We start from the raw sequence: 144179 nt of genomic DNA, 5'->3' as shown, positions 1-144179 counted from the left end.
CCAATGTTGAGCTACTAATGTAGTGCCACAGAAGAGAGAAAAGATGTAAAGTAAGGCATTGCTAGGTAGCATTTCTATGTGGTGAATAAAACTTAAAAGAATGTTATGTTTCAGGTATAGCTATAAAGTTTAGTCAGACATACAAACCCTGGGCAAGGCCCTATTTATAATACCAAATACCAGTCTAAGTAAGACCTGATCAAATAATGATGTAAGGGCCTGGGCCTCAAGAGAAGTGGACGGTGAGATGGGGAAGAGGGGAAGTCCTGGAAAAACAGGCAGAATCCCAGTGGGTATAGGTCAGTCATCAGCAACCTATAACAGACAGCAACCTAGCAACCCAGTTGCAGTATGGAGAGTTCCTGTCTCTCCCTAAACCAATAGCTAGAATAAAGTAATGGTTTTAGTATTAAAGAATAGCAATGTTCAAGTGCCTAAAGAAGGAATCTTGTATGAGGCAGCAGTCCAAGTAGTATATCAGTGCCACTTGATGGCAGACTTTCCAGGAAAGTAAAGAACTTAGTAATGTAGCCTGGTGTCCAAGGTCAGAGGTACACCAGCAAGGATATGAACACTGAGTTGTATAAATATGGGGATAATTAAAGCCCTGGATGGTGATCGATCCTGGGATCTAAGATATATAGGAGAGAGTTATATATCCCCAGTGAAGATAAAGGAGGGTTTTAGGGGCTGGGAATAATAAGAGTATGATAATTATACAACTCTTATTTGCACAAGTCCCTTTCAATTAGCCTGCAGAGCATTTCCTCATGAATTGTCACTGTTCGTGGGCAGATAGATTTTATTCCAAGATAGAAAAGAGAGGTGTTGGGTTGGGGATGTGGCTCAAGCGGTAGCGCGCTCACCTAGCATGCGTGCGGCCCGGGTTCGATCCTCAGCACCATATACCAACAAGGATGTTGTGTCCGCCGAGAACTAAGAAAAAATAAATAAATGTTAAAATTCTCTCTCTCTCTCTCTCTCTCTCTCTCTGTCCCCCTCTCTCTCACTCTCTCTTAAAAAAAAAAAAAGAAAAAGAAAAGAGAGGTGCTTTCTTAAAATGTACCTCTTACATGTATTGCTTATGCTCACTAGCTAATAGATTTCACATAAATTTAAAATGTAGTGAAATACAGCCTCCATCATCTCCTAAATACAAAGGGAAAGCACGAGTGCCCTAATGATAAATATGCTTTTTGAAATCACTGATTGGAGTGGTTAGACATGATGTCTACTTTGTAGATCATATAGTAACTAAATTAAATGAAAACAGTTGCAAATGTTCTGAATTCATTAAGATTTGGGGAGGAAAAGACAAAGCAATTTTATTTTCTAAATCCAGCACTACACTGAAATCACAACCAAAAACCATGAAAAATACCCTCATCTGTCTCTTGTATTGAAACAAGTTATTTCAGCTTCCCACTTCTATATTTATTGCATTTACTACAATATAAATTAATTTAATCTGTTTTAAACCAATGGGATATTTAAAAAGATAACTGGAGTATATTTCTAAGAAAAAATAAGCTATCCAAAAGAAATTTTAAAGGCACAAAGGTTTTAGAATACTCTAATAAGGAGAAAAAAATAGGTTTTATTTTCCTTATCAATTTTTTCCTAGCATTCTTTGTTATTTTTACCTGATTTTGAGACTGTTTCTTTAAATAAAGAAAAAAAATCAGTCACTTCATTTGGTTTCTATAGTAACAAAAACTAATTTCTGGGTTTCTTCATGAGCTATGATCATGTTGTAACCAAAGAGGACTCATGGGTCTTGCAAAATTCATAAAGTCCTGATCAAATAGGACTGCCATCTTCTGGCATTTGTTTGAAATGACAGATAATTGTAACACTTCTGCATTCCAACCACAGATTTCCCCATCCACCTCATAGTTCCACCTGCTATTTCTATCTGATACATATAACATGACACATGCTCAGACAGTTCCTGGGTGACCTCATCGAGTTGCAAATAAGCCATTTTTCCCAAAGGGAACACAAAGAAGTGAGGATATCTTTGCTCTAGAAAGTTGGAAGATAAACACACTGTGTAATAAAATCTTTCTGCTTCTTTCAAGAGGTTATTTAATCATTTTAGAATCAAACAATTCAAAAGATAAGCCATACGCTTCAAGGGGAAATTTCACCAGTGATTACTATGACAGAGTTGCTCTCTTCTAGGAAAGAATGGAAAAGGGACTAATGGAAGAGGGCATAGAGGATCCAGAGACTTCCTCCCTCCCCCTCAGCTGACAGCAGTGAGTTATGAGGTGTTACAGAGTAAAACAGAGTTACCGTAAGAGCTGTCCAAATAACTTATGGCACTGAATCACAACACCATCTTCAGGAGATAATTCATGTCACCAGTGCATGTTCAGTAATATGGATTTTCTCCAAAACACCATATTTAACAGGCAACACCATTGAAAGGTGAATTTAATGGCAAAGTGAATTATTTAATAGAATTGAACAGCACTCCAATATGGAACAAGAGCTGATTAAAATGTATGCATAGATGATAAAGTCATTTAAATTAAATATTGGATGTGAGCAGCAAATAATGATCAGTCCAAAATGTTAAGATTCCAGCCAAATCAAGAGATGAAAGAGAGTAGAGATAATGTAATTAGTGTTTGTATATATTTCAACACTGCCATTTTATCATTATAGACATTAAGAGTAAATTAAATTTTAAATGTATAAGGCAGATATTTATTTTATCAGAATAGTTTATCATTGAAATATCTATTTATTACAAAACTCAGCACATAATTACTTGAATAAATGAAAGGGTCTGTGAAATCTTTAATTTAAGAATTCAAGGATTATGTGTAGACTGTCCTCAAATGTGACCTAAAATCTGCTTGCCAATAATGGATTGACTGAGATAACTATGAACATTATAATAAGCAATGATAGAAGTAACATTTCATTGCTGATTTCATTTTAATATTACTACTACTTGCTTCAAGTCTGAAAAAGACCAGAATGGGATCTAAAAGCCCTTAAACCCAGCTTGAGGCTTTTTGGAAAGAACTGGATAATTTGATTAGCTTTGGTCTTGGCTCTATGATCAGTGTGACATTCTGTCCTAGTATGAATTCACAACTATGATGCATTACCAAGTGCATCTACTCAGTTTATCCTGCAGGACTAGAGACGTTTCTCTGCAATTGGCAATGCTAGCATATCTCTCAGCACTATGTTGACTTCAAGTTGCTCTTTCTGAAATTTGGAATCAATCACGCATGATGCTCTAGCTCTCCTTCCAGATCAAGTAATTTTCCACCCTACAGATTCTTTCAATAAAATAGCCAATTGTATCTGCCAGAAGTTATATATACAGGCAAGTACCAAAGTAAAAAAAAAAAAAAGTTAAAAAAAATGAAATGGAGGGAAGGAATACAGACATCTGATTTAGAGCTCCAAAGTGTTTAAACAAAGTTAACTGACTAGAACTACATAACCAGCTGAATTGTCTTTTAAGAACAAGGGCAAAACAAAAACATTGTCAGGTAAATAGAAACTAATGGAATTTCTAAAGAATACTGCAAGAAGAAAGAAAATTATTACAGAAGAGAGATGTCAGATGAAAAAACAAGTGGGGAATAAAAATATTTAAGCATGTTGTTAAATCAAAATAAATATTTACCATGTAAACCAACAGAGTATATAGTACAATTCTATACACTCTGTTAAATAATCTGTGTGCTCACATTATTTCCAAATTATTTCTCAGTTCTCACTTCTTTTTTCAATTCCCACTTCAACACATTAGCCTGAGTCTTCACAGCTTTTCACAGTACTGATCCACGCAATATTCTCTAACTTGTTTTTCTAACAACCTTACCCCTCTATGAACCACCCTACATGATACTTTTATATCGGTCACTTCAAGGGAAAACTCTACTCAAGCCATACCTTTGATCAAAGTCACCAGCTGCCCTTAACTTGCAACACAAAATCCAGTCATAACATGTCTTTTGAACTGCACAATCTGAAATCAACTAGACTTCCTAACTTTTGCTTCCATAATTCCCTCTGAGAAGTGTAAACTTCTGTCAAAATAAACCCATAGAGATTTGCCTACCAATATTGCTTCCACCTGAAATTACCTCAAGTCCCTGCTTAAATGAAACCAGCTCTTCAAGCCTTTTTTGACAATCTAGCATAAGCATCCGGGAACTCTCAGTCCTTCAACCCCCATTATTTGCGTATTTCTTAGGGTTTCTAATGCATTTCTCAAAATATTATAATTTTCTGCATTTATTTTCAGGTCTATCCAAAGGAGATTAATTCCTCAAATCAGTCAAAAAATTGATTTCATTTTGACCCTTTTTATTCACACATTCAATAAACATTGGTTGAGTACCTACTAAATCCCAATTCCCATCATAGGCACTGGGGATGGAGCTGTGTACCTGACCAAAAAGACTTTGGATCTCATGGAATTCTCATTCCAGGGGAAAATAGACCATAGGGACTCGTGGCACATGTTTAGCATTTATGAGGTGAGGCCCTGAGTTTGATCCCTAGCACCACAAACACAACAGACCATAGTCAAGGTAATAGATAAACAAGAAGCCTAGATTCTGAGATAAACTTTATAAAGGAAATAAATGTGGAGATTCAAATGTGAGAGTTCATTTTATCTGGGCTAGCAGCTGAGACTTAAAGAGTGAGGAATGAAAGAAGCAGGTCCTGGCTCTGAATGGGATGTTCTCAGGGAGCAAGGGACATTCTGTGATTGACAATCTTCGTAAACTATACCCAGACAAACACTTTAAAGAGGGAGCAAAACACTCCCCTTACCAAGGGAGTTTTAGGGTAAGTTTTGTGGCTTGAACAATACGCATGATCTACGTTCAGACATGACTACACAGTGGTATTGCTTTTCCTCAATCCATTGTGCTTACAGCATGGCTTGATCTGATATTAATGTTCTGCAAACTTGTTCATGTTCAATAGTTGAACAGCAAGCTCAAGCTTGGGACCAAGCCAGTTGCAGGATGCCAGATGGGACATTTTTTTTTTTTTTTTTTACTTTTTCATAGGCTGTTCTATGTAGTTGTGGTGGATTGTCATGGATTTGTTTGCTTACTTGCTAGCTTGTTTGTTTTATTAAGTGTAGTTAGACCCACACACACACCTCTGTTAAGAGGAAGAAGTAGGAATATGTTCCAGGCTTTAGACCCAATGCTTAGCCACTACAGCAGCTCCACACCTAAGAGATCCCTGAGTCATTCTAGAGACCCCACATGTAGGTGAGGAATTTCTGATTCCTCCCATGTTTTTAAACTAGGGCTACCTGTATCATGTTGCCTGATGTTTGAAGAAAGATAATAGTGTACTTTTTAAATAGGTCAGAAACAGAGAGATGAGGCTGATATAAAATTCACAAACCATCTATGTGCCTGGATACAGTTTTTACCTACAACTCTAATTCACCTTTCCCTATTATATAGGCCAATAAATTCATTTTAATCTAATTTTAACTTCTATCACTGACATTTAAAACAGTATGGAAATATATATATATTATCACACATTAGAAAAACTTCCCAATTCAAGAACTGAAGTCCCCTCTATTAGAAATAGTCCATAATCCATCAACAATTCTTCATGTGTGTACTCCCGTTTTTATCTTACATTTGAGCATCTCTCTCTGATCTGTGTGGCCACCACACTGATGGAAGACATCACCATCATGCATACAATGGCAATTTCAACTCAAATTTAAGTTCAAAAATCCAGAATAACTGGCCACAACCAAGTTCCCAAATATCGTTTCATTGTACCCTACTCTTCACTCACTCTTCCTCAGTCACACTGTCCTGTTTTGGGCCTACCAAGCTAACCCAATTTTTTTTCTGCCATCAAGATGTGCTATTTCTTCTGCATAAAACATTCCTCTAACTACCATCACTCTCATTCCTATCCCTAACCCTATAGGAGTCAAGTAAGATCCTTTCAGGTACAAGTGGTACAACAGAACAATATTGGTAATAAAATTTTCCAAAAAAATATCAGAAGGGCCCTTTTCAACCTCCTCTCAGCTTTAACGTCAGAAGTCCTTTCACTGTATTTATTTTAAAGGACCAGGATTACACTATAATTATAAATGATTTTTTGTGTTGTTTTCTTGGTCATTTTATTTCTCCCACAATTGTCTAGGAGGCCTGGATACTTTACTTGTTTGACTGTCCTGCATAAATATTGGTTCTTATTCCCATTTCTTGCCCATCTTTCCATTTTCCATTTAGTCTCAATTCTCAATATCCTTGCCCAAGAATTTCCTTCTGCTTGAGTTAGTTAGAAATTTCTGACAGCTAAGAATTTTCTGACCATGTCTGTTTATATGCTGTCTACTCAACATACTGGAGCACCCATTACATACTTGTTATTCCATAAATATTTGTTAAATAAAATTTTGTTCTATTTTATGTAGGAAGCATAAGTCTAAGACCTATTGCTATGAAACTCCACAAAAATCTAGAAAACTAATCAAATTAACACAGTTGAAGATTCTCTCCTCACTCAAGTTCAGGCAAAGTAGGCCATTATAAGAAAAAGAAGTGGGCTATCAAGAAAAATGTTGTATTAGAGTGGTACACAAGAAAGCTGCACAGTTGTTTCCATGGAGACTTAAAGATGAGATGCCACCATTCTCTTCCTGGTCGTGTAGATGTCCTCTCATACTTAGATAAATCTTTGGCACAGATTATAATTCTAGTGAACTGTGGTTGTTGACAAGCTAATGCAATGAATCTGTAAAAAATAACCACGCTCAAAATTGCTCATCAAATCTGAAACTTGATGACCTTTATTTTGCAAGAGTTAGGATAAGAACAGGATGAGAACCTACATTGATCCAAAAAGAGCTATCCTTATTAACACTCAACTTTATCCCAAGGTTGACTATTTTACCCAGCTACTTTTGTTTTAGCAGTGTCTATATCTAAGCAACTTATTTTTGTTTTTGTTAGTAAGCATATGAAGATTAAAAAAATAAAGAAGCCATCCATGCTTTATCTTTACTTACATTTTCTGTGAGCTAATGAAATAATCTGTCCAGTCTAAGAACACATATAGGAGCCATCTGAAGAAATGTTAAAAGCTACAATTCTGGCCTTGCTTGGGGCTCTTACTGCATCATTCCCCCTCCTTTTGGGCCATGCACATCCTGGAGTCTAAAAGAATCAAACTTCAGTGATAAGAGGGTGGCAATTCATACAAAGTCAGAAATTTATAGTATACAGGATTTTAGGATTCTCAATACAAAGAACTAGATCAAATAACTGAAAGTTCACAGAAGCAAATGCCACAGCTGACCTAGCTTCTGATTTGTATATTCTAATAAGTAAACTATATCCAACCACTAAAGCACATTCATTTGGAAAATATTTGACATAGCTGGGCATGGTGGCACACACTTATAATTCCAGCAACTCAGGAGGCTGTGGCAGGAGGAGATCAAGTTTGAGGCCAGCTTCCTTGTCTCAAAACAAAATTAAATTTTAAAAGTCTAGGGATGTAACTCAGTGGTAAAGTAGAGAACCCTGGGTTCAATCTCCATACCAAAAAAATAAAATTAAGTTTTATACATATCTTAAAAAACCGATTGGTCTGTTTTATCAGTAACTTAATACTGTCTCAGATTATATTAAACTATGACTTTTTTCCTTTTTTGAACTTAATGGAACCATATAGAACATCATATAGAACAATTTTTAATTGTAAGCCCACAAAAAGGAAAGAAAGTTATTATGGTTTGAATATGGTATGGTGTTCCCTCTTTCCCCAAACTCATGCAGGAGTTTTGTCCCCAAAGTCATATGTTTATAGTATTAAGATAGTAAAAACTTAATTGAGCTTTGATTCTTAGAAGTAGGGTCTTTAGGATGCGATCAGATTAGATCATGAGGGTGGAGCGCCATGATTGAATCCTGTTGGCTGCATGAAAGTGAGAGAGACCAAACAGACACAGCTGCCTCTCCCTGTCTCTTGCTATGTGATATCCTGCACTGCCTCGGGACTCTGCCACCAAGAAGGCCATCATCAGATGTGGCTCCTAGGCCTTGCACCTCCAGAACTGTGAGCCAAAATAAAGCTTCTTTCTTCAAAAGTTGTCATTATAGTAATGATGAGCTGCCTCATACAGAAGATTTCATGCAGACCTAATGGAAATCAGTGATTAACTTGTAGCTAGAGAAGAGTCCTTGTTCCACATCACATGGTGACTCTTAACCTAAAAAAATGATTCTCAAGGGTGTTGATTCCTGATGAGTGACTATGAGCGAGCTCTAATCTCACCTCAAACCACAAGGTATTTAAGAACAAAGCAAATCTAAGGGCATAAACATCTCATGTGGCTTTTTGGACAAAGGTTCCAGTTTTGCTTTATGCCCATGTCATTTCTTTAAAAATATCCACCAAAATTATATTTTACAGAACTTCATGCTTCGGGAGGCCAAAGATAAAAATTCATCAAATTCTGGGGTTATCTCTCCTGGAAAAATATGTGTTGATCTCTGCATAGCAAGGTAGATTATAAAAGCACAGTATAAAATAATGATAAATTAAATATTTCATAGATTGGATTAATTATAAAGTAGATCCTGTTCACATTCATTTCCAATAAGAAAGAGGAATATAGGATGGTCCCTTTAGACACCGCACAAAATGCTTCCATCGTTTATTCTTAGGTACCCTTTTTATCTGCCAATCCTGCACATTTCAACTTTCATCTAGTCAGTCTACAATTACTTAGTGAGCATCGACTACATTAAAATACAATGTAGGAACCATTTGAAGTCACAGGATATACTATACATCAACACAGACAAGTCCCTTCTTTTATAGGATTTATATTCAAGATGAAGGAGCAACACCATGCAAGCAAGTCAATAAAGAGACAAGATAGACACTATAAGAGCATAAATCAAGACAACGCCATATGATAGAATGATGGAATGGATAGGTTGATCACAGAGAGCCTATCTGACAAGAAAGAGACAGCCATGTGAATATCTGAGAAAAGAAAATTCTACACACAAGACTCAAGCACAAAGGCATTAAAGTGGGAACTTGTTTATGTGCTAAAGGATCAAAAGAGAGGCAGTGAGGCTGAAAGCCAGTGAGTCAGAGTTAGGTAGAAAACGAAAAGTCTATAAGTCAGGGGCTATATCTTGTAAAATAAGCAAATCATTTTTATTTTATCCTATGTATATTAGTAAAATATGATCTCATCTAGTTTTACCATGATTTTTGTTTTTAGTGTAGAATATGAACTAAAGTGAAAGCAGGGAGGTTGTTTAAGAGTTAATTACATTGACCTAGGCAAAAGAAGTGGTTGCTTAAGAGTCCATGGTAATAATTGAAATGAAGAGGCACAGATTTGAGATATAACCTTTGAAGTAGGACTTGATGATAGAATAGAGTGAAGAGTCAGAGAAAGATGAATTAAGGATGGTACTTTTGCCCTTATTTTCCTTCAGTAAAGACTGAAAGGTATAACACTTACTAATATACAGAAGGAGTAAGCAGATTGGGGAACAAGGAGTCAGCTATAGACACAATTATGAGATGCTTGTGAAATGCTCACAGTGAATGTCCACAAAGACAGGATTTACAGATCTGGACCACAGATGACATCCTCTTCAAGGCTCCACCCAGCTCTCAAGACCCTTCTTGAGAAATCAGCCTGAGCTAAAACTTGAAAATCACTATTATAGTGCCATAGCATCCTCCCATACTTTTCTTCTCTTTTGTTTTCTCACCCTTATGAGGAAATCTTCCTTTCCTCATTCCCAAAGAGTTAGACTGCTCAGCCCAGGAATGAGAGCGTATTTCAGCATGACTTTGGAACTTCCAATGATTCTGTATTTGGTCTTAAATATATGAGTTCTACCAAAAGTAATTCCTTCCTACCTCTGCTGTCTTAGCAATGGCTGATAGAGTAATTTCCTTTGTGACCTCCTTATGCACCAACTTTGACAGTCACTTGCAAACCAAACCCATGAAAACCCCATCTCTAGTTTAGTTGGATAATTCTGCTCAAGTCTCAAGTTTCTCTTCAAAGTCATTACTACAAATGAAAATAGCAAACAACAACCCCTTCACTTGTTTCTTAAGTTGTGAGGCTTTTTAATGGAATAATTTGACTGCAATGATAAAGAGCAGTTTCTAAAGTTTTCTTAGAACCTTCACTAAAGAATTAATTAAAGATGGCTAAAAGACCATACTAAAACCAGAGAATGCTCTTTGAAATATGCAAATATTTTGTCTTATATATAACATTTTGACTATATTTCCTTGATAAGGTAAAATATCCAGTAAAATAAGCTCTCATTAATTATATTTCTGATTTTTTTCTTACTCTATGAGTATTTACAGTTTCAATAAGAACCAGTTTCTGCCTTTCCACAGTAAGTCAAATGTGGGAGGGGGGTAATTCCTTTTCTGTACCACTTCTCCTTACTATTTCCTATCTTCTATATCCAATAAGAAGATTCACAAAGCTTTCCCTGATTAGTATTTGCAATGGTTGTTAATATTCCCAAAAGCTAAGGACAAAATTGACCCTTACTTACCTAAACATCTTATGTACTCATTAATTGTATTTAATGATGATTAGTAATAGGTGGAAACATTAAGAAAAATGTTGATTTAATATGCTTTGAGGTAACTGATTTAATCTAAGAAAAGCACAAGAAGCTTAAACTAATTACATAATTTATTTGTAATTAAAATAGCCAGTAGAATCTAATAGGAGAATTTAACCTGTATCAATACTAAGATATTGAGATAAGGTGAAAAGTTCACATAATCACACAGATACTTTGTCTAAACACCAAAGTATAAAAGTAGATGACTGTGTGGATGCTTTATTTTCCTCCCGAAGTTTGGTACTGTCAATATATTGTTGTTTTGTAAGTCTCTAGAGGCTAAGAATGTTATCCTGGCATAAAGGATGTGTGCTAAAAGAGTGAAAGATTTTCTCTTTGAAGACCTGTCAAGTGCAGCCGTTGGCTTCAGGATTCCATACCATCTCTCCGGCACTATCTTATGAAAATAATTTGAGTCAAGACATTCTCATTTGTCACCACTTTTGCAATCTATTAGAATAAATTGAGAATACTAATATGAATATACATTAAATCGCCAAATACAGTTCTGAAGAATACCCATCAAGAAATACCTTCTCTAACAACAGTTCAGTCATTACAGAAGACAGGTACAACAACAAAAATCCAAGCAAGTCATTTATATGTTCAAAAAATAACATGATGCATCAGCCAATTAAATCCTGAAAGCAGAAGAAACTTCTCACATATTTAATATTCAAGTAAAAAAATCTCACAGAAAAAGAATATTGGAAAATGGAGATTTTCTATTTCCTTAGAATATACAATTGAAACCAAACTGAAGGGGGTCTTTTAGCCAAAGTATTTGTGTCTGAAATGTGCAAATTCAACTTTTTCTTCTTTTCCTTATAGATGTCAAGGTTTTGAAACAGAGCTTTTTTAAGCAACTATAAATTTTGTACTTTGTTCTTTGTGTGCTTTTCTCCACTAACACCTTCCAAGATCTACTTTATTATATTATTACAAAGAAACAAAACATAATTCATAATACAATAAAAATTATTTATTAAATCAAGGAATATAAAGAATAATTGCATGCTTTATAGAATATAAATTTCAGTCAATGAATAAAAAACACACTGCAGTCATTGAAGTCTACTATATCTCTATTGTATCAGTGAGCACTCACTGAAAGGCATAATATTCAAAATATATCCAAGAAGAATTTTCCACAGATTCTGAGAGGGAAAATAAAACAAAGCCTCATGTTGGGACTGATTCTGATTTGGTCTGAATTAAGTTCATTATGCATTTAAAATAAGAGGAGAAAGCTATACTAATATATCAAATGTATTATTAATGATGCCATCCTGCACATTCCCACAATTCATATGTTGCCAAATTATCATTCAGGGATTTAAAGAAAATTACTATCAGATCTCTTACTCATGACAAGTCTTTTAGACCTTAGATAATAAAACGAATGTTAATTTAAAGCAAAATATTTTAATCAGGTTAGTTGTAACATGAGTATGATCATTATTTATGGTATTGTTTTTCCTTATAAATATTTTAGGTTGGCATTCATCTCCAACCATCAATACAAACACACACACACACACACACACACACACACACACACACACACACACACCAAAAAAAAAATAGAAGAAGAGATTCTGTCTTAGAGTTAAAGGTCTGATACATTATAGGTAACTTTCTCTAATATGCACCTTTGAAATTTGATTATGAAAATCCAACACCAATGTCTTGAATAATTCTGGCATAGACTGACATGCCACTAATTGGAATATACATAATTTTGTGAGCTTCCAAATTTCTATTGTTTTCTTTTTTTAAAAAAGAGAGAGTGGGAGAGAGAGGGGGACAGAGAGAGAGAGATAGAATTTTAATATTTATTTATTTTATCTTAGTTCTTGGCGGACACAACATCTTCATTTGTATGTGGTGCTGAGGATTGAACCCCGGCCCCACGCACGCTAGGCGATTGCACTACCACTTGAGCCACATCCCCAGCCCTCTATTGTTTTCTAATAAAAGAAAAAATATTATTTGAAGCTAAGAAAGAGAGAGGTGTTCGGCTTCAGGGCTATCTGCAAATTTTTGGTTATCTGGTAATTTGAATTATTGCAGAGAAGATAAGATATTTGCCACAATCATTTAGTAAGATTTCCAGTTTTGACTAAAAATTATATATATGCTTTCACCAGAAAATTATATTTATAATTTTAATAATATAATATAATATAATTTATAACTTTCACCAGAAATTATATTTATAATGATATTTAGATTTTTATATGATCTAAGGAAATGTTAGTAAAGGGTATGATTATGAGATAATTTAAAATAGACGCGTCCCCACTCAACACCTGGATCATGATTTTAAAAGACTGTAGAACATGCATCTAGAATTTGGTTATTTTTATTTTCAAATGTGAAAATTTTATACTCTGACTTTATTAAATAGTATCTTATTGATTAAAAATAAGACAACCTAATAATTCAAAACTGAGGTTATTATAAAATAAGGAACTAAAAAGCAATAAAAGTGTTCAAATATTTATCTTTGTTTTTGGATTCTTGAATTTGTTCTCAAATGACAAATTCTTCTGAAATAAATGTATTCTCTTGTCCTGTGCGATGAGATATGACAAACCATTTTATTCAACAGTGCTTCATTTCATTAATATCTTTCTTGGCAGACTGCCAGAGAGGAGAACCAAGTTCCAATTTTTTAAATACCCTAGACAGCTTATTATAGCTTAGGCTGAAATACGAAAGCAGACAGATTAAACATACCTGAATTCCAGCGTATGCTTTTATAAGGTCTTTGTTAATTACAAGAGATGTGTTTTATGAAACAAGCAGAAATCATACTGCTGTTGGTAATTTGTTATTGAAATAAATTTCTGTTTTTCGAATGAGTTAGAAGAGCACACTCAATTCAATTTACCATTGAATTTTATTAAGTATCAAAAGATATTTTATAGCTGTTTGACCATGCTCTTTCTGCTTTTCCATGAGGAGACTTTGTCTGCCAAAAATTATAAACGTAGGTCTGGGATTGTGGTTCAAGGGTAGGGCACTTGCCTTGCACATGTGAGGCACTAGGTTCAAACCTCAGCACCACATAAAAATAAATAAATAAAATAAAGGTATCGTGTCTATCTACAACTAAAAATTTGTTTTTAAAATCATGAATATATAAGGATGACACTGTCTAACAAAGACAACAGGGTCATATAAAATCATCTATGGGATATTTTTCCTCCTACTTCTTCACTCTCATAGGAACATTATCCTGAGGAAGGAAAGAAAGATTTCTCCTTTCTTTTACACATACACATGAATATGTATGCAAAAGAGTAAAAAAATGGACTATACTGTTGAGAACTTGCTTACAATTTTTGGCTAGAAGGAAGCAGCAGATTATTACGTACTAAAAGCAAACAGATTCCTAATATTCAGCAGAAAATTAAAAATTTTTAGAATAGAGCTAAGTTCCAGATAAAAATTTTTGCAATATATGAAAATAATAATCTGAACATTCTAATAGTTCATTTCGAGATTTGATTATCCACAGTGCCAAGTTACCTCAAATGATTATAGGTTTCCCATTCCAAATAGTTCTGCTGAGTATCATTCGATATTTTGTAAAATTCTTTTTAAGTTCTTAAGTGGGTTAAATTTATATTATTCTTCTACTATGAGGAATAATGGGTAAGTATTATCTGTTTATTGCCCATGAGTTAGTTCCCAGAAATGAAATCTTGGTTAAGTTTTGCTGCATACCACTTCAAGAACAAATTGCCCATACAGATTAAGACTTGGGCAAATAAAATTTCCTGCTCCAAATTTTGTGGTGAGATGCAACATATGGAAAAAATAGAGCACTTGGAAGAATTTGGCATCATAATTTAGAGAATGAAATGGTATAAAATGCTTTAACCACAACATATAATTAACACATCCTCTTAATGATCATTTAAAATGCAGCTTTAACCAGACATTGTTAGCTATCTTCTTTTTATTCTTTTTTTAATCTTACAAAAATGGCTTTTTGCACCAAAACTGACATTATTTTCTCACATTTCCTCTTGGGTTAGAAAATTCTGAGGAAAATATACAAATGTGATAATTTATCTAAAGTTGAAATATATATTCTTCCACTATTTTAAGAGTGATCTAGTGGTTGAAACATTTTATGTCTTAGAAACATTTCATGAGTGAGCAATGAGGCTAGTAATAAAATGTTGTAAGTGGAACATTATACTTATTTAAAATCTATTAACCATTTTATAGCTCTGTAGTATTGTATAAACATTTAAGGTAGGTTCTAACAAATAGTCAAATTAAATATATGTTTGGGTAAAAAAAATTCCATTAATTTTTATTTCTCTTCCTTTTTTATATAGCATATACAATATTAAGAAAGAAATTCAGGGCAAAATTATGACCCCACATTTTTTCATATAAAATTTATTTTTGCAAAGGTTTTCACATGGGTGACCCAGAATTTCATCTGTTTTTCTTATGTTAGGAACAATAAAGGTAAATTTAAAAGAAAAAAATTTTTCATCCTCCACCCTCGGGTAACCTCTACATTTAAGGAAGGAAACTATTGACATAAATACTTCTATCTTTCAATGAATTATCTGAATACTAGATTCCTAGAAGTCCCGGATGGATCAAATACATTCATGTGTTGCTTACAAATGCCAATACAGTTACATATTACCAGAAATGTATTGTTAGCTGTTTTCATAATTGTGTTAACATCACAAAGTGTACTTACACAAATTTAGATGACCACACTGTCGGTAACAAGCATAATCTTTGGACACCTTAATATATGCAGTGTATCATAGCCAAAATGCCATCATGCAATGAAGGACTATATAAGAATTTAAAGACAGATAAGAGTTTACCAGTAAGTTCTTCCTTCTATATCTGATATGTTTATTAATCCTAAATTTCTTCATCCATAGGATGAGAATTAGAAAAATACCTACCTTAGAGACTGATATAATGATTCTTTTAAAGGGTATAATATAGGATCTGGCACATAGTAAATGTTCAATAAATTTTATTATTATTCTATGTTAAATATAGTGATAGAAGCTGCCTTCACTAAACACTGAAAATTATGCAAAGCACTGTGTAAATAGTTTACACTCATGACATAACTTAACCCTTACAATGTTATTAACCCACTTTACAAATGACACAATTGAGGGGGAATAGTCTGTGGTTTCAAGTAGTCAAAGAATCCTCTTTTTGTATTTTTTTTAACAATTCCTGGTTCAAAGGAAGAGATTCACACAAAAGGATATAGTCTACGTGAATACCAAAACAAGAATTTGATGAAATTTCTCTTCATTATGGCATATATTGCCCCATTGAACATATTTTTCAGAAATATTTCCTTGAATTATGATACTACTAGATGAAATTGTATAAAACAGTAATAGATTACCTTTGTATGGGTCTATTGCAAGCCATGTATTAATCTGTGCTCATTTCAACAGATTTAGAGTTTAGCATTTTTATTTTACTTCTAATATGCATTACTCAATTGGTTTACTTCCGTAGTGTGCATTTCATAGATAAATTTGGAATTAATTTATTTTGACATCAGTGTTTGGTAGCAAGAACCATCTTAGGTTGCTTTCTGCTGCTGTAACAGAATACTATTGTAAGGAACGACATGATTAAACAATAGAGGTTTATTTGGCTCACAGTTCTGGAGGCAGGTGCTGTGGTTTGGATGTGAGGTGTCCTCTAAAAGCTCACATGTGAGACAGTGCAAAAAGTTTCAGAGAAGAAATGATTGAGTTATGAAAGCCTTAAACCCAATCAGTGAACTAATCACATGATGTTATTAATTGAGTGGGAAATGAAGGCAAGTAGGGTGTCGCTGGAGGAAGTTGGACTTTGGTGGGGCAAGTATATACAAATACATATATTTGTATTTGGCAAGTGGAGATCTCTCTCTCTCTCTCTCTCTCTCTCTCTCTCTCTCTGTGTGTGTGTGTATGTGTGTGTGTGAGTGTGTGTGTGTGTCTACTTACTGATCATCATGTGAACTGCTTCCCAACACCACACTCTTCCACCACGATGTTCAGCCTCATCTTGAGCCCAGAGGAATGGAGCTGGCTACCTAAGGACTGAGGCCTTTGAAACCATGAGCCCCCAAATAAACTTTTCCTCCTCTACAATTATTCTGAAGCAGACTAGGTACCCCCACCCAAAAGACCCTTGCCATAATTAAGCTTCTCCTCTTGTCAGATCAGCAGGGTGTCTGCAGAGGTTATTGTGGTGGTTGTTAGTTTCCTCTTTCTTGTAAATACCAGGTTTGCACACAAAAGGTGTGACAGAGTTAGTTCCAAAGCTTGTTGTACAAAAAGATATTATCTCTATTTTCTTGGTAAAATCTTGTGAAAGCAGTGTCTGGCCTAGAGGAGAGATGGGACAGAAAGCACCTGTCATGTGAACCTCCAAGTGCCCTCTGCCACCACCACATCTGCTGAGAATAAAATTCAAAGAATTTTCAAAATCTTTGTTCAGAGAATCTTAGGCAAGAACCACCTGTGAACCCTGAAGTCAATAACCCTGCTTCCTGAAAATTCCTCAGGTGTCCAGCTTTTTCTGTCCTACTTCAGTTCTGGTTGGGTCTTTCCAATGAAAAAGCTAACTAAAATGGGTGGGAAGTTCAAGTCTAAGAGACCACATCTGGCAAGAGCCTTCTTCCTGCATTATAACATGGCAGAACACATCACAAAGAGTGTGCATGAGAGAAAGGGAGAGAAGACAAACTTATCCTTTACATGCTTGCTATTCTTGCAATATTGAATCTATTCCCTTGATTGTGGCACATGAATCTATTCTTAAGGGCAGAAACTTCGTGCCCTAATAACATCCTGAAAGTCCAATCTCTCGACATTTTTGCATTGGGGATTAAATTTTAACCACATAAACTTGGGGGCACACATTTCAACCAGAGTAGCCGGAGGTGGTAGCACATGTCTGTAATGTAACCCCAGCAACTCTGAAGGCTGAGACAGGAGAATTGCAAGTTCAAGGCCAGCCTCAATAACTTAGTGAGGTCCTAAGCAACTTAGTGAGATCCTGTCTCAAAAACATTTTTTTTAAAAGGGTTGGAAATGTAGGTCAGTAGTAGAGTGCCCCTGGGTTCAATCCTCAGTACCAAAAAAAAAAGAAAAAGAAAACAAAGAAAAACAAACAAAACAAACAATAGGAAGAGCAGTGAAATCTTCAAATGTTCACAAACAAATATAGATAATCTCAATCTACAATACAGTTAGCACCAAAAAAACACATTGATAAACCCATTGTAAATTGAAAATATCACAAGTTATCAATGAATTTAAAACACCTAACCAACCAAACATCATATTTTATGCCTACACTAAGCTCAGAACACTTATATTAACCTAAAATGAGGTAAAATCATTAAATAGAAGGCCTATGTTATAATAAAGTATTGACTATCTCACACTTTTTTTTAGTATAACTCCCTATAGATTACAAAATCAGCTGTTTACCCTCATAGTCAAGACTTAGTGGCCCACTGCAGCTGCCCAGCTTCACAAGAGTATTGTACCATAACTAACCAACTCAGGAGAGGATCACGACCAAAAATCTAAAGTGCAGTTTCTACTGAATGCATATCACTTTTGAACAATTGTAAAATGGAAAAAAAAATCATATGTCTGACCATCTTATAAAAATATTTCTACAAGTAAATATGTAAAACAGATATGTATGATTTAAACATGTGAAACTCAATAAATGCCAAAGTAAAAACTGTAATTTTATTATGATCCCAATCTTGTGTGTGGTATGAATGTGGAAGTTTTGTTTGACTTGGAAAGTGTAAGATAATTGCAACCATTAAAGACTCATTTTCATCATAAAATATGTTTTTTAAATATATAAAATATACTTTATGCTGAGAAAGAGAGATAAATGTGATTATGCATCAGAAAATATATTGCAATGTAGTAATTCTCAGGACTCTATTTCAAAGAAAGGACATATTTGAGAAAATGATGTGATTCACAGAACTTTTTGAAAATAAGAAATCCTAACAGGAAGTGAGTGGATTAACATTATAACCCAACAGTAAGGTACAATAGTCAAATTTTTAAAAAAGCCTCCATAGATAATCTTTAACCTGCTTAATTTGCAAACAGAGTTGTAAGAGTATTGACTGAGTCTCTAGAAAGCAGGATTAACACTAAAAGAAACTCTGACTTTCAATATCTACTTAAAACAGCCAGAAGGAAAATTTTATAAGAAGACAAAAATTGATAATATTATATGCTCTGATATGTGACTATTGTTAAGATTATTCTTTCTAAAAACAGAAAAATAGAAACATGCCATTTCAATCATTTGTCATTACAGAAAAATATTTTTTAATAAAATAGGTGTTAAGTAAAAATTTTCTAAAATATTTTATAAACAATTGTTTTTTTATTCTTGTGAAACAAATTTGATTTTTAGGTTATATAACAACATTATTCTTTTAAACTAAATTATTAGGGATTTACTATTAATATGCACACATATACCTTAGTTTCATATATAAAAATATAGTTTCATATGCATATTTATCTTGAAAGATATGTGTTCATCTATATTGCAGTGTTTTCATCTGTATACACAATAGATATGTATGTATATATTAAACTAGGAGGATTATTCAAGATGTATGCTTATGTATCTTGAGATTTTCACCTGTATCTACCATCATCTTACACCATCCAGAAGAAAAGTTCTGCATTGAGCAACATTTTTTACTCTGAGGCTCTGACTCCTTAGGTTTCAATGGATGGCCCTTGGAAGATTTAAAAATCAATATAAATCCTGTGCATGCTATTTGTGTGACTTTATAATGGGAGGATCTACAGTTTGTCTACAGATGAAGAACAACTCTTCAAGGTAATGGGAAGCCACCGGTTATTGGCAGTGGAATAGTGAGATGCACACATCACGCCATGGTATCTGCTATAATAGCCCAGCTCTTCCACACAGCTGATTAATCTTCTTCAAGTTATTTAATATCTCTGGGCTTCAATTTCTTAATGTATAAAGTAAAGATAGTAAAAAGACCTACTTCAGAGGTGAATGTACCATGTAGTTAATGAAGCCTAATGGGATCCTGATAAAGTGTTCACAACACCAGATGTTTTAATCTAATTTGCAAAACTGTATACTTTTTTTGAAAAACAAAAAAGATGCCCCCAAAATGGATAAGTTTATACCCTGCCAAAACTGGATCCTAGTCTCTTTCACCTCAGTGATTATATTGAGGACTGAGTTAAATAATACATGTATATCTTTGGGAGTATTCTTATTACACAGAAAATATTTTATTTGTGCTTGTTGTCCTAATTAGTATCAAATGGCATAGGCAATTTTCTTGTGTTTATTTTTCCAATTGCTATATGCAATTGAAAATTTCATATGTTAAATGGGATGGATTAGCAGTATTTAAGGAAGAGCTTAAACATAAATATTTAAACAGTTATCTCAGCAAATTGGGAAAAAGCAATAGTATGAAATACATTGTTTCAAGTATTAAGTTTATTGATACATGCTTAAGAAGGGGCTAGCTTTTAGGATTTTATTGAGATCATGGTTTTATTTTACTGAAAAAAAATCAAGATATTCATTCAGAGAAAACTGTGATATCATGCATAGAAAAATTGCTTAAGTGAGATTTCACATACTTGTCAGCTGGCTATTGCCAAGGAGGATGAGAACTCACCAGAATTACACAAATCTTATCACATTTACACAGAATCAACAGAACTGTCAAGAATTTAGCAATGTATACAAAGACATGCAAATTTCTGAGTCATAATTTTACAATTTGGGCCACATGAAACCAATTTAACGTTCATAAGATAAACCATACTGATATGACACCTATTTATAATTCATAATGCAAGTGTCATCATACCTTCACATTACATTCCTAGAAGTTACAGATATTGGCTACTTTTATAAGCTATGATTTATCACACAAGGAATCACAATAAACATTGATTTGTGATTAAGCTCCACTTTTTTATTTTCCATTATTTTACTAATACGTATGTGTGTGTGTGCACGTGTGTGTACTAGTTATGAATAAAATGTACTCACCAGGAAAATATAACTTGTATTCCTAATAATAGGAATTCAATATTCTCCCTGTTGAATCATTGACTCAATATACTAATTTATTTTATGCTTCAAGAGAAAACAAATTTAAGTTAAATATGCTAGAGTTGGCTCTAGCCACAGCCTAAATCTTGAAGCAATTTTCATTTATACACATATTAAATTGGGTTTTGAATCACTTTTAATATGAGATACGTGTGTAGCATATGGGTGTCTGTAATGCAATTTAAAGTTTCATTCAGAGTAAACTGTATCTTGCCTTTTCTGAGTCAATCATTAAAATGTCTAACGAATTAACTGAGCAACAGTGAGAATGGAGAAATTACTTAAGAGTTCTTCTCTGCTCAGTAGGAATAGGAAAGTTAGAAAATTCTTCTGAAGAAGTATGTTGAATGGCCATAATCACAGCGCCATTTCCTGTTTCACACTGTGCCCATTTAGTAGCGCAGAATTGGTCACCACGTTCTTTGCATTGCTTTTCAGAGATGTCATACGCACAGCTGAAGAGCTAAGGAGGTAGCTGGTGTTTCTCTCTGGATAGGACTTCCTCCCACAACACAACTGGCTATTAAAATGTTTCCTGAAGCTTTCACTGAGGAGATAAAGCGCAAATGGATTGACACAGGAATTACAAAAACTCAGCACTCTGGCAACTAAGGTGACAATCATGTGACCTAGAGATGGGTCAATCTCCTTATAGTTGAAGGACCGGTAAAGGTAGAGAATGTGATTTGGAAACCAACAGAAGACAAAGCATCCCACAAAGACCAGCACAATTTTAGCCAGGCGTTTCCGTGTTTCCATCTGTAAAAGCAGAAGGAAATAGTCCCATTGGTTAAAATGAAAACAGAGTTGTCACATTAAAAATTTACACAAGAAGAGTGAAGCTTATGACAGCATGACAATACCTCCATAAACATAAAACATGTATTCTTTTTTCAACAAAATGATTATTTTAACAGCTTGGTAAGGTACATTTTGATCACTACACTATTTTCATTGAGTTTACATAAGACTAGATGGTAAATTATTACCAAATGGCTACGTATTCATGTTAAAACTGTGATCTGAAAACATTCTTATTTTCCAACTACTTTCCTTTTCTTAAATTTTCATTGTGTTCAGTATAAATATGTCGTTTCTGTTTGTATTAAGTACACCAAATTAAAGAATACAAGGAATATATTCAAATTTAGATATTCTTCTAAAATCTGGGCATTTTAGAAAAAAATGATATATGAAAAATGATTTTTTTAAGTCTGACTACACATAAAAAGAAAAGGAACTCGAAATTTAAATCAAAGCATCTGGAACACTATAAACGTTAATCTTAGATCACTTTTACAAATGAAAATACATTTTCTTTTTTTCATCAAATTTATGTTATATATACTGTTTTATAAGATATCTTTAGAGATGTGATGCTAGACAAAATTCAAATATCAAACATTAGTATTTTTATTTGTTCTGTTTAGTTATACATGACAGTAGAGTCTATTTTGATTTGTTTAAATAATCATGGATTATATCTAACATCAAAAGTCCAAGTTTGAACAGATATTTGTCCATTTTGCCTGAATATTTATATAAATCAGTATAATGGGGAAACATAACTTATCAAAAGACAATGATGGTAGACATCACGTTTTTTTAGGTAGAACTATTCTTCATCAACTGGAATATTCCAGAGAAGACTGGAAAGTTTTAGGATTAAAACAGAGCTGACCTTGGGAAGCAACATGTGTGATCCAGATGTATCCCTGTGGCCTAATTTAGATGACTCAGCAATGTCCAATGTTAAATCTAGGTTTTCCAGCAGTGTCCTTCCCAGCAGGTGGAATATGGGTACCAGAATTCCATGGCAATCTATACCAGGAGATTTAGAGTAGAGTAGGCTGGGGGCCTTGAGATGACTTCTTGACAGATGACCCAGTTACCTCTGCCAGAGTTTATAGATGCCAATAGGCAAATTCACAAAGACAAGGTAGAACAAAAAACCAATGGGGCTGGGGTTGTGGCTCAGTGGTAGAGCGCTTTCTATCTCTTTGTGAGTCAACACAGTTTTACCTGAAATTAATACTGCATATTCTTTAAGAAAAGAAAAGCATATAGACACATATTATAATTTTTTAAATAGTATGTAATTTTTAGGGAAGTTTATGTATTTGCATTAGACAAGTATTTTCAGCCCACTCTGGATTGATACTTATTCCCTCTCTGCTGCTCTGATGTTATCAGAGCCTCACATTCCAGCATCCCACTGAAGCTCTATCCTCATATCCCAGGCAGTGCCTATAGTCTTTTCTGATTCATCCTCTTCCCAGATCCCTGTCAGCCTTAGTAGAATGATAAAAGAGACATAAACTAGGTAAATTTGTATTAAATATGTGAAATTTGGGGCTTTATAATGTTGCTGTCTGCATAAACATTTGTATGTAAATAAAAATCTTCAAAGATATTAATTTCTAATGCAGGAAATACAAGTCATAGTCACAGACCCATGTAGACTGTATCCAGTGGACCTTTGCAGGGCTATGACACAAACACACCCTAGAGATAACCAACATCCCTTCTAGGTAAAGCCAGTGCAGGTCCTATGGTCTCCTCACCATTTATGGAACAGAGAGCCACGAAATACAACACAAATGGCAGTTGCTTATTCCGACCAACTCATTCCCAGCACACACATCCACCAAGCTTACCTGCTTTTTCGTATGCTCGTTGTACTCTCCAGGAAGATTATGTGCACTTTTAATTAAAGTTTTTGCAATGTGGTAATAATAAATGCTAATAATAGTAAGTGGTATGAGGAAATAGACCAAAAATATGAGCACCGAATGAATCTTTGGATGTAATTCATCTGTCTGAGGGTAAGGTATACATGCTGCGAAGCTGCTATTATCCAAGCTGTCAATGCGTGCCACTTCTGAAAATACAGCTTCAGGAACTGCCAACAACACGGAGATCACCCAGATGCCCACGGCCTTCACACAGGTCCACAGCAAAGCCCCCGATGCCTGCACGTCCATGGGATTTACTATGGCTCTGTACCTAGAAAGACAATTCATCTCGAATTATTTCCTTTAAAAAAAAAAAAAAAAAAGAAAAGAAAGAAGGAAATATCACTTGGAAAGAGGTACCAGTGCTTCTCTTGCTGCCTGGCTCTTTGGTAGAGTATGGAAGAACTAAGTTCCCTGATGTTTCTGTCTCAAGTCTTTCCACTGATAATGAGTATGCAAGACAAAAAAAGAGAAAAATATTTTAAATTGGTATTTCTCTAATTATCTTCTGTTTACCTATTTCACAATTTTTTCTTCATCTATACATACTACTACATGTCTCACCTTTCATTGAGTATCATCATTTATTGAATTTTCTTGTTTAAATTCTTTCATTTTCAAAATTTTATTACTGTCATTGTTATAGAAAGGCTACATCCATAAGACATTAAATGTCCATAGTATAATACAATTATATTCTACCTTGATATTGTATAGCTTCTGAGCCTCAGACCTCCAACTTTCTTCCTAAAGACAAAATAAATCTTAGCTACTAATCCAAATTGGAACTTTCTATGATCCAATCATAAGAATTGAAAATAGGGCTGAGGATATAGCTCAGTTGATAGAGTACTCGCCTTGTATGTACAAGGCCCTGGGTTCAATCTATAGCACCACACACACAAAAAAAATAGAATTGAAAATGGAATAGTATTTTTCTTTATAGCTCATATCAGCAATTCCTAAAAGTCTCTCTCATCCCACCAAAAGTACTACTGGTGGTCACACATCAATCATAACTAGTGATAAAGGATTCATACTCCAGGACACAACTTAGTTCAAAACTTTCTACAGCAAAGTCATTCACGTACATTATTGAAGTAATGATGGTGCAAACAAATCAAAATTGTATTCAGGCTTCAATTTATTTATTTTTGTATTCAGAAGCATTCTAGGTTGCAATCTGTCTAGGAGATAAGAAGATGCAGTAAAAAGTGATTTTAGTCAGACAAATCTAAATTATCATCACATCTCTGATATCCTTTGGGAAAATCACTTGAGATCTGAATTTTCTTCATTTGTAAAGTGGAGATAAGAATACTTTGCTCATTTTGTGTATATGTGTGGTGGTGGGGGAGATATTAGGAAAAAAGTAAAAAACACCTGTTAAGAGCCAGACAAGTAGCAGATCCTAACCATGTCAAGACTGTGTACCTTCTCCTTATTTAAACTTGAATTTTTCTGATGCTCATAAAGGTCAGCATATTCCAAGACTCATGACAACCAGTTAGGTCTCCTTCTCTGGTCTGTTAAGATCCTACTCTCCTCTAGAGATGAATAGCTCACAGCTTCAACATCACCCCCAGGCAGCCCCTCCCACATCCTGACTCATCCAAGAGATCTTTCCAGACCCTCCATGAGGAAGGGTACAATTCATATTTTAACCTAGAGGAACTTCCCATATGAAACAAAATGCAGAGAAATTAAAGGAGAGCAACAGTATAGCAATCACACTGAATTACATGTAGTATGTACAGTGCACATTCCCCAGGTTTCCAACATGGGAGAAAGTGTTACCTTCCCTTATTCTTAATTGCATATTCTTAAAGAAATGAAAGAAGAATTAAAATGAGCTATTTTTCTCTATTTTTTAAGATCAGATGAATACATTCAGAGGTTTTACTTTTTAAATTAGAGAGCACTGAGTCCTAGAAATAAAAATAGAAATGCCGGTTTCATCCCACTAGTGGATTAAAACAAATTCCATATCATTACTGCCCTATTTCTAAACAATATACTGTTTTTATTTATATTTATAAACATTTATAAATATGTTTATAAGCAATATAAACATATTTATAAATATATTTATAAACAATATACTTACTTATTACTTGAATTAAGTATTAATATCAGTTCTCAACATTCTTTTATGGAAGTTCAAGATTTTTCCTCTTATATTATGTTTACTCCACTCCAAGCCCAATGTCCTGATTTAGTCATTTGCATGGTGTTTATTAAATATGTGATACAAAATTATTGTTATGAAATCATTTGTTCACTTCAGAATAAAGTACTATACTAAGATCATATATTAGGATGTTCTTTCTTATTAGCATTTCTGATTATCCTAGAGTTAATACTTGTTCATTTTTTCATTTGCATAATTTCCCATGTACCTGGATTTAGTTTTTTTTTATATGTTTCTTTACCATCTTCCTGTATAATTGGAAGCACAGTTCTTTCATTTCAGTGCTTCTTCTTTCTTAGTTTCCAATTCATCAAGAATATTTCTACCTTTTTATGGTTTTACTTTCTAAGATACTTTACTAGTTTTAGTTTTCATCCTTTATTATAAAGTTTTTATTTCTACTATAATACTTGTGTTTTATAAAAGTTCTTTCTTGTTTTCAAATCATTCTTTTTTTCATAGTGTCATATCGCTGTTATACACGTATTTTCTTATATTATTTATGAAATTCAAACAGAAAAAAATTAATCTTCACCTTCCTGCATAGTTCTACTTTTTGTTTGTTTTATCTCTTTGTGCTGGAATCTCTTCCCAAAAGTTAGATAATTACTGATTGATAAATCATATTTAAGAAACAAGTACAAAACAAGATTATAAATTATTTTTATGCAGAGGAAGATTTTAAAAAGGCAGATAGGTGATCTCTTCAATTAGATCAAGCCTTCTTTTTAGACTATCAAAAATCACAAATGGCATTCTGAACGAACTCTGTGTATTTATAAAGTAGAAGAAAAATGTCACTTCTCTCCACAGCATGTAAGCACATGCTATTGCAGAAGCACTATCTTAGTTAATTGGGGCTACTATAACAGAATACCCAAGACTGAGTAGCTCATGAACACCACAGATATGTTTTTCAGGTTCTGGAGACCAGCAAGTCTAAGATCAAAATGCTTGCAGATTCCATGCTCTTCCTAGTACATGCACGGTGACTTTTTGATTCTTCTTCACATGATGGAAGGAACAAGGGTCTTTCCAGAGTAATTTATATAAGGGCACTATTTTTTTTTTCTTGAGGGCCCTGCTTTCATGACCTGATCACCTCCCAAAATCCACACACTCAACACTATCATTTTGAGGGTTGGGATGTAATCAAATTAATTTGGGGAAGACATAAACATTCATACCATAGCAGGTATGAATAATATATGCTGGGACACTTCAAATAAGAATTGAAACGGTAAATCATTCAATCTGATAAGATTGTTTGCAACAGATACAAAATTATTCACTTAAGAAAAGCAAGACGCTTTCATGCAAGATTGGGACAAGGGTAAGACAATCTTTTCAAAAGGGAAGATGTTGAGTTACTTCTTGTGAGATAAGGAGCTCAAACCCAGGAATCCTCTCTAAAGGACACATATTTAAATGAAAGGGCAGTAGTAAAAATTCTATAAAACTAGAAACTGAAGTTGAAAATAACACAGTACAGTGTTAATATTAGTACTGAAATACAGCTTACAAGCATCAAAGAATGTATTATATACCAACCACTGTTGCATGTGCATCTTTGGAAGCACAGAAATTTCCTTGAAATATTCTTATTAAATGTGGGGAAAATGTCTCTCACTATAAAAACTGTTTCACTGAACTCTTTAGCATAACATGTGTTTGTAAAAATTTACATTTTCCCTTATTAATAGTGTTAGAATGTTATCCCTAACTGCATAGTAGAGAATAATTAATCAAAAAAAAACAGAAATAGAAAATTATAATCACTATTCATGTATTAAGTATCAATGAAGAGATTCCTTTGTCAATTCCTATTGTGAATCTTGCTATCTGTGTCCAGTCTAAATTTAATGTAAAGAGGTAACTAAATTTAATCATAATACAAAATTAGATTGTTTTATCTCTTACAACACCTCAAAATTTCCATCTCCACATTTCCACAATATTTCTAGTTACATTATCTCCTTTTTTTCCCTTTTCTTATTCAAACTTTAATTTATCAGGCAGGGAAAAAAAACCAACAAGAGTCTAAGAGTGAACTATATGCAACAGAAGAGAGGGCTTTCTCTCTGCTGTATCTCTAGTACACAATATAATACCTGGCCCACAGTACATCCTCAATAAGTGACAATGTTGCCTGAATAAAAAGATGATCTCTTATTAAGACCAACTGTGGTAGAATGAAGTAGGCATCATTAGGTATTAGGTAAAAGTGGAAATGGTGGTGAGAAATGGAGAGAAGGCTAATAATGCTTAATATATGTCCATCTTCAGAATCACCTAGAGAACTGGAAAAGAAAAGATAAAGAATATTATTAAGTTTCTCCCCAGATTTAGCAATACAATGTCTACGAAATGAGATTTTGCATTTATTAAGATTTTCAGGTGATTCTGAATACCAGCCAGGTTTAGAGATGATTTTTCAAGACAGGGTACAGCTATGGGTATCTTTGCCACAGGCTTCCTATAAATTGATCAGTGCAATGGGTGCACATTTAGCAGCTGCACAAAGCAGTTAGAATCCTGCAGAAGCTCAGTATTTGAAGAATCAGATGCCTGCCTTTAGCATATGTTATTCCATGTTGAACATGTTATTCTTATTTTGCAACTGAAGAGTACACTGCCTTGTGAGCATAGGTATTGTGCTGTTTTATCATCTTTCTCCAGGTAAAACATTTGGGCATAACAGATGCAAGGTTAGTACCCAGGTGCCATAAACTCCAGCTGTGTGCCTGCTCTCCTTATTTATAGTCCCACAGGTTTCAGATCAAGGTGGATGAATAATCTTCAAAAACTATGGAGCAATATAAAGCATGGCAATATTATAAATACTGTGAGAATCATACAGCAGCTTCCTAAGTCAGGAAATGATGGTCCTAAGAAAAGAGAAAAGAGCTGGATATGAATGAGCTCAATGGGTGAAAGACTTCTAATTTCTAGCAATCAAATATAACAACCTTCACTTGATAACAAACCAATGAATTAGGTGCAGAAATTATGATTCATCCTATTTCTGTGGTTATATAAAAGCAATTGAGTTCTTTCTATTAAAAGCAAATTTTCCTTCCTGAGTTAGCAACTAGATACCACTCAGAACATTTTATAACTCATATTTTGTGAAATATGGGTCATCTTATACTTTTCAACTTCTATTTTTCCTACCCATTTTTATTTCCCTTTTTATGGTTTCCTCCCTTTTATTTCGGTTATGTGTTGTTTGTGGATTGTTTTGTTTTTTTTTTTTTCTAAGTTGCCTTAAATTCCTCGGAACAAGTTGAAAATAGACAAAGGTAGATTGTGGTCCAAGTAGAGGATAGCCCACCTTTCTTTAGCATTATAATTAAAATATCTGTGCTATATGCACAAAGTAACTTATATGCATACAAAACTAAAAAAATACTAACTATATGAAGATTTGCATTTTTGTAACCCTAAACAGCAAATTTACCTGTGTGCCTCCATGACAATAGTTTGAAAAAACTTGTGGGAATTAAATCAAGCCCTGGTTTTTGCTACTGTCATGTTCTAAAAAGAAAGTATAATAATAGAAATTCCAATTGTGTCACAGCTAATCATTGGTTTGCCAAAATAATTAACTAGATTTTTTTTTTTTTACTTTTTAATTAAAGTGGTTCCCATACTGAGGAGCACCTAAACTAAAAAGTCACATTTTAGTTTTGGAAGTCAAAGAAAATTTTTTAAAAGATAAAAGTAAATCATTTGCACAAAAGTCACCCAGTTCTCCAGGAGTACAGTTTTAGAGAATATACTACATGAACTAAAGTAAATCGTTTCCAGTTTTTTAAAAAATAGCTTTCCACTGAATAATATCTTTCCTTCAACAAAGTGTTGGTGAATGCCCAAGTTAAAAAAAAGGGTATTATTGCAAATACCATCAAATTCAGTTCCAGACTCATTTTCATTAAGAATTTAATATGTAAATTAAAGAGGAGAGTTAATTTCACCTTAATTATCCAAGATGTTTATCTAAATAGCTTAATTCTTCTCCCTCCCCCTTTTTCAGGGAATTTAGACCACAGCTCCATGCAATGACACCTAATCATAGAGTTTGTCCCCTGCCTGACTTAGTCCTCTTGCTAAAACACCCAAAGGCATGATTCTGGATAGCAGCACTGGATTCTGGGTCAGGAGGCCTAGAATTTTCCTCCCAGTTTTTTTCAAGTGGATTTACATTCCCTTAGCTTCAATACCTACACATGGAAAACCAGGAGGTTGAACCAATTAATCTGCCAGGTATAATAATAGACATTTCACATTGTTAGAATGTAAAAAGCGTATTGGATATCAAAGACATATTTTACAGCATTGTTTTATCTGTGAAAAATAATATAACTTGACTTCAGATATTAAATAGGAAGAATGGGGAAAAGCATCTGGCTGAAGAACATTTATTATTCTGTTTTCACTTCGATAAATATTATATAATTAGTGTGTGTAAATGATGCTTCTTCTTATTTGGAAAAAGAAATCTAAAACATATCCCTAATACTAAAGCAGACATTCTTAACATATCAGAGTATTTCCCAACTGAGTAAGGAAAGTACACTTTTAAGATTTAGGCACACACAAAGGGATACCACAAAATAGTTGCACTTCCGCATGTTTGTTCAATAGGTTTTCTATGAAAGTGATAATAAAGATTCTCAAAGTATGTACAGGAGTAGAGGAACTAGGATAGACAATATTAAAGGTAATGTCATTTAAATTATTTTACTTAACTTTTTGTAATTTTTTTCAAGCTTCATATCTCAGTCCTTTTTGACTCCACTTACTCTACTTCCCCCGTTCTCTCTTTCTCGTTCCCTCCTTCTCCACTCTCAGCCTTTCCTAGTGTCCTTCCCACCCTCTTTCCTTCCCCACTCCCCAACCACCATGCCCTCTTCTCCCCGCAACACTCCATTGCTACCTGTGGTCTTACCTGTCTGCGCTGAGGGCAGTGAGCGTGAACACAGAAACCCCCACGGAGGTGAGCTGGATGGCCGGGATCAGTTTGCAGCCCACCTTGCCAAACATCCACTCATCAAAGAAGTAGCGCGAGGCGTCCACCGGGACGCAGGTGAGCAGAAGCAGCAAATCCCCCGCCGCCAAGTTAGAGATGAAGATGTTGGGGACGCTCCTCATGGCGCTATTGGTGACGAAGATCTTCACCAGCATGATGTTGCCCAGCAAGCCCACCGAGATGATGAACAGGTAGAGGGACGGAATCACACAGCGGACCACCAACTCCGCGGTGGTCCCGTCGGAGCCCGGCAGGAAATCTTTTTCTGACACTTTGGGAACGAAATCGCTCTGATTGGCTCCGATGAACAGGGAGAGGTTGGGGAAAGATTTGGGAGGCATGATGTCCTTTCCGGGCGAGTCTACTGGAGTTTTCAAGCGTCCGGGTGCCCCGTGAAGTGCAATGCACACTCCTTGGGTTTAACTGATGCCCCTCTCACCCTGGCAAGTTTTCTGCTCTCGAGCAACCCGTCACGCTGCGGTGTCCCTTCGCACACAGGAACTGGGGGAGAAGTCGGTCCACAGCTCCAGAGTTGCACTCTGGCAGGGGTTACATTGGCCACCGCTAGCTCAGAATTAAATAAATCAAGCAAAGCAGTGGTGTCTCTGTTCCGTCTTGCAGTGGCTTGTTCTTGCTGATAGCAAGCGGAGAGAAGCCCTTTGGCGAACAAAGATCTGTCACTCTAGGGTTAGAAGCACCTGTCCCACTGTTCAAGAGCAGCAGCAGAAGTCACCCTGGCGCTGTCCAGCCTGCCAACGCTGAAGCTGTGAGAAGCAGCGCCCGCGCGGGGCCAGGGCCACTGTGTGTTCGTCCCACACTTACACACTCAGCTCCTTTCCGCACGCAGGTCCTGTTGTATGGAACTGGGAGGAAGCTGAGCCCTTTCTCTCACATTGCGTCCCTGTATACTTCCATTCTTACCCGCCTCCCAGCGGGAGGAGCCCCAGGCAAGAAGTTTGTGGATCTCTGATGATTTGGGAGCTGAGTTAGCAAGTCCTCAGTGTTGAATTTAGGAAGCAAACAAGTGACTAAGGGTAGAATAAATGAATAGAACCCTCTTCTCACTCTTATTTCTATCATCTTCTTTTCTTACCTTACATATATTTTTTTTTTTGGTGGAGGGGGCAGAATAGAACTCACTTGTGCCTCACTTGTGCATAATAAGCAACCATCTATCACTGAGCTACGCCCCTCACCCTACACACTTCTTATATGTTAAGCTCAATCTAACCACCATTCAGAACGAGCAATCTGGTCACCAGCCCCCAAGGAAACCTCTATGGACCCTGTTTTCATCTTAACTTACTTTGCTTATTCTTGTACATGCCTTCTGGTGCACATGTGAATAAATCCCAGGTGTGAAATTGCTAGTCACAGTACTTATGCACCTGTAGGAGAACTGACAATTTTCCAAAGTGAATTACCGACCTTTTTTTTCTTTTTTTTTTTTTTTGAAACTCACTTGCTAGAATCTATTAATGCAAAATAAAGGTGTGTTTTACATTGAGTACTGACACTCCTAAATAAAAATCTGATACTTCTTTTTTTTTTTTTCTTTTGATACAAAGTCTCATATAAACTCAAACTCCTGAGCTCAAGTGATCCCTCCACTTCAGTGACTGGAACCATGCTGAGAGCCATAGCCAAGTAGGAATGATATTTTGGTTTGAAAGGTGACCCTGCTCAGGGATTAGGGCGGCTCCAGGTTTAGGATGGATCCTGCTGGAATAGGGTGGCTCCAGGATTAGGGCGTATCCTGCTGCCTCAGGCACCCACTCCTTTAGAGTTCCCGTTGAGTTCTCCCCTGGTTCTGAGAGTATTGGTACGCAGAGCCCAGCCGAGGGAGTGTATTTTCCCAGAACATGTATGTAGGGTGTCGGCGAGATCGGGAATAAGGAATTGCTGTTTGAATCTACAAGGCTTTTGTGGTGGCTCGGTTATTTTGTGCCCAACCAGACTGTGGCAGAACCATATACAGGATGCATCACTCCACCTGATTTGACACATTCTTTTAAATAGAATGCCCATTCAAGCAAAATAACTCCCAAATCACTACCACCTGAGTCTAAATAAACTGCTGAGAAATAATGGCTCAGTTCTGGAGTAACTAAATCACACTCTTTTCATTGGGAAAACATTTGACTATTCTTGGTTATTAAAGAATAAAATTTAAAAAATAACCAGGAAATTAGTTAAACACCACATAAAATGATCAGCTGTAAGTTGATATAATATGTACATGTGCAAAGCCATGCACTTGCAAAGCAAGAAACTTTCACCCACTATGAAAAGTGTTTCATTACCATAGTTGGTAAATGTTTTATGTCCTAACAAACATTTTTGCTTTTCACTCAATTTCAAATCTTTATTGCACTCTTCTTGAATTTCATTATTTAAAATAACCCATTATAAAGTTAAGATTAACTAAATAGAATTTTCATGTACATTTATTTGGATATATGAATATTCTATTTGTATTTATGTATCTTAACAATATAACAAGCCAATTAATATTACATGTAAATTAAAATGTATCACTAGAAATTTCATCTTGAACGTTATTTAAATTTTCTCTTTTTTAACATCCAATCTCATTATGCAAAGTAAATTTATAAAACAATCTAAATTATAAAAGGTCTCAAACATTCAAATTGCACTATTTTATTTTAATGTATTTGTATGAAAATGTATTGAAATCTAAATTACTGTACAAATTTCTATATTCTCCTCTATTTTTCTATATAATCTTAACCATTTAGATGAGAAAATGGTTAGTCCAAAAGCTGCTTTAACAAATACATCATTGGATGGATTGTAGATATGAAGAATCTGTATTTAATTTTATCCATTTTGAGTAAATCCATCTGTATTTACTCAAAGGTTAAATTTTGTTGCAGCAGAGAAAATTGTGAATACTTTAATAATGATGATATTATTGATATTTTATAAAATATGTTATAAAGTTATTATAATTATGTAACATATATTTAGATACATCACATAATTACACATAACAATATTGTCCTATTTCTCAATACAGAGCAGAAATAAATATCTACTAAACAAAGAAGCTTTTTACTCTATTTAATGCACCATATGCCATTTTACTTTTATAGCTCATTTAATGTTTATAAATATTCTTTGAGATAGATACTGAAGTCTGAATTTTACACATGACAAAATTTGGTCTCATAGTGACAACACAACCTGCTTAATTTCAAAAAGGCCTCAGTAAAACTATATTTTGAAGTTTATTTTACTTGAGTTAAGTGTCTGTTGTATCTTAATGTTCCTGTAGGGAAAAATTCATGGATAAACATAAATTTCAGTATAATTGAATGATACACTTTTTAAGAAAATGTTTTTAGTTGTCAATGGATCTTTATTTTATCATTCATTCATTCATTCATTCATTCATTATTTATTTATGGTGTGAGAATCTAACCCTGTGTCTCACACCTACCAGGCAAGCTCTTGACCACTGAGCTACAACCCCAGCCTGAATGATACACTTTAAATCCAGAGGAATTTAATGTTTTAATATACATTATACATTTTATTGCTTTAATACAAAAGCTATGTAGAACCATATTCTTAGTATTTAAAGTTTGCTGACTTGAGTAATTGCTATTGTTAAGTGAATGTGAACAATTTAAGATTTAAACTGATTTTATAACTTTCAACTGCCGCAATGAATCTTCCTTCAAGGTATTAAAAAGGAAAGGTTAAATATTATACTCAGAAAGACATTATATAGATTCCCCTTTAAGATCATGAACAACCCAAGGGTGCCCATTATTATCACTGTTATTTAACAAAGTACAGAATATTCCAACCAATGCTATAGCATTAGAAAAGAAAAGAAAAAGTCTAAAGTTTTTTTTAAAAAAAAAGAAGAAAGAGGAGACACTAATACAAAGCCATAAAATACTAAAAGCAGAATGAAATTGGCAAAATAACAAAAATCAATAAAAGAGCATAGAAAGTTTAAAAATAATTCCATGCAAATAAAAAAAACATAATATTTTAAAGTGTGTTGCAACAAATGAACACAGAAACTATAGATTATTCAATAGAGAGTACTGAGAAAACCAGTTCACATTGTGAGGAATAAAATTGAGTCTCTATGCAAAACTACATACAGTGTTAAGAGTTCCAGAGCATGAAAGGTCATAGTGCAAAAAGTTGTCTGAAAAATAATAATAGAAAAAAATAATAATATATTTGAAACCAAAGGGACTATGAGTGATTGCTACTTCCAGACAAGATTTAAAAAAAAACAGAGAAAATATTAATCAAACAAGAAAGACAAAATATAGAAAATAAGAGATTTAAACTTTGAACAAGAAACAGAGCAACACAGTGCTTACTGAGATAGGGTGAACAAAAGAAGTGAACTCTACAGCTACTCAAACTTACTGCCTAAAGAAAGAGATTCAAAGCCATAGAAAGGCATAAGAAACTCAGACTGACCTGGAAGACTCCAACTTTCAGAGGTGGGATTTTAGGATTTCAGGGAAACCCAGATGTCTAGAATTTGCAGGGCAGAGTCCTAGGAAGAGAGAGAGAGAGAGCAAGAGAGAGCGTGAGCACGCACTTCATACAGAGAGAACTCTGAAATAGTTCCATGTTTATTTTTTAGCTAAATAATTAAGTATATACCCATGTGAGAAAATTTTCCAAGTTTTTTAAAGGAACTACTCAGAAGGGGTAGGAAAACAAGGCCCCAGGTCAATCTATGACTTCAATATGCTGTATTTCTAGTAGCGAGTATAAAAACCCCTTTAATACACAGGGTATCAAGTAGGCTCCCCAGAATGGTATTGTGTCCATAGTTGGGAAAAATTTATTACAAACTAAAGGCTCTTCTGATCATGCTTTTCTAAAAAACTACACTCAAAAATCATGACAAAAATCAATTAATTGAAGTTAAATGAATAATGGTATAGATGATATAATAAGTAAATGAAGGCATTAAATAGAAATGTTGAAAAACTATAGTCTATGTGTTTAAGAAAAAGAGAAACTCATTATAGAAAATATAAGAATACATACATTGAATTTCTACAGAGGACAAAACAAGGCTTATGAAGAAAAATGAACTCCACATAATTAAGAGCAGATAAACATTGCAGAGGAAAAAGTGAATATAAAAGTAGAAATAGAAATAATTGAAAATGAAATACACAAAGAAAAAGATGTGAGTAAACTGTAGGAAATTTTAAGCAGACCAATAAAATTATAATTAGGTCCCTGGAAAAAGGGGAAAGAAGAAAGAGAATTTATAGAAATAAGGGCCTCATATTGATGGAAAGCTAAAAAACCCTCATACCCATGGAAGCACAACAGATTTGAACAGAAGAAATATAAAGAAAATTTTACCAAAATGTGAAACTAAAAGCTTTCTTTCTAATATCAGAAACAAGGAAATAATGTCCCCTCTCACCATTCCTTTTCCACATTGTACTAGAAACCCTAGAGATGCAATAAGATACAAAAACTAATGAGGTAAATTGACTGAAAAGGAAGAAATGAAAATGCTTTCCTTCACAGATAACAGAATTAACTATGTAGAAAATCTGAAGAAAAATAAAACATAAAAACTCATTGTAACCAATTAGCAATTTAAGCAATGTTGGCAGATATAAAGTTAATAAACAAAAGTCAATTGCTTTCCTATATATCATCAATGAATAAGCACAATTTGAAATTAAAAACCCTAAAACATTTACATTGGATCCCAAAATGAAATGTGTAGGTATAAATCTAATAAAAATAGATACACTATCAATATGAGAAAACTATAAAACTTGAATGAATGAAATCAAAGGATAAGATAAATGGAGATAATATTCTATATTCATGAATGAAAAAACTCAAGATGTGACTTCTCAATACCTTGATTTATAGATTCAAATTAAAATCTCAACAAGGTAAAAACTGTGGATATCAACAAACTAATAATAAGGTTTTACGTGGAGATGGAGAAGATCCCAAATAGTTAAAACAATATTGAATTAAAAGTACAGAATTAGAGGATTGACCCTATGTGATTTCAAGACATACTGTAAAGCTACATAATGAGGATAGTGTGATATGAGTAAAAGAATTAAAAATGTATGTCAGTGGAACAGACTAGAGACCCCCAAAATGTGCCCACATAAATATAGACAGTTTATCTTTGACAAAAGAACAAAAGCAAAGCAATGAAGCAAAGGAAATCTTTTCTATAAATGGTGCTAGAACAACTGAATATCCAAATACAAAACCACCACCAGCATCATCATCATCACTATCATCATCATTGTCATCTATGCACAGATCTCTACACTACACAAAATTAACTCAAGATGAATCATAGATCTAAATGTAGAACATAAACTATATAGGAGATCACTTAGAAGAAAACTTAGATGACCTTGGATGTGGCAATGACTTAGATATAACACTGAAAGCATAATCTATGAAAAAATAATTGATATGCTATACTTATTGAGTCAAATGAAATGTAAAACATCTACTCTTCAAAAGCTATTGTCAACAGAATGCAAATGCAGACAATAGACTGGAACATTTGCTCCAAAATATACCAAATATTAAAAAGAATTTTTACAATTCAAGATATTTAAAAGACATGAAGAATGGTTAAAACTCAACAATAAGAAAATTAACAACTCAATGAAAAAACTGATTGATGATCTTACAGACACTTTACCAATGAACAAAGGTGGGGGTGCAAATAATCACACGGAAAGATCTGCTGTATCACATGTGACCAGGGATTTGCAAATTAAAACTACAATGAGTTACCTCCATATACCTATTAGAATAGCTGAAATTCAAAACACTGACAACACAAAATGCACAGAAGGATCTAGAACAACAAGAGCTTCCCATTCATTGATGGTGGGAATGCAAAATTTACAAGACATTTCAACAGTTTCTTAAAATATATATATATATATATTTCTTTTTTCTCACCACATAACCAAGCAATTGCAATCTTGGTACATATCCAAAAGATTTAAAAACACACATTGAATGGATTCAGCTTGACATGACTCCAGACCTCCTGAATCATAACCACTGTGATTGCACCCAGAATAATCCTAACCAGTTTTTCATGCATATTTTCCCAGCACGCTAGAAATAGACAAAACCATTAGAGTAGTATATGGAGCTTTACAACCACACCCAGGCTTTATGGATGGGCCTGACTCTTTAATATTAGCTTATAATAAACTAAGTGCATTCCAGCTAAGAAGTCATTTTTGTTCTAACCCATTTATGTATCACTCTTTCTGGCCCAAATTGTGGAGATCCAACTGGTTTTGCTTGTGCCCAGGACCACATCTCCATCAGTAAGTCTCTCAATAGATTTCAATCTGTGCAACCGTAGGTTTGTCTGACTTTTTATTTGGTCTCTTGGTACCTTGCGGCTAGTCCCCATATAATAGGACTAGAGTTTTCAAGAACATATATTCACTAAAAATCTGTACATGGATGTTTATAGCAACCTTATTCCTAATTGCCAAAACCTGGAAGCAATCAAGAAGCCTTTCCAAAGCAAATCAGACAACAGACTATTTCTCAGCATTAAAAAGAAGTAAGCTATTGATCCATGAAAAGCCATGGAGAAAACTTAAGCAGATATCACTAAGTGAGCCACAACAATCTTAAAAAGATACATATTGTATCATTCCAAATATGTGACATCTGAAAAGGTAGACACTAAAAAGATCAGTGCTCACCAGTGGTTGTGGGAGAGTGAGAAGAATATTTTTAGGTCACTGTCACTGAAATTATTTTGAATAGTCCTGTAATGATGAATAAATATCATTATAAATTTTTCTAAATGCATAAAACGTACAAAAACAAGAGTGAATCTTTGGGTAAATTATGGCCTTTGGGTGAATATAATATTTTAATGTAGGATCTTTAGTGATAACAAACATACACTCCAGTTATTGGACATTGATAAAGGAGGGTGTTATTAATGAATAGGAGCATGGAGCATATGGAAACCACTGTACGTTATAAGTTTTACCATGCCAAACAGTGTCTTGATATATTAGTCCATATGGGCTATTATAACAAAATGCCATAGAGAGGATAATTTATTAACAATATAAATTTATTTCCTACAGTTCTGGAGGCTGGGAAGTCCAAGATCAAAGCTCTGACAAAGTTGGCATCCACTCCTCATAGGCCATGACTTTTCTCCATCCTTATATGGTGCAAGAAGCCAACTATTCCATCATCCTCTTCTATAAAAGCATTAATCCCTCTACCCTCATAACTTTATTATCTAACTTCTTAATACTGTCACACTGAGGATTAGTTTTCAACATATGAATGGGGAGGGCACAAACATTCAAATCATTGCAATTAACTTTTCTTTAGAGAACGTAATGTGGAGGTAGTTGAAGCAGATACATGGGAATCACAAGTGAGCTTTAGTACTAGAGTTCACAGCACTTGAAATCCAGGTAGCCTGTGTTGAACCCTACAGCACACATAGAAAAATGATTATTTAAGGATAGTTACCATCATGTGACTTTGTCTTAGAGATTATATTTATTATTTTTTTAAATATTTCCTACTTACACTGGAAATTTAGCAGACATTGAATACAATACACACAATAGATTAAACAAAATTTTACTACCAGATCAAAGAAACCTTTGTGGATATATAACCAGTCACGGGAAAATTAGGACAAACAATTTGCTTTTACTGCAAATATGCATTCAGAGTAAAGACATTTTTTTTGCAAGAATATGACATCTCATGAATACACCGTTCTAGAAAGAAGGTATTTCCTGGCAAACTTCTTGGTCTAATAAAGGTGTTTTCCAAATGAAGGAAATGTTAAGACAACATGACTTAGCAAAACAGTAGTAAGGCTCTTATGCATTAACTCAAGCAGGTCTTTCAGATACACTAGTACGAATTAAAACAGAAGTAACCGAGGATGAGAAGGCATCTTCCGGAATGATGAAAGCTCCACAGATACTAACCCCACCGAAACAACCATATCTGGTGAACATCTTAAACATACATAACCAAGTAATAGTTCTCAGATTGTCCAAGTTCATTCAACAACTAAGGATACAAAACCAGCCAAAGTCTGGCATTTGGAACTCAACCCACTTCCTCTTTCCCCCACATTTCCACATCAACATGAGAGAAGCTTCTCTGTGTGTGTGCCACCAGGACCTTCTCCCCAGCAACAGCTCCCAGTCAAATACTACAATACCCTCCCCCAAGGAAAGAAGTAGGCCACCACCACCAATATTCATCCTTCCCAGAATTCATACTCTGTTCCAGGCAAGAGCAGTTGGGACTTCGGTAGCTATCTTACTATATACATCCCCCACAAGTAAGGCACAATTTCTACCACAGGCACAAGAAGGAATACAGATGAACTCTGCTCGGTCACTCATACCCTGGCTCACTTATAGTGGGGAGATTCCATGCTGGGAGAGAAGCAAGTTGTGGAGACAGGTTAATAAAGGGAGAGGATCAAAAAGAAAAAAGTTAAAACTACTTCATACCAGGTGACTGCACATACGCAAAGTTTTGACACCCAAGGAGTGACCTCAAGACTACACACTGTAGGCAGCAGTGGGGGGATAGACATCACTGAAATAGTCCAACTAGTTATTAAACAAAAAGTAAATAATATGACTAAGATATATTATCTAAAATGCACAATTTTCAATAAAATCCTATGAGGAATACAAAGGAACAGGGAAATATGATGCATATACAGGAAGACAACAATAAATTGCCTTTGAGAGGATCCCAATGTCAATGAAGGTTTCAAAGTAACTAATAAAAAAAAATTCAAAGAACTAAAAGATGCTATAGTGTAAAAAGTGAAAAAGGTATGACAATAATGTCTCATCAAATATGGACTATCAATAAAGAGGTGACAATTGTTTTAAAAAGAACTCAGTGGAAATTCTGGAGTTGAAAAGTATAATTGACATGAAACATTCACTGACGTATTGAAGAATAAATTTGAACTATCATAAAAGTCAGTAAAATTGAAAATAAGATATTAGAGATTATGCAATCTGAAGAATAGAAAAAGAAAAAGGAAAAATAACAGAGATTCCCAAAAATGTGAGACACAATTAGTCTTACTAAAATATGCACAATAGGAATATCACAAGTGGAGGACAAATAGTAAGGAGCAAACAAAATATTCAAAGAAATAATGGCTGATAACTTTCTACATTTGCTGAAAAACATTCGAGATGCATTGAAGAAACTCATGTATTCCCAGGAGGACAAACACAAAGAGATCTACACCCAGGTGTCTCAAGGTAAAAATATTCAAAGATAAGGACAAAGATAAAATACTGAAAGCAGCAAGAGAAAACGACTTGTCAAATGCAAGGGAACAACAAATGCAAGCTAAACACCATTTAATCGCATATTTTAATGGATCTATGGCATGACGTGTGAATTATATACCAATAAAGGTGCTAAAATGAAGAAAGAGAAAGAAGGAGAGCAGCTTCCCAGACTCTAGCTTATCAACAACATTCAGGGTAAGACCTGATTTCTCATCAGAAACTATGGAGGCACATTTCCTCCAGTGGGATCACATAACCATAGTACTGACTGCAAAACAGTTGTCAACCATGAATCTTATATCCAGCAAAACTATCCTCTTAAAACGAAAGCATAAATGAAGACAAAAAAATGAGAGAATTTTTATAAACACACTCACCTTAGAAGAAATACTAAAAGAAGCTCTTCAGGCAGATGACAAATTTTAGTAATTCAAATTCACATGCAAAAGCATAGAGCATTAGAAAATACAGTTATATAATTACAAAAAAATATTACAGATGCAAGTTTCTTCTTTGCTTTCTTAATTTTAAAATCAGTTGTATAAAACAACACGTACATGATTGTATTGCTGGGTTAATGAACTGCAGAAGTGCAATGGTGTTTGACAATAAATGTCCAAAGTTGGTGGATGGAGGCAAAGCTATATGAATGTAAGGAAAAGAGACTAGATGAATCCACAGAACAAATGAAAAATCCTCAAGGATGCAAGCATAAATGAAGAATACTCATAAGAACAAATGAAGACAGCAAAAATGGTAAATAGGAAAGCTAATACCCAAAACTCTAAAATTTATACTAGCTGTCCTTCTCACAGCTTCTTTAAAAAACATAAGTGATATAAGGTAAAAATTATAGTAATGTATAATTGGGTTTGTAACATGTATAAATGCAATGTGTATAATAATATTGTCACAAAAAGGGGTAAGAAGGAATAGAGCTATATAGGAATAGTGTTTTCCTACATCACTGAAATTGTTAGTATAAATCTGAAATGATTCTGATAAGATGACTATGATAAGCCCTAGAATGACTAGTAAGAAAATAAAACAACAAATGTAATATATATATATATACATATATATATATATATAAATACACACACACATATATATATACATATATGTTAAAGGAATTTAAAATGCTAATCTAGAAAATAAATTAGTGGTTTCCCAAGACAAAGGGAATTTTGGAAAATGGGAGGAAATGGAGAAGTGTTAATGATGTGGGGTTTCCTTTGGAGACAATGAAATATTTTAAATTTGATTGTGGTGATGATTGTACAACTCTGTAAATATGCTAAACACCTTGTAATTGCATACTTTAATGGGTCTATGGCATGATTTGTGAATTATATACCAATAAAGGTGCTAAAAAGGAGAAAGAAGGAGAGCAGCTTCCCAGACTCTAGCTTATCAAGTTTATTGCCAAATCTATTTATAGAAAATTGATTGAATCCTTTTAAATAATGAAAGTTTCTAAGCAGGAATGCAATTTATATTGGTCTCCTTGAGAGTTTTGATCCATGGATAGATCAAAATAAGACATTAGCAATTGTGAAACTTGTAGACACAAGAAATACATAAAAATTTTTCTCCCACTGAGAAGTTGATAGACTCTCTTAGAATATTCATTCCATTAGGAAAAACATTTCGATTTAATCTTATAAAATGGTCAAATATTGGTTCCTGTGCTAAAAAAAAAAAAAAAAAAAAAGCCACTGTCTACAAGAAACTGGTATCTGAGAAATGGTCATTTCTGTTAGCAAAAGGAAAAGAACATAAGAACTCATAATTTTAAATTAAATTATTTCCCTTATGAGAAAAGTTACTTGTTTATATGACACTGTGACTTCTTTCCAATTATTATTATTATTTGTGAAAAATTAATTAGACTGTCACTTAAATATTTAGTCATATGAAAGGAAACTTTTGAAACACTTTCATCAGGCCACTTGTTTCAAGTAGTATTATAAAAATGGAAAACAGATTTATTCAAATTAAAATATTGAACCAGATGAGACTAAATTTTCTTGGACAGGAAAAAAAAAAACAAGTGAAAAACTTAGGATAGCAGAAACTGTGTCAATGATTTAATGCAGAATTGTGACTTTGGAGAATATGCCCTAGTTTGTTCTTAGTAAACATCTCTTAATCCCTATTTGAAATGCAACTCTTTCTTTCTTGAGGGAATAGCTCTCATCTTGCTCAGGAACCACCAAGTTACCTTCTAACACACAGTTGAATGTTGTTTTTGTAGTTTAATTCTTAGATTGACAAGGAAAGTAAATAGTTTAATCCTTTCTAATTAAGTAGTATTTGCTTATTCTAATAAGCTCACTTAATTGCCACAGTTCATCCAATTTTTGTTCTGAAGGTGTAATAGAGTAATTTTCCAACTTTGAACAATTGACTTGAATGGGAAATGGGTAAATAACCTGCTAGAAATGGCTGACCAACCGACAGAATTATAATTTCTTTTTGGTTCCCAAAATCCTATTTGAACTTCATATTTAATGGAATCATCTAACATGACCCTGTTTTTCCCTTATTGCAGCATATGACTGGAAGATACTTAGGTATTTCCTGTGAGCAAGAGCCAGGCTTAGTTTTCAGCAGAAGATCCTTAATTGTTTTTCAAATATTTTAAAGTGGACAAGAAAGAATAAACATAATAAAATTCTACATACAGCAGGATTGAATAAATATCTAAAACAATTTGACATTACAAAAGCACTCTCCAAGTGAGAGACAGTACAACCAGTCTGTCTTTGCTGCAACATCCTTGTTACTAAACTTTATAATAAATCTCTGGCAATAGGAGTTAACAATTCACTCATGTATGTCTCATTGGCGCCACCTACTGAGCGCTGGTCTTTTTCTATAAATCTCAGTTAACAAATCAACTGCTGTAAACACAGAATGAACTGAATCAAAGTAACAAAAGAATGATCATGTCTCCTGCATTTTATTTTCATCCTTTCTACTTAAGTTGAAGCACAGTAATCAAAGAAGTGAATGGCAACTCAGAAAAGTAGTTTTAAATTTTATTAAATATGATACTCGATTTGATAAAAAGAGACTTTGACAAAAGCAAGTATTATTAAGACATATCTGCCTTACTCATCTTACAGGCCAATAACAAAAATTATATAAATTAATTGATAGGAAAATTCTTTGCAAAACATTAAAAGTGCAAACCATTCTATATAATTTAACAGTAATGCAATGGAATTTTTAGTTTCTTTTTGTTTTCTTTTTCAAAAAGGTTTATAATACCACCTTTGAACTCATGATCCAAGTTAGCTGCTACGCTTAGGTTCATCTGAGCTTAGCATTTGGAAAAGCTGGAATATGTAATCTTACTAGAAAAATATTCTCTATATTATATGGTTTAGAACTCATTTTTCTATTGTCTTCTCATTTCTGTAAAAATTGAGTGGTGACTTTTTTTCTCAGTAGTAAATTGTTTCTGGGTTAAATCCCCAGTCTCCACTCTCCTCTGAAAGAATGTATTGTTGCCCTCTATCTACGAAGCTAAATTTATTTTTCTCCACATTTTTACTGGTGCATTGTGGTTATACATAATGATAGAATTTGTTGTTTGTACCTGCACATGCTATAACAATATAATTTGACCAATATTATTCCCCAGAACTTTCCCTACCTCTTCATCTCTCACTCCTTGGTCCCTTTCCTCTACTGATCTCCCTTTCATATTTAGGAGATCCACCCCTACGTTTATCTTCATTTTTCCTCTCTAGCTTCCACATGAGAAAAAAAAAACATATTACCCTTGACCTGAGTTTGACTAATTTAGCTTAACATGATGATATCTAGCTCCACACATTTTCCTCCAAATGCCATAATTTCATTTTTCTTTACGTCTGAATAAAATTCCATTGTGTATATAAACTATATTTTCTTTATCCATTCATCTGTTGATGTGCACCTAGGTTGATTCCATAGTTTGGCTAATGTAAATTGGGCTATTACAACATGGGTAGTATGTATCACTGTAGTTAAGATGACTTTAATTCTGCAGGATAAATACTGAGGAGTGGTATAGCTGGGTTATGGAGTGGTTCCATACCTAGTCTTTTGAGGATCTTCCACACTGATTTCCATGGTGGAAAGGTTTTCTTTTATAATCTAAAGTCATATTTATTTTTCAGTTTTGAAGACAGATTGAGTCATTTACACAAAACACGACATATGAAGACTTCATTTATGAAAATAAACATTGGTGATTCAAACTTCTGACTTTTCTGAAACTACTGAAAGATTCATAAAGCACATGAAAAAATTAATATGGTTAAAAATCAAGCTCAATGACATTTAACCATTGGTGAGATTTATAAAACAGGAATATTCTATACAGAAAAAGCTTCACTCACAAACTTAAGCTCTTTCTTGTCTGAAATAACAAAACAATGTAATTTATAATAAAATAAAAATGAAGTAATTCCATATATGACTAAACACATTTATTATACTCATTTTTTCTACTATATACCTAACCCAGGTAGAACATAAATTTTGGGGTTTTTGCAGGCTTATTTGTTTTGCAGTGCTGGGGATGTAACCCAGAGGCCCCTGCATGCTGGGCAAGCGCTCTACCACTAACTAAGCCACAAGCCAGGCCAGAACATCAGTTCTAAGGAATCAAACAATGCTCACATTGCATGTGTTCTTATCTACAGCATCCAAGTGTAAAAAGTAGCTTTACCAAAATTGGAGGCATCTAAATATCTACAAGCATTGAAATGATTGTCATGAACATAGCTGCCTGGAATGTTACCTCCTCACATGGAGGCTTTGACATTTTGTAAATATAATCATAGCTCAAAATCAAAGTCAATCCCACTATCCATGTGCAAATGTATTATTCCTTAATGGAAATCATCCTCACATACAGTTTCCCAAGCCTTCTCATGTTTGTGGCTATTCTTCCTGATCCCCTAGAGGTTTCTCAGCATGAAGAGCCCAATTATAAAATAGGAAAAGTTCCACTCAAAGCCAATACAGGCAGTTACAAAGTGCTCTGTAGAGGTTAAAAGACTGATATGAATTTGGTCCACAGAATATAACCTTCAGTGATATTACCAGAGAAGACAAGAATTTGAATGAGTCTAGGTTGGAAAACAAATTACCTTGTCGGCTTGAAGGCAATCTCCATGGGTCAGAGCTGAGACCTTTTACTTTGGTATTGTGTGGAGAATTATCTCTATCACTTTTTCCTTTCCTTTTCTTCTTTTTCAGAAAACTAGGTGATTTTGACATTTTTGTTGTTTGTAATCTGATATTTTTCCACAAATTATCTTTCAGAAAGTGGAAATTGTTCTCATTAATTACAGGAGTGATGAAATTGTGCTATCTATTATCTTTCTCAAAACCCATTTATAACTTTAAATCAAATTCAAGGTATTAATTATTAATACCTTTCTCATATTTATTTTCCTTCTGGTTTCAAAGGTCTGTATATGTCCAGCTGATATCAATATTAGAAGAAAATAATATCATAGTTTTAAAAATGTAGTCCTGTTAATATTTCCTTAAAAGGCATTCAATTGATAATGATCACCAGGAAACTCTTTATCAAAAAAACACATTTGCATCTCCAAACATACTTAACTTACATACCAGAAACTTTAATTCAAGGAGAAAATACAGAAGGATCCTGAGCATAAGGATGGTAACATAACACATAATTATTGCAACTGTCAATAGAATTTAATGACTAGGGTTTATGTCCCTGGTGTTGAACTAGGTGATTTATACCCATTATTCCTTTCTATATTCATAACAACTGTATGAATTGCAGATTATTATTACCACTTTTCAGGTGACAAAAAGAAATCTAGAGCAGTAAAATAATATAGTCACCCAGCTAGACAGCAATAGAATAGAGAAGCAAACTTTTATGAATTCCATGCGCTAAGCCAGGCAAACTGGCTGCAAAAATTAAGTGAGGAATAGAAAGGCATCTACCACGTGTTCTCTCTTGCATGTGGAGGTTTAAAAAGCTGATCCCATAGAAATAGATTAGAATAGTGATTGCCTGCAGCTGGTAAGGAGGAAAGTAGAGGGAAATGGAGGGAGGATAGTTAAGGAGCACAAGGGTGTAGCTGAATAGGAGGGATAGCTCTAATGTCGTATAGCATCATAGAGTCACCATGGTTGACAAAAAGTATTTATATATTTCAAAATTGCTAGTAGAGATTTTGAATATTCCCAACACAAAGACATGATAAATGTTTGAGGAGATAGATAAATCAGTTACCTTGATCTACAGTATAATTTGAATCTTTTTTTTTATCAGAGCTTTATAGTTATTCAGAGTAGCTGGGTTCATCTGGACAAACTACTTTGAATCTTGAATGTCTCTCAAAGACCCATGAGTTAAAGCCAGTCCCCCAATTGAGCTGCTATTGAGGTGTAGAATAACCTTCAAGAGGCAGGGCTTAATAGGTCTTTAGCTGATCAGAACCATGCTCCCAAAGAGGCATGTGGGACACTAACCTGCCTTGCTCTCTCTTGTTTCCTGGTGATGAGGTGAGCAGTTTTGCTCTATCACATCCTCCCACCACAACGTGTTGCTTCTCCACAGGTCCAAAAGCAATAAGGGCAAATAAGTCATGGACTGGAATCTCAAAAATGTAAACCAAAATGAACCACTTCTCTTTATATGGTTAATTGATTATGTCAGATTTTTATGATGACAGATAAGAGGCTAACAATTTGATCATTGTACATTGTGTTCATGTATTTAGATATCACACTATACCCAATAAATATGTACAACTTCCAAGGGCCAATTAAAAACCGTGTGTGTGTGTGTGTGTGTGTGTGTGTGTGTGTACACTTATTTTAATTATATTTTTAAAGGCACTTTTTAAAAATTAATTCAGAGAAGTAATTTGCTCACCAAGCTATGTGTCTTCAGGATTTGGGACCAAATGAAGTTTGTTTTGTTTTGTTTTGTTTCGTTTTCCTTAATTTACACAAAGATGTCAAACAACCTTATAATATACCTGGTATTGCAATGTTCTAAAAATTCAGGAGAAAAGTTTGTTTTTACCTCAGTTGATCAAGGATGGAATTCTTCAGCTAAGAGATTTAAATTCAACCTAAAAATAAATACAATTTTAATTGGGAAGATAAAGAGAAGGGGGAGTAAAATAGAGCATTTTGAATTCACATGTGGAAAAAATATTAGGCACATTTTAGATATAGGATATAGTTAGAAGTGGCTGAAGCACAGATTTTCTAACAAGATGATAACTAAAAGGCCAATTTGTGGAATGCTCAGAACACTAAATTAGGGATGAAGTCCATGGTTATTAAGCTGTGAGAAGATATGAGGATTAAGAAGGGAAACAACAAAACCACACAGAGAATGATTATTCTGGCATTGGATGTAGATTTTTTCAGATCTAACATTTTCCCACAATCATCAAATTTAAATACCAGAATCTTTTGGAATTTGACAGAGATAAGACTTGTGAAAAATTATCCAAAGACTTTAAATAATGATCTTAATAAAGATAAACCGAGATATATTTTTGGCAACTCTATCTATCCTCATAGTATCACAAAAAGATACATCTACCCAAACATACATATTCACACCAATAGAAAAATACCTGTCAAGTTTACAGTTACAATAGAAAGCTGTATGTAGAACATTTGACTCCAAGAGTTATCAAAATATTTTTGGACATAGATAGGCTTTCAAGGAATTTTATTTTCAGAATCTTTTAGGAAGGACTCATGGGAAAATTAGTTGGACCATACATCTACTAAATGATAGTCTTGAAACTCTACAGTTTGTTACTGCTTTTGAATTCTGAAATGTAAGGAATCAAAAGAAATTTAAATGCCATTCAATTCCAAATTCTTCTTCCTATCAACTCCATGGAATTCATTTCAGCAGTGACTTACTTTTTGTCTATGTCTCTTGTGTCATTGGACAATTAATAAGCAATTTGTAGCCAAGTATTTTTAGGACACATTCTTTTTAATTCTTACACATTCATGTTTCATTAATAATTTAGTGTTAAATATTTTTATATTGATTGATATAAGATCACTTTCAGCTTATTATACTGTTAATTTTAGCTACTATTATCCAAATAAGCTGTAATTATTATTATTATTGTCACATAATTGTTTTAAAACTGTTATTAACTACTACTAATGTTATAATTATTGATATCCTTGGAAACCTGTCGTCTCACCAAAAATAATTTTTAAAATTCTGTCTGTACAGTTTACAGATAAAACCTCTTGGAACACATAAACTCATCTGCAGTTGTTTGTGTTCTAATCTTGGTAACATAATGCTGGGGTTGGCTTCCACTCATTTGTAGGTACAATAACACTTGCAGTGATAAGGTCATTAAAGGTCACCAAGATATTTACAGAACTTTCACTACACGTTGTAAAATATATACCCCTAACACATCAAGCTGGAAAACCATTCATTCTAAAATTATCAGAAAACATGAGATGGTTTTAGTGGTGTTGGTTTATATGATTCATAAAACTCAATTATAGTAAGTAGCATATTAATAGAATCATCTCACATATGGTTTTATATTTTGCCAGCAACAGTATATATGCATTATAAGATACACACTAACATTTTAAAGATAAATTAACATATACCAATACTTAATAAATAGAAATTCCTGGGAAAAATGGACATTACATTTTCCTTATAAAAAAGAGCCAAGGTGATTTATAAATTATGTGTTCATAACAGGAAAAGGCATTAATCAGCTTTCAAAAGCTAAATTTGTCTGGAGCTCATTATTATTCAAAGCAGTGAATTTTCCCTGGTAACATGTCACAAAGGGAATAAGAAACGGAAGTTCTAATGATAGCCCAGCAATTTGGCACAAGATTTAATTCAGTAACCTCCAGTTTATGCACATAAGACTGACTATATGCACAAAAGTTCACTTCCAGAAGCATTTCATAAATTAAAGGAATGCTCTATATTTCAATATACAAAATATGATTCAGTATATACTGAAATCAAGAAGCAATTACAGTATAGTGCTTTGTTAAACATAAAGCAATCATTAATTTTCCCCAAACTAAAGCATGAACCAAAAGCATCTACAATTTCCCATTATGTACAACATTGAAAAATGACAACAAATTGATGACTTGTGGAATTATATTGATGAAAATTGGAATGAAGTCAGGAATAAGCACTGACAAAGAAGTAGCAGTAAGCATAGGCATTCTAAGTTTGATTTTGTATTAAATAATTTCATAAAGCCATTGATTAGCCATTGTACATACATCTATAGATATTTGGTTCACAAAAAGAAGAAAAAAGGAAAGAAAACTGTACATGCACAAATTTTAAAATTTAATATTTATCAGAAAGATAAATATAATCTTCCTATCAGTAAATCTACATAATTACTAACTTTTTTGGTATTCATGTGATTTGAAATAACACAGAAATCTAAGTATGTTGAATGATACAGCTAATACTCCAATTGTAGCAGATTTGTAATCACCACCTAATTTATTACTAAGAATGTCATTATATGCATACAGCCAACTTTAATGGCCAAGTTCCTCATTTTCTGATGGCAATGTATGGTGACTTCAGATTAAAGCCCTACAAATGCAGATCGTCTCATAGTAGAGAATTCTATTAACTAAAGTTCTCTTGTACCCCTCGATGATTATATAGGAATCACTGATTGGAGAAATACCCATGTTCAAACATCTTTTGGAATAGATGGGCTATTCCAAGAGTGACAGGAGGCATGGATACTTTAGGAAGTTGACGTGAATCTGAGAGACTGGAACAGTCCATCCTCTGGCATGCCTGAAGGGAAACACAGTTGCCTAAAGCTGTCATTTTATGATTTCAGTTCATGTAGCTATATACATCCTTTCTAGGCCTCCTTCATATCCTTTCTTCCTCTTTAATCCTTGCTCAGCAGGCATGAAAAGTACTGAGGAATGCATGTATTATAAAGGTCTTTTAGTTTAAAAACATAAAACATTTTCACACTTGTTAACGTGATATAGGTCATGCTTAAGAAACATAGGGAAGAGAGGATAAAGAAATCATCTTAACAGTTGTAGAACTGTTGATCCAATAGGTTGGCCATTACCAAATCTCAGGGAGAACCAGAAGAATGGGTTGGTTGCATTCAGAATGCAGCATCCTCTCATTTGCATATTTCCTACATTATTGCTCCCCAAGTGCTATAGTTTAGATCCCCAAAGTCCAGCTATTAAAAGACTTAGATCTCAGTGTGGCAGTATTGAAAGGTGATGAAATCTTTAAGAAGTGGTCTCCAACTGGGCACAGTGATGCATGCCTATAATCCCAGCAGCTTGGGAGGCTGAGACAGGAAGATCGAGAATTCAAAGCCAGCCTCAGCAAAAGTGAGGCACTAAGCAATTCAGTGAGACCCTGTCTCTAAATAAAATACAAAATAGGGCTGGGGATGTGGCTCAGTGGTCAAGTGCTCCTGAGTTCAATCCCCAGTACCAAAAAAAAAAAAAAAAAAAAAAAAAAAGAAGGAGGAGGAGGAGGAAGAGGAGGAGGAGGAGGAGGAAGAGGAGGGGATATCTTCAGGTCATTTGAGACATGCCTTTGAAGAGGACAGTGGAACTCCAACCCCTTCCTCTTTCTTTTCCATTCTCTCTTAGGCCATGAGGTGAGCAGTTTTGCTCTACCTCACGCCTCTTTCCATGATGTGCTGCCTCATCACAGGCCCAGAGCAACAAGGTCAAGCAGTCATGGACTGAAATCTCTAAAATCATAAACCAAAAACCATTTCTCTTTCTAAGTTGATTTTCTCAGTGGTTATAGTGTTAGAAAATTGACTAACCCCTCAAGTGTGTTTCATATGAACAGATTCTAAGGTGTACAAGACACTTATCAAAGAGGACTTTCAAGAGTTTTCTCCACAAGGAAATGAGGAAGACAGGACTGAGTAGAAGAAACCCCTGCATTATGGTGGAGGCTAAAGTTTTGGTCAATACGAAGAGGAGCCCTGCAGCTGGGATAACACTGGACTATTCTTCTAGATTGAAATGGGAGTAGGCCTGCATTGGCCAGTTACAGGTCAGCCATGTGTCACCCTCTGGGAAAGAACATAAGCTCAGGGAGAAACTTCCCTGCCAGGCAGAGCTATGCTCAATGAAGGATATAGTTGTGCACTGTCAGCAATCTACATTCCCAGCAGCCTGAGAATGGTTATGTAGGTGAAGCATCATAACATTCCTGACTTCTGGGTCAAGCCCTCTCCCCATCTAAACAGAACTATCTCATTAGGCCTGGCCTCCTGTACCAAGACTATTCATGGCTACTACTGGCTGCTGCCCTAGGAGCTGATCCACACAGCTGTGGCCAGAAAAATTGGTCTATTTTCACCCAAACTAGAGCACAAAGGATTGTCAAGAACCCTTAGGCACAGCAGGAACTTAAAATTTTATAGACTCATCTAAGTATGTCAAATGACCAGTTTCGAACAATATACTAATATTTCTATGTTTATTTGGTGCTTACAATCTAGGTATGTTAAATGCTTTACACAGTCTCTCTTATTTGATCCTAACAGCAATCTTAAGTGATAAGTATTATTGTTTTTCAATTGCAAATGGGAAATTGAAACCTGGAAAAAAGCATATACCTAATACATGTAATATTATACAACCAATAACTTACAGAACTTGAAATTCAAGTGTGTCAGTGTCTTTTGTTTTAAAAACTCAACTACACAACCTACATAGCCTGGCTTATTACTGACCACATAATAACTTGACACTTTTATGGAACTCTGTTGACATCCCGATTTTAAGTATTAAGTTATATCCTCTATATTGCAAATATTGTAAAATTGACATTATATTTATTCAGAGATCACATATCCAATAACCTTAGCTCTTGAGAACATTGTTGAGTACCACAAGACCAGTGTAAGACTCAGTAAGAATTGGAGTGATAGGATTGCATGTTTGCTTCTGCTTTAGAAAGTTAGAAAAAAGGTCCCAAAAAAACCTGCAATGATCATTATAAAAGATGAGACAGACATTGAAAAATAAGCAGCATAGAACCTAAGAAAAAAAGAAACAAACCAAGCAAGCCCTGAAGGGGAAATCCTAACACAACCAGTGATCTCACTAAATCGAGGAACCAGAAATCAATATTGGAGGAAGTAAAAATGGCTTGAAGTTGCTGGTAAGACCATCGTAGAAGGGGACCTAAATGGAGAACTTCAGACATTTGCAGAGGGATCTTACTTGAATCTTTGGCTGAGTATTGATAGCTGCTTTTGAATGAAAAGTAACTGCTCAAGACCAGAGAAAGAACCATCTGTAAGGGTTTGAAGTACAACCAGGGCTGAAAGTAGTTTGTGTCTCTACAGCACAATGGAAATACCTTGTAAGGCAAGATAAATTCTAGAGAATTCAGTCATGCACCGCATGACATTTCCATAATGAGGTACCACTTATACAACAGTAGTCCCACAACGTCTAGTGATAACACAGTCATCTTAGTTTGTAAGGGCACGCTATGATATTCACATAACAATGGAATCACCTAACAATGCATTTCTCACAGGCAGCCTTATCATTGAGCAGTGCATGACTATACTCAGAAGAACATTACTTTAGTTATGAGCTTAAATTTGCCCTATAATAAAAGACAATTCTAAACCCATCTTAAAAATGTCTAAATCAAGCCTCAAAGGCATCCGAATGATTCCAGTAGACTTACTGCACACCAGAACGAATTCTAACAAGGTTTAAAGAAGACAATAAAAAACAATAAAGTAAAATTTACAATGTCAGGCAACCAGTCAAAAAATATCAGGTATATAAAGTGCCAGAAAATATAACTAATTAAGAGGAGAAAATCAATAGTTAGTGTTATGATTTAGATATGGTGTTCCCCAAAACTCACATGTGACACAATGCAAGAAGGTGGAGGAGAAGCAATTGGGTTGTAGCCTTAACATAATCAGTGAGTTAATCCCTGATGGGATTTACTGAGTGGTAACTGGAGGTAGGTGGGGTGTGGCTGGAAGAAGTGATTCATTGGAGGCATGGATATGAGGTATATATTTTGTATCTGAAGTGTGAACTCTCTCTGCTTTCGGATCACCATGTGAGCTGCTTCCCTCTGCCACACTCTTCCTCCTTAATATCCTACCTCACCTTGAGCCCTGAGGAATGGAGCCAGCCACTTATGGACTGAGACTTCTGATCCCATGAACGCCTAAATAAACCTTTCCTCCTCTACAGTTGTTCTGGTTGGGTCCTTAGTCATAGCAGCAAAAAAAGCTGACTAAAATGATTAGAAACAGACCTAAAATGACAGATGTGATGAAACTAGAAAACAAAGATATTAAAAAGCTATTAAATTATGCTCCATCTGTTTAAGATAGGTAGAGAAAAAATATTAGCATGACTACTAGAGGAGAAGATTAAGAAGAGATCCTCAAATTCATCCTCTTGAGTAAGATTGACTCTAGAATGGCAGGCAAGCTTTTTCTTAGTGGGCCAGATGGTAAATACTTTAGCTATATAAGACCATATTTCTGTAGCAATTATTCAACACTGACCCTGTGGCAAAAGCAATCAGAGATAATATGTAAATGACTGTGCATAACTATGCTGCAATAAAAGAATGTTTCATAAAAAGGATGGCGGACCCATGGGCTATAGTTCACTGACCCCTTCCTAAGGATAAAAGTACAGCATCAGAAATGAAAAATGCCCTGAATAGAAAAGATCAGTGAAATTAGCTAATTAACTAAATGAAACTAAAGATATTTTGAAAGTAGAAGATGGAAAGGATTTGTTACTATCTGCATCTGTTTTGTTTTTTTGTTTGTTTGTTTGTTTTGCTGCTATAACAAAATATAAGTTCCCTTCATTCAGTTTCACATCCCATGATTTCAGTTACGCACAGTGAACCACTGTCAAAAATACTAGATAGAAATAAACAATTCTTAAGTTTTAAAGGGTGCACCATTCTAAATGATGTGATGAAATCTCTCTGGTCTCACTCCATTCTGCTTGAGAAGAAAACTTTCCCTTGATTAAGCATCCATTCTGCATATGTGATCCATGCATTGGTCACTCAGCTGTCCCAGTTATCATAACAACTATTGCAGCATCAGTATCACAGGACTTGTGTTCAAGTAATCCCTACATAGTATCAATGTTCCAATGCTTAAGTCATTCACGTCATTTGATATTGTTACTGAGGTTTTGAACATCTCACATCACCACAAGAAGGCTGAGTACAGTACAATAAGATATGTTGTGAGAGAGACTACCCTCGCATAACTTTTATTACAAGTAGAATTTTTCTATTTTATTATTAGTTATTGTTAATCTCTGACTTACCTAATTTATAAATTAACTTTCTCAAAGGTACTATGAACAGCAAAATATGTACTATACATATATAGAGAATTCGTCACTACCTAGTTTCAGGCATCTACGTGAGCACTTGGATTGTATCCCCCATAGATAAAGTGGACTACCATACCACAGACTGGGTAAATTATAGATAAAAGAAATATGTTGGGCTTATGGTTCTAGATGTTTTGAAGTCCAAGAGCATGATGCTGTCTACAATGAGTCTGATGTCCATGGTAAGAGTGAAAATATTATTTACTGAAAAATCAAGTACATTTTCAGACATTGTGCAAGATATCACCTTACATACTCTCATTTGATCACAACAAATCACAACAACTCTTTTAGCAAGAATTATGTCCCCCTATTTTACAGATTAAAAAGCTGAAACTCAAGAATTAATGCAAAATGCTATAATAATAATTAGTAACAGTAGAAAAAAGACACAAACTGAGGTCTTTTGGATATGCAGGCAATGTTTGACTTTAGAGTATGGCTGTGTGGATGAAGTATACAAAAAATAAATTGCTGTATCTGTTACCCAGCTAGAAGTCATACAGAAACATCTGAAATACAAACTCACCGAAAAAGAAGGAAAATAAAGCCTTTAGTTTAACTGTTGGGACAAGCAATTGCTGGCACCATTCGAATTGCTGACAATAAATCTCAAAGGTAGTCCAAGAGCTGCAAGTATGGTTATATACTTAGAATCATAAAACCATAGAATTGTGAAATTACTTACAGATACTTCCTGTTAAAAAAATTGGAAACATAACCCAGAAGTTTAAACCATTTACCCAAAATAACATCATTGGTTATTGACCTTTCTATGAAACCATCCCCCATTCCATTCCAGAAAATATAAATTATTCATACAGAAAGAAAAACTCAATGTTGGCAGGTCAGAGATTTCAGTGAGATGTGAATTGATTAAGGGGTGTTATTTATGAATCTAGGCAGCTACCCAGATTGCCTTATCTCAGCTGTCCTTCTGGGAAACCTACTATTGTGAGTACCTAAATTGACCCCAGTTCCACCCATTCAGCAGTCACTGGGTATCTCATGAGGAGGAAGGTAAATTACTATGACACAATATATAAAATACTTAGAATCAAAGAATATTAGAGAGGAAATTTATATTGAGATCATTTACCTTTGTTTGCCAGATATAAGAATAAGAGTATGTGACCATACTCCCAATGATTAAATTTAAATCATGTTCCATTTTAAGCAAATTCTCAGCAGCATGCATCTCAAACATATATTCATATACATATGTACATACATACACATGCACACATGCTCTTATGTAAGCTTTTTGAAGGCAAGGGCTCCATTGGTCTCACAGTAGCTGGTACTGTAGATGCTCAGTATTTATTGAATAAATGCAAAAATCATCAAATAAGTACAAAAACATAGAAGAGCCTGGCTCTATAGCAATACATGTAACTGAACTTACTTTTTGATCTTCAGCTTACTGAGGTCTCTGACAAAAAGTTATATATATTTAAATTGTACAGTATAACGTTTAAATATTCATATACATTGTGAAATTAAATCACCACAGTGATACTAATTAACACATCCATCCTTCTTATAGTTACCTTTGTGTGTGCTTGTGCCTGTGTGTGTGAGTCTTGGAAACACTCAGATCTATTTTTTAGTAAATTTAAAGTACACAATACGATATTGTTAACTAGTCACACTGCTGTGCGTTAGGTCTCCAGAAGTTATTCATCTTGAACAACTAAAATTTTGCCTTCATCTCCCTGTTGGCCTTTCTCCCTATCCCTGGCAATCACCATTTTACTCTCTACTTCTATAAGTTGGACTGTTTTAGATTCCACATGAGTGAGATCACATAAGATTTATCTTTCTGTAATCTGGCATATTTTGCTTAGCATTTGTCCTCTTTTTTACCCATATTGTTGGAAATGACAGGATTTCATTTTTTTTAAGTCAGAATAATATTCCTCATCTGTACATTCAGCATCTGCAGACAGACATTTAGTTTGTTGGGTATCTTGGTTATTGTTGAATAATGCTGAAAAATGAAAGGGGAATTGCATGGAAATGGAAAGAGACCCTCATAAAAAACTACATAAAAGAGGTTGTGAGGGGAATTGGAAGAAAAAACAAGGAGAGAAATGAATTACAGTAGATGGGATAGAAAGAGAAGATGGGGGGAGGGGCATAGTAGAGGATAGGAAAGGTAGCAGAATACAACAGTTACTAGTATGGCATTATGTAAAAATGTGAATGTGTAACCGATGTGATTCTGCAATCTGTATTTGGGGTAAAAATGGGAGTTCATAACTCACTTGAAACTAATGTTTGAAATATGATATGTCAAGAGCTTTGTAAGGTTTTGAACAACCAATAAAAAATAAAATAAAATAAAATAAAAAGAACATAGGTGCACAGGCAGATAGCTCTCTAAGGTGTGGTTCATTTCTTTGCATACAAACCAGAAGTGGGATTGCTGGATCATTAAGGAATTTCTAGTTTTTTGAGGAACCTTCATTATCTTTTCCATAATAGCTGTACCAAGTTACATTCCCAACAGCAGGCAAATCTTCCCTTTTCTCAACATCCTTGCTAATACTAATCTTTCTGTTTTGTTTTACTTACTTTTTTCCAGATAGCTTGCTACCTATTTACAGAAATGCTGCTTCTTTTTGTAGTTTGATTTTCATAACCTTCAATTTCACTGAATTAATCTGTCAGTTTTAACAGGTTTTTTTTTTGAGAGGTGGTGGTAGTGAGTCTCCATTATTTTTCTCATATGACTATGCTATTTGCAAACACAGATACTTTCACTTTTTTTCTTTCTGAGCTAGATTTTTTCAAATTACTCTGGGTAGGACTTCCAGTATTATACTCACTAAAAGTGGTGAGTGTACAAATCCTCCTTGCCTTTATCAGATCTTAGAGGGACAGCTTTCCATTTTTCCCCTTTGATAATGATGGTGGCTGTGGGCTTTTTATATAGGGCCTGTGTTGTGTTGAGGTCTGTTCTTTCTACACTTATTCCATTGAGAGTTTTTATAGTGAATAGTCATTCCCATTTGTCAAATGGCTACTCTGTGTTTATTGAAATGATCATATGGCTTTTATCTTTCATTCTGCTAATGTGGAATATATCACATTGATTTGCATGTGCTGAATATTTTGCATCACAGGAAAAAATTTTTGTTATTATGTATGATCCTTGTAGTGTTCTATTGAGTTTAATTTGCTAACGTTTTATGAAGGGTTTGGCTCTTATGACCATCAGGAATCTAACCTGCAGTATTTTTATGGTGTCTTTGGCTTTGGCACATTGGTGATACTAGTCTATAAAATTAGTTTGGAAGTGTATGCTTTTCTTTCATTTTTTTAAAAGAGTGTAACAAGGATTCTTATTTGTTAGAGTCTGTAAACAAGTCAGGATGGCGCCTGGCATTTTGCCAGAGGGAGTGGTTTGTGAAGTAATGCCAGTGAGCCATTAAGTGTGGAGATTCCTTATTGGTTGACTGCTGTATCTAGTTTATGTTAATTAGATAAGCTGTGTGGAATGTATATATATCACTCCTGTCCTACAATAAACGGTTCCCACTACTGCTGTATCAATCTACACAAGTTGTTCGTCACCCCCCGGTTATTTTGCTGCAACCAGACTCTGGCACTTATTAACTCTATGAATGTTTTGTTACATACTTTTAAAATACTAAATTACAGTAAATAGTATCATATGTAGCATTTACAAATTTTTTTTCATGTCTTAGTCATCATTCATAGTGCTTTTACACATTTTTATTTATTTCAGTCCTTACCTTGGGTTCTGCACAAGATTCACTTCTGAGTTAGAGCAGATAAATCCTAATTTTATTTTTAATCTCAGACAGAAATGTTAGAATACCAACAAGATCTGTCAAAAGATTATACATTATTTCCAGGTCTTAGATTTGCACTGGCAAACCACAGTGATCATTAAATGTCAGCAACTAAATTTTTCACACTAACACCAATAATAGTAGGTCTGAATTTGTCTTCCCTCCTTTGTCTGAAAGTGAAAGTTTTAAGTTAAGTTTGAGCGAGTAAGCTGGTAATTTTCCCTCAAGTTTTAATCCATTTACTTAGGAAACTCATGCAGTTATCCTGCTCATTTTTCAACTCCATAGGGCTAGGAGAACAGAGGTAAATTTTAATAATCACATTTAGTTAATGCCTTCCCCCACTAGACATGGTTGCAGAAATGAATGCCTTGGCACATAAATAGACTCTAAAGGAAGAGAATTCTCCTTCCCAAGTAGATTAAACAGAGACAGAAGAGAAACTGAAAACAGATGTGGGATTTGCATTTGATATTCATCCTTCTCTAAAATTTTTTTACTCTGGCTAACACAAAGGTTCTGTACCTGAATAAAATAGTGACACATCCTTCTTTAAAAATAATCATTGTGCTGGGGATAAAGCTCAGTTGGTAGAATGTTTGCCCCGTATGAATAAGGCCCTGGGTTCAATCCCCAGAACCATTAATAATAATATTAATAATAATAATAATAATAGATTTGTTAATATTCTGTAGTCTACATAATAAGGAAAATTAATTGAAAACAATAGGTGGCTTACTCTCATTGAGTACTGGAGAAATGTTCCCTGAATTTTTTGATGATCCACCTACAACAACCATATGAGGCAAATACTTTTGTCAATTAGAGAATCTGAGATTCAGATGTGGTAAATAATTTGCTTGAGATCTCAAATCTTTTTTTTTAAAGAGAGAGTGAAAGAGGAGAGAGAGAGAGAAAGAGAGAGAGAGAGAGAGAGAGAGAGAGAGAATTTTTTTAATATTTATTATTTTTTAGTTCTTGGCGGACACGGACACAACATCTTTGTTGGTATGTGGTGCTGAGGATCTAACCGGGCAGCATGCATGCCAGGCGAGCGCGCTACCGCTTGAGCCACATCCCCAGCCCAAGAGATCTCAAATCTTTAGTTTGAGAGCCCAAGATATTAGGCACTGTGTGCTCTTCCCATTCACAGTGATGCCACTGATTTCTTTACTACTCCACTGGTATGCACTGTCCTCTGCTTGGTCTTTTCTCTTAATGAGAATGGTCAAGAGTGTAATATAAGGTCAAACTCCACAGCACCATCCACCTACTATGTACCCCATAATCCCCTAACATTTTCACAGGAGAAAATAAGAGAAAAATAAAGAGAGTACAAACTATTTTCCTTTCCTCTTAATTTCCAATGTTTCTGGGTCCTAGCAATCAGTCTACATATATTACTTTGTCTAGAAGCCTAAAAATAAATTTACAAGCAAAATTTGGAAAAACTACATAGGAGTCAGGACATCCTACCTGGGAATGGAAATCTTTTGCTCACCTTAATCTCCCTGGATGGTAGAAATTTCTAATGTAAGAAATGGTCTTGGGATAAAATTAAATTAATGGTGTGGCTATAATGTGCTTATGTTACTTAAAAATTTAAGGCATGAGTAGTGAGTATCTCAGTTTGGTAAAAAGATTTCTAAAAATCTTAAAAGCATGGTCTCAGAGAAAGTCTAATAAAAAAATAATAGTAAATATATATTTGGAAAGAGAAACATGGCCTTAAAATAACAGTATTCCTGTAACTCCCATGGCTCAGGAGGCTGAGGCAGGAGGATATCAAATTCAAAGCCAGCCTTAGCAATTCATCAAGCCACTAAACAACTTAGGAGACTCCATCTCAAAATTAAAAAATAAATAAATAAAGACGGGGGCTGCGAATGTGGCTCAGTAGGTAAGTGATCCTGGGTTAAATTCCCAGGATAATAATAATAATAATAATAGAATAATTGTATGATTTTTGTCAAGCTAAGTACATTAAATCCAATTCATAGAAAGGCAAAAATGTGATTAAGAGTGTTGTACCAACAAAAGTACCTTTAAGATGAATTAAAACAGCCAGATATTGGTCAAATTATAAAAGGCACTGCTGATTCTCCAGTTTTCTTCTAGCAGAATAAAGCACAAAGCAAACTGAAGAAGCTATTCAGCTTCTAACATCATCTTTTTTCTAATGTCAAAGGGAAAATACTTTCAGCCAAGAACACAGAGTACAGAACTACAGGCCACTGAATATCTACAGACTATTGTCAGCAAAAGGGAATCCCTTCTATTAGATATGAAAGCACAGTAGGCTGGAGAGCAGCTTTCAAAGAATAGTACTATGCCCTAGTCACGGAATGTTCCCTTTGTCCGAAGTAGGAAAAATTGACAACAATTCTCCCTGTGAGATTTCAGAATTTATGGACCAGAGACACTTATGTGCCTCTGGTTCTTCCAGTTTGGGATTAGAATTATCTATTGTGATCAACCTATACCTGTATCACCATTTTGTGTTAATATATCTGTTGTAACTCCAGGTTCTGGAGTAAGAAAGTCACATTGAAGCCATATCTAGATGTAATGCAAGTCATAAAGCCATAGATTTTAGCATTGATGCTATAATTAGAGAAGAGTTTCAGCATCCTGGGATAAAAGTTAAAGATGGCTGGAAGAAATAAAAATACTTATGATAGGATATTTGTAAAAGAATACAAAAACAACCGCCCACATTTTTTTTCCTGTCTTTGAACCCATACCTCTATGATATAATTTTGCAGATCCATGAAGAAGCAGAAAGCTGTTTCTCAATTCTGGATTAGCAAACATGTGCCAAGCAAAGTCCTAAGCAATGTTTGTATATTGGGGGGCTTCCTCTCTTGCTGCTTTTTAAAACCTGCAACTATTAGAATGCAAAAGAGCCCACGGCACTACCTTAACAGCCCTGCCAATGGTCAGAGTGTGACGCCTGTCTCACAAAAGCTGCTATCTTATTTATTGTCCAGCATTTACTTCCTGTGAGTAAGTTTCCCTACAAAGATCAGCAGTTCTATCTTGCTCTTTTCATGCCTTGACTCTTATAGTGGCGGGCAGGCACCCCACACAGGCAGGAAAAGCAACCATGATTTGGCATTGACTATGACACAACAATTTACTAAGAATCACAATTTCCTAAAGAGAGAAACCACAGCCCTCGTCAACCTCTAATTTTTATGTGTAATAAGGATAATATTTTGGCACCTTTATACCTTATTCCTTTGTCTTATTTCTCAGTTTGGTCAGAACCTGTAAGGGGAAAAACTGATATTATTCATTTGGCCCCTCATAGATTACCCAGCAATGAAGATGATTCTGCATTTCCCTCTTCTATACGTACCATCAATTTTTAAACACTTATCTACATCCCTTAAAGGACCAATGAAGATGCTGATGATTCATACATGTCCAACACTTATATATATTTAACTATACAGTAACATTCATTACTGCACAATGTTAGAAGTCAAAACAGGATTTCTCCCATGCATATGGCTCTTAGGGCTTTTAGATGTCCCTTCATAGGAATAGACACAAAGGAAACCTGGAATTCTGATTCTGGAAAGATGAGAACCTTTTCTCCAATACTTTTATCTAATCATTCTGAGGAATCATCAAGTTGCTTGTTTTTATTGCTTCCTATCCATCACATTAATCCTATTCAGCCCTGCTATCACCTTTGCCCTTTGCCCATAGTGACAAGTACCATGCAGTCACTTCTCCACTGCTAGAATACAGTGTGAAGTCTGGAGTTACGATCTTCAACAAATCACAAGACAAATAAAGATGAGAAAGACAGGTAAGGAAAACAAATATGTTCCATCATTGGCATTATAGGTGGATGGAAGATAGAAAATAGATGCATCAATTAGAAGTAGTTACTTGTCTGTCTTGGTTAGTGAAGATTCTGAACACCCACAGCAAGAGGAACAGAGAAACTTTTCTGGATGAAAGAAAAAAAAATATCATTCTGATGGTTTGGGCTAGACCCGTCTCACCTTGATTAGTAGTCCCACAAGTGTGTTCTCAGAATTGACACCTAATTGTGTTTCCATATATGTGGCAAGTATTCAGCAAAAAGACAAAGGAACACACTAGTAATATTCAATGATAATATTTATCATAGCCTTGTTACTATTTCTTATACTTGCTAGAAGTTAGTTTTACTCCATGGAAGTAAACAAGAAGGGGTCTGGGATATTGCCCATATACTTATCTTTTAGGACACACCTAATGGAACCCCAAGCTAAAGAGTCCACTGGTTTACATGCAGACAATTCTCAGGTAATTGCAGAGGCACTGAGTGCTCAGAGCCTTTGTCCAGCTGGCCTCTTGCTTTGCTGGCACTCCTGGCTGACTGGCTGGCTTTGCTGATAGTGCAAGTCAAGGGATTATTAGATTGACCACATGCCCTCCGCTTTTGTGTCTTTGTTTTTGTTTTCTTTTAGGACACAGATAGGAAAGTTGACTGGGGCCCCAGAGATCTATGAAAAAAAAAAAAGATAGAAAAGGAGGAGGGGAGAGAAATTTGCAATGATAACTGTTTTCTGCTCTAAGAGTCATGAGAGAATATAGGAGTTTGATTCTGGCAGAAGCGAACCAGCAACGTGGGTCAAGAATTAACCCGCAGGGATGCCAGGATAGCATCTCCTGAGACATGTCTCTAAATTACATCAAAAACTTCTATGAAGGATGTGTAAGTATCATACCAAAAAATAATCAATTTTTATGATATTTGTCTGTGTTTATTGACCTGATTTGCATGAGTGGTGATAGGTAAGTTCCTCTATGTTTATGGTGAATAATATAAATAACAACCTTATACTTCAAAATATTCTGAAGTTAAGTCTATAAATAGAAGAATTCAGTATGTACCTTTAGATGTTGATGTCTTAAAGTGATTCACTCTTTCAATTCCATAATTAAGAAGTCAAAAAACTTGTAGTGACAACTAAATAAACAATATTTAAGATAGTGTTTAATATTCAATCTGTCATCTAATTTTCCAAAGAGATTAGAGGGGAAGAGGATATTAATTGAACTCAAAGCTGCTTAAAATATTTTTAAAAATTACACATTTCATTGACAATATGTCCCTATTTGACTGTTGCATTTCATATTTTGAGGGTGAAAAGGCATGAGAAATCTCATAATAGAGGCATTGTATTTGTCTGGTGATTGCTACAAATCTATCTTGTTTCAAAACTTCTTGAACCTGAAGTTTTAAAAATGTGATCATGAGAACATCCTTTAGAATATTCCTTTATTAATGTTTATTTTCAATGACTTTTTTCCTCCTGAAACTATAAAAGGTTAAACCTCCGACTGTGATTGGTCAATTCCACACACTTTTCTTTGGATCTGTCCGAATGTTCTTCCTGGGAGTGTTAGGTTTTGCAGTTTATGGGAACGAGGCTCTGCACTTCAGCTGTGATCCAGACAAAAGAGACATAAACCTTTTCTGCTACAATCAATTCAGGCCGATCACTCCACAAGTAAGTTTTTCTGTGAGCACATTAACGTTGACTCCACAACACACAATTTTTTTTTAAAGTAAAATAATATTATTAAAAGGAGTACTTCAACAGGCATGGTTTCTAGAATTAATATTACTTTTTCTCTCATTAGCTGTGTATTCAGAAATTCTATTATCTATTGATACTAAAATTATACTCCAGATTTGTATTTAGAATATAGAAATTAAGTAGCTACTAAAATTAAGTAATTCATTGTTGACAGGTAAAATATCATCATATTTTAACAATTACTGTGTTTAAGGTTTTAAATGTCCTAGTAATTAAATATGATATGTCAAACATTGCTGTGCTTATGATCTTCTATTTACTGTTTGTAAGATTTCTATGAAACTTAGAATTTTTAATTTAGCTTCTGTCAAGAATCGGCATTTTTTAGGGTATTTTTGGTTATATATTGATCCATTGATTTGACTAAGATATTTCTGACATACATTAGGTATTCTGGGCATTACAACTAGTGATTGTCCTGGTTCCTGGAGCTATTTTCCATCTTTATGCTGCATGTAAAAGCATCAATCAAGAATGTATTCTTCAAAAGCCCATCTACACTGTGATCTACATCTTCTCAGTTTTATTAAGAATTACTCTAGAGGTGATAGCATTTTGGCTTCAGATTCGCCTCTTTGGTTTCCAAGTAAAACCACTTTACTTGTGTGATGCTGCATCTCTTGGGAAAAAAATGACTATTATAAAATGCATGGTTCCAGAACATGTTGAAAAGACCATTTTTCTCATTGCAATGTATACATTTACTGTAATCACAGTGGTATTATGTGTCGCTGAGGTTTTTGAGATTGTATTTAGAAGATTATGTTTTCTAATTAGGCAATGACAAGGGTTAATCATGCCATAGTTATGTATCATTTTTATTTAGTTTCATCTTATTCAGTGAGTACCTCAATTTCAAATATAAATATATGTTCTTAAAATTTACTTTGGTGTGTCTGAAATTTATGTCTACTATAAAGTATAATACTAAGTTCTAAGACAGAGATTGTTGAACAAATGTTTCATTCTATTTTAATTTTAGCATCTATTTTATTATAAAATATATAGAAAACTAAGGTCAACTCATCAACATTAGTTAATTATCTCTTCCCTCACAAACAACATCTTAGTTGATCAGATCATTTTGTGGCTAAACTTTCATTATCTTTTAGCATACTGAAAATTAATGTTTAGAAATGGTAATTTAGGTGTTCAAAGTCATAGAAACTAGAATCCAGATCTTCCTATTTCCCTTTCCTCTGAATCATGCAGTTTTAACTTTGAGGATGTAACTATTTTTGCATTCATATAAAATATAACTTACTGAAACACAAAAGTTATAATTATTGAAGGAGTAATTCCATAGTTTGATCACTAACTTGAAGAAATGGAGCAATTACATTTTTAATACTTATATTGTTTTCTTGAAATTTTTAATATTAAATGATTTGGAAATATAACCACCAAATAAATTTAAAATTTTATGAATATTATTGTGCATGGTTTCCTCTTTTCTTGTTGTTCCCGGAAGTATCAAGTAAAAATAACCTTTACTTGATTGAAATAAAAATTATGTTTACATTAAGTTAGACTTCCTCCATAGCTATAAAACTATTTAAAATAATTTCATATTGATTTATGCCTTTCTGTCTGCCTGTCTTACCAATAGTCATCTTCATTTTATATCATTTAAAATCCTTATGTAATATTGCCTTACATTGTTGTCTTATTAGAGAAATAGCCATATCAACCAAATACTGAGGATTTTAGTATTTTATTAAGCATTATTGAGCCTATGTTTACTATTATGAATTTCTGGGTTTAATTTTTTTACATCATTAAGCTTTCTCTATATGAAAGCATATATAACTTTCCTTCATTCAATAAGTAGCTACTGAATAGCTAGTTTTAACATGTACTGCATTGGGAATTCATTTAAAAAGATAGTTGAAATTTAGTATCTATATGAGAACACATTCTAATGAGCAGTCTAGTACCAAGCCAAGATAGTGAGGACTGGAATAATAACTTACCATAAAGAAAAATAATATTTATTTATTGTCTTTGTTTAAGATATCTGATCTTTGGTATCAATAAACCAAAATATTAAATTATTATTATTATTATTATTATATTTAAATTATCTAAGATAACGTACCCCTTTATTGCTTATATCCAAATTGAACTGTTCCCACCAATCTGCCCACAAAGATACACATATTATTATGAGTCATATTTTCTTTCCCACAACTTGGCAAGGCTGCTAATCGTCAATTGGATGTCAGTCATAGTGTCTTCTACCTTGTTGGATGCTAAATAGTTTTCTATTGAGAGATATTCCTAATGTTTCTTCTGGAACATAGTTATGTTACTTGAAAATGGTAGTTGCCTCTGCTTCCTTTTAAATTTTGCTAGATGGGACCAGTATAGTCCTTACTTTGCCCAGTGACAAAGGCAAAAACCTTTCTGAGTGCCCTATGAGGTGTCCTTTCAATGGTTAGGAAATGTTTTCCTTCCACTACTTAAAATCCTAAGTAGCATCCTCACACTGGTTGACCCATGGCTGCCAAATAAACTGTTGCATTTGCAGGGACAGGTCCTCATTGTGCCCAAGGAAAGAATGAATGCACAACGGGGAAAAGGACTTCTTCCTGGTTTGCCTCTCATTATTATCCTTCGGGAAGATCATGTTTTAAAAAAAAAAAAAAGGCACAGCCGATTTTCTCTTAATGTATGCTCATTCATACACAAATATTTTGATTTTTTTTTATTTAATTCATCCTTTAAAGTTGGGCATTGTCAAAGTTGCCCCTTCAATAAGAGATTTTTCCACTCTCACTGTTGGGAACAGCAACGATTTTCAGTCCTATGTACATCTCAGGTAGTGTTCCTTTGAATCCTTTTAAGCAGTGCTTGCCCGAAAATTATGTTTGAAGATGTTACTCTACCCAAAACTCAGCTGAAGACCTTTGCAGATCTCAGGTGTCTTGCTTTGTGGCTTCACCTCTAACTACAACAGTGTGGCCTTTGAATTCCATCCTCTGTGGCCTTCTTGGACTGTTTCTCCTCTACTGACAATGTAGACAGATGGATTTATGAGCCCCCAAAGGAACCTTGCTTATCTCTACGTCTTTTAAGAAAACAGCACTGCAAAAGTTGGAACATGTCTCCAAAAGTTCATGTGGTAGATACTTATTCCTTAATGCAACAGTGTTGAAAAGAGAGATCTTTATTAGGTCATGAGGGCCTGGCTCACATGAATGGATCCATGTTGTTATCAGGGAGAGAGCTTGTTATTAGAAGAGTGAATTTGTTATTTAAGCAAGTTTGGTCTTTCGCTCTCTCACCATGTGATTGACTCCTTTTGCCATAAAGGTCATCTCCTGATGCCAGATCTCTGTTCTTGGAATTCTCAACCTGCAGAATTCCAAGAAATAAATTTCTTTTCTTTATGAATTACCCAGTCTGTGATATTTTATTATAGCAAGAAAAAAAAATGAAACAAGACAAATATAAATTGTCATGTTTAAAGATAGAGATTAGGTGAGAATTTGGACAATCTTTTTAATTTCTTACTGAACCACTGTTCTATTATTTCATTTTGTAGTACCTACATCAGGATTGTTAGCAAACAGTATATCGTCCTGGATAATAAATGTTATATGTAAAAAAAATTGAGATTTAAATATAAAAATTCATTTTCTGACCAAAATGAAAATATAGTAAACCTAAAAAGAACAGTTTCACTAAAATAAAACAAATTGGCTGGTGTGGTGGCTCATGCCTATAATCCAAGATGCTAGGGAAGCTGAGACAGGAGGATAGTGAGTTCAAAACTAGACTCAGCAAAGGCGAAGCACTAAGCAACTCATTAAGAACCTATCTCTAAATAAAATACAAAACAGGGCTGGTAATGTGGCTCAACCTGAGTTCAAATTCCAGTACAAAAAAAAAAACTAAGCTAAACAAATTATATCTATTCGAAAAGATATTTTAAACTATTTATATAAAAAGCTCTTGAACCAAATAAATAATTTAAACTAAAGTTTTTCAGACTATTTATATATGAACAATAGGCAGAATATTACATATAAAAATGCATGAGCTATAACTAAATTTGTAGTGCTCAGAAAATGGACAGCAGAAAATAAGTCAATAATGAACACAGAAACAATAAAGGTAATTCAAAAACAAACTTAAGAACTTCCAAATAAAAATAAGAACAAAGATAGTTTTTAAATGATGTAGGCAGATAATTATAAATTATAAAATAAATGATATAGAATAAATAAATTCAAAATGGCTGTGGAAAATAACAATAAAATAGATAAGCCGCTGACAAATCAATTTAAGTATAGAAGTATACTACTATAATATTCATAAATATATATGTAAGTTATATATTGTCATTGGCAGATATTGTGATGATTTTAAAGATATATTATATATGATATAAAATATAATACAACCAACAAATCAAATCAACAAAATTTTGGTTAACAAGCCAACAAAGAAAATTAAATAGAAATTAAGTAGAATCATACAACATTAATCATAAAACACTCACTTAATATCACTTAAACTCAAAGTGAATTCCGACAATTTTGTTTGTATTATCATTTCATTTTCACTTGCAAAAAAAGAAAAAAATAAGAAATAGAAAACAACAAGAAGTTAGTAGACTTAAACCCAAACACATCAACAGCTACAATAAATATAAAAGATTTTGAAATTCTATATAAAAACAGAGATTAACTATCTTAATGTATTTTTTTAAATTGAGACAAAATTATTAACAGGAACCCCATTTTAAACATTTTAAAATATTTAATATTCAAAACATTTAAATATAGATGGTAAAAAAAAGTTATATCTTGAAACACTAAACATCAGAGAGCTCAATTGGCTATATTAATAAGAAAAAACCCAAGCAAATTTCAGGGCAAGAAATAATAACAGGAATTTAAAAAACATTTCATATATATATATATATATATATATATATATATGAAGCAAAGATAGATTAAAAAGAGAAATGAATCTAATTGCAGTTTAAGATTTCAATATTTCTCAGTATTCAGTTAAATAGTAAACAAACATCATAAAGATAAAGCAAAATTAAACATTACTAATAACCAACTTGAACCTATTGATTCTTATACACAACTCCTTACAATGCCAGAAGAATATATATTCTCTTCAAGTGTTATGCAAAACATTCACAGAGAGATCACTGCTTGGCCATGAGATGTCATAAGGTTGGAAATCATACAGAATACGTTTATTGATAGCAATGGAATTAAACTAGAAATCAACAAAAATAACAAGAATATACCCAAATGTTTGAAAAAGTAATGATGCACTTTTATTAATGCATGGATCAAAGAATAAATTACAATGGAAATTAAAAAGAAAATGATAATACAAACACAATTTATTAAAAGAAAATTGTAGAAAGCATTAAAACAGTGTTTAGCAGAATACTGAAAGTTTGTTCTAAATATTATATTTGAAAAAAATTATAAAATAGTTTAAGCATCTCATATTATGAAATTAGAAATATGATAATTTAAATATAAATTAAATAGAAGAATGGGGGAAAAGCATATAAAACATAGAGATAGAAACTGAAAGATAATAAAGAAAATTCATTAAACAAAAAGCTGGTTCATTGAAATCTTCATAAAACTAATAGATTTTAAAGTAGACCATTATAGATAATACAGGATATATAAAAAATTATCCATACAATGAAGGGAAAAAAGGGATTTCATGATAGGACATTAAAATGATTACAAGGACTCTTGAATAATGTATAACAATAAGTTTGGTACTTGGATAAGATGGAAAAATTCCTTGAAACACATTTTCCTAAAAGCTGATTCAACAGAAAACAATTAGTATAAATAGAAGAAACATCCCTGAATCTATTAAAGAAATCAATTTTAAATCCAAACCCTTTTCAAGAAGAAAACTGCAGGTTCACATGAACTTGCTTGTAATTCTATCAAATGTATAGAAAGAAATCATACTCCAAGATCTCTTTTGGAAATAAAGAAGGAATATTTCCCATTTCATTTAATGAAACCAGCATATCTTTGATTTAAAAAAATCTTAGCAAAAGTGTATTAACAAATGTAATCCCTCTATGTATGTGCAGATAATACATTGTGTTCTAGTGCAGTTTAATGCCAGGAATGAGAGTTTAACACTGTAAATCAATTAATGTAATTGAACTGTATTAAATGAATGAAGAAGTCCACAGATATCTTAATAGATACATATAAAGGCATTTGATTAAATTTAACACCCACTTATGAGGAAACAAATGATTCAAGCTTTCATTCTAAAAAAGAATTACCTAAACTTAATAAAAGCATCTTAGGAAATCTTCAGTAAACATCTCATTTAATATGAACAGAATGAATAATTTTTCCTATAATCTGGAAAAAGGCAAGGATATCCACTTTTATCACTTCTATTTCATGTGAACTAGAATTCAATGAAAGAAATCAAAAAAAGCAAAATATATACTTGAACATACATTTATTCAATAAATAAAGCAAACAAAGCAAAACACAAATTGGAAAAAAAATATCTTTACTCATAACATAATAAAGCACATAAAAAATTCTAAAGAATGTACAAAACCCTACTTGAATAATGAAATTTATCAAAGTTAACATTTTGGCAGAATATTTCAAACAAAAAATTTAATGTTGAAAATCTTAATCATTTTTAACTTCAATTACTTCAAATTGATCTATGAATTCACTATAATTCCAGTCAAAATCCAGCAAATTTTTGTAGAAATTGACAAATTGTTTCTAAAATTTATGTGGAAATACAATAGACCTAAAATACCTCATGCAATTGTGAAAAAGTAAAATAAGAAGGGGGACTTATACCAAATACTCTCAAGTTTTCTTTAAAGCTATATTAAGCAGAATCTGGAGCTGGAAAGAAGATAAGCATCCTAAATAGGAACAACAGAGGGAGCACAGATAATTCAGCATATACACATTAATTCTTTCTAAATGTATTCATGTAATTCAATGATGCTGTAGAACTAACTATGCATGTTGAAAATGTAAACTGTAACTTTTATGGTTTCAAAATGTCACAGCCATAGCAGAGTAAATGTGCCTATCCCAGTTTTCAGGATCTTCCCTTATTTTTCTGATAGATTTTTTTCTAACAAGAAACATCTTTATTTGGGGGGATTCCAACAAATTAGGATGTGAGTCTCATGATATTTGGATGGGGGTAACACATGCAGGATATCCAAAAGATATAGCTACAGATATAACTCTTACTACATAGATTGATTTGTCTTTTACCATCAAATTAATTCTGACCACAATGGAATAGAAACTTTTACTGTGAGGTGAACATACATACACAAGGAGTCCAGTGGGCATGCAAAACTTTTAACTTTTCCCATTGAAACATGGTTCAGTTCTAATTTCTCTCCCTTTTCTTCTTCCCCTAGTCACCCTCACCCCCATCTCGCTCTGCATCTCTACCAACCCCTCACTTACCAAGGTTCTGGAAAGTAAGGGCAGATCCCTCTGAAACTGGCCAGACAGAAGGGGAATTTAGGCAAAATATCATAGTAAGTTCTTCATATAGTAAAAGAAGAACAACAAACATCACTGTTGTTAATATTTGTTTCATCTCATCGCATAATTCCAAAGTGCTGTAGTGCTAACACAGTATGAACTTATCTTTTTTTCTTATTTATTCATTTAGTTTTCCTTTTTGTTAAAATTTGTTCTAATTAGTTATACATGGCAGCTTAAAGCATTTTGGTTCAATGTACACAAATGGAGCACAACTTTTCATTTCTTTGGTTGTACACGATGTAGAATTGCACTATATGTGCAGTCATACATGCACCTAGAGTAATGATGTCCATCTCATTCCACCATCTTTCCTACCCCCACGCCTCTCCCTCCCCTTTGCCCAAAGTTCCTCTATTCTTTCCATGGCACCCCATCATATCAATTATTCTCTCATGAAGGTATACAGTTAAGAAAAAAGACAGTTGTGCGTTGATACAATGGGGCAAAAGCCAATTCCATCCCTTTCACATATTTGTTTACCCCTAACACCTTTCCAATCTGCCCACATAAGCAAATGAAGAACTGGAAAATTGGGGTCCCAAAGGGAGAGGTCAGGAAATAACGGGAAGGTTCAGCCTTCACAATAAAGAGGATGATGGAATAGGATAATGGAATAGAGCAAAGATAAAATACAAGAATATATTGGTCTACCGAGACAACCCGGTCCAGTGGTAATGGTTAGGTACACAGGTTCTGAAAGCAAAACACTTAGATTTCAATGTTAAACACTCATCCTTACTGACTGTGACTTGTGCAAATTACCTAAACTCTGTGACCCATTTTCTCATCTGTAAAATAATTATGATATCTGCCTTACATGTTATGGTGAAATTAAATAAATTAATAGAAAGACATTAGCAACATGCACGATATGCAGTAGAGGCTCAGCAAATGCTAGCTACAATTATTTGAGTTGTGACAGAGGGAAGGTGAAAAAATTCGTATCTGTGGCCTCATAGCAGGAAGTAAATTGTTCGTCAAAGCAATTAGGGCAGAAGTCCTGACTTGAAAAAAGTAGGCAAATCTTGAAATATTATCTATGAACACTCACTAGGGCACTGGTCCTTGACTCTAGTACATGCACCATTGAAATTTCATTAGGACCTTTTAAAATACTGATATATAGGATACAACCCAGAACAATTGAATATGAATGACTAGGGGTTAGTACCTGGATACAATCCTTTTTAAAAGCTTCTAAATAGATCTTTAAGGGTAGCCACAGTTGAAAATGAAGAAGTTATAGGTAAATAATAAATGACAAGTTGTGTGGTTGGAAAGAAGACATATATAGGTTCCAGTCTGTGTTTCTTCATTGATTTCTCTACTAACCCAGAAACCTTAAGAAGTCAAGAGAGGTGAAAAGAGAAAGACAAAGAAAAAATACAATCTCAAGATATCATTTGAGAATGTATTGCTGAGATTGGTGAAGGGTACAGAAATCTGTTCATGCTGGGTAAAAAAACCAAACCCACAGTGATACCATGAATTCTGCAAAAAATGAATGCAGAGTGTAATAATATAAAGATGTGGAATGAGTTATTGGTGGTAGGAAGAGGGGAGTGATTAAAAAAATGTAGGCAAAGAGAAATTCTAGAGCTTGTAGTGTGGTTCTTGAAAATAATAGGATTTCAATGGAAATGAGTTTTAAGAAAAAACCTCAAAACTGGTGACTGAGACAAAGCAAAGATGCAGGTTGTTAAAGGAGGTAAATAAAACGTAAAATCTTGAAGTATGATTTTATATGATGAAAATGAAAACAAAGAGAATTGAGATCACTGATGGTAGAAAGAAAGGCTGATACCTGTTGCACCACGGTATGAGACAACAGCATTGAATAAGTCCCCAACACTCTGTATAGAGGACAAGATAATGAATGTGAAAATACTTTGCAAATTGCTAATCATTCTTCAGTAATAGCAGTCTACAGAACATTCATTCACTAAAAGTACTCACTAGCAAGTTCACAACAGAAGTTTGATTTTCTTTTAGCTTCATGAATTTAGTATTTATGTTGAAAAACTCTGGTTATTTTATCCAATGTATCAACACAGAATTTTCAAATTTAAAATTTAAACTCTCTTCTCATGCAATAATGTAAATTAAAATTCTAATCAAAAAAAGGTTACTATGGACACTATTAAGATTACTTGAGGAAATAAATGAAAGGGATAAATGCTGAATGATGCCAAAAGCAATTGGGCTTTTACTCTTTCTCCCAGTCAATAAACATTATTTTCTTGTTTTTCCCTTTGTTATCTCTCCTTTTGCCACTAGCCAAATCAACAAACGAAAAAAGCAAAAAAAAAAAAAAAAAAAAAAAAAAAAAAAAAAAACAACTCTTCTTCTTTCTACCAGCAGAGAGCGCCGGTATGCACTGCCGAGGCGCTCAGCCCTCTTTGGGCTATAAACGCCAAGAGCCAGGCGCGCACTGCTTGTCCCTACTGAGCATCCGTAGTTGACTTGACGTCGCTGAGCAACGAGAGATAGACTGGGATGTGCCCGACGCTTGCGCGCGCGACCGCCCAGACGGAAGCGGAAGTGTCGGTGACGCGCGAGTAGGAAGAGGTGATTCCTGGAGTAGAGATGGCTGCTCTTGCACCCCTGCCCCCGCTCCCCCCCCAATTTAAGAGCATACAGCATCATCTGAGGACCGCTCAGGAGCATGACAAGCGGGACCCTGTGGTGGCCTATTACTGTGAGTCTTTCCGAGTCGCCGCGCCCCTCCCCTCTCAGTTACACCCGGGGCCCACAGGCCACCCAGGGTTCTCGGGGCACGCCCCGTCCCCCTGGCTTTCGACTTGAGCTTTGACCTCTGGGAACGCCTGGGTCCCCGCCCTTCTCAGGGAGCCAGACCTTTTCACATTCCCCAGAATGGCCCAAACTCCAAAAGCACCATAGTGTCCGCCGCCTCTCCCGTTTCTTTCTGTTGCGTTCCAGAACTGACTAAAGGGGTTGATGAACTCTGGAACACACCCCCAGGTTTTCTGAGCTTCCTGCCCCCTGGAAATAGTCTGCATAGTTGAGTAACTTAGATGAGGTTAAAACAAAAAAGTGTCTCAAAGCTAGTAGTGATTTGGATAAAAAGGAATATAGACTCTGAAAACGGGGTAAGTGCAGGTTGGTTTTGACAGCACTCAGATCCAGTGCAGAATTCGTAAATGGTGGTTAGAGAGTATATCCTACTAAACAGTTGAATTTGACAATTCCTGTTTCGCCTCCCAACTGCTCTTTCCCACCAATGGCAGCTTCTTTTTCTAGTTGAAAAGTTTGTTAGCAGTATTCCCACTTTGTGCTACATATTGTGTATCTAGAGCTTATGGGAAAACAGGTTAAGTTTGTTTAGACTTTTTCCTTTACATTAGTTAAAGAGAATAGTGTGGGTATTTTTATATAAACTTTATTATATATTTGGTACTCCAAATACAACAAGTGACCTACTAATAAATCTTCTAAAAGGTTTTTTAGAGTGGAGAAGCTCTGTATATGTCCTCTGTTGTTGACATTGTAAGGTCAGCTAAAATCTGATCATCTCTACTGTCCTCCACATATACCCCATTCCCAAATGTCCCAGAATGCTCCCTTTTTTCTCTGCTTGGCAGACTCCTGATTTAAGATGCAACTCAATTTTCACCTCTTCTGTAGGCAGTAAATTGATTATACTCTATGCCTGACTTCATTTTGTTAAAATGTTACAGCATTGTTTTCACTATACTTCTTTAAATAGGAACCATTAATCATTCATTTCGCATGTATTTGTTGAGCTTTTATCTTTTACCAAGAATTACTAAAAACCTTAACTGTGGTCCAAATTCACGAACCTTACATACAATGGGAGTAAGGAAGTTAAACAATCAAATATATGTGCTATACAATATTAGAAGATAATGAATAAAAATAAGGCAGAGAAAGGAAATAGGGAGTACTAGAGTGGTGGTAGAGAGTGTGAAGGGGATTTTAGTTTCAAATTGGTCAGAGAACACACCTGAGTTGACATTTGATGAAAGGAAGGATTGGAAAGCAACTCTTCATGTACGTTTGGGAAGGAGTATTCTTTATAGAGGGATTGAAGTATAAAAATCCTTAGGCAGAGGCCTGCTTGAAGGAAGAGTAAGGACACCATTGTGACTGGAGTGGATAGAGCTAGAGGAAAATGATAGGAGAACAACAAAGAAGTAATCTCTCATAACAGTGAAATAGGAACCCTCGTTCTCATCTAAAATTAATCCTTATTCATGAGTTATTTTGTACCTTTGTGACCTCCCCAGACTCTTTATTTCCAATGTGATTATCCTTACCCTTTTGTTATTTCTTTCTAAGCCTGTCTGATTTTCTTTATTCAAAAAATAAAAACAACAGAAACTTTCACCAGGACTTCCCCCTAAAGCTGCAGCTCTATCTACCCAACCCCATACATAAGCTTGAATCGTCTATAGTCTGTAGTTGCCTTTATATTCTTAAAGAGACCTTTTCAGCCCATTGCAGTCTAGTTTTCATCCCCACTATTTCACTGAAATGGCTCTCCCCAGGGTGATGAACACACATTTTATTGCAAATTCCAGTTATTAATAAAATTTTTCATATATAAGAACATGCATAATGTGCATATTGAGTTTAAGGAATAATAAAATGAACGTTAATGTACTCATCATGTTTGATGTTATTAGACTTTTTAATTCTTACAAATCTGGTGGGGGTGAATGGTGTCTCATTGGAATTATATTTGCAATTCTCTGAGTCTTAATGATGTTCAACATCTTTTCATATGTTAATTACCCATATGTGATTTCCCCTTTGAAATGCCCATTTACCACTTTTGCCCTTTTATCTATTGTACTGTCTTTTCTTGATAATATATACATTAATGCTTTGTTATTTGTGTTGCAGATGTCTTCTCCAGTTCATAGTTTGATTTTTTTTCTATGAAATTCTTTTTCAAAAATTCAGTTTTAAACTATTAACATTTATCAGTCTCTTGCTTTACATTCTAATTTTCTAGGCCTGTATTTATCTATTTATTTATTTATTTCTGTCTACTTGTTTGGGACTTTTAGCTTCCTGAGTCTGTAGATAGATACCTTTCATCAGTTTTAGAAAAATATTTAGAATCTATTCAGATATTACTTCTACTTTCTCTCTGTTCCCTAGTGAAACTGATTAATGTTGCACTTTCCCTCTTTAACTTCTTTGTTCTTAATTCTTCCACAATTTTTCATTTTTGTTTGTTCTACATTCTGTTGATTTTTTTTGGAGGCCTGTCTTCATCTCCATGAATCTTATTGTTTATCCCATTTATTGAGTTTACTTTTATTTTTTGTTTCCAGATTGTTTTGTATGGGTACATATTGAATTCCAACTCCTAATATAGTAACTAAGATAGTGAATACTTGTAAATTTTTTGTTTTTTGAATGAATAAATTATACAGCGGTTTGTTACTTTTTAAGATGCTATCCCTAATTAATTATCCCTAATTATTAAGGACATGTAATAGTATCCCAATATGTGTATTTTATAATTCATATATATCATATATACATCTCTCTTTTAAGGATAATGCCTCATGTTAAAAACTGTTCTGTGCTGCAGTGTTCCAGATTCCCAAAATGAAAAAAAAAAAAAAAAAACCAAAAAGAAACCTCATCAAGTGACCTTAACTGTTCATAAGTAAAGAATATCATTCTAAGTTAATAGGGAAGGGGAAAAAAAAAGACTATTTCAGATAGTTTTGTTACCACTGATATTTTTTAAATACTCTTTTTACTTTGAATAATTCAAATGTTTGTATTTGCCATCTGATGATTGCTTTAGCTGCTGTATTTGTGGATCTTACTCTGCTGTTCAACAGAACACTAATCAAGATTTCTTTTCTGGTAATTGTCCATTAAGCATACATAACCAGCACTTTTCAAACTGGGGATTCTATAATATTCTTCGAAGTCTAAAGGAATCAGTTTTCCAATTCACAACTTCCAAGCTCTTTTTCTAAAATTGTTCTTCCTGACAAGTGCTTTTGATCAGAAAAGCAAAGTATGCCACTGTCTTTGCCTACATCCTGTTTCTAGTTGCCTTTCTATTTTAACAAAAAAATGTATATTGTCAAATGTCTTATTGTTATTCTCCCTGAGGGAGAATGTAGAAAATCCAAAGTGTCTAGAAAAAGGAGACAGTTCAAATTGCTGGTGTTAGTGAAGCCTCTATTAATTAAGATAATAGGTAGAGCTTCTTGTCTTTCCCTGTCTTGTAGGGAAGAAAGTTAACTAGAGCAATGATTAAACCCTTATTTTAAAATACTGGTCATGGAATTTTAAAAAAAAAATCTAGTTTGAGGAAAGAGGGTAGAACATTGTGTTAGCAGGATGCAGGGAGTCACCTTGAGTTTTTCTCTTTTTAGGAACAGTTGAACAAAAATGAATCTCAAAAGAGGGAGAAATTGTTCTGGAATATTAGCACCCACATTTTCAATTTTATCAAGGGGGCTAGCAGGAGTGGTTTGGGGCCTAGGTCATGCAAAAGAGGGTTTGGGGAGGGAGCTTTGGGAAAATTACCTGCAAGGGCCAGAGGGGGAAATTCTCCTGCTCTTCAGGGTAATGCTTCATTTTAAACACTGTCCTGTGTTGCAGTGTTCCAAATTCTCAAATGATATGAATTTTCATTAGATGACCTTATTGCTGCATGCTTTGTTCATTAATTCCTAAGTTGAGAGCAACACATAACAATCAAAAGAAAAATACCAAAAGCAAAAGTTCTCTATTTCATCCAAACAACAAGCTCCTCTAGGGGCTCTGTGGCTTCTTGCTCTATTGAATTAGAATTTAGAAAAGGGATGGTTGATATTCCAGTTGGAATATTAAGTTATATTTTTCTGAAAAAGTAGTTTGGCATTAACAACTGGCTTTGCCATTTATCTAATATGTTAGACATTTCTCCTTAAACTAATGAGCTAAATCTTTGGCTCTGAGGTTCTCTTGTCTAGTTTTGTTTTTATTTATTTATGCTTTGTTTTGTTTAAACAAAAATATATTTGAAACAGATGATGGGATAAAACATTTAAACCTTTTTTTTGGCAAAACCATGTTGAAATTAATGTTTCTAACTGTGTCGTACAATAAACAAGAAGACTGATTCAAGGGAAACGATGAGTCTTTGTAATATCATTTTTGTATATGTCATAGAAATTGAGAAAATGAGTTACTGGAATGGTAGCCTAACAAATCCATTTCTAGTTTTTAAAGAAATTTTGAAACACACCTAATTCAATTGTCAACCAAGATATTATTAAAAATATTGTTTGAAGGGAGGTAATTATATGGTTTTTAGCATATAAACCAGAAGGAATTTAAATGATTCAAGGATTTTTTTTGTGACAAACTCCTTTCATTCTCTTCTGACTTTTTATGTGAATTGTTTCTTCCATGTTAAATTCATAAAAAGGTATTAATCATATTAATTTGATTTAACTGATTATAAGACACATTTCCAATAAAAATTTATTTTTTATATTTAACACTAAAATGTACAATACGTATTTGTGTGGTTGTCAGTTATATATTAACAACAATTGTAAAGACTCAAAATATGTTATTTCATGGAAATTTTGTAAATTTTTTAACACTTTTTGTTGCAGAAGTATAAAGGAGAACCAAGAATGGACTCTTAAGCATACAAATGCATCTTTTATTGTGAAATTCTACAGGCTAAGTAATAGAAATATCAGAAAAAGATATTTTCAAAAGAAAAAGGTACAATTAAACTTTCTTGACTCTTAGGAGCTTTTTATAATCAGAAGATTATGATAGTTACCACATTGTTAAAATATTTAAAATTGGAAGAGTGATGTATTTTTTAGATATCAGTATTGGATATAGTCTGTGAAAGGAAACTGAGAAGCGAGAGACAGGGGAGCCAGAAATGAAGGATGGAGACCAAGTGGAGATCCACATGAACGTTTATTTGTCAGAGCTGACAAATAAAGGCCATCCCTCTATAGAGTAGAGAGAGGCCCTGAGATGTTCAAGTGTTAGGCTGGGGGTGCTTGTGTCAGCTAGGTGGGTGGGGAATAGCATGGGATTGGCTTAGGTCGATGGCACCATGGGGCTTTCAAGGGGTCATGTCCTTGGGATTGACATAGGGTTATGGTACCATGGGGTAAGTCACTGTGGAGGGTGGAAGTACACCTCACCTCTGTCTCCTGGTAAACTCTAACCTGTTCTCTGGTTCTTAAATTTTATCATCAAAAATGTTATATAAATGAAATCATACATTATGTAAGTTATTGGAATTGGCTTTTATTTACTTGGTGCAATTCTCTGGAAATTGATCCAAGTTAGTTTGCTTAGTCATATTCCATCATGTGTCTATACTAAAACTTAACAATTTGACCATTGAAGGATGTTTGTTTCCAATATATACATATTATAAATAATGCTAGAATGTTTATATACAGTTTTTTGTGTGAACATAAGTTATCATTTCTCTGAGATAAAAGACCAGAAGTATAATTTCTGGATCTTATATATACAGCAATTCATTACTTTTAGTTTTCTACCATTAATCTAGAAAATTAGTAATTGTACATTTAATTTTAAAGGAAATTAGTATGATTTTCCAGAGTGACTGTATCATATTACATTCGACTTACAACATATGAATGAGTGAACCTCTTTCTCCAAAACCTCAGCACAGCATTTATTTATTTATTTAGATACTAGGGATTGAACCCAGGGGCACACACAAACCTTTTTTTTTTTTTTGAGACAGGATCTCACTAAGTTGATTAGGGCCTCCCTAGATTTCTGAGGCTGACTTTGAATTTGTTATCCTCCTGCCTTAGGCTCCTGAGCTGCTGAGATTATAGATGTGCACTCCTGTACCTAGCATTAATTTGTGTGTCAGAGTTTTAATTTTTGTTTTCATGATGGCTCATGAAGTTGAGCATCTTATCATGTGCTTTTTTACTACATGCATATCATCTTTGGTGAAATTTTTAAGTTTCTGCCCCCACCCCCTTTTTTTAAATGATTGGGTTACTAGTCCTCTGTCAGGTATTTGTTTTGCACATATTTTCTCCCAGTCTTTAGCTTGTCTTTTTGTCTTCATAACAAAGTGTTGCACAAACAAAAAGGTGGTAATTTTGGTGACATCTATCTTTTTCTATTTTTTTTTATTCTTTTTTGTATTGTGCTTTGGGACATCAAGACTCTATTATTTTTCTTACTTAGTTCATTTTATTTTGTCTGTGTTCTCCAAAGAATGTTTTTAAGTGAGACTATTTAGTTCTTTCATTATCATTATTTTTAAGTTACCATTTTGGGATTTTGGGTAACAATGTTATGCTGGTTTCTTAAATATTCTTGAGAAGAGCACATCTTTTTCAACTTGAGTTGGGTTAAGAAGTCATCAATAAAGCAAAACTCTTGTAATCTTTGGGAAGTTTAATGTATTTCTTAAATTCTATTGAAAAAAATCTGCTAGAGCTAATATTGATATATTAAGTTTTCTAGAATATCTTCTATTTCTGCCATACTTTTAAATTGCTGAAAATTAAAAGCTGAACTTCCCTTCACTCACAACTGACCACTCATTAATTTTTCATCTCAGTTTTTCTGGTATACCCTCACCTTACACTTGCACTGTTGTGTCTTCCTAGCTTCTGCTTCAAACAGGTGATTCCTGTTGCCTCAAATGTTTAATGAAAGAACTCAAGTAAATGACGTAGTGTACTCTAACCATATAGAACTTCTGTGATACAACTTCTGCATATTACAAATTAATGTAATAGATAATGCATTAGGAAAACATTTTCAGTAACAGGACAAAGGATCAGTATCTCTAATATATAAAACACAAATATGTATATTTTTAAAACTGAGATTCCCATTAATTACTGAACAAAAATACCATGTACATACAAATCATGAAAAAGTAAATAGTAACTATTAACATTTAGCTTAGTAATAAGTGTGAATTAAAATGGTAAAGTTTTACCTGAGTGTCAATCAATGTTGTAAAGCCTGTAATGACATAGCAGTGTTGATTGATAGAAAGTTTTTGAAGGCCTTTGGGTAAAATAAAAATATCTATAATGAAGTATTCTGGTTTTAGGAAATTCATCTTTAGGAATTAATCACAAATATACTAAGAAACTTTTGCAGACTTCCTGAGTAGTTATTTATACATTTGTGATATCACATATATAAATATACACATAAATGTTATACATATATAAATGTTATATAGATGTTAATATATATAAAAATGTTATTGTGGAAATGATTACTTTAATCATGTAAAAATTACAAAGAATTTTTTCTGTAAGGGAAAAGTTATATGAAAATGTAGGGTTCACAATTCTATATACACAATGATCTGATATATATTTTTGTATGTGTGTACTTAGGGGAAAGTTGTGGCTTTTAGGTTCAGAGATGGTGATTGTTTTTTTTTTTAAGTTTTCTGTTTTCTTTTAAGGAGGCATATTTTAGACCATAAAAATAAGATAAAGCTTTATGAAAAGCAAAAAATGTTTTTAAAGCCACCTGTTAGGAGCTCCATATGTCAGTCAGAAAAAAAATGTGTCCTCAGTGGCCCCTTATGATTTGAATTTCGAATAATAGTTTGTAGTTTTAATCAATTTCATTCCACTCTTGGTACCTTACTTTCTCTTGTTTCCAAGACTTGAACATTATTTTTTCTACTTCCACACCTCTTCCTTTTCTCACCACACAAACTCCATTTTTATCTTGAAAGTACTACTAGCCTGAAGTCATTTTTCCTGGGAGGCCTTCATTTAAACCCCTAGTTTTCAGGTACATATTTGCTTTGTCTTTTCTGTTTTATGTGGCTATACCTTAGTTGTGTTTTTATTTGTCTTCTCTTCTAAACTGTATACTGTGGAAGCCAACTTGTTCCCTTGCTGCTTTGAAAGAATAGGAACTCCAGAAATATTTGCTAAAAGGACCTGGATTTTATTGCAATAGTGGTCCCTGGAGGGAACAATAACCATATAGTTGTCACCAAAACAAGAAGCCAGGCAACTGACATGCAGCTGTTGGCATTTGTAACAATAATGATTTCCTTCAAGATACCTTTGGTGTGATTCTGGTCCTTTTGTTACTAAGTGATAGACTCAGGAACTTATTGTCAGATGTCAAAAGAGAAATGGCTGAATAAAAAATTGTCAGTAGCCTATAATGAGAGGACAAGTTGTTGAATAAGCAGCAGAGTGATTGAGGGGAAAGGGGATAGTTAAACTGGGAGGACAAAAAGACAGTGAAAAAGTGGAGACTGGAAATGAAGGACAGACTTTCTGTTAACACTATATCTTTGAATTGCATCTCCCTTCCTTTTAATAAAGCAGAAATTTTTTTTGCATTTCTAGTAACAGCAGACACTGTATGATAAATATTTTGATACTGCCAAGTTTAATCCTGTAGGTAAAGCTAAAGCCAGAAAAATCTTCCTTTCCCTTTTTAAGTTTGTTATAACTAAAAGTATAAAGTTTCATGCTTGTTTTTTTGAAGTTTCCTCTAGGGGGTGGCATTGTAAATACAATAGACTTTCAGTGAAGGTATATAAATGTTCCTGAGAGATTTCACTTGCTTATATGATCAAAGGGAAAATTAAATATTTAGGAAGTTGTTAGTTTATCTGCTTATTTTATTTCAGAGATGATATAGGACATATAGAAAAATTTAACTTAGTATAAGTAAAAGCTAAATAATACTGGATTTCTTTGTTATTAGATGGTAATCCACATAGAGATTAGCCATTAATAATCTATTTCCTATTGTTATTTTAATCACACAGAAATTGGATTTTTAAAAGTCAGACAAGCTTAACTAGTAAATAAAAGCTGTTCTTTTATTTCTTTGCTGGTTTCAGAATCTGAATGATAAATTGGAGACCATAGTTCTTTTGCTTAAGTACTTCTTTTTTTATTATAGACTACCTCAGGATACCATACTGTGGGAATGACAGGTTAATAACAAAAATTCACAGAAGAGTATACTACTAACTTAATCAGCATTCCGTTCATCATTTGTTTTTATGGGCATACATACAAATACTAATTTTATTTTGTAACAGTAGTCATTTTAATACTCTTTTCTTGAATAAAATAAATCATTTTATATCTCTTAAGAAAAAAAAAAAACATGAGCTTGAAGGAATAGGGGTCTGTGGAGTCAAATAACACGTCTTGAGCTTTCGTTTCTTTCTTTAGTACCCAGGCAAATGTAAACATATTTGATAAGGATTTTTTTTTAAATACTAATTACATTTGCTTTTCAAAGTGTAACTTTATGTCCTTTTTGAGTAGCATAGGATTCTCTATAATAGGTTTACCATGTTTGTTCAGTTCCTGCTTTTGCTCAAATTCATCACAGATGGATCATATTTACCCTCCCATCCAAATGTGCTTTAATAGGGCTTCTCAGTTTTGTTTTTTGTGTGTTTTTTTTTTTTGTTTTTAACCTCAATTTATTATTGTTTATCTTTGGAAACACTGTTAGCATCTTGAAGGGCGAATTCTTGTCAGGACTGCCCAGCACATTTCAGTATATCACTGTTTTAAATGGTCCCCCCAGACATTTCATTAACAGATTACAAAATTAAAAAATAAGTAAGCTGCCACTTTTCTGGCTTCCCCAAAAAACAGTGTTATTTTTGCCTCCCTTGAAAACCATTGATCTAAATAATATGTACTTATAATAGAAAATTTGTAATGCATAGAAAACAATAAAGGAAGCACATGGCTTCATACTTAAAATCATCACCATTAGCATTTTGCCACATTCCATTCAGTTTTCTTTAGTGAGCATGATTTTCTTGAACTAAAATTTAAAATTATATGCATTACCATCTGTTCTATAACTTCAGGTACCACCTACTCTCCTAAGGCCTCAGTTCTTTCAAGAAGAAAAAAATCAGCCAATTAATGATTGGGTCAGTAAGATTCCTATCAGATTAATATCTTCTTAATCTGTAATGATCACAAGTTGATTAAACAGTCACCATATGAAGAGAACTAGACTTTTTAATGTGTTAGTCCAGTGTATTAGACTTTACTTAAAGGCAATGTTGACACTGTAAAAAGTAGACATATAAAGGTATCTTAACTGTTTTTTATAATAGTTAAAATTGAGAAATCTAAATGCCAGTATGGGCAAGTTCAGGTACATTATTGTACATTAATATAATAGAATATTATGTAACTAGGTAAATGATATGGAGATATATTTATTACAGAAGATGTCTACAACATAGTATACAAAAGCATTGTGCAGAAAACATATTTTTCATCTCTAGAAATTTCCATTTGAGTTCCTTTATGTTATGTTCCATTTCTCCATTTATTCAATTTCTTTAAATATTTTCATAACATATTTCCTACTATTGACTTACATCTGCTATTTCCATTATTTTGATACTGTTTGATATGTTGATTGTTGATTTATTTCTTCTGGTTATGGGTCACATTTTCTTATGGGTCACAAACTTAAATATGTGGTTATATATAATTTTATGTGCATGTATAAAGAAAGATGACTCTGGTGCCAAACTCAACCTAACACTTGTTTGCTGTGTACCCTTGGGCAAATACACCTCACTTTGTGGAACTTTACTTTCTTTGATAAGAAACTCAAAATAATAGATCAGGTTCATAATTTTTTTATATAACTCTTAATTTTATTTACTTATTTCAGTGCTATATCATCAACTCCTTATTTTTTATTTTGAAATATGGTCTTGCTAAGTTGCCCAGGCTTCCCTCTAAACTTTCAGTCTTCCTGCCTCAGCTTCCTTTCCAAGTAGCTGGGATCATAGCCATGTCCCACCACACCCAGCTCCTCTTTATTAGTATCATGGTATAATATATAACCTCACATATAAGGTAACTACTTTTTTTTCACCTCTCCTGTCATTTTCTGTGGTTGTCTTATAATGTACATACACATATGCTATATAGCCTCTAATAGATTCTTTTTTCTTTTTAAGTATACATTCCAATTAAAGATGCTTATAAAATGAGAAAATAATTTTTTTAAACTTGACCACATGAATACAATTTTCATCTCTTTTTATTCTTTTGTGTAGATCCAAGTTTTAAATCTGATGTCTTTTTGTTCCCTTGAAGATCTTTATCATTTATTTTGCAGGTTTGCTGTCATTTAATTCTTTTAGCTTTTGTTGTTTGAAAAATAAGCTTTCTTTCCCATCTTCATTTTTGAAAAATGTAAAATTTTTTCAGCGGTTTTTTTTGTTTTTGTTTTTGTTTTTTTGCCACTCTTCTCCCTTCTTTAGGAATTCAGTTACATGGATAATCCAAAAACAAGGTCTTTGAGCCTTGTAGATTTTGTGGGGTTTTTTTGTTTTGTTTTGTTTTTAACAATCATTTTTCTCCCTGTTTTATTTTAGGTTAGTTTCTAATGCCATGTTCTGAAGTTCACTAATCATTTCCTTTTTGGTATCTATAATATTAATCATAGCCAGTTAATTTTTCATGTCAGGTATTATATTTTTCATCCCTAGGAATTTCCATTTGAGTTCCTTTGTGTTATGTTCCATTTCTCCTTTTTACTCAGTTTCTTTAAATATTTTTCGTAGTATATTTCCTAGTATTGACTTACATCTGCTATTTCCATTATTTTGATATTGTTTGATCTGTTCATTGTTTTGTTATGGGTCACATTTTCTTAATCTGTTGGCATACTTAATGATTTTTTGTTGTTGTTGAATGCAGGACATGGTGAATTTAAGTTCATTAATATCTGACATTTGTGGTCTTACTTTAAATGGGTTTGATCTGGCCAAGTTATTTGCAGTTCATTTTAATCCTTTTGTGCCTTTATTGTTGTTTCGTTTTGTTTTTGTTTTTGTTTTTAGCTTTGAGGCAAGTATAAAATAGCCTTTACTCCACGGACAGGTAAACCATACTATTAAGGTATGGATGTTGGAGTCCATACTGAACACCCAGGGCAAACATCTGGTTCTACTCTCATTGGAACTTGAATGTTCTGTAGCTCTTGTTGTTCTGCTGGCCTTTTGGAGTTTTCCCATACACATGAACATAGTAGCATTCAGCTAATCACTCTTCACAACTCTGCTGCCTTTCAACTTATAACTGCCTCAGTCTCCTTGAACTCAGATTTCTCAACTCAACTGGAGGACACAGTCTTCTTGGAATTCTCCTCTTTGACCCTTAATTTGGAATGTGCCTCCAGGCACAGTGCAGGGCTAGTCAATTATGTCACCACTTCTGTTCTTTTCTCCAGCTCTGATGATCTGCTGTCTTTTTCTGTTTTCTGAAAACTTGTTTCCTATATTTTGTGCAGGTATATAAAATGGAATGATAAGTTGTTGTTTCATCATTACCAGAGGTAGACTCTGTGGTCTCATTTTAATCAAATATAGTCAGTGCCTGCTCTGTATTGGCACAGTGCTAACATTCAGGATCAAAGTGAATGTCTGCTTATTTTATAGAAAATTAAAAACCTGCATATTACTTTTCATAACTTTTTTTTTAATTTTAGAAGGTCTGAAGTAATTGTTAACTTCATATTGTTATATTATAACATGTGCTCCAAAAATATTTATTTAATGGATAAGGAAATACCCTTTAGTACATACCCATTCATGCTTCCTTCCTTTTTTTTTTTTTTTAATGTCAAATTGTGTACAAGGGGGTGTTTTTGTTATTTTACTTTGGAAAGTAGTAAAGTATACCTACATAAAACTTTTGTAATTTAATATTTGACTTAGAAGTCCCTTCACAAACAATAATGCTAATCATGTAGCAGGTATTTTCAATATACTTAGAATAATATATTCAGTTCTACTTTTGGGAATGAAATTTTGCTTCAAAATATCAATAAATATCCTATTTGAGTGCCACATTTCTTTAACCTAAGAAGCTTCACTCTTCACAATTGCTTTGATATATCTTTTTGTGCTTATATCATGTGTTTTATTTTTGTCGAGGATAAGCAAACTGTTAGAACGTTTATGTTCAGGCATATGGAACTTTGAATTACATATACCTTTAGGATTAATAAATGTTGTTTCCTAAATGCCTCACATTAAACTAACATCAGGTTAGAAGTATTTAATCCTTTTGCAAACATGCCTCATAACTTAACATTGAATGATATTTATTCATAAAAATAAACATTTCTGTTATGAAATAAATCAGATTATTTTCTTATAGATGATTTTAACTACACATTTATTTGTTCTGCTTTGGTAGGTATTTTCCATGTTAAACATTAATTTTTCATATTGCTGTTGCTGAAATGAATTGTTTGTCTTTAATAGAGTTCCATATTAAAGTAAGCATTTTTCCATCCCTATGGCAAAAAATATTTTAGTATACTTATGAATTTTAATAAGTAGATCTAAGATCTTCTCACTTTTGTTTATATTAGAAAATATAGCTTGTGATAATTTCCTTTACTTAAGAATTGTAAATCACTGAACTTATTATGAAACTCTGCCAAACCAATTTTTGTCCTAAGGCATTCTGAGAGGATTCAGTTTTTCAATTAAGAATGTTACTATATAATAATGTCCTTATTATTTGCTAAGACGTATATATATATATATATATATATATATATATATATATATATATATATGCATGCAAGTCCCATAAACTGTCTTATCATTTACACTTAATTTCAGGTGCATTAGGTTAACTCTAAAGGATAAGAGTTCAATGATCAAGGTGGGGATGGTGAAATGGAACCAACTTGATCTTTTTTTTAGAGAAGATATATGTATGCACATTTTACCCAGATGTAAAATTTTATCAAGATTTCTCAAAAAACTAGAAATGAAACTACCATCTGACCCAGCTGTCCCACTCCTTAGCATATATCCAAAAGATCTAAAATTAGTGCACTACAGGGATTCAGTCACATCAGTATTTGTAGCAGCACACTTCACAGTAGCCAAGCTGTGGAACCAACCTAGGTGCCCTTCAGCAGATGAATGGATAAAATAATTTGGTGAATAGATGCAATAGTGTATTACTCAACCTTAAAGAAGGATGATGAAATTGTGGCATTTTCTGGTAAGTGGCTGGAACTGGAGACAATTATGTTAAGTGAAATAAGCCAGACTTAGAAAGTCAAAGATCAAATGGTTTCTCTGATATGCAGAGCTAGTATAAAATAAGGGGGATGGGGGGAGAAGTAAGGAAGGATTCCATCAAAATAGAAGATTGGTGGACTAGATGAAGGGAACGAAGGGAAAGGGAGTGGGAAGAACAGTGGAATGTTTATATTTTTAATGATGCTATCTTCTATCAGTTTTTGCTATTTAGATGCAGGTATAGAGGAAAAAGATAAATGGGATTATATACAAGTATGCTTTTGCCAGAGGGATGTAATAAAAAGTTTTACAGGTAGAAGAGATAGGACAATAACATTGTTGAAAAGTATATTATAAAATTAAGTCTGGTTTCACAAAATAGTGAAGGGAATAGAGAGGAGCTAGCTGACTGGAAGCCTGTAGTAATGTGCACAGTTAAATGTTGGAAGAAAAGGAGATTGCATTCAGAGAGTGGGTGATTATTTTGGCACTACAGCGTTTTGAAATGTTAATTTAATTGTGGGATGGTCAGAGTGTAATTTAGAGTACATAAAATTATTGGGGTCAGTAAGAATTAAGAACATGTTGCTGGGGTTGCATTAGAATTAGATTTGCTTATTGCAAAAAAACTAATGTTAATAATGGCTAAGTAAAATAAGGATTGAATCCCTTTTTTAAAAGAAAGGCTTATAGTGGCAGTGCCATTGTACCATCTCCCTGAAGCTCATTCTAGTTTCAAAGCTACTAACTAGCACAGTTGTAATTTTTAGGGTTGCATGTAGACTAAGATGAATGCTAAAACCTAGTCATCTCACATATTCATTCTCGGCAGTAAGGAGGAGAAAAGAGAGAGAGGATCAGTAAGATCTTTCCTCTGATGTCATTTTTCTTTTTAAGGAGACTTTCCATAAGTTTTATGATGTTAGTCTTACTTACATGGCCTTAGTTTGCTTTGAAGAATACTAGGGAATCTGCTCTTGGCTAAGTACATTATAATCCTTGATGATAGAGGTATCTTTTAGAAAGGAAGATAGGAAGAATCAAGTGAAATGGTTACTGTCTTTACCACGGAATTGATTATCTATGTAACAACAAAGTTTTCAAGATGGTGAAGGGACAAGAAAGACCCCAAGGTTCATGGGCGATTACAAGAGTAACATGTTTAGATGGCAGAGGGTGGCATGAGCCCAAGACCGGAATGTTGAGAAGACATTAAGAAAATATTGAAATTTAAGTAGCAGTAGAATTTAAGTATGTGAAGAGGAAAACATGCCAATCTTAAGAGGAATGTGAGAGAATTTTTTTAAATCCCTCACTACTCAAAAGAACTGAAATTATAAGTGATTTCTTCATGTGACATCAGATTTTAGTTAAGTCAGAGAAAGAGATCTGAGAAGATGTAAAGGGGTGTGCTGATTAAACAGTAGTAATCCAGGGACCTGAAATAGGGGGAATGAGGGTGTAGGGTGGAAACTGTCCTAGTTGGGGCAAGAAAATATCTCATCATAATTAAGAGAATTGGTCATGCAGTAGGGCCATGATCCTCAACCTTTTGATTGATCACCTGCCCATATATATATTTTTAAATGAACCTAAATCTCTTTTATGTATATTATTTGTAAATTATATTGATGTATTGATGTACTAATATATATCATGAGATATGTAAAAATATAAAATTTAGAAGAATGAAATAAAAATACCCAGTCAAAAATGGTAAAGTTTTCTTTGTACACTCCAGGCAGTTGTTTTATGAATCCTGGGATATGTGAGTCTCAAAGATCTTAGCTTCAGTGTAACTGAGGGTACTGGCTCTGTTAAGAAAATATGAGCAATGTGCATGCGACCTAGCATTCTAATCCCTATTCTCTACTGGAAGCCGCCTTCTTAAAAATAAGAGCAAGGACCCTATTAGCCTTCAGGAATTTTGGCAGTACAGTAAGGCATAGTAAGATTAAATTTAGGGAAAGAAAAATTATATTATCATTTATAGATGTTATTATGGAAGAAGATGACATGATCTGGGATGTTAGCAAAATCAAATAGCCAAAAAGCATTACAGAAGAAACCATAAACCACTGTAGAAAAGATTAGCATATTAAGTGATTTTGAAACAGATACCAGTAATTGTGGGAAATACAAGTTAGACTAGAGTTAAATTCAAAAGATTAAACCATAGGAAAAAAACCCAGAAAAGTCATATAACTGATTATTTAATTCTCTGGAGATAAAAGAACTTTCCAAACTTAGATTTGTTGGGGTTGGAGGATTGTCACAAATAGTAGTTTGGGCTACATAAGCATTATAAGGTACTTTATTTAAAAATAACATTCAAAAATTAAAAGACTGGGCATAGTATTTGCAGCCAATATTTTTATTATTTAAAGAGCTCCATATGATACACTTTTAAAAAAGGAAATATAGCACAAACTCTGAAAGGACAAGGACAGCACACAGAAAAGAAGTGGTTAGGGGGTTCTGATAGTTTTAAGTAAAACAGCATGCTTTAGTCAGGCACAAGACTTGAATAACTCAAAAGAAATGTGAGTGGTTTTGGAAGCATTTTTTTTCATGGCATTATTTTTTATTCTTACTTGCATCCCTTGAGTATTTTTATGTAATTTTTTTGTTTATATATCACAGAAGAATGCATTACAATTCTTATTACATATAAAGAGTATAATTTTTCATATCTCTGGTTGTATACATAGTATATTTACACCAATTCATGTCTTCATACCTGTTCTTGGATCATAATGATCATCACATTCCACTTCATTAACTACCCCATACCTCCTCTCTTCCTATCCAACCCCTCTGCCCTATCTAAAGTTTGTCTATAACTCCCATGCTCCCACTCCCTATCCCACTGTGAATCAGCCTTGGAAGCATTTTTAATAGGGATTGAGGCAACTGATTAAAATCTAGTATAGTTAAATGGGAAAAAGGCCTAGATATTTGGTAGATAATGTGAATGGTTAAAAAGAGAAATGAGAAGGAGAGAGAATTTAAGTCAGATGTGTGATCAAAGCAATGGATATTTAAGCTATTCAACATTTTTTTTTTTTTTGCCTTTCAAATTAGTATCTGTACATCAAGGTGATCACTTTTGCTGGCTAGTATACAATAAAAGCACCATGCCTTTACTCTGTTATGGGAGTATCAAATGTGTATGGCATTTTTAAAATTTTTTTTTAGTTGTTGATTGACCTTTTATTATTTTTATTTATATGTGGTGCTTCACACATGCCATGCAAGTGTATTACCGGTGAGCCCCAGCCCCAGCCCATGTATGGCATTTTGAACCTCCATTTTTTCCTTCTGAAACTGGATTTAATCCTTAGTTTTGGTATGAGGAAATAAACACATTAGTAAATTTCAAGCTGTCTAACATGAGAGGTCTAAAAATCTTAGACATTAAAAAGTATAAAATTAGGGGCTGGGGTTGTGGTTCAGTGGTAGAGTACTCACCTAGTATGTGTGAGACAATGGATTCGATCCTCAGCACCACATAAATTAAATAAAATAAAGATATTGTGTCTATTTACAACTAAAAAAAATTGTGTAAGTACAAAATCAGATAATATCGTTAAAATTAACAGTGGGTACAGTAAATCACTATCATGAATATATTAATACATTTTCAAAGAGGAGTTTATTAGGTAGACATAATTGAATTGTAAATCCTAGGAGTAACTAACATATCCCATTATGATGCTATAGTAAAGCAAATGGTGATAAGCTAATGGACTAAAAGCAGGATGAACAATTGGGTCCTATTTCATGAAAACATAATGGATGGTAAAAGTGACATTTTTATCAGTGGAGCAGAATGTACTTTATTTCATTTATGTTTGTATCTATTCAGAAAATGTTTATTCAGAGCCAAGCGCTAGCCTAGATGCCAGGGACACATCAGCAACAAGATAGGATAAAATCCTCGTTATCATGAAGTTTGAATTGTGGTTAGATAAATACTAAGCATTATTAAATTAAGATATTTTTGTCCTTAGGTGAAAAGCAGGGAGGGAAGATAGTTTCACAAAGATTCCAGTGAAGGGGAAGGAATTTATATTTCTACTTCATAACCTGTAAGGAATTTTGCTACAAATCATTTTGTTAAAAAGAAAGCCAATCTGTCAGCACCATGGTGCACACTTGTAATTCCAGTGGCTTGGGAGGCTGAGGCAGGAGGATCACAAGTTCAAGGTCAGCTTCAGCAACTTAACAAGGCCCTAAGCAACCTATCAAGACCCAGTCTCAAAATACAAAAAATATAAAGATCTGGGGATGTGATTCAGTGGTTAAGTGGTCAATCCCTGGTACCAAAAAAAAAAAAAAAAGAAAAGAAAACCAATTTAGCAAAAGTTTTTTTTTTTTTTTCTGTATCCACAAAGGAGAATATAGAGTTATCCCATAAACATCTAATACCTTTTTAGAATTCAGGAAAATGCAAACTTAGAGAGTGAACTACTATTTTCAGTCTTCTGATTGACAAGAATTTTTAGGTTTAATTTGTGAGTTGAGAGAAAAATGGGTGCTTGCATATATTATAGATACGAATGCACTTATATCTATATGCACCCTGATATATGTGCCTTTTTTCATTTTGCGAATGTCTAAAATTTAGACATTTAAAAGACAATCCCAAAATAAAAAAAAGGCACACATACCAGGACCTGAGAATTGCACCTAGCTCAGGAAACTCTTGTGTGTATATACAAAGAGATATGGTATCACAGCATCATTTGTAACAATGAAAAACATAATTTATAAAAAATGAAAATTTGAAAACTACATAAATATGCTTTAGTTTGAATGATACATGTATACTGTGGAAACTAGTGCTGACACTGATCGCTACGGGATATAGTTGAATTTATATTAGAGGAAATGACAGACCCTGAATGTATATACCAGTGATAAGAGTAATTACACCAAAACTGTTCACGGCTCTTGTCACTGAGAATGCTATTAAAATTGTAATGTTTGTCACAAAGATTTTTAGTCTTATCTCAAATGTTTTTATTCTTTTTTAAAGAGAAGGTTTATTTAAAGAGATACTACATAAAAATAACTAAAAGAGTTCTATCTGTTCAGAAAGTCTGAGTGTTCTTGTACATATGGTTGTTCTGAATGTCTTGACTTGCTAATTAAATTGTAGATTGTTTTGACAAGTTAACCTACCTAGTCATTTCTTCGTTTTTTTTGTTGTTGTTGTTTTGAAGCATAATTCAAAATATAATTTCTTGCTTAGTGAAAATGTGCTATCATTATGGAATTCCTTTTATTATTTGGATGATACTTTTGTGTCCTTCATATTTATAAATAAAATTCATAGTAAATGAGAGTTTTATTTTAGTTATTAGGCAAAACTTTCTGTCATTTAAAAGGAAGTTTAAAATCAACTTATTGTTCTTTCCTTTGTAGGTCGTTTATATGCTATGCAAACTGGAATGAAGATTGATAGTAAAACTCCTGAATGTCGTAAATTTTTATCAAAGTTAATGGATCAATTAGAAGCCGTAAGTTAAACACGGATAATTTATTATCAGAATGAGTTTTAAATGCCATTTTATTTTGTGTGTTTGTATACTCGTGTGTATATATTGGTCATTTTTGTTCTTTCCCTTCGCAACATTCAGCAGTATCATTATACCTGAGGAAAAAAATGACACACCTTTTTTTGTATTTACATCATACTCTAAGAGGAATTGTTGAGTATAAATTAGGTTGAACTGTTTACTTATATAGATTATATCTTTTTCCCCATTTTTGTAGATCACTTTTGGGTCATCATCTGTTGAGTGTCAAACCCTTTCTAACCTTCCCTCACATAGTCCTGTGGATGATTGTTTTGGAAGGCCTTAAATAGCTCTTATCGTGATGAAGTAGGCTATTTTCTTTAGTGGAAGATGAAAAAGGAAATGACACCAGTTATCTTCTCTTCCTCCCCTTCTGAGTGTCAGGGCATGCTACTCTTAGGGTTTAACATCATTCTCTCCTAGCAGGAATGTGGGGGTGACTAATAAGTCACATTCTTGAACATTTTATAACTTCAGTCACTGTAGAGTTGGCTATTGAGGAAAACTCGAATGGGTTGGATTGAATGTCGTTGCATAAAGCAGGCAGTGCCAGTCATAGTAGTTTCACTTAATAATCAGGCTGCCCTGTGATTTTTGTGGCCAGTTGTCCCGGCGTTTGCTTTTAACAAAGTACGGGCTAGTCCATATTGATGCATCTTCTCCTAGGCTATTACACTGATAGCTGTGGCTTATTTTCTATTGTCTAAATTTTTAAAACTTCCATAATCTAATTCTAAGTTGGTCATCTTATTTAGAGTTAGATTTTTTTACACATTGTGCTCTAAGAGATACTGTTTTTACACATAATGATTCTTCTAGTCTTCTTTTTTATATTTGATAGAAGAAATTTAAATGAGAATAAATTAAGATTTTTAATTATATATTTTTGGGGAATAATTTTCTAATTTCACTATTAGGGTAACTTATAGTATATGGGATAATATTGTTGAAATATTTTTCTGATGCTTCATAAGAATACTTGCATATATTATCTGATTGTTCTTGGTTATTTTTTGTCTTTAGAACTAAATTATACTATTATGTTATTATAAGTATATTTCTTCATAGTTGTATAAAAATTGGATTTTGTTTTAAATACATTGGACTAAGAGACAACCACTTTCTGTAAGATTTCATTGATACATTTTATTGAAATTAATATAAAATAATTTAATTTAAATGATTATTAGTTTTGTGTGCACTTAAGCAGAGACTTAAAAATTCAGAACTATGAGCTAGGTATCTGATTTTGTTTCAGCTTAAGAAACAGTTGGGTGATAATGAAGCTGTTACTCAAGAAATAGTTGGTTGTGCTCATTTGGAGAATTATGCTTTGAAAATGTTTTTGTATGCAGACAATGAAGATCGTGCTGGACGATTTCACAAGTAAGTAAAGAAAGAAGAAACTAAAATTTACTTTATAAGTTTATTTATTGCCTGATATGAATTATCTTGTTTTCATTTGAAACTTTAATGAGTTAGAGGTTTTTTTTTTTGTTGTTTGTTTGTTTTGTTTTGTTTTAAATTATAGACCTTTATAAATATGGGGCTTTCTTTTTAGAGAAATGTCTGAAAAAGGGCATGCTTTGCTGATTTTTGTTTTTTTCCCCCAGGTAAATTTACTCTAATTAGCCATTAGCCATTCTTAACATTTAGGAAAATCTAAGAGTATGTTTTCACCAAAATCACAGCCTAACCTGATAATGTTGATTTTTAAAGTGTTCCTCCCAATTCGAATGATTTGTCATTATTATAATTTAATAATTAAATGTACAGAAGTGCATTATGATATGGTATGGATTCAGGTAGTACTCTAATTACATTTTATAAAATCAAAACCATAATATAAAACCTTGTTTTCATATTTTTGTAAGTGTTGTTACTTTCTTCTAATAACATTAGTATAGGAGTCCATTGTGTTCTTGAAATCTGATTTTATTTAAACATTAGTTTCAAAGTGATTTTATAAACCTTGCAATTTTTCTTCTTCAAGCTAGGTGGCTAATCTTACATTGTAATTTTTTTCATTTAAACTAGACTCTCTTTTTTCTTCTAGAAACATGATCAAGTCCTTCTATACTGCAAGCCTTTTAATAGATGTCATAACCGTATTTGGAGAACTCACTGATGAAGTGAGTGTATATTCTTTATTGTCTTATTAGTTGAAGATGAGTAATGTTGCCATTTATCAATTTTATTATTTTATGATTTATTTAAAGCAATGTATCCTTCAGAAATATAATGGAAACAAAGCATAATTTAAAATTTTTTTTATTAGCCACTGTTTAAAAGTGAAAAGAAATGGGTAAATTATTTTTAATAGTATATTTTATTTTTTGTACTAAGTTCTTTAAATCCAGCATGTATTTTACTCTTCACCATATGTATAGCAGCTTTATTAGCCAGCTACAAGTTTAGAATTTGATTTTATTAAGTGTTCATATGTTATTAATCCTGTATAGTATTAAATTTCTACGCTATTATCTGATAAAATTAACAGAGGTAAGTCTTTAGGACTTTTTTTCCATTTCATTTCTAGTCAGAAGTATTATTGCTCATGAAGTACATATGGAACTTGATATTTTAAAAGCTACTTTATATCCATTTTATTAATTTGTTTCTCATAATGATTCTAAGATAAGCATAGTACATAATTATTTTATACATGCCCACATAGAGGCTACGTGACAAAAGTCATTGCCTTGAATTCAGTTTTGTTTTCATGGTAACAGGCTTTACAATTGGCATGAAAATTTTGTTTTGTGAAAGGAAAGATATTTATCTGGAAAGAGATAAAGAGAGCTACATACTGGACTGATGCAGTCATGATATATGGTGGTTTAAATACTACAAAGAGCATCGTGTTCCATGATAGGATTTTTTAAAAATAATTTGCAGCTCTTAGTAAAATTCCAAGCAAAAAGTGTAAGATATATGCATTTAAAAAAAAAAAAAGATTGTATATGAAAACTGCAGAAGTTCTTTTTGTTTGTACATAAAATGTAGTTATGCTATAGCTTAGATGATTAGAAGTAGGGACTTTGCCAGCTTAAAAGTTGTATAGGACATTTCAGAGTTATGACAAATAACAACCAATTATTTGACTGGGTTTTTCTGTCCTTTCTATTCAAGAATATCAAGCATTCCTGGCCCTTTCTCACATAATGCCAGTAGCTTTCATTAGTCATTGAAATAACCAAGTACTACCTTTTTGGATTCTGAAGGCCTTATAAGTACATCCTACTTAACTGCCTTTATGGTTTTCAAGAAAACTAGGGCAGTGAAGGAGAATAGTAAGAAAAGTAAGTTATAAGCCAGATTAGACTGATAATAGAAGGCCTGCAATCTTTGATTCGTGTAGTGTTGTAGTAAAGAACTGTACTTTGGGGGTGTTTATATGATAGGAATCTGTAGAAGGAGAGAACTGCAAGCCATTTGGCAAAGGAGGAATGATTTGATAAATTCTGTACACCTTAATTACAAAGTAGAGAGTCATACACATTGGATTGTTTTGATTGGAGAAAATAATATGTTCAGACTACGATTTCAAAATTTGAAGCATAGGTGACATCAAAAAGAAATCACTCTTGGAAATAAATAGGCAAGAAATGGCAAAGTAGAGAGAACAGTTCAAGTTATGAAAGTCAGGTTGGATTATTTTAAAAGAGAGGAGAACATGTTCAACTAGATATCTTGGTAAACATCTATATTTAAAATACAAGAAGAGAAAGTAAAGTTATAAATACTAGAAATGTTCAGATAATATGAAAAAAACAAGATAAAGAGAACAAAATTTCTAGAATTCTCAAGTAAATAGGTTCTTCTCATTTAAAGGATACCTATACACTTTCACACACATAAAGCCTATGATTTTTCTGCATTTCAGAAGAAACATCTAATTTCATGTACCCTTGACGACAGTTTCCCTAGTTGTTTGAATATTGTGTCTAAGACAAAGACTTCAAATGAGGCCACTGAGAAGGCTTCCCAAGAAGTTCAGGATTGTGAGGCAGAATTTGCATTATACTACCAATAAGATAGCATAAAACATTTTCCCAAAATGTTGACACTCTTCCCACTTAGGTAGCTCACTACCCAGTCAGCTACCTAAGCACTTCCTGTGCCCTGCACTTGCACTAAAACAAAATAAGAAATAGCATCTTTATTGTTGAATAAGGGACTCTAGATACCTGGAGGGGTCTGGAATGGCACAGAAAAAAAAAAAAGAAAGAAACAGAGAGAGGAAGAGAGAGAGAAAAAGAAAATTAAACAAAGTTGAAAGGGAAGCCCCTATTGTCACCTGATTGTTCTGAGGTTTATTCTTAGGCCTTCCTGTAAATTCCACATTTTTAAGTTAGAAAATATGTGAGTACACAGTTAACAGGTAATTATGTAGCTGTTTTCATAACCATTATGCTATAGTGATCTTATCCTTACATGACTAAGGATTTTCTACTATGAATGAAGATTAACTAAACGTATAAAGTCAACCTACAAGGAAAGGGTGCCAATCAGGCTGGCCATATGCCATCAGCATAATCCTGAAACCAATTAGTTTGATCATCCTTGTTTCAAATTTGTTTTATCTTAATTTTATTCCATTTTGTTGTTGTTGTTGTTATTATTGTTCCATTGTTTTTCCTTTCTAGAAATGGAGTTTTCATAATGATTACTGAGATTAACTTTTAAAAAAAAAATGGCCTAAAATACCACTAATTTTAAATGATGCTCTGTTTCAGTAGAACAGGGAGAAATACACTCTAGCTGTGATTTTTTTTTTTATCCTACAAATATGGATAAACAGAGCAATCAGTGACATTAGCCTTTTCTCATAGTTGTTTGTGTAAATGTAAGACTTGTATATACTGGTGATATAAGTATAAGGTACCTAAAATAAGACACAAACTATTGTAAAATTTCTTATTTCAAAAACTAATAAAAAGCTTAGTTGTATAAACTGGTTACTTAAAGCATTTAGCAATTGTAACTCATTCCCTCCTTTCCACTTCCACTTTAGTTTCATCCTGTACTTTGAAAAAACTAACAGAGACAAAGACAGGAAACAGAAAAGTGGGAAAAGAATGAGTTTGAGGATTTCAGGTAGGCAGATTTTATTTTAAATATATAATCTTTAGATGTACTTCAGGACTCTATAACTAGTGTATTCATTTATAAGGGAAAAGCATTGGTGGTTCTGAACTGCATCGTATTCCAGAGATTTGCAGCACAGTCGAAACTCTCTTCAAAATTGTTCCTTCCCTTGCTCCTCAAAATATGCTGTTTGAGAAACACTTAAATAGCATCAGAAAATGGGGAGAAGAGCATTATAATTGTTTTTGTTATTGTATTTTTAAATTATGTTTCCAGGGTTGGGGCTGTGACTCTGTGGGAGAGCACTTGCCTAGTTAACAATAGGCCCTGGGTTCAGTCTTCCAATTGTCTCTTATTGGCCCTAAAAATTATGCTAAAAAGAAAAGAGACTCTGGTTGTCAGAGCCAGGCTTCACTGAACTCCAGAACAAGAAGTCATCTTGCCTCTCTGGATTGAATTACTCTCCTATAAAGCAGAAAGCTTAGATAAGACAATCACTGCAGTCATTTCAACTGTACCAGGCTGTGATTATATAAGCAGGCACATGAGAAGTAATGGGAAAAGGAGAATAAATAAATAAAGAAGATGAAAAAGCAGACCAAAAAATGAAAAGGCAGAGAGAAACTAAAAGTTTTTAATTAGGAGCTAGAAGGGTGTGGGGTAAAAAATTGACTAGTGATAAGTAGAACCTGAAAAATATGGCAGCAAGGAAGAAAGTTCTGGGAAGAAGGGGATGTCAGGTCTCATAGCAACAATACTAGGAGGTTCAAAATACCAATATAACACAAAATATAAAATTAATAGAAGGTAATAAGCATAGAAGAAGCAACCTGAACACCTAAAGCCTTTTGTAGGATATTTGTAGCATGTTTGTGAGTCTTCTAGTTAGGTTTTTATTTGAAATTTCAGCACTTTGCATAAAAGTCACTGGATCACAAGCTGAAATAGTGTAATTTACCTAATTTATTTATCTTCCTATTTTGAGCTCTGTTTCTTCACAGACCGTTCTCTTCTGTCATTGTTTTATTAAAGAACGTTCAGGGACTTTTGTTTCCTGGCACTGCAAGTCTAGGCTCTCCTGCTAGATTTCCAGGCTTTCTATCATAGTTTTTCGTACCTGACTTATACTACTTACCTGTCCTAATTTTTGTTTGTCGGACTTGTCTGCTCACCATCCTGTCAGTTTTCATTTGGAAAATGCATTTTTAGCCTGCTTTGCCTACGTTTTACCTTCTCTTCAAGTCTTAACTATCTTATTCTGGCCTGTGTATGAATTTGTCCATTTTCTCAATTCTTTACCCTTTATTTAGAGTTACTTATAGTTACATTGTAACTTTAACGACTTTTTTTATATTATAATTCAGAATGTCTCATTTTCTTCATTTCCTTCTGAAACATTAAGTATAAATTTATACACTGAGTAAAATATCAGATTAAAGAAGTGACTGATTGATGTTTCAAACATTGCTATAGTCAGCCTTTTATTTTTCTATCTGTAGATCAAAATATTTAGACTTTTGTACACAGAATTTCTTTCCTAATTCTCCTCAAAAGTAATAAGTCTCATTTACTCACCAAATTTTTTTTGGTCCATTTCCTGGTATTTTTTTTTCCTCTTCATATTATTACTCATACAAAACTAAGTGTATATTTTCCTTAGTCTTCAACTCATTTGTTGTTAGTTTTTAAAGTATAATTGATCTGCCCCTATTTCTTTCTCAACTCTCTTATCTCTGTTTTAAATACATACATTTAATTTATATCATTTCTTTTCAGCATTTTAGTTAAATTTCTTGCTATATAAACCTTTAGTATTCTTGTGGCTCTCTTTGAGTCAGTGTCCCAGTTTGAGGAATAGAAACACCGGAGTATATATTACTTTTTTAAAAACATTTTATATCTTAGAGCAGGGGATCTTCAAAATACAATTATTTTTCTTCTATAATGGTATTTTATGTAATCTGCATCCAGTATTATTCATGGGCTTCCTTTTATTATATTTTAGATTTATTTCACTACCAACAATATTTGAGGAATGGATAACATTTTACCTTTTTACTATCATAATCTTAGGTTAAATTTTCATACTGCTTATTTAGAAAAAATATGAAATTGCAGGTAAAAGATAATATTGTCCTTATTTGTTGTTTCTATTAATTTGGGAGGATCAGATTAATGAAATATATTTTCATACCTTCACAGAGCTTATATTCTAATGTAGAGAAGTAAAATAACTATGATGCTACTTGGTTGACTAATGAAGTGAAAGAAAGGGACCATGTGCAGCACCTGCCATTTGCCTGGCACTGTACTTACACATTTCCATACATCATGTTCCACCTTTCACATCTTTGAATTATACTGAGAAAATGGAGGGTCATAAAAATATGAGTACCATGTCCCAGGTACTATAGTCCAGAATAATGTTCCTCAAACACTCTATGATAAAATATACAAATAAGACTTTTTAAAATTTTTACTTTTTAATTCCCAATCATTTTCAGAGTGATTGTTTTTATAAAATGTGAAGAATAAATGGATTATTAGAAAAATTAAAATTTAGAAAGAAAATATGAACCTAATTTGCTGTGAATTTTTTAAATACAGTCTCTGTGTTACAGGTTAAGTATCCATTATTCAAAATGCTTAGGACCTGAAGTTTTTTAGATTTCCAAGATTTTGGCATTTTGGAATAACTGCATAAACTTTACCATTTGAGTATGCTAATATGATAATCTTAAATGTTCCAGAATCTAAAATTATTTTGGCTTGTAACCTGAGTCTGAACCATACTTTTACTATATAATAAGGAATAATTAATATAATAAAGAATAATAATCCTGTTTATTAATGTTCTTGTAAAATGTATTTAGAGATATCAACAAATAGATGAGAATTTCAACAGAAACTGCCCTAATCAATCTTATGTATTTATTCTATATTTAAATGAACTTATGCAGAAATACCTAAGCATTATGTATCATTGCCACTATATTTGGAAATCTAAAATACACATTTGGAGTTCCACAAAAGGTGCAGTATAAGGAAAATGAAAAGGAAAAGATACTTTAATAATGACCATAGATTTTCCAGATTGTATGGAAAATCAGTTACAGTCTCCAAAAGTTCAGTACATACTAGATAAGATAAACATAAAGAAAATCACACCTATACCAATAAAAGCAGAGGGATTTAAAAAAGCAGGGAGGAGTTTTTAAAAAAAAGGGAGGGGAAAGAAAATTAATTAATTAATTACTTTTTAAAGAAAAAATTTACACCTATGAGCATCCTAGTCAAACCAAGGAAAGTCTTGAAAAAAGTAGAGAGCAGAAGATAATAATGAACTTTTTATAAAGTGGCCACAGAAAAAATAAAGTCCTATAAACTCAAGATTCTATCTATAGCAGTGATATACTTCAAAAAATGAAGATTAAAGTAAACATTGATTTATTGATAACAGATGATTACTAAAGATGTAAACAACAGCTACAAGTTTTTCAGGCAGAAGGAAAATTATACCAAATGAAAACTTCAGTTTACAGGAAGGAATGAATACTAGGCATGGTGATGTGTGGAAATGTAAAAAACTATATACTTTCTTTATTTCTTTAAAAGATATATAACTATGTAAAAATTTTATAACTCTACATTTTATATATGTTTATTTGTGTGTGCATGTCTCTGTGAGTGTGTGCACGTGCGTGTGTGTGTGTGTGTGTGTGTGTGTGTGTGTGTGTGTATGTATCTATTGTTAAACCCAGAAGAAGGGAAAGAAAGGGAAACAAAAACAAATGGAATTCATACAAAACAACTAGCAAATTTTAGGCCTAAATACAACTATGTTAATATGTGATATAAGTGCAAATGAACTAACAGTTCATTATAAAAGTAGAAAATTTCAGTCTGGATGAAAGCAGCAAGCCTTAACTATATGCTGTTTACAAGAAACGAGTACAGAGACAAGCATTTTGAAAATGAGAACATGGGAAAGACATCAAATACAGATACTAAGTAAACAAAATCACAAGTGACAATATTAGGTAAAGTAAATGTTAAGATGTTATTGGAAGTGAAATGGGATATTTCACAATAATAAAAGGGCTATTTCATAAGAAAAACATTATAGTTACAAATGTCTATGCACCTAATAATGAGAGTTTCAAATTCTATGAGATAAAAATTGACAAGTAAAATATAGAAAAATTCTTAATCGTATGTGGAGCATATTTTAACATGCTCCTCAGTCATTGATAGACTAAATATATTTAAAAATTAGTAATATTAACTAAAATGAATAAATACCAACCAGCCACATCAGATGTTTTCCAGAATGTGGAAAAATAAGAGCTTTCATACATTGCTTGGTGGAAATATTAGATGTTATAACTACTTTGGGAAAAGATTTGGCAGATTTTTGTAAAGTTAAACATACTCCCACCCTTTTACCCAGCAATTCCTTTTCTGGTATTTATCCAAGAGAAATGAAAACATATGTCCAGAAAAAGACTTGTTCAGGAGTGCTCATAGGAAATTTATTCATAATACCCCAAAGCTGGAAACAACCCAGATGTCTACCAACAGGGGAATTGATAAACAAATTGTGCTATTACTTAGACACAAAAAAGGAACTGACTACTAGTATAGTCTACATGGATGAATCTTGCAGACATACTGAGTAAAAGAATAGTCAATACAGTTTCTGTGATTCCCTTCTTATCAAGTACTATTACAAATTGTAACTAAAAAAATAGTAATAGAAAATAGTTTTAGGGTTTTTTGCAGCAAAGGAAATTGAAAGGAAAGGAAAGGAACTTGAAATTTAAAGGAAATTGAAATTCTGGAAAGGAACTTTCTGGGAAACTAGAAGTGTTGTATATTGATAGCAGTATGGTTTACACAGGCACAAAACATCAACTCATACACTTTAAGATTTATACATATCAAGACATATCAGTTATACTGCAAATAAACCAAATTTATGGAGAGTTCTGTTAACTTTATCTTGATAAGGTAAGGAATTCTAAACCTACTTACTCTGTACTCAAGGACTGAGTAAATGAATATATTGAAGGAGACAGGTTTCTCATTTTCAGACAAGAATGGGAGATGACTAAATTGTGTTTTTGGCATTTGGTTAGAATTGGAAGAATTATATTAAATCATGCTTTTGAATATATTAGAAAAATAAGTCTGTATAGAAATTTTTTTTTAAATCTCTATACTGAAAAGACCTAGAAGCATTGTTGCAGCAGTAGCAATAATTACCCCTAGTACATGAATATGGCTTTAAATACCAGTCTTCTATAACAGGAAACAAGAGTCCTATACAAATGACTAAATCTCTAGTTGGGTCAGAGAAAATACTAGACAACTGAACTTTGTTGTGCCAGAAAGTAAGCAAGTATGGTCATAATCAGGGGCCCAGCAACTACTCGAATGAGTTCCCACTGTCCATGACATGAACAATTTAGCATGAAGAATGATAGTAATGAATAATAACCCATTAAGTAAGAGTCTGTGGGTTCATACTAACAAATACAATGCAATGAATAAATGATAGAACAAAAACAAGGATCTTTACCATAGAGTCCAATGAATATTTCCTTAAAGTTGCTTATCAAAGAGGAAAAATTTTGTCATATACATCTCTAACCAGGTCATCAAACCTGCCACCACCAGTATTGGACAAACCACATCATGTGCCTCATAAAATCAACTGAAAAGGAAAAACATCACTTTCATAGTAATGGACCAAAATGCACAATGAGAATATAATCATGAAGAAATATCAGACAAATCCAAGTCAGCAGACATTATACAACTAGGTTAATGTCAAGGTCAAGGAAAAACTAACAAAGGGTAGTCCAGATTGAAGTCTAAATGAACATGACAACTAAATAATGCATGCTCCTTAGATCTAGACTTGGGACAGAACCCACGTAGAGGTCATGTCAAGAAGGAGTTGAATTTAGGATTATTTCAAATATAGAGATGACAGAAGAGATTTGAGTAGTAAGGTGACTCAGGGTTTGTGTTGAACTGCTAATAAGAATGGAGTTGTCATTTATGACATGTGGAGTAGCAGATTTAGTGGCAGAAGATCAGTAGTTGGCTTGGAACTTTAAGAATGCTATCCAATGTAGAAGTAATATGTCAAGTTGGATATAATAAGATTTAAGGTTCAGAAGAGAGGTATGAACAGAAGACATAAATTTGGGAGTTGACATGTGAGATGGTATTTAAATTCATAAAGTTGAATGAGAACATTAAGATAAAGTATAGGAGGAGAAGATTAAGAATCTGAGAAATGAAGTCTGGCACTCCCAGCCTTTGGTCCTTACAAAGGACAGAAGGAACTCTAACAAGGTAAAAGGAAAACCAGAAGACCTTGATAACCAGGAAACCCCAGGTTCAAGGTAAAAGTGATCAGCTTTTCATATTGATAGGACTGGGGAACATGACATTAAACATTGGATTAGCAGTAGAGAAGAAATCTCACCTTGACAAAAGCAGTTGTATTGAGTGGTAGGGATAAAAACTTGACTAGGCTGGATTCAAGAGAAAATCAAAAAAGGAGAATTGGAGGTAGCCCTTACAAAACATTCTCTTTTACGATGGTTCATTGGTATACTACTGAAGATTATTTTATCTTAAATTTTTTTATAGATTGGGTCGGAATTTTTTGGATAGAGTGTGTGTGTGTGTGAATGTGTGTACATTCATGTATGTGCCTTAATTTTATCCTCATGTCATTCTTAAATGTACTGAGTTTTAAAACATCTGATCTAATCTATGGCTAGTGTTTTCCTACCAGTCATTCTTAGGAATATCAAGTCCAACCAGATGAATTAGGATTAAATGAAAACTTTGTATATTGCTACCAACTTTAGTAGCTAAAATTTATATTTGTCAGTGGTTCTCATTATCCAGTTACAAAACAGAAACTTAGAGGCCAGGGACAAACGTAAAAGGATTTTTTGCAACTTCTGTTTCCCAAAAAGGATGTCTAATCAACTAAAAGGAGTTAACAGATTTCAAGAATATTGACATCTTAAAAATTTTCTCATAAAATATTCTGCAATACCAGCATTCTTTTTTTTAAAGAAAGCAGTATTTTAGAGTATATTATTTGAAGTTACTACTGTCATAAATTGCTGCTAAATATTATTCACTCCTGTTTGTCCAGCTGAAGGTATTTTGTAAACTGTAATATAAAACTATTGCTTTATCTGCTTTGGGGACACTTTTTAAATTATGCTTACTAAAATGAACACTTTCTAGCTTATTAATGTTTTATTAAACTTCATATACTATTAAGGTGAAAAGACAACTTTATAAAGTCATTATTGTACAATTTTCCCTCTTAGGTCTTCAGAAAGGATTAAAGCATTCAAGATTGGGAAAGATTTGTCTTATTTTTAGGACCACTCTTATCCAAAACAATGTACTCATATACTTTCAAAGTGAAGCTCTCTTTATCTTTCAAGATATATCCTACTTTAACATATTAAGTACTTGACTTGTTGGTTTAGGTATGAGATGTCCCTGAAAAGCTCATGTGTGAGACAATGCAAGAAGATTTAGAAGTGAAATGATTGAGTTATGAGAGCCTTAACAGGATCAGCAAATTAATCCCCTGATAGATATTAACTGAGTGATAATTGAAAGCAGATAGAGTGTGGCTAGAGGAGGTAGGTCATTAGGGATGTGCCTTTGGTCCCTGGCAAATCACTTGCACATGTGCTCTCTCTCCCTTTCTCTTATCCCTCTTCCCCCCCTTCTCAGTGATATGTCCTTGAGTCACTTTCTTCCACCACACTTTTCTGTCATCATGTTCTGCCTCACTGGAGACTCAAGGATTGGGACCAACCTTTTATGGACTGAGACCTCTGAAACCCTGAGCTCCAAAATAAACTTTAGCTCTTCTAATTATTCTTGTCAGGTCTTTTGGTCTGGGCAGTAAAAAAAAAAAAAAAAAAAAGCTGGCTGAAACACCTGTTAAAGCCCATTTTCCCTTATTTCATGTATGTCCATCTGCATTGCTAAGTGCATAGCTTAAAAGGAAGTCCTGGATTGTCTGGCTTGACTACTAAATTATTGTAACCTTGGGCAAATCATTTGACTTTTTAATGGCATTTCCTTGTCTCTATAGTGATGAGATTTTTAAAACCCTAAGAGACAAAAGATGAAGCACTATTATGGGACTGCTGTGTTTTGGATAAGAGACCTCCAAAAGTCCATGTGTTAATTGCTTGATCCCCAGGATGGTAGTAGAGCCCTTAGGAGGTGGGGCCTTTTTGAGATACTTATATAATTGGAACCCTGCCCTTGAAGGGAATTGTGGAATTCCTGGTCCCTCCTTACCCCACACTGCCTAGCCATGAGGCGAATAGTTTTGCTTTACTGTGTACTCCTATCCTTATGTGCTGTCTCACCATAGACAGGCCCAGAGCAAGGAGGTGAACCAGTCATGGAGTAGAGCCTCCAAGGAGTAAAATAAAGTTTTCTGTTTATAAGTTAATTACCTTAGTTATTTTGTTATAGCAATGGAAGACTGTCTAAAACAAACTTTAGATAAGATGGGTATCACATTTAGGCGTGGCAGTTAGTTCCTAGCTTTCATATTGGACTCTAATGGTTAAACCTGACTCATTGATCCTGGTAATCCTCAACACTTAGCATAGTGCCTGATTTAATAAATGACAAATGTTGTCTTACTGGAAAGCAGGAAGCTGATTGGGAATGAATATTTGGGTTGAAACTTGAGAAAGAGACTGTGGGATGAAAAGGAAATCATGTTAGATAAGGGAAGGTAATGTGGGAAAAGATGGCATATGATAAACAATCCCTTCTGAAATTAATGGAAATAGCAGGAACCAAGACTGAAGCAGTGTCAACAATGTGGAGGGCCTTGGGTGCCAAAGTATCTTTATATTAAGCTAATCCTATAATGCCTCAAAGCCATAATGGAACTAAAACATGATTAGCCTATATTTCAAGGTTATTATGAGGTCCAAATAAGAATAAAATGTACAGAAATGCTTTATAACCTGTAAAGTACTATCAAGGTATTAATTCAAAACTTTGTCTTGTTTTGGACTTATCTTACTAATCCCACTAGCCCTGAATATGTATCTTCTACCCATGGCAAATTGATTTATCTTCAAATGAAGTATTTCCTTTATTTCTGTCTTTCTGACATTGCTCATGGTTTTCCTTCTCCCCAGAGAAGTCTGACTACTACTTTCTACTTTGTCCCATTGTGCTTACCCTGGGAAGCCAAACTAAAATATTGTTTCCTTTATCACTTATATCCAATTTTTTAATATTTTACTCAACTCTTACATGCATTTACTGCAAGAAACAAATTTAATATTTCCTACTTAATTATATCATATAGTAATCTTTGATGTTTTAATTCTGCATCCAAAAACAGGTAGCTCCCTACAAACAGAAATAACATATTGATTTATTTTATATTTCCCATATTGCTAATTGAAGGTCTTAAGAATAGCAAACATGTATTGAGCCTACAAAAATTTTGAAGTGAACTATGCCTATCTTATTTTTTCTTTCAAAAGAAGGAAAATAATCAGTTTGCAAATAATGAATTCAAGTGAACAACTAAACCTGGAGTATCTTAAATTTGAAATAATGTAACATTTGTGGAACTTGAATTCAATTGTTCAGGATTTTGAAAAATTAAAGAATAAAAAAGTTCAGTGCTTCAGTGTACCTACTCTTTACTCCCAAAGAATGAAATGGAAGAAAAACGTGAACCATATAATACTATTCTGTAGGTCAAAAACAGTCAAACACTAGAAATTTCAAATTATTCTATCTAACTGTATAATAATCTCTTTTTAAATTTTATTTTTTTTATTAGCTACACATGACATTACAATGATCTTGGCAATTCATACATTTAAATCAATAATCTTAATTGAACTTTCTAATCCCAATATTCCATTACATACTACAAAAATTATGATCTATTACATTAACACAGAAGTAATAAATATGTTTAGTGAACAGAATAACTTCCATTAAAATCAAACTATTATATGTTGGAAATGTGTATATTTGTTTAACAGCTACTATGTGCTGAAACCAAGGTCAAGTTCTTGTAATAAATAATAGACGTGAACTATGCCTTTTTTGAGTTTGTTTTCTAAAATATGGTAAGTGTGTGTTTGTGGGGAGAATACTCTAAAAACATATAGTTAAGTATATAATTATGAACTGTAATAAATATTGTCATAGAAAAGATAGAATTACTGAATATTTTTAGGTTGGGATGGTCAGGGAAATATTTTTGAGAAGTAACATTTGATCTTATATATAAGGGGTGAGTTGAGTAGGAGTGATAGGAGTGAATTGACATGTGGAAAAAAAAAAAGGAAATCAGATGGAGAAGAGGTGGTGTAGACCTTGGCATGTACACAGATAAAAAATGTATCCTCCTGGCTGGTGGTACTGAATGAATAGGATACACATTAGAGTAGACTGGACAGTTAAGAACTATGTAGAATAGACTCCTGTAGCTCAGGTTACAAGTTTGTTTTCTATCTTAAGTGCATTGGAAAGCCATTGAAGATTGATAGGCAGGGATTTATATTTTATAAAGGCACAGCCTGAGTACTGAGTGAGGAAGATGGGGGGCAGGAGTAGAGTGAACGTAAGGAGACAGATTAGGGGAATAATGCAGAGAAAGTGGGAATAAGAGCAATTCAGGGTATGTTCCAAAAGCAAAAACAACTGAATCCCTAGTGGATTAAGTGAGGGAACTGGGGAAATAGGATTAGGTGGGTGGGTATGAACGTGGTAAGAATAACTCACATATTTCTCACTTAAGAGAATGAAATTCCCTGCAAGTAGGAGAGTTTGGGAGAGAATCAAGAGAAAAGTTTAGACAAATTAAATTTAGTTGTATATGAACATGCAATTGGAGATGTCACATAGTTGGATATTTGCCAGAAGCAAATTCAGGCTAAGTACAGACATTTAAGAGTGATAAAGATGTCCATAGTACTTAAAGCCATGGGAATGATTGTGGAGAGATAAGAAAATAGACTATATGAGGATACCTTTTTCTTACCTTGTAGAAACCTGATAGGTAATGAATAAAGGCAGCCCAATATGAAATAATAGGTGGCAGCTGATGATAAGCAACAAGGAACTAAGGGAAGGAGGGGGTGGGGAACAGGGAGAGAACCAGAATGAATGAGTATAAATGAGCATACATCAACTGAAGAGAACTATACTTACAGTTCAGTTCAGGTAATTATTACCAAGTAAGGCAGGCTCAGTGTTTTTAGAACTCCCATTTTTTAAAAGAGAAATGTGGATTTCCATAATTTTCCTAGTATATGGAAAGCAATTCATACTTTAAATTCTGTGAGAATCAGCATTGACTGAACCACTAGTTTGCAATCTCTGCTTCAACAGGGTACTTTAGATTATTTGGTGTTTAGATAGAGCATGAAGTAGACACAGACAGTAGAAAGAAAACCGAGGAAAGATTGTCAAAAAATCAAAAGTAGAGAGTATTTCTCAACAATTGGAATGTTCCAGGTTCTAGTATTCTGCTGATAGGTTTGGTTAGGTGATAACCTGGAAAATGTCCATTAGATTTGCCAGTGTGAAGTAGGTTTTTGGTGGTGACGTTAGCAAGAGCAGTTTAGTGACATACAGGCTGCTCACACGTGGACTCCCTGTCATTAAAATGCACCATCACATTAAAATTCTCTGACAAGGAAACATGAACTAAACAGAAAAGAAAGCAAGCAAACCCCTTCCCACTGAGTGAACAGAAAGGTAAAAAAGCAAAGACTTTAAATGTGGATGTTTCTTTTGGTAAGATTGTTGGTAAAGTGAAACAAAATACAATCAGACTTGGAAGAAGACAGGAATTAATGTATGGAATTTAGGAAAGAGGCAGCTAGCAAGTTCTTAAGTGATATTTTCAGTTCCCCTCACAATACTACAATGAGGCATTATTTTCCCCTTAGAATTGAGTTAATGAGATTCAGAGGTATTAGGTAGCATATGACAGGTTAAAAGTTTAGTTTACTTGGCTATCAGTCTAATGTATGTTTTAACAACTGTGTCATCTTAGTTTTCATAGATTTGCACAGATTTTTAGTGAAAATAATTTAATTTGTTGTTATTCTATTTTATGTTTAATCTTAAAAATTCCATTTAGTGTCTTTCTCTGTTGTGCATAAGAGTTGCAAATTTTGCTAGAAGAAAACTCTCATATTTTCCCTGCAGACTTTTTCTGAAATGTGACACTGTATAGAAGAACTGGGCATGTTCTTTGATGAAGATAGCTTTAAATGGAGTCTGTCAAGCCCTAGATGGTTAATAGAATCAGCAACTGGGTGGGGTGATCACCAGACACTTCAGAGCTGTATGACATAAAAATAGGTTTTATCTCAGAAATATAATATAGGCTATCTTAAATGCTTGATATTTTTACTTTTTTGCCATTATCTAATATTAATATAAAAATACTCTCTTTTAGAATGTGAAACACAGAAAATATGCAAGGTGGAAGGCAACATATATCCATAATTGTTTAAAGAATGGAGAGACTCCTCAAGCGGGCCCTGTTGGAATTGATGAAGATAATGGTACGTATTTATATAGTCTAAGTGAAATTATTTAGTGAGATAATATTTTTCAAAACATTATTCAAAATTTCTAGGAAGAATTGGTACAGTTTTAATTTTTTTATAAAGTCTAAAATCCTTAAAAATCAAGTATAAAAATCATAAACTTGGGGACAATGAGAGATTAAGGCCAAATTGCTATAATATGTATTCACATGTGCACATAATGACTTAAGTATCTCCTACATCTTTTTTTTTTTTTTTTTTTTTTGGTACCAGGGATTGAATCCAGGGGTACTTAACCACTGAGCCACAACCCCAACCCTTTTTGTTTTGTTTCATTGTTTATATTTTGAGTGAGGGTCTCACTTATTTGCTTAGGACCTTGCTAAGTTCCTGAGGTTTGGCTTTGAACTTGCAATCTTCCTGAGCCACTGGGATTACAGATGTACCACCACCACACCAGCTTATCTCCTATATCATAATCAAATTCTATTCCTGTGTAGGAAAAGCAATGTATTCATAATTTATAAAATGTTTCCAGACAACAAAGAATATTATTATTAATAATTAATTATTATTTTTGTATACATGTTTGAATTATGCAGGAGTTTGGGAGGATGGTAGGTAAGTAATACATGGTTCAATAATTACAGAGTATGTGAAAAGTACAAAGAAACTTTCTTCTACCCACACCATGCCCCATATTCCTAAGTCCTACCAAAATTCAAATAAGTAAACATTAGGTTTAGTTTTTTGTGTATCTTTATAGAGGTCATTTTTTAACTTTATACAGACAGCAAAATTTTATCACATTGTAAGTGGGTTTTACAAAATTTAATTATGAAAAAAAATGAAGGTCTTATTTCACTTGACCTTTTAGATAATGTATGATGGAACAGAAAGGAAAAACATTTTTCACTTTTTTTTTTAATTGATTAGACCTCTAGATAATAGACCATTCCAAAAAGAACAATCCTGTTCTCTAAACTGAGAAAATTCCAAATGATTCCTTATGTTTTGTTACATCTTCATCTGTGACAATGATCTAATGCAGGAGTCAGTAAATTTTTCAAAAAGGATCAGTTACAATATTTTAAACTGTAGACTATGATTTGTTACAGTTGTTTGACTCTACTGCTATTGTATTAAGACAGCCATAGACAATATGTAAACAACTTAGCATGGTTGTGTTCCACTAAAACCTTTTTTACAAAAGCAGGCAACCAGCCACTGGCTAGTTGGCCTCTAATATGATTCATCTCCTTATGTTTTATGTTATTATAGAGAATTTTTGAAAGATTGCCTAATGTTAAACGAGTTTTCACCATGCAACAAATCTCACTTGGTTGTGATATTTTAATTTTATTGATGGATTCAGTTCCCTACACTTGTATCCTTGAGGATTTTGCAATGCATTTATAACTAAAATTGGTCTACAGTTTTCTTTTTGTTGTCAATATTATGTTTCTCACATAAAATTTTGAAAATTTCTAGTTTTTTTCTCTGTTTTGGAACAGACTAAATAGCTTTTGAATTCTCTACTCTGTAAATGCTTCCTGGAAATCTTTTGTGAAACCAGCTTGCCCTGGTCCTGAAGATGCTCTTTGGCACTAATTTTTCATGCAAATCTCTTGCCATGGAATTTTTTTTTTCCTCAGTCAATTCACACTAAATGAATGTGCACTGATAAAATAAGTGGTATTTTACTTCTTTTAGCCAATCTCAATAATTTCTTCATATTTATAGTACTTACCATTTTTCAGTCCTGAGTTACACTTTAATATAACAATGTGCATACTTGTACAGAGTTGTATGTATCCACTGGCAAAATATGAGTTATCTTAAGTATTTCGACAAATCATTTGAAGAATGAGTAGGGGGTCACATAAGCACACAGAAACATGCAGAAATCTTCATTCTGAAAAAACAAAAACAAAACAAGATTCCCAACACACCTACTGGAACCTAGAGCTAAAGTTTTACAGACTCATAGAATTACTGACAAGGATGCTGAACAGCTGCATTTCCCATATACTGCTCATAAAAAAAGGGGAAAAGTTTGGTACGTTCATAAAAAATTAAACATATATTTAGCATATAGGCCTAGCATTCTCATTCCTAATTATCTGCCCAAGGGTAATTCAAATGTATTTTCACACAAAGACCTATATGTAAATGTTTATAATAACTTTATCTGTAATTATCAAAATCTAGAAGTAATCCAGATGTCATCAGTTTTAATGAGTCAAAAAATTATAGCATATCCTTGCACTCAAATACTAAACAGTTAAAGGTGTACACAACAGATGTGCACAACAATGTGGACTAAATCTCAAAAGCCAAACACAATAAGCTACCTATTATATGATTGCATTTATGTAATGTTCTGAAAAAGGCAATACTATAAGGATTAGAATCAGATCAGTAAGCAGCCAGAGAATAGGGAAGGAGATTTACTACAAAGGAGCACGGGAAACTTAGGGGATGATGGGAATATCCTGTATTATAGCTGTGGTGGTATTTATACACTGTATAAGCTTTTAAGACTACCCATAAAGGATGAGTTTCACTACATATAAATTATTACCTTATAAGAATTTTTTTAAAATAGGAATTAGGGAAAATCTTTGTTTTGTTTATTCAAAGATTATTAAGAATTTTAATGTGGTGAAAAAAATCATACTTTTACATATGAATACTAAGTGTGAATTATTTTACTGTTCATCTCTTTCATACAGCATTTCAAGTTAATTTGTTCCTATCAATTTATGAAGTATATTTTACCATCTGTTTTTGCCTAATTTTTAAAGTAATTTTTCATACAAAATGCTTCTTCACTGGGACTGGGGCTGGGGCTCAACAGTAGTGCCCTTGCTGGCATGTGATTGATTCTCAGCACCACATATAAATAAATGAAATAAACATCTATCAACAACTAAAACAATTTTTAAAAATCCAGAAAACTAGAAAAATATCCTTTAAAAGAAATGCTGCTTCTAGTAATTTTATATAATAAATGCCTCACATTCTTACAGTGCAATAAAACTTGCAAATCATTTTTTAACATATTTTATTTCATGTCCTCAAAAATTCCTAAGATCTAGTTCATATAATTCCTGTTTTACAGAAGAAATTGGGTATCGTCATGTGTGGCCTGCCTGAGATCATAAAAGCACAAGGAGACAACCAGAACTTGAGTGTTCTGAGTCCTGACCACTCTGAATTAAGTTTTGGGGTTATTCATCATTACAGTAGAAATTGATTATTTTAAGTATATTGTCCTAATTTTCTCACTTTCCAATTAATATTTTAGAATGTTTTACCTACTTCCTTTTCTATGTTAATACTGACTATAATCAGGTATGTATCATACCAGGCCTCATGTATATTACTTCTAGTTTACCACAAGAAAAAAATTGAGACTCTTAGCTAATCAACAAGACTCACCACTGTCTGATAACACTATATTTCGCTTTCTTTATTTTCTAAACCTACCTTCTATTGTATTAATGTGTTTGGGCTGCCATAACAAATTCCTGCAGACTTTATGACTTAAACAAACGGAATTTACTTTCACCATTCTGGAGACAAGAAAGTCCAAGAACAAGGTCCAACAGGATTGGCTTTCTGATAAGAACTCTCTCTTGGCTTTCATATGGTTCTTGCTGTGTCCCCCCATGCCTAAAAGAGAGCCTCTTCCATTCTTCTTCCTCTTATAAGGCCACAGTCCTGTCAGATAAGGGCCCTATCTATGTCCCCTTTTGACTTTAATGTTCTGAAGACTCTCTCCAGATAGTAATATCGGGTTGACAGGCTTTACTATATGAAACTTGGGGTGACACACTTCAGTCTGCAGCTTCTGGTCCTTGGAATGTCTTTACCACATGAAAAATACAGTAATTCTTTACTGTGCCCCAAGTCTTAACTCATTCCAACATCACGGTCTCACTTGAATCAGATAAATGAGAGAGATTTTAGGTACAATTCATACTAAGACAGAATTATTCTCCAGCTTTGAACCTATGAATCCAAACAAGTTATATGTTTCCAAAAACTACAGTAGTGGGACAGTCATCGATAGAATAGATATCCCCATTCCAAAAAAGAGAAATCAGAAAGAAAAACAAGGGACAGGTCTTAAGCATATCTAAAACCTAGCAAAGGCAAATTCCATTAAGGTTTTAAACTTAGAAATAATCCTCTTTAATTCAGTGTTTTACCCTCTGGACCCACTGGTGTGGTAATATCATCCCTGAAGTTTTGCCCACAAGACTCCAGGACAAGTGGCTCTATCCCTATGACTCTGGATGGAAGCAATCTAGCACACTGAAATAGAGGTGATAGCTCCACCCTTAAAGAGGAAGAACACATATTTACAACTGAGCAGTTTATGGTTAGGTTCTATGTGATCTAAGAAGGATGACAGCCTTCCTTCACTTTGTCTCTCTCAATCCACTTTAGTCCTAACTGACAATGTTTTTACTGCTAAAATTCCATTTTTATTCCTGGCTTCTGCTTAGACAGCTGATCAATTCCATCAGTTGCACCCTAGTTTCTTTATTAAATGGTTCTTCAGCCATACCCATAGTGTTTTCTGTAAAACAAGCATTCTAATATTTTCAGTATGGATAAACTAAGAATTTTCCCCACGTCTCCCATTTCCTGGTTCCTCTTGGCCTAATAAATCCTTCTTAATTTCCCCCTCTCTACATTTTACTATAAGTACTAAGGAGAACCAAGCTTCACCTTCAGTATTTGCTGAAAAATCTCCCCTGCCAAATATCCAGTTTCATCACTAGAATACAATTTAGCCAAGATTTTTGCCACTATGTAAGAAGGATCACTTCTTCATTTCCATCTAAAACCTTACCAGAATTGTGTGATTTTGGTTTTTTGTTTTGTTTTTTGGTGTGGAACGTGGGATTTAAATCTCCAAGGGGCCATTATTTTGCCACTGGGTAACATACATCCACTAAGCTACATATATTCCCAACCCCCCCCCTTTTTTTTTTTTTTTTGAGACATGATCTCAGTAAGTTGCCCAGGCTGGCCTCAAACTTGTGATTCTCCTGCTGGATTTCCAAGTAACTGGATTATAGGTATGCACCACTGGTCCAGCTGGAATTGCCTTTAACATCCATTATTTTTAGTATGGACCTCAAAACTAATAGAGCCACTATCCATTACCCAGTTCCAAAGCTACTATCACATTTATAATTACTTATTATAATAGCATCCCACTTTTCACTGTCTTGATTTGAACTTCTGTTATAATATACCATAGACTGGTTGGCTTAAATAATAATAATTTGTTTCTCATGATTCCAGGGACTAGAATTCCCAGATTAAGATCCAATAGAATAAATTTCTGATCCCTTCCTCACTTGTAGATGGCCATTTTCTTGCTATGGCAAAGAAAGAAAAATGTCTCTATCTTATTCTCTGTATCCTCTTATAAAGACTCAGTTCCTTGGGACTAAGGCCTCACTCTTATGATTTAATTTCATCTTAATTATCTCCTAAAGACTATATCCAAATACAGTCACAAGGGGGTCAGAGCTTCACCATTTGAGTGAAAGTGCACAGTTCATTTCATAACATCCATATAATTTGTTATGACAGCCATAGTAGTTAGCAGAAAGCACCATTGTCTCCTTAGTGAAAACTATTCCTCCTTTCTTTCTTTATTTGCCTATACAAATCCTAATGATATCTGATGACCTCTTTCTTCTGAACTTCTGCGTAGTAAGTTTTATAAAATCTATTTTCAACATAAAAGGTATCTTTATAATTTACAATAATATGATTTATAGAGTACTTGCTTCATGTTAGGCACAATGCTAAACATTTACTATCTAAGTTAGTCGTCTTAAATTTGGGACATGGTTGATCATCCCTACTTATTATTGGGGAAATCAGTATTTAAAAAGAATCTAAGTTCTAGTAACTAGTTAATATAGCCATCATTGGAACCCAGATCTTTTTTTAATTCAAATGAGCACATGCATTTTTTTTTCCTTCAACTAGTTTGACATAGAATAAGAAGAGTTACACATATTTATCTTCTCCGTGAGCTTTTAAGAAATAATTTCAGCCAGTCATTCAGCATAACTGTTAATCTTCCCTTGAGAGGATAGTATCAACATTATGAGGAGGATTTTTGTACTTTAGACATGATGCAGACCTCTGCCTGCCAGGACATACACTTGTGCTTCTGTTTTTAAAATCTTTATGTATTTTTTCTTTCTTTTGTTCAAGAATTTTTTTTTCCTTTTTAATGTCATTTTTTTTTGTATTAGCCAAATACTAGAGATGAATATGCCACACACCCTTTTCTTATAGGAGCTTCTATTCCCATGAGGAGTGATGATAGATTAGTCAGCATTTTTAATGGTAAGAGATTATGCCTGAACAATGTCTTAGTAGTTAACTGAACTAAAGTCAGGTAAAAAGTGGAGAGGGATGCTATATCTGAAAAGAACTTCCACAGAAGCAGGGAGGCAGATTCAGAATGTGAGGGTATATGAATTGGAGGAGGAGAGGTCTTCTAATTATGAGACAAATTCAAGGGCTTTTGGTAATCCAAATGATAATAACAGCTGTGTAAGTTCTCAGCCATGAGCATACAGAGAACAAATAGAGAAGTATAATCAATAGGACTTCAAGACAGTTTAATTCGAAAGAAGACAGAGATAATAGCATATGACTCCTATTTTTCCAACTTAGGTGATTGGAGGCATGGTAATTCCATCAAAGAAATGGCTAGTACAGGATGAGTAGGTTTGGTTGGAGAGATTTTATTTTAAAAGACATTCAGATGCTAAGGTAACTACTACTTGAAGTGCTCCAGCTGGCAATTAGCTATTCTACCAAAGATTTCTGAAGAAAGGGTTGGGATAAAAGTAGAAGTTGAAGCTCTTAGCTCAAAAGCAAGAAGTGAAGCAGAAGTGCTTTGTGAATCTCCTAGGGAGAACCAGGCATGATATTGGCGAAATTATTTTGTTATATTATGTGCATGTACAAATATATAACAACAGATCCCACCATTAAGTACAACTGTAATGCACCAATAAAAAAAATACAGAAAAATTTTAAAAGAAGATGGAAGCAAAGATGGACTGGGTCTTTATGTGTAGTAATCACATTTGATTTGGAAAGATAGCTTTTTTATATGGTTATGCTTATACTCTTAAATATACCATGAAAATACTTATATTAAACATCTGTTTGCTTTTTTAGGATGATTTCACATGTCATTTTAGGCATATCAGAGTTATCAGTTTTGTTTTTTAGGTATTCTTCCCATAGCACTGGCTTCTTAAACCTTTACATTTTGGTTATCATCTTGATCTCCTTTGTTCTGAAACAGTTATTTGTAGTCCTGTTATCACACTAAGTAGATTATTAAGTGTAGGTAGTTTTTGCTTTGTTTTCCAAAACTTGGTGTAAGGAGAAGTGTTAATTTCTTTTTTAAAATTTTTTTTATATTTTTTTGTAGTTGTAGACAGACAGAATGCCTTTATTTGTTAATTTTTATGTGGTACTGAGGATTGAACCTAGTGCCTCACACATGCTAAGCAAGTGCTTTGCCACTGAGCTACAGCCCCAGCCCAAAAGTTTTAATTTCTATTCTTTGTTCTCATACAAATTTCATGGAGCCTCTGGATAGTAGAAAATTGTGTCTACAAAAATCCTGAAAGGCACAGAGGAGAGTATTTTTCACTGTATACTTTTTTAGCTCATTAAAACAAACTTGGTGTCATAATCAGGTGTTAATGTCACAACGTCTTACAGTATCTGCTTAGAAATGGCTTAAGGCTCTACAAGAGTAAGTTATTAAATCTCAATTTGTATGAGAAAAAAATCTTTTTTTCCCATTTTCTCAGTATAGTATTATATTCAGTTGTATTTTTCAGCTCTTAACAGTGTATTTTATTTAACCAAAATCTAATCTATTATCCTAAAATTGAATTTCTAATAAAACCAATAGAAAATAATAATAGACAGTGTAACTTAATTTAGGCAAAAACCAAGTAATACACTTACTTTTGACAGCAGAATGTATACCCTTTTGCCATGACATTTGAATAGACATTATATAAAATTGATGATATAAAAAATATAAAATTGAAATAAACTCCTTTTATATGATAACTTTATTTTTGATACAATGAAAATTTACCAAAACGTTGTCTGAACAGAATAAAGGATTCCTATATGCCCTTCATCCAGGCTTGACATTCTCTGACTTCATTTATATTTTGTTCATCACCCTTTTTTTTTTCAACTTAATTCTTCCAACACACACACAGAGAAGCTATGGATGTAAGTGCTACAGCTAGATTTCACCCTATTTTGCTATGTGTCTCCTTAGTCTCATCTATTTTTATTCCTATCTTATAGGTTTCTTTTCTCTTAGAGAGTTATTCCTCTGCCATTCATTTTGGCCATGTTTTTCTTTATGGCTTTAATCATATGTATAATAGTTAACTTAATGTTCTTTTATGCTAATTTTATATCCAAAGTCTTTTTCTATAAACATTTTTTCTTCTGATTTCTATTCACATTGTCCTTTCTTCCCACATACGAATAATTCCTATTGCTAATAGCATGTTATAGCCTCTCTGTAGCTTGTTATCTTCCTCTGTAAAGTCCTGTTTCTTGTTCTAACAGTTAACTTGCCTTAACTCAAACTTTTTACCACTTTCAGCTTTAAGTTGTTGCTTTCTTAAGGATTCCTTGAGTATTCCCTAAGTGTGTATGTACAATTCAGGGGTATGCAGGTATCTTCTTGAAGTTTATTTGTATTTGTTCTTTTTAGATATACATGACAGTAGAGTGTATTTTGATATATTATACATACATGGAATATAACTTATTAGAATCCCAGTCTTGTGGTTGTACATGATGTGGAGTTTCACTGGTGATGTATTCGTATCTGAACATATGAAACTTAAGTCCGATTCATTCTTTCTTTCCTATTCCTATCCCTCCTCCCTTCCCTTCATTCCCCTTTGTCTAATCCAATGAACTTCTATTCTTCCCTGTCCCCACTCCTTATTGTGTGTTAGCATCTGCATATCAAAGAACATTCAGGCTTTGGGTTTGGGGGATTGACTTATTTCACTTAGCATGACAGTCTCCAGATCCAGCAAAAGTCATAGTCATTCTTTTTTATGACTGAGTGACATTCCATTGGTATATGTACCACATCTTCTTTATCCCTTCATCTTTTGAAGGACACCAGAGTGATTCCATAGCTTAGCTATTGTGAATTGAGCTGCTGTAAATTTTGATGTGGCTGTGTCACTGTAATATGCTGATTTTAACTCTTTTGGATATATACTGAAGAGTGGGATAACTGGGTCAAATGGTGGTTACATTCTAAGTTTTCTGAGGAATCTCCACACTGCTTTCCACAGTTGTTGCACCAATTTGCAGTGCCATCAGCAATGTATGAGTGTACCTTTTTCCCCACATCCTCACCAACATATATTGTTATTTGTATTCTTGATATTTGCCATTCTGACTGGAGTGAAATCTGAGTATAGTTTTAATTTGCATTTCTCTAGTTGCTAGAGATGTTGGACATTTTTTCATGTATTTGTTGACCATTCATATTTCTTCTGTGAAGTGCCTGTGCAGTTCCTTTGCCCATTTTTGATCGAGTTGTTTGTTTTTTAAGTGGTGCTGGGAATACTGGAAATTCATATGTAGTAGAATGACATTTAATCCTTATCTCTCACCCTACACAAAACTCAACTCAAAGAGGATCAAGGAGCTAGGCATTAGGCCAGAGATCCTGAGCCTACTAGAAGATGAAGTAGACCCCATTCTTCATCATGTCGGTTCAAGAACCAACTTCCTCAAGAAGATCCCTGAAGCACAAGAAATAAAATCAAGAATCAATAAATTCGATAGCATCAGTCCAAAAAGCTTTCTCAAAACAAAGGAAACAATCAAGAGTGTGAAGAGAGAACCTACAGAATGGGAGAAAATCTTTGCCACCTGTTCTTCAGATAGGATATATAATTGTCACTTGAAATATACTATCAAAATTTAATTTTGTCAGATTAGTGTTCAGAGTCAGCTAATGATACTATATATTTTTTAAATGTACATTTCAAAACTTAAAAACCAGGTATCTCATACTTCTTTCTGCATAACAAAATGTGAAATTATATTCCTTTGTTTTTATTAACTTAATTTGAACAACATACATAAGTTATTTAATAGTTAATACAAAGTACTGAGTAAAAGGCAGTTTTCAGAAAATAGAGTTCACATTGAATAGCATAAATTCAACTCATTCTTTGTCAAAAATTTCCTTGATCTTTCATAAGTTTTTAAAGAAAGTTTATTTTAAAGAAAATTATGTGGACTGGGGTTGTGGCTCAGAGGCAGAGCGCTTGCCTGGCATGCATGAGGCACTGGGTTTGATCCTCAGCACCACATAAAATAAAACAAAGTTATCATGTCCACCTATAACTAAAAAAATAATTTTTTTAAAAAAAGAAAAAGAAAATATGCTATGTGTAAAAATTTATGAAATTAGTGTTAAACTGAAAAAGTGATAAATCATATTGTTGGGGATAATTAATTTTTGTAAGAAATTGCAGTAATTATTTTAAGAGAAAGAGCCTACTTATCAATTGCCTTAAATAGAATTGCATATGAAGATTTCTTTTATCTTGTGTGTATAGTAAAATAAGAATATTCAGCATTTGTATTTCAAACTGCCTACTTTAATATGGTATATGTGTTACATAATAGATGTTGAGGAAAATGAAGATGCTGGAGCATCCTCCCTGCCCACACAGCCGTCTCAGCCATCATCATCATCATCTTATGACCCATCATCCAGCATGCCTTCAGGCGGCTATACTGGAATACAGATTCCTCCAGGTGCACATGCTCCAGCAAATACTCCAGCAGAAGTACCTCACAGCACAGGTAGGAAATCAGAACTCAGCTTTTGAATTCTCCTTTCAGAAAGAAGAACTGCATTTATCATATTTGAACCTCATACTGATAGTCATAAACTCTATGATACTTAAGTTTTGTGTGATCTCATAAAAATTATTTTCATAATTTTGATGTTTTATAATCTACTTTTTTGAGCAATGACATATATTTCTATGTGTGGATTACTATTAACTTTATATTTTATTAATAAGGGTAGTTTCTGTACTTTTTGTGGGTATTGCTGTTTTTCTAGACTCCCTTTTTTTTCTCTTCCACCATTGTTTAAGAATAGCACTGAAAAGAGTGGGGATTCTTGTAGGAGATGTCAGGGTCACACTGTGATGGCAAGATTAGGACCCTGCTTCTACCCTCTATATGGAAATTATCAATGATTGGGAGCAGTGAAATCATAGCTGAAAGAAGGGAGTTCAGGTTATTATTTTTTTTTTAATATTATAAATGTGTGGCCTTAAAATAGAGCAGGAGAGCTATATATGATCTTTGAATAGATCAGTATTCTGTGGGTGTTTTTATGAAAATACTGATATCCAGCATTGGGTCAGTGTCAGTGAAGACACTTTCACAAAACTGAATATACTGTGTTGTTGACAAGTACCATTCTTAATCGCAAATTAAAAACTATGTCTGTTCTTACTTAATTCTTACATTCAATTTTGATTTTTTTTCCAAGAATTATCCTTAATTTTTTTTTATTTGTCTCAGCCTCAATAATCTATGGTATGACACTGTATAACATTTACAGGATATTTAATAAAATGAGTTAGCCTTCTTTTTTAATATTTTTTTATTGTTGATGGACCTTTGTTTTTATTTATTAATATGTGGTGCTCAGAATCTAACCCCATGCCTCACACATGCTAGGGAAGAGCTCTACCACTAAGCTACAGTCCCACATTTTCACTTCATAGAGTTAGTTTTCAGCCCCATTTTATCCAGCTTATTCAGGTGATTTTGCACAAATTGAATAACATTTAAAAGTATTTCATCTTAACAGTTGTAGAAGCAATTACAGTAAATATTTTCCTTCCTATTTTAAAATTTTCAGCGGTCTATTTTCTTCAGATAGTGCTGACTTTTTGTCTTTAAATTGATTAATGAAATTGATCATCATATCCCTGATCTCTTTGTGTCAGCATTTGGCATATTTTACCCTGACTTTTCCGTGTTTATTGGTCTGCATGATGACATTAATAAAACCATTTGAATTTATTTTGTAAGTAAAATTTTATGGAACTTTGTTTTAAATATTTTATTATCTTGTAGAAACATTCAGTATTCCCAATGTAGGATAATTAAGCAAAACCAGTTACTTCAGTGTAGCCTTTTGTGAATACTTTTGAAAGGTACTTCAAAATTAAACACTAATTAAGAGTCCCAAACAAGCTTTCTTATAGAGGAATGTGGTGCATTTTTGTGTCAAATGGTATTTGTTATTAATTTCTACCCCTTCCTAAACCACTAACTCAACAATTTTTCAGCTTCCCTCAACCTAGGTTTTTCTTCTTTCTACAGTGAAATTAATACTTATTTCTCATGGGTATTTTAATTATTAAGAGGGGGAAAAGTATAAAAAATTGACTACTATTAAGCCTAACACAAAACTCAGCAATCAGCAAACTGGCTTTCTTTCCTTCTTTTTTTCCCCCTTTCCTTCCTATTTCTTTGCCAAAGACACAGGGCATTTAATGCTAAGTTAATGAAAATTAGAAATAATTTTATGAATCAAAAGAAGTGTCATATTTGGGGGGGGAGGATATTAAACTTACAAAAAGACTATCCAAGGGATATTGTTTTAGACAATATATCTTAGGGCAGAACTATAGTAAAGTCACATATGTATATGGTGTACTTACAGATTTACTCAATGTGAAAAAAAGAACATACTGTTAGTAGAAGGTCTGTATTAAGTGGATTTATATGTAATTGCTAGTCTTATGCAACAAAAATGACAAAATATTGGTAGTTTCATCTTGTCAAACTAGTAGACAATGTCTGTTAGAATATTCATGTTGTAAAGATAGAAATTAGGAGGTGATAATAGGAAATTTTCTAGTGTAGACACTTCAATCTGATCTGATTAACTCCGGCATAAGCTGTTTTTTATTTTGGATTGGTCTTTATGACCTCCCCCCCCCTCTCTCTTTCTCTGTCTTTTGGTCCTCAGTGAACAGAATAAAATTTAAAACCTTTGAATTTTTACAGGATAAAGTTCTATCTTACGTTATAAATTCTTGCAAACTTTGCATTTAAAACAAATCTACAGTCTGGGGTTGTGGCTCAGCAGTAGAGCCCCCGCCTAACACATGCAAGGCCCTGGGTTCCATCATCAGCCTCTTATAAAAATAAGTAAAATAAAGGTAGTATGTTCAACTACAATTAAAAAATAAAAGTAAAAAATATACCCAGTGACATTAGCAAAATTTGAAGCCAAACCTCTATGACTTTATGATTTTATGACCTCCTTTCTGTGTCCCTTTCTCCAAAGAATTAAAATACTGTCAAATCCAAACCTACTTTTCTGATAGTAAAGCGAACTTATAGTTTTCTTTAGTGCTGGTTTGAGATATGGAACTCTCCTCCTAGTCCCCAGATATTTTTTTTCTATTATACTTGATACATTTTAAAAATCAGTTTATAGTTGTCTAATAAAAAAAAACAGAATAACATTTTTAGTTTATAAATATAGCAGATGTTTCCCCTCTTATTCACTTTAAGGGTGATTTACTTTCTCTCATATAAAGGTCCAGGATGCACTTTTATCAAAGGGAAATCCTTAAGATAGCTGAAAAGAATAGTGTGTACTAATTACAATATTTAGTTCTTCCACAAAAAAGCAAAGGGGGTGTAAAGAGGACATGGATAGTGATTGTTTAAAAAGCTAAGTGTTTGCCTTTTTTGCTTTAACCACTCACAAACATCACATTGTAGGAGACTGTAAACTCCTTTTTTTTCCTGTTTCTTGAAGCATATGCGTCTTACAGTCTATAAATACTATAGAAGCTCTTGGTAGAATATGTAATTAGATGAATTAATAGAACATGTTTTAATCAATGCTAAGCTTTTCATTGAAAGTGTAGCTCACCTTATACATAGAAAAGTTGAACTATGTTGTGGTAGTCCTGGTGTCAAAAGTACTGAATTTGTTTTCTGTGAGGCTTTGATGTGTTTTTGGTATTCTAGCCTGCCCATTTCTCTCAGTTCTATTTTCATGATTACACTGAGGTTTAACTTAATCTAATCTTCCTATTTTCTTACCTTTTGTTCCTCATAGGCTAACTTTTTTTTTTTCTCTCTGCCTCTCTGAATTCCTTTTTTGGGGTTTTATTTAGTTAGAATTTTTGGATCATCTTATCTAATTCTCTAACCAACAGCCATGCCTCCCTTTTCAGATCCCCACACTGCTTTGTCAGTAAAGCAATTTAGTGCATACCTACAAATCTTACAATATTTAATATGTATTGATCCCATCTAATATGCTATATACCTATCTACTTAAAAGTTAATCAGAAGTTACTTCACAACAGTTCTTTTTTATTAAATTGTTGAATAGAGGAAATCTCCAACCCAATTCTGCTTTCCCAGGACTGCTTTAGGGTCACATCACTCCAACATATTGCAATCTAGAGAGCTGCAACCGTGTGGCAAATTGTCACATGAGACCTGTCCAAATCAAGAAAGAAGGAGAAATAACTAGATTTGAGCATCTCATTAAATAAACAAACAGCATAAACAAAAAAGCATTTTAATAACTACACGGGTATTTATAAGCTTTGTTGAGCCAGTTACTCTAGGCCCAGTGGTAACATGCTCATGATTGCTGCCAAGAGGACAAGCCTGGCCTCTATGCTTCAAGATGAACATGAAGTAGCATCTTTGTGCTGTCTGAGGCATGTTAAGGGGTCTGTGTTGTCAGTTCAAATCTTAGTTGAATGACATTATTTCATAACATGCAGACTGTTTAATATTGCTCAAATGAAATTTTTCTGTATAACTAAAAATTTTCTCCCTGTGAGTTCTGTTTTGTTCTTAATAGTGCCTTTTTACTTGATCACATAGAAGTTACACAAATAAGTTAAAAGGTTAGAGCAGGAGCCCAACAAAATTATATACCTTTTCCAAAAAGCAGTTGGAGAATTTTAATTTAAGAACAAATACAAATTATTTAGCCAAAAATGGTATTGACATGTAGACTGTCTTTTGTAAAAGATGTATATGAAAAATATATATTATTATCTTCATACATTTTTTGAGTATAGCTGCATCAGAGCACTGGACTTGACTAATCTTTGAAGATTCTTAGATCCTACATTCTAACCTATCTTAATATCATATATTTACATGCCTTTAAATGTTAAGCAGGTTTGGTGTTTATAGTTTAATATATTTGGTTAGCACTAAACAAAATCAAGGAGGGGGACATGAATTGGCCAATTTAAAATTTGTGTCTTCTGACTTTAGAATAACACTTCTATAAATTTTTCTTTGCATATTCATACACATATTTGAGTTTTATAAGAATATTCACCATAGCATTATCTGTAGTAACAAACATTGGAAACAAGTTGAATGTCAGTAAAGAATTACTTTATAAATTATGGTCCATTCATAGAATGGAGCACTTATGTAGCCATTAAAAAAGAACAGAGAAGAGGGCTGGGGGTATAGCTCAGTGGTAGAGCACTTGCCTAGCATGTGTGAGGCACTAGGTTCCATCCTCAGCACCATATAAAAATAAATAAATAAAGGTATTGTGTTCATCTACAACTAAAAATATTAAAAAGAAAAAAGAACCAGGAAGATTTACTTACTACTAAGCCATATTAGGAGAAAATTCAAGGATAGATGTAGTAAGCACAACATACTGCCATTTGCAAAATGTCTTGATAGAGAAAGGAGAGTGTTTAGAGGTTTTTTATTTAGGCAGGAACACAGATTTCTTAATAAAGAATAACAAAAGTATATGTATTGATAGGTTAGGCTAAATATGAAAAGATGCCCTCAAAACTAGTAATAGCCTTAATGTGTCTAGGAGTAGAAATGAGAGGTAGGTTTTAACACATATATTTTTTGTACTATTTAAAAATTTTACTTGGCCTTTTGTCAATACCCCTTTGCATTTAAAAAGTTTTTATTAGCCCAGTTTTCAGTTAAAAAGTCAGACTTTTATGATGTTTAATCCTTCCAAAGTCTAAGAAATGTCGCTAATTTGCCCTAAAACAAAATAAGCAAAGTAAAATAGTCTGTATTTAAATTATTTTTCCCAATAGGTTAGAATAAGAAGATCCTTCATAGTCAAAACATACCAGGAAGAACTTGAACCAGCCTTTATGAAACCAGCGTTCTAGAAAACATGTATTTGTATTCCTAGAAACTTTTCTCCTTATCTCCTGCTTTTTCTTTGTTACCCTTTCCTTATCCCAGTATTTTTACCACTTTACCCTTACTACCAATTTCTCACTTCACTTTAATCTATCTAAATGTAACCTATTTCAGTTTGAAACAAATTAATCTTACTTTGAGAGATTAGTTGACTTCATTGATTTGGAGTAATGAATGAACTTTTCTTCGTTTGCTTTTTCTGCTGATTGAATCATTTAAGTCTTTTTTTTTTTTTTCCTTTTTTGGAATTTCAACAATGAGTTAATGTTTTAGGTAAATAATAATCTATAATTCTAATATATATTTTAGGCTTAGAACTAGTAATTCATTGAATGTGATAATTTTGAGTAAGAATGAACTTTTCTTCGTTTGCTTTTTCTGCTGATTGAATCTTTTAAGTCTTTTTTTTTTTTTTCCTTTTTTGGGAATTTCAACACTGAGTTAATGTTTTAGGTAAATAATAATCTACAATTTTAATATGTATTTTAGGCTTAGAACTAGTAATTCATTAAATGTGACAATTTTGACAGGTTCTAAAAGGAAGACAAAATTATTTGATCTATAAAAATACTATCTTAAAAACTGGTTAACTGGGCCTAGGGTTGTGGCTCAGTGGTAGAGTGCTAGCCTATCATGTGCAGGGCCCTGGTTTTTAGATCCTCAGCACCACATAAAAATAAATAAGTAAAATAAAGGTATTATGTTCAACTACAACTAAAAATAAATATTTGAAAAAAAATGTTAACTGGAAAATTTGAAGTGTATAATTCGTAGTTTCATGTAGAGTGATGAATTGGGACTCATGTGAAGTTAAACCAGTCATAATTATGTCACATCTTGTCTCCAAACTATTTAATTGGCTAAGAAATTAAAAGATAGGAAGGGAGTCTGTGATAAGCTTCAATTGATAAGCAAGTTGAAGAATCACACATGACAAACAAAATATACATTAGGAAATATATGGCCAATACATACAAGTAAACTGAGTTTTCCTGCATATTTTCTCTACTAGCCTCTAACCTCAAATAAGCACAAAGGTTTTAAGAAAATATTTAAATGAAGTAATATAATTCTTCCATTATCTTCTAGTTTTTTTTTCTAACATGTAATTTAAGAGCTGTAACACTTTATACCTATTTGTAATTTTCTGATTTGCAGGTGTAACGAGTAATACTATCCAACCTACTCCACAGACTATTCCAGCCATTGATCCTGCACTGTTTAGTACAATTTCCCAGGGTGAGTCAGCTGTTTTCTGAGCTATATTGTCTTTCCTATTTGGGGGTGTTATTTTGTAATATTACCTTTCGAGTACCATATATTTAAGTGTTCATATTTAAATTCAAACATCAAGATAATTCAAAACAAATATCTTTGCGGTTTCTCACAAGAACCAAGATTGTTTCATATTATTAAAAATACCCAACTCCCAAGGTATTCCCTTTCATTGAAGTTCTTTTTTCTTTCACACACTACTGGGTATAGTGGCAGAAACATCTAGACAAAGCTACCATAGAAGTTTATGCTAAATTAGTTTGGTTTAAGATTACTATGTATTGTGATTATGTTCTTTATTATCTACCCTGAGTTTTTAGATTATCTGAAAAGAATGGAGATTACTATTGTTGAAAACAGAAATCTTTGAGGTTAATTATTTTGGTTGATATTTTGGTTGGTTGGTTCAAGGCTGGGTGATTGGTTTGTTGATTATAATCTTTCCTGCTTTTCTGACTCTCCCCATTTTTTATCTCAAGTCATATTTTGAGTTTATGTTGGACTTTCTCATTCCAAGTTTATTTTCTTCATGTGTCTGATGAGATTTAGTCTTGCTCTATCTAGAATGGAGATCTTGATAGATTTTTTTAAGAAAATGTTTCATTTTTCTCTAACATTATGTATGTAGATATATTTTGAGACTTTTATTTTTATGTGCTCCCTATATGAGTTGGAACTGGCCATTGTGCCTACGTCTTTCAGTCATTGAGGGAGGAGAGTCTATTTTTTAGACCCATATATCTATGTTTATACGGTGATCTTGTTGTCCAATGCTACGAACTTTCTTGTTTACTATACATTTGGATGTAGTATATTGTTTACTTAGGTTTAAATGTATGAGTTATTTTAAATGTATTCTACTTGTTCCAGTTTTTTTCAAAAGCAAATGAATTATGGGAATTAAAATTAAGAGCTACAGTAAATTTAAATCCTGGAAGTCCTTGTTTTAAGAGCATTTATATGTTTCTTAAAAGAATGACAGTGTTTGGGTAAAAGGAATCGATTAGGAAGCTGTCAAAAACTGGCACATTACTCAGGAGCATAGTGGAAGATATATACTTGTTAGCAGACAGAAAATAACCTACCCAATTATTACTTTATGCCTCTTGTTAGTCTTGGTGTCCAGGTTTCTTTCTATAGTCCCACCACTTTTTAAATCTAAAGTGTGATATGAAAATAGCAGAAAGAAAAATATACAAATAGATCAGTGAAACAGAATAGCTAAAATGGAAATCAAGTGACATAGTGTGGACATTAAACTAATGGTAAAGATAGTATTTTATCATTGTGACAAGAATATCTATTGTAAAGCAACATTAAAACAATGGGCTACCTGTCTCATAATTCTTGTCTCTCCTTTAGTTATGACTAACAGGTTTGAAAGATGAAAAGTAACAAATTTCATACAAGAAAAGATCTACTTTCAACCATTATATTATTAAAATGCAGTTAATAGACCAGGAGAAAATATATAATTCTTAAATAATAAATAATGTCCAGAACATATGTAAAACATTCCTACAAATGAGTAAGTCAAACTTAATAGAAAAAACAATGAGTGAAAATATAAACACGTACTACAAATGTACAATAAATTCATGAAAGATGCAGGACCTTACTAATTTAATTGAGGTGAGTTCAGTTCTTTATCAATCGATGCAAAGATACTTTAAAAGAATGATAATCAACAGTGTTAATGAAGGTATGAGGAATGACTCCTGCATCATATTGGTGGGAGTATAAATTGGTATTCAGTAGCATATTTCACTATCAAAATTGCAAATGCATAAACCTTTTTATTCAGCTATTTCACTTGTAGGAATGTTTCATTAGGAAATACTCAGACATGGGCACATGTATTTATGAAAATATTTATTACTGCATTGTTTGTAGTAATAATAAAAATGATTCTAAATGCTCATTAACAGAAAAATAGTTAAATTAATTTTGGTCTATCTCTACTGCATAATACTGTACATTTATTAAAAAGGGGGTTAGGGCTTGGGGAAGTAGCAACTGTCCTGTGGGGGGGAAAAAAAGATTGCCCAGATATGCCAAGTGACTAATAAAGGCAAATTGCAGAACATTATATATAATATGACCCTGTTTAGGAAAAAAAGAAAACAAAAAGGTATCTTCCTGCGTATACAATCTGTAGAATATACAAAGAATGGTGATTTCAGATAAATTAGAGTCTAGACAAATTAAACATACCTTATAATTTTTTTAAATTATAAATCATAAAGTTTCTGCTCTCAGACTTCACTGGAATTAAACTATAAATCAATAATAGAATGATAGCTACAAAAATCTCAAATACTTTGAGATTCAGAAACATACTTCAGAATAACACAAGTTAAAGGCAAAATGCAAAGAGAAATTTGAAAATACAACATATCAAAATTTGGGGAACCCTGAAAAGAGAATACTTAAAAGGAATGCATATACTAGAAAAGAAGAAGCTAAAAATCAGTCATCTAAGATTCTACCTTAGTTTATTAGAAAAAGAGTAAATCCAAAGTAAGCAGAAGAAAACAAATAATAAATACTATAGCAAGAAAGCATTTCCATTTATAATGACTACCTCCCCCCAAAAAGCAAATACCCCTCAGATTTAAACAAAGTGAAAAACCTCTATAATGAAAATTATGAAACATTGATGAATACATACCAAAAATAGAGAAGCTCCTATGTTTATGGATTGAAAAATTAGTGTTGTTTTTAATGCCCATAACTACTCAAAGTGATTTACAGATTCATTGTAATCCTTATCAAAATAGCAATGATATTCTTCACAGAACTAGAAAAAAAAAGTATCCTAAAATTTATATGGAAACACAAAAGAGCCCATATAGCCCAAGCAATCTTGAACAAAAAATAAGCTGGAAGCATTACATTATCCAATTTCAAGAGACAATCCAAAGCCAAGTATCTGTAACAGTACGGTACCGGCATAAAAAACAGAAATAAAGATCAGTGGAACAGAATAGAGATTCCAGAATTAAATTCATGCATCTGCAGCCAATTGATTCTCAACAAAGTTTCCAAAAACGTACATTGGAGAAAGGACAACCTGCCTCTTCAATAAGTGGTGAGGGAAAACTAGATAGCCACATAACAGATTGAAACTTGACCCCATCTCTCACCCTGTACGAAAATAACTCAAAATGGATCAAAGACCTTAGTGTTAGATGTGCAACTCAGATGACACTACTAGAAGAAAATATAGACATGCTTCAAGACATTTTAATAGACAATGAGTTTTTCGGGACTCAAAAAAAAAAAAAAGAAAGAAAAATTGACAAATGAAATCCCATCAAACTAAAAAAGCTTCTGTACAGCAAAAGAAATGGTTGATGGAGTCAAGAAAAAACCTAGAGAATGGGAGAAAATGTTTTTTAATTATTCATCCAAAAAATGTATTAATAGCCAAAATATATAAGGAACTCAAAAGGTAATTCTATTAAGAAGTGAACAAAGGAGCTGAACAAACACTGCTCATAAGAAAAAATACAAATGGCCAACATATATGGAAAAATGCTCAGTATCATTAGCCATCAGGGAAATGCACATTAAAACTACAGCGAGGTATCATCTCACCACAGATAGAATGACTTTTATTAAAAAATAAATAATAATAATAAATGTTGTCAAGGATATGGAGAGAAAGGAACTTCTACTCACTGTTGATAGCAATGTAAAATAGTAGAGCTGTTATGAAGAACCCCTAGTATGAGGGTTCCTTAAAACACTAAAATAGACATTACCAGGTGATATAACTTCCATTTCTGTGATATATAGTTTAAGGCAAGGAAGTCAGGATACCAAAGACATACCTCGGTGTAATAGAACACTGTTTATTGCCTCACTGTCTACAATAGCTAAAATATGAATCAGCCTAGGTGCCCATCAGTAGATGAATGGCTAAGGAAAATGTTATATATATATATATATCACACACAATTGGGAATTATTTAACCAGAAATTAGCCAAAATGAAATCCTATTATTTGTAACAAAATGAATGAAACCTGGAGGGATGGGGGTGTATTATGTTAAGTGAATAAGCCAGGCCACAAAGAAGCATCTTCTCTCCCATATGTGAACATTAAATTCAAAACCTCAACATAGAATAGTGATTACTAGAGACTGGGAGTAGGGTGGACAAAGGGAGGTTGGATTTGGCCATTACCTACCGTATGTTTTGAAATATCACACCGAGTTCCATTAATATGTACAGTTAGTACTTGGTAATCAAAAATTAGAGAAACCAATGAAACTGGGAATAGAGTCTCAGTAAAGAAAATGTATAATCAAGAGCTAATTCTTTGGGGAAAAATCAGTAAAATTAATAAGCCTCTAAAGAGAGGCAAAAAGAAAAGACACAAACTATTCATGCCACAAGTGAAAGAGAAGACATTATTACAGATCCTGTGGACATTAAAAGGATAATAAAGAAATACTCCAAACAACTAAATGACCACAAATTTGATGTCCTACATGAAATGAACCAAATCTTAGAAATAAACTGTGTGACCAAGCTCATATAAGAAGAAATAATCTGAATAGGTTTATACCTATAAAGAAACTGAATTAATAATTAATAACCTTTCAAAATAGAAAGTACCAGGTACAGATGGAACTCACTAATAAGTTCCATAAAACATTTAAGAAAGAAAGTATACCATTTGGTATGATCTCTTTTAGAGGAGAGAAGTAAAGGAATACTTCCTAACTCATTCTGAAACCAACATTATCCTAGTACCAAATCTAGATAAAGACATTACAAGAAAACGAAACTGTAGACCAATATCTATGCAGAAAACCTCAATAGTGTGTCATCTTGTTGAATCCAACAATATCAAAAAAAAAAAGGTTATAAACCACAACCAAGTGGGATTTATTCTGGGTATATGAGACTAATTGAGCATTTGAAGAGCAGTCAATATACTCTAGCACATTAATAGGCTAAAAAAGAAAAGTCGCATGATCATATCAGTAAGTGTAGAAAAAGCATTTGACAAAATATCATACCCATTCATGAATGAAAAATGAGTAAATTAGGAATAAGGGGCACTTTCCTCAACTAGATTAAGAATATTTTCAAAAATCCTACAGTTAACATCATACTCAATGAAGAGAAACTAAAAACTCTATGACCGTCACTAAGGAGGAAAGAATATCCCCTTTCACCATGGCTATTCAACATCATACTGGAAGCCCTGGCAAAAACCATTAGAAAAAAAGGAAATTAAAGATACAGAATGGAAGAAAATTTTTGCCATATACTCTGCCTACAAGAGATTAATAACCAGAATATATAAAGAACTCAAAAAACTTAACACCAAAAAAACTTAATAACCCACTCACAAAAGATCCAAAGAGACAAAAGAAGAAATATAAATGGTCAACAAATATGAAGAAAAATATCCTTAACAATCAGGGAGATGCAAATCAAAACTACACTGAGATTTTATCTTACCCAGTCAGAATGTCAATCATCAAGCATACAAATAGCAGTAATTCTGGTGAGGATGTAGGGGAAAAAATACACATTCATTGTTGGTGAAACTGCAAATTAGTGCAACTACTTTGCAAAGCAGTATAGTGATTCCTCAACAGATAAGAATGGAACCGCAATAAAATCCAGCTATCCCACTCCTTGGTGTTGTAAAGATCTAAAATCAGCATACTTTAGTAATACATGCATACCAATGCTTATAGCAGCACAATCCATAATAGCAATTTATGGAATCAGCCTAAGTGCTCATCAATTTATCAGTAGACAAATGGATAAAGAAAATGTTGTGTGTGTGTGTGTGTGTGTGTGTCTGCACATATATATACACACAATGAAATTATATTCAGCCATAAAGAAGAATGAAATTATGTCATTTGTTTCCTCTTATATGCAGAAGCTAAAACTATGGAGCTATTAAAACAGGGTTGTAGGGCTGGGGATGTGGCTCAAGCGGTAGCGTGCTTGCCTGGCATGCGAGTGGCCCGGGTTCGATCCTCAGCACCACATACAAACAAAGATGTTGTGTCCGCCGAAAACTAAAAAATAAATATTGAAATTCTCTCTCTCTCTCTCTCTCTCTCTCTCTCTCTCTCTCTCTTTAAAAAAAAATAGGGTTGCAGAATATAAGACTTATGGACAGAAGTCAACAATCTTTTTATATACCAGCAAAGAACAAGTGTAATTTGAAATTTAAACATAGTACCGTTGTATTTATGCTTATACAAATACAAATAGTTATATAAGGTACTATGTATATCAACACTGTTAAAAAACAATATTAAGGTATAGATCTAATAAAACATACAAGATTCCTAGAAAACTACAAAACTCTAATGAAAGAAATCAAAATCTAAATAAATGGAGAGATATTACATGTTATTCAGGGATAAGAAGACTCAATGTTCCCAAGATATCAGTTCTTTTTGTTGATTCCATGCTATCCCACTCAAAATCCCACAAGTTATTTTGTGCATATCAACAAACTGGTTATAAAATATCTGGAGAGGCAAAAAAAAAAAAACAGAATAATCAACACAGTATTGAAGGAGAAGAGCAAAATTGGAGGACTGATCTTACCTGACTTCAAGACATAGTATAAATCTACAGTAGTCATAACAGTGTAGTATTACCAAAAGAAGAGACAGATCAGTGCAACAGAATAGCACATAGAGTAGTGAGCTATACATCCATCCAGATAGGATTCTGTTCACTGTTAAAAAGAAATAATTTCAGACCTTTGAAAGACATGGAGGAAACTTAAATGCATATTACTAAGTGAAGGAAACCAATCTGAAAAGACTGTTATACTATGTAATTTCCACTCTGACATTCTAGAAAAGGCAAAACTGTGGAGAGTAAAAATATCAATAGTTGGTCAGGGGTTGGAGGAAAGAAGGAAGGGATGAACAGAGTGGGGAACAGAGGAATTTTACAGCAGAAAAGCTATAATGGTGAATGAATATTATCTATAATGATAGATATGTGTCAGTATAATTTGTTTTCACACAAAGAATATTACAGAACAAGAATGAACCCTAATTAGACTCTTGGTGATGATGTGTCAATGGAAGTTCATTAGTTGTAAGAAAAGTACCACTACACAGTTGCAGGGTGATGATAATAGAAGAGGTGATGCATGTGTTATGGGAAATCTCTCTACCTTCCTCTCAACTTGACTGTGAGCCTAAAACTCCTCTCTAAGGTTTTTTAAAAATAGGGGTTTTATAATCAAGGTAACTACCATCACCACCAACTCTAGTACTTCCTGTTTCTGCTACATTTGTCTCCTTAGTGCTTAGTACCTTTTAATAAAAATGTGTTGTTTTACTATATTTGTGTATATCAGTATCAAAGTATATTAAATATTTTTGCAATGCATTTGTGGCTGATTCTGGAGAAGAGAACAGAATTGGAATGAAGCACAGTATTTACTTTTTATTTTTTATTTGTAGATCTCCATATGGCACTAGGATAAGAATAACAACTTCGGAGTCTTTTGAATCTTACTTAAATGATTGTTTAAAAACTTTACAATTTATGTAGATAGTTATATCTGAAAAGTGTACACAGTGTATGTATATTTTTCCCTACATCCTCTAAGATTAACTGCAGGTCAGATTGTTCCCTTTTAGTCCTCCCTGTCAGAGAATAATAGAGTACACTAGGATGAGATTATCCAAGGCCCTGGACATACCAATTTCAAGAACTGTCTAAATACATTAGAAAGCTTTTAAAGACCCATTTTGGAAATTTTTAGAATTAATTGTTTTGTCTTCTGTCTTAACATTAGACAAATCAACCTTGGAAATGGATATTTATGTCAGTTGAGCATACAGAGGTTTCTCTTTACACCAAAAAATGTCTTTGATCCAGTGCTGACCCAGGCCGCCTTCACCACTACAGCAGAGAATTTGATAGTATAGCTGTCTTCTGCATATCATTGTCTGCCCTCTGTAGGGGAGAAGAAATCTTCTGTAAAGAGGGGTTGTGGCCTGAATGGAACTTAGAAGCACACATTTTAAAAGAGATATAAGTGTTAGACAATATTTCTAATCCTGACATCATTTAAATCTTCATCGTACGTATACTTTCTGTCCTTCCTCCCTGGTTCTTATTATAAATTCTAATAAATTTGAATGGTAGGAAAAACAACTTGTATTTGGTTACATTAAGTTGATGTTTTGTTTTGAATATAAAATCAGATAAACTGAAAGTGAACAGTTATTCTCTTCCTGAAATATGTTTTCCTTCTGCTTTCTCTGTTGAGTTTTTAAATAATGAGAATTCATAAGAATCATAATTAGGAAATGGATTTTATTTTTATTCTATTTAAAACTTTAATTTAGGTATTTTGTTATTAATGACTTGTTTATTTTTAAATGAAAGAATGCCTGTTGTGTTAGATAATAGTTAAAGTTTTTGATAAGGCCTTTTAATTTCTTTAAATTGTTGAAAATAAGTCTGACATCTCTGACTATAAAGCATTTTTTTTATCTACAGTTAATTATCGTGAAATGATTGTGTTTTATATGAGTTACATAATTTTTTATGCATATTTATAAGCTTTATATATACATCTATATTTTTCAGTTAAAATATTTCATGTTTTAAAAATATTTAAATTATTTCATGAAAAATGTAATATTTGTGTTTTGAAATAGTTTGTCATTAGTGGATAAGTTTATAAGAACTAAAATAGTAATAGTAACATTTATGCATTTTATCTTTTTAATAAATAAGCAATATGTCAGCAAAACAGTGCTAAAGCTATGCTGTAAAAGTAACATTAGTTTGAGCATTAGGGCTTTCTTCCAGCAGGTCCAGTAAATTTTGGATGTAGGCCCTGCATATTTTAAAGGTTGCCCTAAGATGATAGGATAGAGTATTAAAGCACGAATGGGTAGTGTTAAGTAAGGGAAGCTGTTTATCAAAAGCGCCTTACCTGCATGGTGTATACATGCAAATACATGCAAGTGACTAAAGTCTTTTAATTATTTTGAAAAAGAATTATTAAGAATCTGATCGGTGTTTTTCAAGAAAAATAAATATTTAAACTAACGTGTGCTTACTAAATTGTAAACAGAACTGAAGGACAGATTTTTTTTTTTTTTAGATTTGATGGGAAACAAATTCCAAGTCCACTAAAATACTAAAAGAATTATGGAGAAAAATAATTTTCATTATAATTAGAATGTGTAATATGTGGTTCACAATAAAAGGACCAAATTTTATGCAATCTTTAATAATAATTCAACAAACACTAGAAGTATAGACAACTGTTGGTGCTCATTCAGTAAAATTATCGAGCTGAGTACCTGCAGGTACCTGGCACTGAGATAAAAGCTTGAGATACGTTGTGTTAGTACTATTTGAAAATTTTAGAAAGCAATAATTATATTAATCAAAATTTGATATCAGTTTACCTGGCATTGCTACCTCTTTACCTGGGGAATGTCAAGAGTTTCATTTTATGTCTATCTACAGCAAAATTTAAAACAGCTTTAAAGAAATTATTCTGCTTTAAAAATATAGCCTTATAAACAGAATTGAAATATGTCATCTGCTCTTCATGGTCTTATAACCCCAGCCCTCTCTAATCTATCTGTGGTTTGTATTAGTAATAAAATATTGAAAAGAATGAAGTAAAGTGATCAAAATGCACTTGAGTTTAAGAAAACTAATCAGTACTCCTTAGAGTCCTTATTTCAAATGACAAGTTGCTTATTTCAAATGATAAGAAACAATGCCAGGTATTTACCCTGTCTTTAGAAATATACATGCAAGTATATTCATATCTTAGATTAATATTTTCCCCAAATTATTTAGTTGGGCTCTATACATATTAATCATATATGTAGAGCTAGAAAACTTACTGGGGATAAATTCTGGAGAAAGAATTTATAATGATTGTTTTCATGTTTTAATTGTTTATAGTAAAGTAATGTTAAAAAGTTTTGGAAATCTTAAGAATTTTTCCACAGATGGTACAAAAACATAAGATATTTTCATGCAAGAAAAAGTTAAGTGACATGTAATTTTTATATAAAGTACATTATTCACCTTTCTATATTGAGGGTTATATTTATATTCTAGCTCAAATGAGGGTTGACTAGTTTAGTCTGGGTGTATTGTTCCATGAAGAGAGGCTCAGCAATTCTAGCATGAACACCAAAGCTACTTTTCTTGTTTTGCACAAACTGTAACTTTTGCAGTTAATTTGCTAAAATATAAAGAATTCTAGTTTAATACCTCATGAAGGAAAATCTTCCACAACTATGTTGCCATATCTGTGGTTTGTATTAGTAATAAAATATTGAAAAGAATGAAGCAAAGTGATCAAAATGCACTTGAGTTTAAGAAAACCTTTATGCTTTTATGTAACCTTAAATATGTTCATTAATTTTGAATGTAAGCACATGCCTAACAGCACTTTCTATAATCTAATAAATATCTTAATTATTATTTTTTTCTAGGGGACGTCCGTCTAACTCCAGAGGACTTTGCTAGAGCTCAGAAATACTGCAAATATGCTGGCAGTGCTTTGCAGTATGAAGATGTAAGCACTGCTGTACAGAATCTCCAGAAGGCTCTCAAGTTACTGACTACAGGCAGAGAATGAAGCCTTTGTACGACAGATCTGTGTATTTTTGGCATAAGGAACTACCAGTCCATTACTTTATCTTCAGCCTATCAGGAGCACACTTTTAAGAAAGACTTCAATTCCATTTAAAATGACAGTGAAATCTGTGTGTGTCTAATTCCTATTGAAGCACTCAGCAACAGCCTCTGCCAGTTTTCATTTATTCCAGTAAACTAGTCTTGAGTTCCTAGGGTCGGTGTTATCAATGTCCCCAAAATGCCCATTGAACTGGTTCATCCTTCCAAAAATGAAAACATACTCTGTAAAATTTTATTGGGAATAAGTTTTCCTAATTTACTTACATTAAGGGTAATTTTTTAAGTCTATACTTGGACACACAAACCATATTTCTTTGCTATAAAATTCTAAATTTAACTTAAAAGATTTCCAGATTTCTAGATTAGAGATTGTTTTTGTTCTCTTCAAGGTTAATAAAACAAATATGAACATCTAAAAATATTAGATGAGTCCAAGAGATTATATTAAAAACTCAATTATTTTCATGTTAGATATAAATACGTTAAAAATTTAAGACTTCATGGAAGGAAATGTGAGTTTGAAAAGTAGAATGACTTTTAAAGAATAAAATTGGTTTCCCAAATGCTTCCTCTGATGCATTGAAGTGTAAGGTGAATTGGTGTTTGTTTCTTAGGCAGTTTGACTGCATGTATTAAAAAATGGGGCGGGGGGAAATGTAGCCTGGAAACTTGGTGCTTTAAATTAAGGTTCTCTGCTGTTGTGGGATGGAATCCACAGAGTGTATGGATGGAATGATGCAGAATATTATAGGACTTTAGGTTCTTGGTTTTAAGTTGATAATTTTGTGAGGAATTATGGACTTACTTTGTCACCTCCTACATTTGTGCTATGAAAAAAATAAATACAAGGATTCTTTTAACTAGTTCAACTTATTACAAAGCCAAATGTCTGTTTTGATTTGTGTGGTAGATTCGGGGTTTTTTTAAGTATTTATATTTAGATACAGGAATATAGATGTTTCTTTAGTAAGAAAAAAAATTTTTTGATGAATTTGACAAATTTACCAGAAATTTATCTGGTCAATTTCATTTATGCTACTTGGATTGTAATCTTAGGGGTCAGCAAGCTGTGGCCCCTGGGCTATTCACATTGTTGTGTTAAGAATTTATTGCAATAAAACCATCCTTATTCATTTTTTTGATCTGTGGTTGCTCACCACAACTACAGAGTTTGGAGCATGCAAACCTAAAATGTTTACTGTCTAGCCCCTTAAGAAAAGGTTTGCCAACATCTAATCTAACTGCCCATTTGAAAGAAAATAAATCACTAACTCATAATTATCTGTCGGCTTTTTCCTTCGTAAATGTGATGCTTGCCTCTGTACAGGGTTGGTAGAATAAAGATTCAAACTTAATGAACTATTCTAAATAATCACCCAAAAAAGTTCCCCAAAAAACTTACCTCTGGAAAAATGTTCTCAGATTTTTCATAAGATATGTAGACATTTGTAGTCTTAAGCATTTGCATCTGGAAATCCAGTACTCTAGTATAGTTGTGTAGGATATCATTGTAATTAAAAACTGGTCAGGGTGACCTTTTTAAAAGATGTAAACACATTTTAATTCAAACCTTAACAAGTCTGCACTCTACAAAGTCAAACTTGCCCCCTATTTGACACCGTTGTTGGTTCCCAGTGGGGAGAGCACATGGAGAGGAGGAGACATCATGGAAAGCATGAAGTCCACTGAGTAGCCAGATCTTTGGTGCAGCAGAGACCCTTTCTGTAAAATGGAAATGACACCATTAGCCACCTCAGAGTTTTATTATAATAATAATAATACATGAAGTGCTTAGCACCTGGTAGCATTCCATAAGTGTTTATCATTGTTCATTTTAATGCTATAGTAATGTAATATAAGTTATTAATAATAGGAAATAAATTCACTTGTCTTTGTGGCCAAAGGCTTACAAATGCTTTCTTGCATGAGGAGACTGACTATATGATGTTTTCTAACTTTGTATTTTTTCTTTCTTCATATAAAATCTGATGATAAAATTAGGATATGTTTTCTGATGTTATACTAGAATAAGCAATTTTCATTTGTTCATTCAACATGTATGCACTGAGCAGCTCCTATCTACCTAGTATTGTTCCTTGCAAGAAAAATAGCAGAAAACAAAACAAAAAAAATACAATCTCTGCTTCATAGACTTTATACATTCTAATGGGGAGGAAATGGACATATTCAATAGAGGTACTACCTATATACTACCATATATAGTATTTGACCAGTGATTCTCAAAGGGTAAGTGTTAGGAATAATTCTCAGGCCCTGCCTAGTCCTACCCAATCAGAAATTTTCAGGATAGGACCCAGCTTTTTGAGTTTTCAGATACTTTAGCTAATTCCTAAAGTCTGATCGTCCCTAGTGTTTGAGGGGGTTACCTCTTCCAAAATCAAGAAGATTGGGAAGCTGGGAGGAGAGATTCCCCAGAGGAAGTAGTTCCCAGTGATGTGGGAACTTGCTAGAAAGTTCTGAGGATGACACTTTGGAAACTTCAATAATGGACAGTGAAAACTAGAGCATAGACCTGGAAGGTATGTCCTACATCCCTATTTCACAGGTGAATAAAGTGAGCCACAGGTAGGATAATCAATCTGCCTGAAGTTACACTGCTAATAGTTATTTCTAAGCTCAGACTGCCTAGTTCAGATTATTAAAAGTATTCATATCCATGTAAGTTAGTCACCAGTGAGGTGTTATGAGTGAATCCCACGTTATCAGCATCATTAGCTGTTCCTTGTATTTGTCGGGAGCAGAGCAGCTAGATTTTTCCATTGTTTGAGCACTAACTTCTAATTGTGGATGCTAGATAGGG

General features: G+C 33.3%; 3 protein-coding genes across 3 annotated transcripts; 2 read left to right on the top strand and 1 right to left on the bottom strand.

Moving 5' to 3' along the window:
- Window positions 1–20164: 20164 nt before the first annotated feature.
- On the bottom strand, window positions 20165–31756 carry Nmbr (neuromedin B receptor). The gene is made up of 3 exons (XM_005334858.4): window positions 30730–31756; window positions 23510–23858; window positions 20165–21611 (listed from the first exon to the last, which is right to left on the bottom strand). The coding sequence occupies exons 1-3, from the start codon at window positions 31149–31151 to the stop codon at window positions 21210–21212; spliced, it is 1173 nt and encodes a 390-aa protein (XP_005334915.1). The 5' UTR covers window positions 31152–31756; the 3' UTR covers window positions 20165–21209.
- Window positions 31757–64624: 32868 nt separating this feature from the next.
- Gje1 (gap junction protein epsilon 1) lies at window positions 64625–66501 on the top strand. Its single transcript, XM_005334857.4, has 2 exons — window positions 64625–64983; window positions 65462–66501. Exons 1-2 carry the CDS (start codon window positions 64858–64860, stop codon window positions 65855–65857), a joined length of 522 nt encoding a protein of 173 aa, XP_005334914.2. The 5' UTR covers window positions 64625–64857; the 3' UTR covers window positions 65858–66501.
- An 8651-nt stretch (window positions 66502–75152) lies between these two features.
- Vta1 (vesicle trafficking 1) lies at window positions 75153–142636 on the top strand. Its single transcript, XM_005334856.5, has 8 exons — window positions 75153–75336; window positions 95158–95252; window positions 96571–96698; window positions 97369–97444; window positions 112930–113038; window positions 123794–123973; window positions 130544–130624; window positions 141154–142636. The coding sequence occupies exons 1-8, from the start codon at window positions 75225–75227 to the stop codon at window positions 141297–141299; spliced, it is 927 nt and encodes a 308-aa protein (XP_005334913.1). The 5' UTR covers window positions 75153–75224; the 3' UTR covers window positions 141300–142636.
- The last annotated feature ends 1543 nt before the right edge of the window (window positions 142637–144179 follow it).

Source organism: Ictidomys tridecemlineatus, chromosome 8, assembly GCF_052094955.1.
Source record: "Ictidomys tridecemlineatus isolate mIctTri1 chromosome 8, mIctTri1.hap1, whole genome shotgun sequence".
NCBI lineage: Eukaryota > Metazoa > Chordata > Mammalia > Rodentia > Sciuridae > Ictidomys > Ictidomys tridecemlineatus.
Note: the sequence above shows the minus strand (reverse complement) of the source record. Positions and strands in the feature narration are given on the sequence as shown.

What these genes read in the sequence shown, in the direction of transcription:
- Nmbr (XM_005334858.4), bottom strand. Translation starts at nt 31,151, where the DNA reads ATGCCTCCCAAATCTTTCCCCAACCTCTCCCTGTTCATCGGAGCCAAT. An exon ending in ACTGCCCTCAGCGCAGACAG is followed by an intron (nt 23,859 to 30,729) that starts GTAAGACCACAG and finishes TTGTCTTTCTAG; the next exon opens with GTACAGAGCCATAGTAAATC. An exon ending in ACGAGCATACGAAAAAGCAG is followed by an intron (nt 21,612 to 23,509) that starts GTAAGCTTGGTG and finishes CTGCTTTTACAG; the next exon opens with ATGGAAACACGGAAACGCCT.
- Vta1 (XM_005334856.5), top strand. Translation starts at nt 75,225, where the DNA reads ATGGCTGCTCTTGCACCCCTGCCCCCGCTCCCCCCCCAATTTAAGAGC. An exon ending in CGTGCTGGACGATTTCACAA is followed by an intron (nt 96,699 to 97,368) that starts GTAAGTAAAGAA and finishes TTTTTCTTCTAG; the next exon opens with AAACATGATCAAGTCCTTCT. An exon ending in TGGAATTGATGAAGATAATG is followed by an intron (nt 113,039 to 123,793) that starts GTACGTATTTAT and finishes GTTACATAATAG; the next exon opens with ATGTTGAGGAAAATGAAGAT.
- Gje1 (XM_005334857.4), top strand. Translation starts at nt 64,858, where the DNA reads ATGTTCTTCCTGGGAGTGTTAGGTTTTGCAGTTTATGGGAACGAGGCT. An exon ending in TCAGGCCGATCACTCCACAA is followed by an intron (nt 64,984 to 65,461) that starts GTAAGTTTTTCT and finishes GACATACATTAG; the next exon opens with GTATTCTGGGCATTACAACT.